Genomic DNA, 144,179 nt, shown 5'->3' with positions numbered 1-144,179 from the left:
CGCCAACTCCGAACACCTTCACTTCCAGATCCACATCGACCCCAAGACCACACTCAGAGGCACCCTCCTCTACAGACCACCAGGACCCCGCGCAAAATTTAGTGAAGACATCACGGACTTCATCACTCCTCACGCGCTCCCCTCCAAAGACTACATCCTTCTGGGAGACCTCAACTTTCACCTTGAAAAGATCAACGATCGCAACACCACCACCCTCTTGGACAACCTCGCCAACCTCGGACTTAAACAACTGGTCACTTCCCCCACCCACATTGCAGGTCACACACTCGACCCCATCTTCACCTCCAGCAATCATGTCTCCTTCAGCCACACTACGGATCTCCTCTGGACTGACCACAGCTGCGTTCACTTCACCTACAACAAGCCAAAACCCATCAACCACCTCCAACCAACTCTGCAAAGAAACTGGAGCAAAATCACCATCGACCAGATCTCCTCATCGCTCCTTCTAAACACCCCAGCCCACTCTTCTAACCCAGACCAAGCCGCCGCCAACTTCACCCAATGGTTATCCAACACCGCCGACACCTTAGCACCACTGAAAAAACGTCAAAGCAAACCTGGCAACAAGAAGGCCTCATGGTTCAACGATGATCTTAAGAAGTCCAAGAAACTCTGCCGCTCCCTTGAAAAGGCCTGGAAAAAAGACCCAACCACTAGCACCAAGGACGCCTTCAAAAACGCCACCCGCACTCACCACCAACTAATCCGAAAGGCCAAGAAAACAGCATTCAAGGATCGACTTGACAACAACGCCCACAACAGCAAGGAACTTTTCAACATCGTCAAGGAATTTTCCAATCCCTCGGCCAACTCCAACGACATCACCCCCTCTCAAGCCCTCTGCGACTCCCTAGCCTCATTCTTCCACAACAAGATTGCAGACATCCACAACAGCTTCGACAACCAACCCGGAGACCTACCCACCCAACCATATGCTGAACACTCTCCCCCCGTGAACACCCTTAACGACTGGAACCCAATCTCCACTGAGGACACCATCCGCCTGATGAACTCCATCCACTCAGGATCCCCCACAGACCCATGTCCTCACCACATCTTCAACAAAGCAGACTCAGTCATAGCACCGCACCTCCGAGACGTCATCAACTGCTCCTTCAACTCCGCCACCTTCCCGGAAAACTGGAAACACGCTGAACTCACCGCCCTTCTGAAAAAACCCACAGCGGACCCCACCGAACTCAAAAATTACCGCCCCATTTCGCTCCTTCTATTCCCGGCCAAAGTCATCGAGAAAGCTGTCAACAACCAGCTCGCCACTTTCCTCGAAGCCAACAAATCCCTCGACTCCTCACAATCTGGCTTCCGAGCAAAACACAGCACTGAGACCGCCCTCATTGCAGCAACAGACGACATTCGAACTCTACTGGACAATGGAGACACAGTCGCCCTCATCCTCCTCGACCTCTCTGCAGCATTCGACACAGTCTGCCACAGCACCCTTTTACAACGCCTCAGTAACATCGGAATACAAGGAAAAGCACTTGAATGGATCACCTCGTTCCTCACCGGAAGAACCCAGAGAGTCCGCCTTCCACCATTCAAGTCCGAGGCCACTGAAGTCATCTGTGGCGTACCACAAGGATCCTCACTCAGCCCCACCCTCTTCAACGTATACATGAGCCCCCTCGCGGCCATCGCCCGCCAACACAACCTCAACATCATCTCTTACGCGGATGACACTCAACTGATCCTTTCTCTCACCAATGACCCCAGCACCGCCAACGCTAACCTACACGAAGGAATGAAAGAAGTTGCCGAATGGATGAAACACAGCCGCCTGAAACTGAACTCAGATAAAACAGAAGTCCTCATCTTAGGTACATCCCCCTCTGCATGGGACGACTCATGGTGGCCGGAAGCCCTTGGAAAAGCACCCATCCCGACAGACCACGCACGGAACCTAGGCGTCATCCTGGATTCTTCACTCTCAATGAACAGACAAGTCAGCGCCGTATCCTCATCCTGCTTCAACATTCTTCGCATGCTCAAAAAAACATTTCGCTGGATCCCCACCGAAACTAGGAAAACTGTCACCCATGCTCTGGTCACGAGCCGACTGGACTACGGAAACACCCTCTACGCAGGTACCACCGCTAAACTCCAGAAGAAACTCCAACGAATCCAAAACGCCTCAGCCAGGATCATATTAGACATCCCACGCAACGAACACATCTCTGGTCACCTGAAAGACCTCCACTGGCTACCCGTCAATAACTGACTATGACTATGACATCTTGCTCAACCGTGTCGAACAGGCTGGCCTGAGAGGACCAGCGTTGAGCTGGATCACTTCCTTTATCGAGGGCCGGACTCAGGCAATTCAGCTAGGCAGCTTTATAGGCACTAGGCATACATCCACCTGTGGAGTCCCGCAGGGGTCGTCATTGTCCCCCTTATTATTTAATCTTTATCTCCGCCCTCTTCTTCATTCCCTTAAGAAATTTAAAGTCACGGTGTTCAATTATGCGGACGATTTACAGCTATTATTCCAACTGAACATTCCCGATGCTGTGTCCGAATTTCAGAACACCATGAGACACATCCAATGCTGGATGAACGAAAACCATCTAAAACTTAACCCGGGAAAAACGGAACTACTTTTGCCCGGAAATAGTTTTTCCAGCTGGAGTGTCAACTACTGGCCAGCAGACCTGGGCACCCCCCCTGTAAGGTCCACTGCTGTAAAGAGCCTAGGTATCACGCTCCATACGGACCTGTCCTTAAAGACCCAGGTGGGTGCTGTGGTCTCCGCAAGCTTTTTCCAAATGAGAAAAATAAAAAAAATTGCCCACTTACTCACCCAGTCTGCCTTAATCCAGGTTACTATTGCCTTGGTCATGTCCCGTCTGGACTATTCCAACAGCGTCTACCTGGGACTTCCAGTGGGCCTGTCGAAGAGACTTCAACTAGTCCAGAATCAAGCGGCTAGACTCATTTTACAACAGCCAAAATGGTCTTCTATTAAACCTGGACTAGAAAAGCTACATTGGCTTCCGATTTCCCAGCGCATAGCCTTTAAGGCTGGCTGTATCACCTTCAGGGCCACACAAGATAAAGGCCCTGCCTTTATTCGCAGTTTGGTCTCTAAATATACCCCCACTAGAAGCCTGCGCTCTGCTCAAAAATCCCTATTGGAGGTGCCTCGCTTTAAAAGGAAGCGTCAGGGTGGCTGCTGCTTTCGCCATCTAGCAGCCTCACTTTGGAACTCCATCCCCTTACCGATTAGGCAAAGTAAGGATTTACTCACCTTTCGTAAGGGACTAAAAACCTGGTTGTTCTCTCAAGCCTACCATTAGCCATTGTTAGCTTAGTGTTATGTTGGACGGATTCTTCACACTTCCTATAGCGCCATGAAGCCCACGGGCGTACGAGCGCTTTATAAATTGATTTTAACATAACATAACATAACAAGAGAATCACTTTCCGACTGCTAACCCACGCACACAAATCACTCTACGACATCGGACCAGAATGCCTTAACTCACGACTGTCCTTCTACACCCCCTCCCGCCAACTACGTTCTTCCAGCCAAGCCCTCGCCACTGTACCTCGCATCAACAAGACCACCATGGGAAGCAGATCCTTCTCATACCTGGCTGCTAGAACATGGAACTCACTCCCCACTTACCTTCGCCTTACCCAGAACCACCTAGCATTCAGAAAGCAACTTAAAACATGGATATTTGACAAGTAATCCTCCTCCCCTCCCTAAGCGCCTTGAGACCCTCTGGGTATGTAGTGCGCTATATAAATTCTTTGACTTGACTTGACTTGACATAGAACCCGAAATTTCAGGTAAAAAATTAATTACTGCATACCTTGAAAATAAATAAGCGGGGTATGACTATTAGTACCTAACGGGACCTTCCATCCTCTAGGGAGAACAATATTACTTTAACTGCGTTGTCAGCCACCCGTGGAGGCGAACACGCCACACGCTTCCGATCTAAAGAGCTCTGAACTGGGTAAGAAAAATTCCCCGTGTTTTAGTAGATCGGGATTGGCAGCAGCTCAAGAATAGAAAACGCCACTAACCTTGTCCTTGTGCCAGGCGGAGACGATGTCCTGAAGATAAGCCCCTCAGTCCCTCCTAGACACGACCCCCTACAGAGACGATATACACTCTCTGCGTAAATTCGTGCCACGGGGGGAAAAGGGAAGTGTATAAAATAATAAACAAGATGTGGTCTCTGTGGTCCCCTCAATGGCATGGTCCCAGGCTTGTTGGTACCCTCAATGGTATTTCTCACTGCAGAGGATGACAAGGCATACGTGTAAACACTAATGAACTTTAACAGCCTCGATATGCCACAAGGTCTTGTCCCCCTACTCACCAGAAAACCACACCCTGAGGCCGGAAATAATCTGCACTTATTTTGCTGCAATAAAGTGACAGAATCGCCAAAAGTAGTATTCCCTGTTCAAAGTTCACATGGAATGAACTACCACAAATAGCGCAGTCATTTACTGGTAGCAACACAGGAAAATATGGATAGAGGACGTCTTCTTCTTAGTGTCAAGGTTTCCTCTTTTTCTCTGCTTTGATAAAATATCTAGACGCTAGTCCAAAGTTAATGAGCGTCTCTGCTGCACCAGCTACTCAAATGGCCAAAGGTCAATTGGAGACGAAATTCCTTTTTAAAACACAGTTCGGATAAGGAAAGAAACTCGACCTCCTAAATTAACAAATCACACGAGAAGCGTCTTCTTAGTCAGACGCTTTCAAAGTGATTTGTTATCTTTTTTCTCGCAGGTGCTATAAAACGCGAGAAAATGCGTTTCAATGCACCGCGGCTCCACAACGGGCACAACAGTGATTAATTTAGCAAAATGTGAGGAGAAAGCGATCCCGCTTTTCTCTTGCACAATACCTTACAGCCAAGGCTCTCAAAAGTCAATAAATCCGATACTTCAGTCCCGCATTCGTCCAGGAATCCAAAGGGCTTCTATCTTCCAGCTGAAATCCGGCGGGGATCACCATCCGCCATTCCTTAAACAAACAGGTCAATTGACAAGCACCTTTCCTTTGTGAAGGCGGTGCTTATGTAAGAACAACCCCTAGGCATTCTGGTAATTGTAGTTTTTTCTTCTTATCGCACCATTTCCACGCAAAGCAGGCTGAGAGCGATATTTCATTAAACGGTACTGTCTTAGCATTCCAGACCACGTAATCACTACAGAACCCCCTCTCGAGGACTGCCGACCCGACGGTCGTCCAGGCTTCCCCGGGAACTGCGCATGGAAAAGATCCACCAGGTCTGGACAATTCAAACTCTGTACGGGTTCCCACGTCCTCTCTTCAGGCCCATACCCCTTCCAGTCCACAAGATACTGTACCCGACCCCTCACCATACGGGAATCAAGGAGCGACCGGACCTCATACTCCACTTGCCCATCCACCTCAACTGGAAAAGGCCTCTCAGGCAATCGTACACTAGGAGAGCAGGGTTGAAGTAAGGAAACATGGAATACAGGGTGGACCTGCCAAGCATCAGGCAGCAAGAGTTTCATTGCCACAGGATTAATCACCTCAACTATACTGTAAGGACCCACATATTTAGGCTTCAGCTTGTTCGCCCCTCTAAGATGGAGATTCTTTGTAGAGAGCCAAACCTTATCCCCCACCCTATAATCAGGTTCTACTGACCGTTTCCGATCCGCAAATCTTTTCTGTGAGGATTGAGCAGATGCCAGATTGTTCTTTGCTGCTATGAGAACTGCCCTGAGATGTGCATGGTGTTCATGTATGCTGGGCACAGGGGAGCGGACAGGAACATCAAAGGGGAGAGAATTAGGGTGAAAACCATGTAAGCAAAAAAAGGGGAACAACCCAAGGTTGAATGCTGAGCGTTATTATAGACAAATTCTGCCATCCATAACAAGGTGACCCAGTCCATATTGTTTTGCAGAGTAAAACACCTGAGGTACTGCTCAAGGGTCTGATTTAAGCGTTCTGTTTTACCATCCGTTTGGGGATGGTAACTGGATGACAGTTGAGCATCAATATCCATAGTCTTGCAAAGAGCCTTCCAAAAGCGAGACGTGAACTGAGTCCCTCGGTCTGTTATTAGCACACAAGGGATTCCATGGGCTCTTACAATATGTTGAAGAAATACTTCTGCCAATTCAGCCGAATTTGGCAAGCTATAATAAAGTGCCCCATCTTGGTCAAATGGTCAACCACAACCAGAATCACTGTATTTCCTTTGCAAGGTGGCATTGCCACTATAAAATCCATTGATAGCGTATGCCACGGTTGCGGCGGTATGGGCAAAGATCTGAGAAGGCCAGTAGTTTTAATATGAAGAGCCTTTCCTTGTACACAAACAGCACAGTTCTTAATGTACTGACGGACATCTTCTCTGATCCGAGACCACCAGAAGGAACGTTCCACGCTGGCAATCGTTTTATAGATTCCCAAGTGTCCCCCCAATGTTGAATCATGGATCCAGGCTAACACTTTCTGTTGTAATGCATCAGTTGGAACATATGAGGCCGTACCTTGATAGGCAAGATCATCTTTTTCCGACCGATGTTCAGGATCTTCCTGTATCCATTCATGTACATCTTGGTCCACCAAAGCTAGTCGAATGTCTTCCAAAAATGCTTGTGAAGATAACAGAGCTAATGACAATACCGGCTCACACACTTCTTGTAATATCAAAGGATGCACTTCGTCATCTGAAGTTCGTTGTTCTTCTATTTCACCAATGCGAGAAAGAGCATCCGCCTTCCCATTCTGCGGCCCAGGTTTGTACTTGATGAGGAAATCAAAATCCGAAAAGAACAAGGTCCATCGTAATTGACGGGGAGTGAGGGCTTTTGCGGTCTTAAGGAATAACAGGTTCCTGTGATCAGTGTATATTTCAACAGTGTGTACTACACCTAGCAGATAATGGCGCCATTCCTCAAAAGCTCTTTTGATGGCTAGGAGTTCTTTATCTGAGATAGTGTAATTGATCTCACAGGGTGTAAGTTTCTTTGAAAAGTAGGCAACAGGATGGAGTTGTCCAGTCGCAGGATGACGTTGAGAAAGAACCCCTCCAACTGCATATTGTTAAGCATCCGTTTCCAACACAAAAGGTATTTGAGAATCAGGGTGACGCAAAATCGGAGCTTGTGTGAACCTTTTCTTCAGTAGCTGAAACGACAGGTCTGCCTCTTTACCCCAAACAAAAGGAGTATTTTTCCTCAGAAGGCTAGAAATCGGATGAATTATTTTAGAGAAGTCCTTGATAAAACGTCAATAGTAATTGGCGAAGCCTAAGAAGCTTTGTACCGCCTTGACATTCTGAGGATTATTCCAACCGATGATAGCATCCACTTTCCGTGTATCCATTTGGAATCCTTGTGCATTAATCACATATCCAAGAAAGGAGACTTCCTGAGCATGGAACAGGCACTTCTCGAGCTTTGCATACAGGGAATTCTGCTGCAATTTACCAAGCACGGTTTTCACATGTACCACATGCTCCGAGAGGGTTGATGAATATACCAAAATGTCGTCTATATATACGACGCAAAAAGTTTCCAGACATCCACGCAGCACCTCGTCCATAAAAAATTGAAACGCAGCAGGGGCGTTGCACAGCCCAAAAGGCATCACCCTATATTCGAATAGCCCAAATTTGGTTCGAAAATCCGTCTTCCACTCATCCCCTTTCTGGACCCTGACAAGATGATATGCTCCTCGAAGGTCAAGCTTGGTGAAAAAACGGGCTCCTTTCAGCTGGTCCATAAGGACGGTATTAAGGGGAGCGGGTAACGATTCTTGATGGTCACTCTATTGATAGCCCTATAATCGATGCATGGTCTCAATTCTGCACAGTCCTTCTTAGGGATGAAAAACATAGGGGATGAGGCTGGTGAAGTTGAGTGACGAATGAAACCAGAAGTAAGGTTCTCATCGATGTAGGTTCTCAAATACTGTGTTTCAGTCTCTGTTAAGGCGTAGACTCGACTGCACGGGATGTCTGCTCCTGGTACTAGGTCAATGCGGCAGTCATACGCTCTATGGGGTGGCAAGGTGGTAGCTCTTTGTTTGATGAATACTGAAAGATAACCATTGTATTCTTCTGGAAGAAGAGTAGCACAACAATAATGTTCTTGAGAACATGCCAACGCCAGACAGAATGAAGGCGTTTTGTCGGTGGTGTTGGTATGCGAATCAATCTGCTGACAATGTTCCTTACAATAACTAGATGGCAATGTAATGGTACGAGCTGCCCAACTGATCTTGGGATCGTGAAGAGTCAACCACGGCATGCCCAAAATGAGTCGAAACTGGGGGGCATCAATAACATCAAACTGAATATATTCCTGATGATTGTGATTGGTCTGCATTAACAGGGAGCGTGTATGGTAAGACACAGGACCGGATGATAGCATGGTTCCGTCAACGGACTTCACCAGCTCAGATTTTTCCTTCTTTTCACAGGTGATTCCGACTTTCATGGCGTATTCCTGATCAATATAGTTATCAGTAGCCCCAGAATCAAGCAATGCATCAATATTCAATGAGTTCTGATTCGTTACCCAGAGAGTGACTTTAAGATTCATATGGGCTACAGCTGGATGTAATGTATTGGCAAGCGAAGGTGAGATCGTTGATTGTGAACAACCCAAGGCAGAGACCTCTTCCTGATTTGGGTTTAGAAGTTTTCCGACGTCTCTCCCGCCTTGATGACAGCCTGAACACGGGGCACAAAAGATCTACCAGGGAGAGCATTTCTAGCTCTACATTCTTTGATGAAATGTCCTCCTTTTCCGCAGTACAAACACTGTTTCAATCTTCGTCTTTTATCTTTTTCCTCTTGCGAAAGGGGTCCTCGGATGCCTCCTATTTGCATAGGTTCAGGGCCTTCCACGGATTTAGGTTGGTCTTCAATGGGACTTTTGAAACGGGGATAGAAATAACGTCTATCTCCTCGGTTTTTATCCCCTTTTCTCTCTTGGAGTCTGTGGTCTAACTGAACCGTTAGATCAATGAGTTCCTCACAGGTGTTAGGAAGCTGTACCACTTGCACCAGGACATCCTTGAGCTCTCCCCTTAGTCCTTGATAGAACAGAGATAGTCTTTTTTCGGGAGGCCATTCAGTTTCAACTAATAATCTATTGAAGGACGTGATGTAGGCTAACAAGTCTTGGGATCCTTGACGCAACGTGATCAATTCCCTGTCCAGGGACAGCATATGGGACTTTCTATCAAAAAGTTTTCTTAGTTCCAAACAAAAATTTGTGAAGTTGTGTAATACAGGGTCGTTCTTTTCTAGTAATGGTATAGTCCAGCTCGCGGCATTCCCCCCCATGTAGGACATCATGAATGCTGTCTTTGCTGATTCAGCATGAAACACCCCAGGTTTACATAGGAAATGCAGTCGGCACTGGTTCAGAAAGGTTTCGAATTTTCGGGGATCCCCATAGAATCTCTCAGGGGGTGCCAATGGAATACCCATATTTTGTATAACGTGTACTGTGTGGGCTGGATCGGAAGGGGGCTGTGTGATAAGGGGATTTTCAAAATACCCACCCCCTTCAGCTCCAAGAGTGGGTGTGTGTAATGTTGACCCAGGAGGTGGGAGTGTAGCTGGTTTAATGTAAGAAACCCCTTCCGTCTTCTTACTCGAGATACCTGATACCTCTCTCCTTAATATTCCCACTTCTTTATATAGAGCCTGGTTCTCTGTTCTGGAAGTCTGCACCTCTAGTTGTAAAGCTGCCAAACTTTCCAGCACATTCGCTAACACTGCCTCGACTTCCATCGCCCAGGCCTGGCGTATATACTTGGGCTTGTCAATCTGTCAGGATTGGCAGCAGCTCAAGAATAGAAAACGCCATTAACCTTGTCCTTGTGCCAGGCGGAGACGATGTCCTGAAGATAAGCCCCTCAGTCCCTCCTAGACACGACCCCCTACAGAGACGATATACACTCTCTGCTTGAATTCGTGCCACGGGGGAAAAAGGGAAGTGTATAAAATAATAAACAAGATGTGGTCTCTGTGGTCCCCTCAATGGCTTGGTCCCAGGCTTGTTGGTACCCTCAATGGTATTTCTCACTGCAGAGGATGACAAGGCATACGTGTAAACACTAATGAACTTTAACAGCCTCAATATGCCACAAGGTCTTGTCCCCCTACTCACCAGAAAACCACACCCTAAGGCCGGAAATAATCTGCACTTATTTTGCTGCAATAAAGTGATAGAATCACCAAAAGTAGTATTCCCTGTTCAAAGTTCACATGGAATGAACTACCACAAATAGCGCAGGCATTTACTGGTCGCAACACAGGAAAATATGGATAGAGGACGTCTTCTTCTTAGTGTCAAGGTTTCCTCTTTTTCTCTGCTTTGATAAAATATCTAGACGCTAGTCCAAAGTTAATGAGCGTCTCTGCTGCACCAGCTACTCAAATGGCCAAAGGTCAATTGGAGACGAAATTCCTTTTTAAAACACAGTTCGGATAAGGAAAGAAACTCGACCTCCTAAATTAACAAATCATACGAGAAGCGTCTTCTTAGCCACTTGGCTGCTAAGGCTTTGAAAGCTTTATAATGGGATTTCCATTGAAATGAATGGGAGGGGCATGACGAGTTACCCTTGTCATTAGCAGCCAAGAGGTTAGTCAGACGCTTTCAAAGTGATTTGTTATCTTTTTTCTCGCAGGTGCTATAAAACGTGAGAAAATGCGTTTCAATGCACCGCGGCTCCACAACGGGCACAACAGTGATTAATTTAGCAAAATGTGAGGAGAAAGCGATCCCGCTTTTCTCTTGCACAATACCTTACAGCCAAGGCTCTCAAAAGTCAATAAATCAGATACTTCAGTCCCGCATTCGTCCAGGAATCCAAAGGGCTTCTATCTTCCAGCTGAAATCCGGCGGGGATCGCCATCCGCCATTCCGTAAACAAACAGGTCAATTGACAAGCACCTTTCCTTTGTGAAGGCGGTGCTTATGTAAGAACAACCCCTAGGCATGCTGGTAATTGTAGTTTTTTCTTCTTATCGCACCATTTCCACGCAAAGCAGGCTGAGAGCGAGATTTCATTAAATGGTACTGTCTTAGCATTCCAGACCACGTAATCGCTACAGCGCAATCACTCCGATCCCAGGACACTGTATGAATGTACACAGTGGTTTTGTTCACTCGAAGGTTGCCGAAAGTCACATTAAATGGATCCCCAGAGATCGTGTCACTTAAATTACTAAGATCTGACACTGTGAAATCCTCTGCGGTCTCTCGACGTCAGTAGAAGCATGACTGAGTATGCCGACACAAGTCACTTTCTCTGTGTTCTCGCGATTCTAGTGCAAGCATGATTCAGTATGCCGACACAAGTCACTTATGCACCCAATTATGTAAGCTCGGTAACCTCACCCTGTTGAAGACACCAATTAGAACACTTTAAGCCGTTTCCGAATAAATGTAAAATGTGCAAAGTAATTGGACTGTCAGATTCGTTGAAGTATCACTCTTTAATTCAGCCTTTGGCTAACACTTCTCCCCTTCTTTCCTTTTTCCTCCTTAACAGGCGGTCATATCGCAAATACAGGCAGGCAAATGTTGTCAATTTCACTCCTGATGATGATCCCATGTAATCAGAGGAAAAAGGGATCGAAACGTCGACTTCATGTAGTGTTGTCACAACATAACCATTGTGTTTTATCCTAGTTGTGTCTAGCGCTTTCTGGCAAATACTTCAATTCAACATTGATTTAAAAGTGGCCAGTATTGCTCTTTTTTGCCTGTGAAATTTTCCTATTTGTTGTCTGTCTTTCTTGAGTATGGTACAGGATTGTGCCTAAAAACCATTTACTCAACTGTTTCATTGTGTTTAAATAAATACCCTGTCCGCTGGACAGAGGACAAATATAGTTTCCTATTATGGCCTATATTTCATTCACACTTTATTTTGGTAAGCTAAGGACCCTTGTCTTTTGAAGCATAATTCCCCACGGTCCTCAGCCAACTGTTTGGGTTCCCTTGTTATATCAAGAGAATGTGATTTTAAGTCATCACATTTGACACATTAATTTGCTGAAACTCTTGTGTATTCAAGCCCCATATATATGCATCTATATCCCTATTCAGGTCGTCTTTCATCAAAGTCCTTTGAGGTGCCCCATCCTGTGAATAGATATGCTGCCCTCTTTGCGTGTTGATTAGGACAACCATTCCATGTGAGCTGTTTAACATCCCACACTCTCAAACCTGAAACTTCTGGCACATTCGCATGTTTTTAAATTCATTGTAATTGAAAATCCTCTATAAGGGTAAAATTGGATTTTAAGTTAACATTTTGAAAATACCACTTTTAGAAAGTTTGCATTTTCCTGCCAAACAAACTGTGCCTTTCTGCCAGTGTCCTGAGTCACGTGGCTGTGAATGGCTCAGCTGGTGTGGGCTGTGTATTGCTTCCAGACAGCGAGACAAAGGAAGCATAGGTATGAGGCTAGAAGTTCTTCCTGACCTGGTGCCCTACCTGTATACACTTCAAGGGGCCTTGCCTGCAGTATACAACAAGCATTTACAATGCAATGGTCTCAGCATTGTTAAAGTTGGAGCTATTGCCATTGCTCATGACATTCCTTAGGTTACCTAAAAGAGTTGGTTTTTTTTGGCATCTATATTGCCCCCAATTTTTTAGCAAAATGCCCAGATAGTTAGAGACTTTTTCCTTTCTAAGTATGGCATTATCCCAAAAACAGACACAAAGAGGAAATGATCCTTTTTATTAAGGGAAGTCTGTTTTTCCAGGGGAAAGCCGTAAACACATGCTGCGAAATTCTAAGACAAAACAGTGGACTGGGCAAAGTAGTCACCCACGGACCTGGGAAACTTGGCAGCTATGTAATGATATGCGTGCAGCCTATGTGAGAAATATTCTTTTGGGAAAACATTACTTCCGAAAAAGCGGTGCATTGTGGTATTTGTAGTCTTACTAGTCAGGTGGTGCTAGCTTCACTTCACACAAAGCAGGTGCCCTAACAACACATTGCTGTTATGTCAATAGGAGTTAATATCTGGGCACAGACCTCTCACCCCCCCATCCCCCAACCCCCTCTGGCGGCTCTTTGTCTCTCCAACAACAGTGAATTGACTTTCCTGTAAAACAGAGAAATACTCTATTAGCGGCATCAAAGGCAGTCTGGCAGTCATGTCTCTTGTGGTGGCGAGTGTTTTGTGTTTGAGTGAAAGGCACAGCAGGGAAGGGGTGGGGCACTTCTCAGAAAACCATTGGTACTGACTGTTAGAAGTGTGCAGAAAAAGGGAGTTCTGCCGTGAGTGAGATCTGATCGCCATACTGTACAGGGTGTACCAGGGAGGGGTTGCATAACCATTAACCCTGTCTCCTCTCTGTGCCAGAGCATGCTGATGAGGTGCTGACAGGCAGGTGCATGGCCTACGTGTGAGAGAGGGGGTGCAGAGGACTGCAGGGGGCGCTGAGGGGCTTAGTGTCCTGGAGATGATGGATTCCAGGCCCTTTTGTGCAATTACTGAAGGGGAGCTCAATGAGAGCCCGAGTGCCATGGATGCTTACAACTTGCGTTGTGTGTGTGTTTTTTAAGATTATTTCGAGATATTTGGTTTTTGCTTATAGAATTGTATAGTGAAAGTCTCAGCCAAAACAGGCAGTGGAGATTGAAAACTTTCTACATGACAAAGATTCAGGTGGAAAAAAAGGCAGATAGTGAGAATGCTTAACCCGATACAGGCGCAGGATACATAAGAAACCAAATAAAACCTTGATGTTCGCGGCATGGGCTAAAAGCTGGTTTTGCTAATCTCTGAGACTCGAGGGCTGACATATATAAACATCCTAACACTGGGGATCAGAGAAAGTGCACATCAAGGGGGCTTCCCAAAACAAGTTACTTGTGCTCCGAGGGGGTGAGGGGGCTAAAGTGAAGAGAGGCTCCCTGAGCGACGTGTGCTCCGAGGAGGTGGGGGGGGGGGGACATGTTGAAGCAAGGAGACCTCAGTGTGCAGGGTAGTGCCTGCAGAATTTCTTATCGTTAGGGGTGGGGGGGGCATCTGTTTCTAATTAGCATGGCTGCGCTAAGGCATTAAGGGCAGTGCTGCTCTCTGAAAGAGGTGCTCTGAGTCTCCAGTGCGTGATTGAGCCTTACTGGCAGGGGGAGGGGTCCTCTCTAGTGAGAAACGCATGAATACTTATGCGGAAGCACTTGGACGGGACCTCAGATCTAGCTGCCGGTAGACCAAACAAGCTCTGCATTTCAACGCTCCACATCACATTTGATGACTTGAGCAGTAATTGAAATGTAAAAGCCCTACTAATACCTATTGGTCTAACCATCAAGGCTTATGTGGCTGTGGCTGACTCGCTTGATCATTTTCAAAACCTCCAACTTGCAAGGGGTCAAACTCCTACCCTTGTGCATTTTTTAAGAAGTGAGCTAACTGTTCAGCACTCATACTGGAGTCGCGCTTTATCATGTGTCCATAACATAACAGACAGAGGCCTAGCTAAACACTAGTGCATCAGGTGTAGTGATAGGGAGGCCGAGAGGTGGGAAGGGAGAAAAGCAACACAATTAATACTGTGTTGTTTTAGAACACTACCTGTGACAAAGTGGGCCATTAATCAACCTTACGCGAGGGCCCTCGGTTTCCTTGCTACGCACCTGCACCGCCATTATTCAGGTATATTTTTTCATCTTGCGTCACACTCGGATACCTCTTTTGGTACGCACATGCCTGTGTCACTGTTTAGTGTATACTCAACCGGTCTTGGACAATGCGTCCCCTTCCTGCGCCAGCACGTTGCGCTGTGCCAGGATTCCACAGAGCGGCGGTTGGCTCAGAACGAGACTGGCTAAAACCCTGGTAATGCAGAATCTAGAGCTTTAAGTGAAGCTCGCAGCGTAGCTAAGTCTTCGGCAAAATGAGCTATTTACAAATCCTGCTACTTTTCCGAGCACAGCATTTCAGCCTTCTCACGTTCATTAACATGCATTAAATAAGTCTTCAGCAAAATGAGCAATTTACAAATCCTGCTACTTTTCCGAGCACAGCATTTCAGCCTTCTCACGTTCATTAACATGCATTAAACAAGTGATTGCAGCTCAGTGCCTGCCTGTTTATCAGCACCGCGCGCCTCTCTGCAGACCCCCCCTGCATTCTAGAGAGGCGCGCAACGCGATCCGGTCAGCCCTGGAATGCTGTGGAGACCAGACCTGGCCGCGCGCACAACGTTATCCTATGGGAAAACGCTGCGCGCGACCAGGTCTTGTCTCACTTCGGTGTTCTCAGACTGCTGAGACGCCGACAATAGTTCTCTGGCGAGAACTCGCTTTCAGCGCGTTACTAGCCGAGACCTAAAAAGGAACCTGAAACCAGGCCAGCCCTTGCAGGGCTTGAAAAATCCACCTGCATTTTCGTGCAATATTTATTCAGAATGGACTATTTTTAGGGACTACTCAACCTTTCTGGGGAGTTGAAAATCCTCTAACTTCAGGGAAGACAAACTGCCTTTTGACCTCTGTCTCTGAAAGTGGAGTAAATGTGACAAGATTTAAAGGCATCTTTATTGCTCACAAAACGGAAGAGCAACAAAAAATGCCTTTAAATCTTGGTAACTTGTCAAGTTTCCTGGCTTTCGGACACAGAGGTCAAAAGTCAGCTTATCTTATTACATTTTTTTTCTTCCTGTTACTTAAGTTAGAGGATTTTGCAAAGTGGACTGTGTGACAATTGAACTGTGCAAAGCATGGTTAATGAAAGGCTGTAATATGTCAGGCTTTTTTTCTAACACACCACTGAAATAGCTAAGTGAATTAACTGTTCAACCATTTCAAATATATTTCACTAGTTATGAAGACCCATTTTTGTAATTGTATGGTGAAAAATACATTTTCATAGGATCGAAACAAAATAGAACACTTTCCTTGGTGATGCACACATTTTTAATATTTCTCTCTGAAACACAATTTCCAAAAATTGTTTATGCGCGATTATCAGTAAAACTATGTTAGTGGAAACATTTTGTGGCCCTTTCAATGCCATCGGTAAATGACAATGCAGTACCACATCATGTTTTGGTAATATAATAATGAAAAGTGAGTTTTCAAACATGAACTGGGAATTATTACTGCTCCTGCCCAGATGACAATGCTATTAGTGATCTAAGAGGCAAGCCAGGAATCATGTGTACCCTGTATATGGGCTCGATTCTTGTTGTACATGGAGCAAACATTTAGTCTAGTAAATAAAGAGTTTTTCTGTACAGCAGACATAGTAAACTTGCATATTTGAAGGTACTCTCTCTTGTGATAATAAAGAAACAGGCGGCTCCAGAAGACAAAATATTTGGCCCCGATCACAAAATTTGCGACCAGTTCACGTGTCAAGTACATTACAGTTTGGTCAAGTAGAATATTAAAGTTACTTGACCTGCAGGTCTAGTAACGTTTTTATGATTTTTCGAGCCCTGCCTTGTCCTTGTCACCCTAGACCATGGGAACTCACAAACTTTCTCTCGGGGGCCAAATTTACAGTGTGGTTTGTGTCCGAGGGCTGCACCGGTAGGGGCGGGGTCAGTGGGGGAGGGGGCGGGGCTAGAGCAACAAAAAAAACTGGTACCATGAGGTTGATCACTGCTCCCTGCAGCGGACGCCTTCGCAAACTGAGCCACCAGACCCGGCATACACCCATCTCTCTCTCTATCTCTTGTTCTTTTTCAGTCTCTCTCTCTGTCTCCCTCCCTCTCTCCCTCCCTCTCTCTACCTCTCTCTCCCTCTCGGTCTCGCTCTGTCTCACTCACTCTGACTGTCTCACTCCCTCTCACTCCCTCTCTCTCTCCCTCTCTCACTCACTCTGACTGTCTCACTCCCTCTCTCCCTCTGTCTCACTCACTCTGACTGTCTCCCTCTCTCTGTCTCCCTCTCTCTCTGTTTCCCTTCCTCCTGGTATCCTCTCCCGGTTTCCCTCTCCCTCACTCTGTTTCCCTCTCCCTCACTCTGTTTCCCTCTCCCTCTCTCTCCTTCCCTCTCTCTCCTTCACCCTGTCTCCCTCTCTCTCCTTCCCCCCACCCTCACTCTGAGGTCTCCCTCGCTGTGTCTCCCTCCCTCCCTCCCTCGCTGTGTCTCCCTCCCTCCCTCCCTTGCTCTGTCTCCCTCCCTCCCTTGCTCTGTCTCCCTCCCTCCCTTGCTCTGTCTCCCTCCCTCCCTTGCTCTGTCTCCCTCCCTCCCTTTCTCTGTCTCCCTCCCTCCCTTTCTCTGTCTCCCTCCCTCCCTTTCTCTGTCTCCCTCCCTCCCTTTCTCTGTCTCCCTCCCTCCCTTTCTCTGTCTCCCTCCCTCCCTTGCTCTGTCTCCCTCCCTCCCTTGCTCTGTCTCCCTCCCTCCCTCTGTCTCCCTCCCTCGTTCTGTCTCCCTCCCTCGCTTCTGTCTCCTCCCTCTACCTCGCTCCTCTGTCTCCCTCCCTCGCTCCTCTGTCTCTCTCCCTCGCTCTGCCTCTGTCTGCCTGTCTCCCTCCCTCGCTCTCCCTCGCTCTGCCTCTGTCTGCCTGTCTCCCTCCCTCGCTCTCCCTCTGTATCCCTCCCTCGCTCTCCCTCTGTCTGCCTCTGTCTCCCTCCCTCTCCCTCTCTCGTCCTCACTCTATCTCTGTCTCCCTCTCTCGCTCTCCCTCCCTCGGCCTCTGTCTCCCTCCCTCGCTCTCCCACATTTTCCCTCGCTCTCCCTCACTCTCCCTCTGTCTGTCTCTCCCTCGCTCTCCCTCTGTCTCCCTCCCTCGCTCTCCCTCTCTCGCGCTCCCTCTGTCTGCCTCTGTCTCCCTCCCTCGCTCTCTCGCACTCTCCCTCGCTCTCCCTCTGTCTGCCTCTCCCTCTGTCTCTCTTCCTCGCTCGCCCTCACTCGCTCTCCCACTGTCTGCCTCTCCCTTGCTCTCCCTCTGTCTCTCTTCCTCGCTCGCCCTCACTCGCTCTCCCTCTGTCTGCCTCTACCTCGCTCTCCCTCGCTCCCTCTCTGTCTCCCTCCCTGCCTCTCCCTCGTTCTCCCACGCTCTCCCTCACTCGCCCTCTGTCTGCCTCTCCCTCGCTCTCCCGCTGTCTCTCTTCCTCGCTCGCCCTCACTCGCTCTCCCTCTGTCTGCCTCTCCCTCGCTCTCCCTCTGTCTCTCTTCCTCGCTCGCCCTCACTCGCTCTGCCTCTGTCTGCCTCTACCTCGCTCTCCCTCGCTCCCTCTCTGTCTCCCTCCCTGCCTCTCCCTCGTTCTCCCACGCTCTCCCTCACTCGCCCTCTGTCTGCCTCTCCCTCGCTCTCCCGCTGTCTCTCTTCCTCGCTCGCCCTCACTCGCTCTCCCTCTGTCTGCCTCTCCCTCGCTCTCCCTCTGTCTCTCTTCCTCGCTCGCCCTCACTCGCTCTCCCTCTGTATGCCTCTACCTCGCTCTCCCTCGCTCCCTCTCAGTCTCCCTCCCTCCCTCTCCCTCGTTCTCCCACGCTCTCCCTCACTCTCCTCGCTCTCCCTCTGTCTGCCTCTCCCTCGCTCTCCCTCTGTCTCTCTTCCTCGCTCTCCCTCTGTATGCCTCTACCTCGCTCTCCCTCGCTCCCTCTGTCTCCCTCCCTCCCTCTCCCTCGTTCTCCCACGCTCTCCCTCACTCTCCTCGCTCTCCCTCTGTCTGCCTCTCCCTCGCTCTCCCTCTGTCTCCCTCCCTCACTCTCCCTCGCTCTCCTGTGTTCTTCGTCGTTCTCCCTCTGTCTGCCTCTCCCTCGCTCTCCCCCTTGTCTCCCTCCCGCGCTCTCCCTCGCTCTCCCTCTGTCTGCCTCTGTCTCCCTCCCTCGCTCTCCCTCTCTTGCTCTCCCTCTGTCTGCCCCTGTCTCCCTCTCTCGCTCTCTCACGCTCTCCCTCGCTCTCCCTCTGTCTGCCTCTCCCTCGCTGTCCCTCTGTCTCTCTTCCTCGCTCGCCCTCCCTCTGTCTGCCTCTCCCTCTGTCTCTCTTCCTCGCTCGCCCTCACTCGCTCTCCCTCTGTCTGCCTCTCCCTCGCTCTCCCTCTCTCTCTTCCTCGCTCGCCCTCACTCGCTCTCCCTCTGTCTGCCTCTACCTCGCTCCCTCTCTGTCTCCCACCCTCGCTCTCCAGCGTTCTTCCACGCTCTCCCTCGCTCTCTCTCTGTCTGCCTCTCCCTCGCTCTCCCTCTGTCTCCCTCCCTCGCTCTCGCGCGTTCTCCGTCGCTCTCCCTCTGTCTGCCTCTCCCTCGCTCTCCCTCTGTCTTCCTCCCTCGCTCTCCCTCTGTCTGCCTGTGTCTCCCTCCCTCGATCTCCCTCTGTCCGCCTCTGTCTCTCTCCCCCTCTACCTTCTCCCTCTCCCTCTGTCACCCTCTTCATCTCACCCTGCCTGTGTGTGCCCTGGCTGAGACAGCTTCCAGGCACACACCCCTACAGCTGCACCCGAGCACTTCACAGGTCTTTAAAAGACCATTCACATGTTAATGAGGCCTCTTAGGCCCCTGCAGCTCCACTCTGACTATGACGGGAATCGCCCCCCTCCATAGAGCAGCAGAGTCTCTTGAGCCGCGCTGCCGCAGGGCTGTTTGCTGACACACTTTAAAAAATATATATATAAAAACACGGGTACGATGTTTGGACAGTCCGCGGGCCGCCAGGGAAGGCTTGCCGGGCCGCTGTTGGCCCGCGGGCCGTACTATGTTTACCCGTGCCCTAGACAGTTTGGAGCCAGGACCATGGAAAGAGGAAGAACTGACCAGAACCAGTATTGAGAATATGCCAGACAAAGACTGGCACCAATTATAAAAGTGGGACCTTCAGAACCCCTCACTTTTGACAAAGCAAGATTGAACCTGTTGGCCAGCTCCTGTGGGACCTGCGCTTCTATTCAACATCGAACACCTGCGACAACCAATGCGAAGCTCCAGTGACGACTGACTCTTCGCGCTACACCTACGACTGTCCACCACATCAGACCTGCTCCGGTCACCAAAAACTTCCTTCTTGTAGCCCCCATCAACGCAAATGGCACCCTTCGCCCAGGATATCAATTCCTCCCCGAAACTAACCTTGTCCCTGTATCTGACTCTCACTCCATAATGGCCGGGTTGAACTTGCGACTTTTCCTTGGTCTAATGCGATCAGATAACCAGGAGTGGTGCTTTTTGCATCTTGGCGATATTTTCACCCAAAACTTTCAAAATTGATATCTCTATTTCTACGTATTGGATTTTTATTGTTTTTGAAATAATGTATTTATGAAAATGTACTCCATTTTTTAGGTCTTGCGACCTATCAATGCGCGCATGCGCATTGAGCGGAGCGAGAATTCAAGTGCTCAAAATGCTCGTCAAACCAAGGGCTTTTTGGTGCGGTTTTCTTTGAGTTCACGTGAATCACGTGACCAAACAAGCACGCGCATCAGCCTCCCTACCTCCCTCCTAATTGCATTTTTTCACGGCCGCACAGCACATCAAAGGGCTTCTCCCAGCGTGTGCTGTGCGGCTTCTCCTCCACTAATTATTCATGGCTGGCCGGTGGCCGGCCGTACTTTCAGTTTCCCTGCCACTCTTGTTTTTTTGTTAAGGATGCTCTTGCGTTAGGATTTTTTCCTCGAATTTCCCCTTAATTACATGAGCTCTGAGTTTTTTTTGTATAGTAATTTCGTTGTTTGGTCTACCATTGTCCTGATCTCTGTTTTTGGTCTTTTTCATTTCAGTGGGGCTGCCTACTCCATTACATTCTTTATGATTTTGTAACAGTTTTTACGTAAGTCAGAAACTTTTAGCTTTTTGATGGGAGGTGATAGTTAATTCCTGGTAATTTGTACCTGCTATTAGCGATACCTATATGTTTAGTGTCTCTGAATCACTTCCTTTCTTTCTTATTTGTTGCCTGTTTGTTATAGACTTGACTGAGAAGATGCAGAAAGGAGTTAGAACATAGTCTGACCAATCAGAAATCATATTTCATACCCACCTTCTTCATAAAGTACGATATGCAAATGGCCTTTTCGAGTCTTGTTTACTGTGTGCCCCTGCTATTACTGCCTTCATGGTCACTCAGACAACTGGTAGCAAGGATAGTGTCAGGGTAGCAAAGGGTAGTGAGGGGTAGCAGCTGCTACGCCTGGATATCCTTAATTTACTTCTTTTCTAGGACCCACAGAGCCGCGTTCGTGCCGGGTTTGTAAATCAAGTAAGCTGGCTTCTCAGGCCTCCGTGTGCAGTGTTATTACTCACGGGTCCTGCCCAGACCGCTTGTAAAAGCCACAGAAGCTGCTGCTGATGCCGATCTGAACATTTATAGATCAAAGATCACACGAGGTGTCAGCTTGTTCCTTCATGCGCTGACCCTTCAGCAGTCTCATCTATAAACACAGCACGCTTTCAATTCATATGTAAGGAGACTGTGTCCCACGCTTTCATCATGGCTGTCTTCTGCGGTTTGCCCTGAGGCCAAGGACAGTCCAGTCGGTTGAGCGCCTGCTGCTGACATCTAAGTGTGATCTACTTGGAACTGCAACCGAGCCGCGTTTCTTTTTTAAATGTTTGTTTTCTAAAACTGGGCTAGAGAAACAATACTGAATATTTTTAAGGTTCGGTTCGTGCACGAGCTCTTAGAATCAGAGCCAACCTTATTTTCTGCTTTGACTCGGCTCTCCCTGCTAATTTGTCAGCTCACCCACCTCTATTTAGCAACAGATTCACGTGTCACCAACACCATCAGACACTATTTGTAGACACCAAAAAAACCTCCATCCTACAGGACAGAAGGAGTAAGGCTTTTGCTTAGATAATGACGTGAGCACTGGGGCAGGGAGAAGTTGACATAGGGGCAGGGTGATACTTGGGCAGATATACAGGACCAAAAAGATAGGAATACTCGGGCAGGGAGACTCGTACACTAGGACAGGTTAGACAGAGGTTTTGACAGGTCATCACAAGTGCAGAGACAAGGAGTTTTGGACAGGCACAGTGGGAGCAAGAAAGACAGGTGCAATGAAACAGAGACTGAGCTACTGATAGATGTTTAGACACTCTGCATACACTTCCTTACTGCCTTAATGCTTATCCTCTTTGTGGATATAATTCATATCCTGTCCACTAGGGTTGTAGTTTGTAAAATAAGTATTTTAAAATATGGATTGTGATTTCTAGTGAATCTTGAGTATGTCATTTATTCATAATAAAGGATTTTGTGTTGGTGTTCCACTAATTGTCTCCTTCAAGTCTTCACAGGATTGATCGTTACCTGAAACCCATCTTACACATGAGCAGCATCACATTATCTTTAATTCCGCATCAAAGTTTAATGAGGAATTGCCAAAATTATCACAAATTTCCTGGAGTAGGCCCACTTTCCTCTACCCTCACATTACCCCTACTGTCATTTTCCAAGTAGACACTATATCCTTCCGCAGGTTGTTCAATCACCTTTCCTGCTAGACTCCGTCCCTAAAGTACGTCACCATCACACCCAGGCGCTGCCCTCCGTCATCGCCCTTTATTACGTCTCCACGGATTGCCACTGCCCTCCACTGCTGTTTGACCCCGCACCATGACACCCCTGCACTGCGGGACTCCACTACATTGCCTTCACCAAGACAAGAGCAGAGGAAGAAAATAGACAGGACTCTAAGAGCAGTGCTACTTTCTTTGTTTCCACTGCTGGCCCTTCTCCTACCCCTTAGCAACTAATAGTTGCTTCTTTCAATTTCTATGTATTTGTTTTATTTTACTAACCAGCACACGTTAATTTTTAGCAGCCGCAAACCTTCTGTTCTTTTCTTTTTTTTTTTTGTTTCCATCATTGCACCTTGCTCCTCTTTGCCATCCCGCCCCCTGGGCGCACACTCAACTTTCAACATTATCAGCAACACAGGCGCCATGCTTAATAATTCAGCAGGCGCACGCATGACTTGATGACATTGCAATCCTTGTTACTGTGTACACTTATTACTCACGTGCATTTTTAAATGTACTGTCCAAATCTGTTAATGATATAGCTGATCATGGAAAATGCCTCCACCCTCGCATATAATAAACACACTTATGTGCACAATCAACGGTGAACTCAACCCTGCCCCACGAAGGATCAGGCACACACTTGAAAACTCACCAAGAGCGTGAATGCTTCTGCACGTGCACCAGTGATGTTGAAACTCCTACATGTACTGCATACATTCCAGTGCTGTGCACACTTAAACACATTGTTCACTGCGCTAACAGTGTGCACTCAGACACTCGATGCACACTCGGCAGTGATGCCATTCGTGCCACGCACACCCAGTGATAATGTGCATAAGTGTTGATTTTGCACATAAGTGCCAGTGATGTACAAGGTTGCGAAGCTACTCGCTGTCGACAACCTGGTGCACAGTCCTTCCGATTGTGAACTGACCAATAACCTGTGCAGTCCTGCATGAGGCATATACTTAGCAGAGACGTGCACACATAAATCAGGTGCTGTACACAAAACACCCACAGTACAGTGCACACTCCTCTGTGCTGTCAACACTTCAGTAATGTGCACGTGCAGATCACTGGATAGTGCGGTTCATTCACCAGCAAGGTAGTGCCAATTATACAAGCTGTTCACATTATTCTCGCAGTGCGCATGCATACATACTGCAGCTCCTACTAAGCGCAGACCTATTATTACACGTGTGTGTTCTGAGAAGTGAAGCTTGTGGATGCGCATTCGTTTGCACACATACATGGTAAATAGTGAAGGCGCGCACACTAACAGAGAAAATACAATTGTATGTAGAGAATAGGTGGTAAATTACTGCACGTTTTTTGTGTGATTCGAGACGAGTGCACAAACACATACTTCTGATACATGTACACGCTTCAAAGTGAAATGCAAATAAACAACATAGTTTTGAGGACCAGCAAACCCAATGCCATGCACAAAGAGTGGCGTGCAGGCACTGCCACGCACACGCCAACATACACAACGCATCTACAGATGCACTGGCACTAGCCATGCACTGGCGTTGCCAATAGGTTTCGCATTTGGAAAGTTGGAGCTATTGGTTTTGTAAATGACATTTTATATTTATATATTGTTCTTGACAATGCCAATAACGATATATAAATATAAAATGTCATTTACAAAACCAATAGCTCCAACTTTCCTACTGCGAGACCTATTGGCAACGCCAGTGCTTGTTCTAAATTGATTTGGGATGTTTCTTGTGTTGTATTATCACTTTATTATTATTTGTCTGCTCCCCATAAATTGTATACATTGCCTCTATGTTAAGTGTGACTTTTGGGCCATGCTACCAAAGGGCTAAGCACAGGTTAATTTAGTGAGTTTTGTGGTTCACCCTGAGAAGGATTGTTTTTATTATTTGAGTGGGACTTCTAGCCCTCTCCATCAGTAACCCAGTGTCTCATTACATCCTAACACTTGTATCACCAATAATTAGATTAAATCAAACTTGCTTACATTAGTTAACTGGAAATCCTTAAATTGGGAAATGTAACGAAAACAAAGGACTCAACACAATAAATATATTCCATGAACAACTGCATTCTAATAGTGTCACAATTATCTTTTCAGAGCAGCAAACAAAAGAGAAAGATCATGGAGGGCAGAGGGCTTTATCTGGGACTGGGGATTTCTATTGTGTTTGTGTTAATTCAAGGTTCTAAAGTATATTGTTTTTTTTAAAGTGCTGCTCAGAATGGTAAATAAAAGGGCTAATGTATAATGCTACTTTGCTGTCTTGCCATAAACGTATAGTGTTTCAGCTACTTAAAAAAAAATTCTCTAGCTACTGAAATTTTGTTAAACCTATTAGTTACAACTTCGAAATTGACCTAAGTCTCTCATTAGGCTTCTGGAATATGGTGCATTCGTTAGCTGTTTACTCGATAAGATGATTGCATCATTCATCATTTCATCACTCCAAATAGTTTTGCTTGGGTACCATGCTGTGTGGGTTAGGAACCACCAGGCAACCTGAGTAGTATATGTTCCAGTCAATCTCACGAATTGTGGGATGTCTCAGTTTGTTTCAGGGATGACTCATAATAGAGGCCGTACATTAAATGTATTTATTTTGTGTCACTTTACATGATATCATTGGCCATATTTCTACCTCTGACCTGGTCAAACAATGCAGCTTACTGTTTTGAGATTTACTTTCTTGATATAGGTTACACAAGGAAAGTGACAACGTCAGTAGAAACTAGTGACCAAGCAAGACCAACTTATCCCAATATTTCACACATGAAATTAATGGTACATTTATATCGCTTAATGATCCCATTGATCCCACCATTCCTTTTCATAACTTTACAGCTCCATTGTCAATATTTTTGGCCTAGTAGCTCTGGTTACTACGGAGAGAAAATCAATATGAAAAAATCCTTTGTACTGCTTGAGTTTACAACAGGCCCTAACTTAGGGAATGATTACGATGGCGGACGGGTTTGAGTCCATCCTCCATCGTCGCAAGAATCTGAACTGCCCGGCCATATGGTAGCAGTCCCGCATATGCAATTATAATGCGACCGCCACTGTGGTGGTCGTATTGTGCATGTCACCATTGAGGCGGGTGCTGCTGGCTGCAGCAGGCACCGCAATGCCAAAAATGCATGTTGTGCATGTCTCTGCACTACTTGGCAGACACCACATGGTTCCTGCCACCAGGTGCAGGGAACTGTAGGGGGGGCTCCATAGGTGCCCCCCAAGTGCACAATTGCATTGCACCTGCACAACGGGGGCCAGCAACGGGCCCCCAAAGTCAATCTCTGCCAACCTTTGAATTTCGGACGAACCGCCATTTAAAGGCTGCCGTAATGCAGCATTCTAATGTGGCGGACCGTGTCCGTTAGGCACCGGCACCTTTCTAGGTATGCTGGCAGGGTCTGACAGGCAATCGTAATGATTGCCTGTGTCGGACTGGTGGCGGGTGGGCTTTCAGTCCGCCAGCACTCCGCCCGCCATCCTTACCCGGTGAACCCACCACCATAATCGGACCCTAAGTCTCTAACGTTAAGTTATCTGTTATTTGTAGAGGGCACTTTTGCTCCAATGCAATTGCCTTCCATATCCAGTCCCCATTAGAGTCCAGGCCCACTCCTCCGCAGGCCTTCCCATCCACATTCTGACATTTTACTCAGTAGAACTGGCAATTTTATGTTCTTTTACTGAAAGGTGAGGTGGTCCTTCATGTTTATGTACACATTTTTCTACAGCTCTACACCATCAACATATATTTGTCTTCTCAATGCAAAGAGCATACAATTAGAATTAATTTGGTGACATTAGGGGATCTGCATTCAAACGCGTTCTAAGAGGCTTGTATAGTGACAGTCTTTAGCATTAGCTTTGGTGTGAGCACTTATATAGCATATCTTAATAAAACATTGCTGTCACTCTCTCAGTGAATGCAAATCTAATGTTTATATTTTTTTTATAGAGGTCAGCACAGTGATTCATTATTTACAGACCAACCAACATCTGTGGGCCTGGTGGACTGTTGCTTTTCTGCTGCCTGCATGTTTGGTTCAGTTCCTGAGCTTTAAATGGTTCTGGATAGATGGGCATAAACAATGCTGCTCCCTCGTCATCATCCATGTCCTGCAGTTGGGGATAATGAAGAGGTAAGAAAAGCTAGTATGCTTTTCAGTTACACAACCTTTGCTGTTTTGTATTTCTATGTCATTTGGCAGCTCTATTTCATGTTTTTGAGTTGTTACTGCTTTTGATCCCTTTCTGTTGGTTTATGAGTCAAATTCACATCTCTAAATTTAGATATAAGCCATTATTCTAGGAGGATGTATGATCTCAATTTGATTTGAATTTAAAACTTGTACATAAATACCACACTTTTTCCCTGCAAAAATGTCACTATGTAAAATATTTCTCAGACATTGGGTAACCCAATCTACCCTTGAGGGCTTGGGTAAGACTTAATGTCAGGTGCAGGTGCAGGTACCGGCAAGGGATTTTTTTTTTTACATACAACTTTGTTTGATTTCTAACAAAATAGTTCTGAGAACCCAAACCAGTGGCCTCAATCAAATAAATTGTTAAACTGAATTCTAAAAAATGTTAAAAGACAAAAATCAAAACAAAGATTGACTAACTCATTAAAGTAAAAGAAAACAAAATTGGACAAAAGGGTGTATTGTTTTTCTAAACAAATTATATAAATAAATAAATTGAGGGTACAAAATTAAATTCAGATATACAAAAATGAATGAGAAAATTAGTCTTTACAATAATCTAATTTCATTGTCATTTTTGTAACAACCCATTTCATACATTTGAAGAAATGGTCATTGATCATATGATGATCAACTCCTATATAACAATGATAGAGAAAGTAGGCTATAGTTGTCGACGTTTCGGTTTTATCTTGTAACAATCAGGAAGAACATCTTCAGGAACGAAAAAAAACGTGTAAACTGAAGACCCTTAGAGTATGAATAATTATGAGCTACTACATATTTGGCTCAAATTGACGAACTCAGTTTTGACTGGATGAGGTGAATTATCCTCCTGTCTTGTTTTTGACAAAGCATTATATTTATCTGTATCGATAAGTCCTATTTCTCACAATGCTCGGTTTTTGACATTCCGTATGGCCGTCATCGATCAGCTTTTTGAATAAAGCTGAATATGTTCAATGACAATCTCTTCTGGGTTGTTAGGAAAATGACAATAAGATGAGATTATTGTAAAGACTCATTTCCTCATTCATTTTTGTATATGTGAATTGACTCTTTACACTCAAGTTATTTATATAAATTTGTTTAGAAAAAGAATACACCCTTTTGTCCTATTTTGTTTTCTTTTACTTTAATATTTTACTCACTCTTTGTTTTGATTTTTTTCTTTTAGAATTTTTTTGAATTATGTTTAACAATTCATTTTATTGAGTGCATTGGTTTGGGTTCTCAGAACTATTTTGTTAGAAATCAAACAAAGTTGCATGTAAAAAAATCCCTTGTGGGCAGCTGCACCTGACACTATGTAAAATATAGCAGAATTGGTACATGGAAAATAGTAGTCAGAATTTTGCAGGGGAAAATATGCAGTGTGACAGTGCTACCTCTCATTCCAAGGTGCGGAACTTGGATTGAGGAGGTAGTAGCACCCTCTGTGTTTTCCACACCCAGTTGTATTAGTATTTACAGAGTGCAATAATGTCTCAAAATAAGAGGTAATGCTGGAAATGGTTTTGTTATACGTCTCCTAAAATTATGCAGTCTATTTAATTTTGCCCAAAAAAATTGTTGTAGAATAACCTCTTCTAGTTTCTCCCTATACCCTTTTGTCTTCCATATTTTAATATATGTCAGCCCTGAAGACTTTCCTTTCCTGATAAAGATGTTTACAAGGGATCTCCTTTAGTGCCACAGAGCACAAGAGCCTCCTTAATATTCTCAGTGCGCCTTGTTAGAAATGGGGGTCTCTAGTTGGCAAGGGTTTGCACCTTTGTCCAAGTAGGGACCCTTCCTTCTTTCTAGTCAGGATAAGGGAGTTACACTCCTAAATAACCCCTGCTCACCCCCTTGGTAGCTTGGCATGAGCAATCAGGCTTATCTTTGACGCAGTGTGTACAGCTCCGTCTGGGGCTATCACAGCGTCGTGAACAACAAACCCAAACAGTTCTGGCTGACCGTGGCATCGCGGCCCTGCTACGTTGCCTGGAAGACCCGCAAAACAGTACCTTTAGAAACGCAGGGCTTCGGTAATCTCTCTTTAAGCTCCTGAAGCACAGCTTTCCTATTGTGGCTTTTTTACAGTTAGTAGGAACGGTGCCTACAGCAAAAGACGCATTAATGAGGTTGGTGAAGGGGGGGTACACTGTAGAGGCAACCAGTTTTAGTTTGCTCATAGGAGCTGGGTCTGAGGGGGCCCCACTCTGCACTGTCTGTAGAGTGGTCAAAAAGTTTCACAGGACACCTGGGAGAACGTGTCGAGATAAGGGTGTAGTGTAGTTCCTATTTTCCCTATAGGCCCTGCGCATTGGAATAACATAAACAGTAGTATAGACGTAGAAGTGCGGTCTTCCAGGTCTTTACTGACTATGCTAAACTTAATTGGGTTTGTTACCAACTAGCTCAGAGGTCACTGGAAACTTTCTTGACTGAATAGGAAGTGATCAGCTTCCCTGGTACAGACAAGAAGGGATTCAGTTTTCCAACAACCGCATAAACATGACAACTTTGCTCCTTAGAATAAGAGTCAATCTCTAGAGTTGTGTGAAACAATAGACAGTTATTTTACTCAGTCAGTTGTGCAGATTACTTTCACCAGGATGCAGAGAATAGAGAGACGGGCGTTTTCAATAAAAGGTATTATTTATTGAACACTCATGCAAGAGAAATGAATTGCCACAATTGCAAGACTAGTTATTATAAAAAGTGCGTACAGTAAAATGAGGATTGCGAAATAATACTGTAAAAGCATTGATATGGTTTCTTAGCCATACAATGGTTAAAATGAATAAATTATATACATTCATATATACATTTCACTAACGTACTCAACTGGTGCTTCTAACTACGCCTACCCCAGTGTACCTGACCTAAGCCTAATACGTGGGAGGGAGTAAGTAAGTAGCAGTTTCAGTTAAGTTGGCTTTGCCAAGGTTTGCTTCAAGAATTCTCTCTAAGGGTTTAGTCAACACCATACCTCTGGAATAGAATGTTGGAGGTCTTGTATCTCCTTCCAGGACTCGATATCCCAGTCACTCGCAAGAGTAGGCTGGAAACGCCGGAGCTGGAAATTCTCGGCAGGAGAAAAGACAGCGTCTCTCTCAGCGCGTCAAGGAGGAGGAGGGGCAGCGTCTGTGGGCTGCTTGCATCTGCTGGGCTCTGCAAGGGACAGCTGTTCTGCTCCTGTATTCACCACACCATCGCTATCATCGATGTCGCATTTGCTTAAGGCAACGTTGGTAATATTTATACCTGAAAGGTGCCTTGTTTGACGTAAGGTTTTGGACATAAGACGTCAATAAAGATGTCACTAGGAAGTGATCGTCCTTTCAGTGCTCATTAGAGTTCTATTACTAATCAAAACATAGCAAGCGGGGCTTTCCCAGGTTGCTGGGTTTTATCTTGTTGAAGAACTCGGAGTGTAATCTAGGAATCTTAGATAGTGGCTTCTACTGTGCCATCTACTGTAATGAGCTGCAGAGGCGAGTTTCAGAAATATGGCTGAAATATGGCTCTGATCGTTTATGCCATTATAGGGGTATGAATGGATTATAGCCGTATAGAGGCATAAGGTCACAGTATTGATCGGGTTCCTAGATTAGAACACGACATCCACTCCACGAATTTATGTCCATCAAAGTACTAAAAACTAAAGCAATAAGATGCATGTGTAACATTACCCACCCCTAAATACATATTTGCATTTGAAATGGCGTATTTTGAAATACATGAAAATATAGGTACTGTACGTCTTTAAGCATAGAAATCATTCAAAAAAAATTATAGCATATGTAATCAGTGAACGATTTTGCGAAAAATTACACATGAAATATCTCTTTATACAGAAAAGAAGGGCGAGATAATTTCATCACATATAAATGCAATTGCTGTAACATGTGCTAGAGGCTGATGTAAAGTTATTATGTCTCTAGATCTACCTAAAAATAGAAGTTCTGTTCTTTATGAATAGGTCTACTTTAAGCAAAGTTTTTCGTGCCAGAAAACAAGTAAATATTTTGAAAAATAGTTCAATTAAAAAAAAAAAATTCATGGTGAACGGAGGAATAGAGTTCCAACGCTTTTCAGTAGTTTTTGTTGATCAAAACTGAAGGCCGATTTCAGAGTTCATGGGAACGCTGTGTGTCGGAATGCTTTTCAAAAATTATTGTTTCTGTTCAGGGGAGAACATCATATCAGAAAGGCTCTCAAAGAATTGGTCTACAAAATCAGGTGACAGCTCGACGAAGTTCGATAATGCTGTAACTTGGCAGGTGTGAGAATGATTGCTATCATCAAAGTCTGGATCAGCAATGCTCACAGAAGGTCGTACCTGGGTGATGTTGCTTTTATTTCTCGCTCCACTGTCACCACCTAGTCGTAGCACAGGAGTCTCAACAAATGCCGTCATCAGGATTGGTAGCCGTTGGGGACAACACAATGCGTGAGCCGTTACAGGACTTAGCAAAGTATCGATATCCATTGGTACTGCTGATGGAAGTGCAAGACAGGTGTCCAACACGCATTCATCTCCGCATAGCATATATCGAAGCACAGGTAAGATGCAGGTCTGCCATATAGGTCTGAATGAAAGAAACCAGGTCATGTTCAGATCTCTCAGCCTGGCCAATCCAAGGACTCTAGTTATGCGGTCCCGGTAACGTATTGCTAGGATCGTTTCTTCCATCCCTGCCGGAGTCATGTCTGTATTTTGGCTTGCCATATCGGAGCAGGAGGGTCAAAAATAAAATGCCTGCTACAAGTCCCAAAATCAGGGGTATGCCGCCAAAGACTGAATGGACAAAATTAGGAATGATTCCTAGAATTGCTTTGAATGGTGTTAACAGTCCCGAGAAAATGGTCTTAAATACGCCTGGGATGCCTATGGCATATTTAGAATTTGGCTAAGCATTTCTGTGAAATGCACTGGGCAATTTGTTGATAAAAGGTCATGTATCTCCGAAGCCGTCCTTGCAACTTGGAGATCATACGTCTCTTTTGATGACGTGATGGGCACTGTTGTCTGCAAAAGCACAGACTTCATTCTGCTTAAAGTATCAATTCGTATGGAAGAGACATTCAAACGAGGCCATATGGGAGTCTCGGGGTCTCCAGGGCCGTTTGGAAACAATGCTTGCATACAGCATTTGACCATGGAAGTTACTTGTACGAGCTATGCTTTCCCTGGCAAAAGGCCACAACAGCTGTGATCTGTTATTAAAATGTAACTCCCGTTAGAGAGTTGCTTAAAGAAAGGCTCTATCTGTGTTGCAGGTGTGACATGTTGGTGGCATGAAAGGTTGTTTGAATTTCCTTCACAGGCCCCGTGTAAATTAATACCCTGGCACAAAAGTATACCGCTTAGTGAATGTTTGCAATTTTCAGCACTAAGAAATACATTTTTGTTGCTGTCACTATAGCATGTGTGTGTGTATGGTAATTTCCATGCTGACTTAATGTACCCAAACGTTCATACTAGCCAGTCGGTATGTATTCAAGGCAATTTTTAAATCGGAAAGTTGTTATCGGAATTGTGATAATCTTGTGTATTATCCATTCAATGACAGGACTTTCTGACATTGTCAATGGTAATCTCTCAAGTTTTTCGATGCTCAGGATTGTATAGTCTGCTCCTTTCTGTGCCAAGTTGATTTGTTTAACAGTAAGGTTAAAGATGGAAAACAATGACGTTGTGTTGATTAAACGCCAAGGCACATAGCCTGAACGAAGATTTTACAGCATCCAGCCTAACTGTACAATAGAACGCAATTGTGACTGGCCATGCTGTAACATTAGCAAGTCTTTATCTATTATATCTATGGCAGATGATACAATACTGTCCAGTGAATATATTCTGGAGGACAGAGTCATTAACCCATTGTCCACAACAGAAAGTGATTTTTCCAAATTAATACGATCAATTTCTCGTATTTTTTCAGCTGTTTCAATTTGTGTTACTTTCCAAGCCTCGTTGTAAGCCGCATATATACTGGTCGCTATGAAACGCTTTTGGCACTGTTTGCGTGGTCCCAGAATGAAATCGCGCAAATCAGCACCATCTTTAAGTAAAGATAAGTGTTGCTTAATTTCTGCCAGTGTGGATGTTTCTAGCCATTCGAGGCAGAGTTTCCCTACACTGTATGTTGTTACTATCCCTGGATGTTGTCTCTGGGAGTATCTAGGGTCTGGTCTGGTCATTGTTAACCCCTGTGTTTTATTCAGGAATCTATCTTGACAGTTATTCGTGACAGTAGGCCAGATTAACCACTTTTTCTAATCAGGATGTATTCTGTTTAGATGTAAAATTTTAGATACGTCTATTTCAATATCTGTGGTTGCATTATCAGGTATTGGTTTCGGAATAGACGGTTTGTTAAGGTCTTTAATCTTAGCTAGGCCAAGACAGGTTGTTTGGTGAATTGTGTCATTTAAGAACATTATTTGCTCTGGGATCATGCAGGCTCGAAATAATGCTTCTAGGCCTTGTACCTGCCAATCTTTTGTACCCCAGATGGTTTTTGTTTCAATGTTATTTTTCCAAAAATCAAAACCAAATGTCATAATTTTTTCATAAAATGCTTCTGAATATATCAATTTAGTATTTGTCAGCATTGTTTTCAACCCTGTTTTATCCAACAGTTTATAATAAAACGTTTCTGCATCACTGGTGTTAAACCCTGAGAAGTACTGGAATTTCTCATAGAATGTTTTAGAACTGCCTTTAGGTGGAGTAGCACAATGTTCCCATTGGTTATATTTAAAAACTGTTCTAGGTTGTGCAGATTTATGTAAGTAATGATCTCCGTAATGTGAGAAGCAGTACATTTGTTCATAACTAGACGAACCTTGTAAATAATCATGTTCTGTAAATCTTGCTGACAACACTAAATCAGACATCATATTATTAATACTTTCAAAATCCCAATCATCAGAAAATGTTCTAGGTTTTACAAAGTCACTTAAGAAAACCTTGAACTGGTGAGGATATTTCAGGATTTCGACCGGACCATATACTTCATAGTCAGTTTTGTCCCAAACTACCCCGCCGGGTATTTGAATCACTGTGACATTTACTGTTGATAGTTCTCTTTTCTTCACGTGGGATGATCTGTGTGGTTTCAGGACTAAGTTGATGTTCTGACTTGCTGTGTCCATTGAACTGTATTTTCCCTCAATTAATTTTTCCAAACATAGTACCATGATGAGCCAAAGCAGGAGGAAAAATACACCTAGTCCAAACCAGAACTCTAACCATGGAGAAATAAGGTAAATTTCCTTGAGTTGATGAAAGAGTTCTGTTGCTTTTTCTTTAAAAGTCTTTGTTTCTGGCATCACTTCGGGGTCGTTTTGATCTTCAGAAAAGTTTTCGAAATTGATGAAGTAGCCAGAGGCAGTTCTGTCAATTGCTGGAATTATTTTCTCAATTTGTCTTTCGGTAGCACATTCTGATGCCACATCATTGTAGACTGGTGTTTCATGACAAACTGTTTCAATCTGTGTTCCAAGTGGCACGAGCTCCATGGCATTATTGCATAGTCCCTCTCTGTGCATTGCAGGTTTATCAAATGTGATTAATCTTTCAGTTTGAACCTCTTGGATTGTTGCAAGTTTGGGTATTCTGTTGTTTCTCGGGAGTCCACTGGGCCTACTGTTGATTATAGGCCACATGCTTGTGGTTTTACCAGGTCGATTGATACAACTCTGTTCTCCTTTTTACCAGCAAGGGGCGGTAGTACTACTGATCTTGTTCCGTTGATTGCCAAGACAGGTACTGCTTTTCTGTAAGAAGACCCAAATTCCTTCTTCACCGCTATTTTTTCTCTGACTAGATCCCCAATCTTTGGAATCCAAACAGGCCTTGCTGGGGCTGTTGCTAGTGGTGCCTCGTCAGTGGTAGCTGGCTGTTGCTTTAACTTTATGTTGCTTAAGGATTTTCTTGTTTCATTCAAGTCCTGTAAAACAGCCAAACGATCTTTGATGTCAAAGTCTGTTTTCTTATCTTGTACCACTGATACCTGACTATCTAGGTCCTGAATGGACATTCTAGTTCCGAACAATAGTTCGTATGGGCTGAAACCTTTTAGAGAATTTCTTGGCAAATTATTAAGACTGATTTGGACACTTATTAAATGTTTGACACACCCATCACCCGACCCTAATACCTTCGCTGTTATAGATTGCTTTATGTCCCGGTTTTTTCTTTCCACTACACTGTTCCCTTCGGGGTGTGATGGACAAGAGTATCGCAACCCAACGCCCATATTGGCCATGGCCTCCTTATAGGCTCGAGAGCTGAAAGCAGGACCCTGGTCAGAATGGAACATGGCAATTGCGTATGTGCCGATAAAGACTCGCAGATCTTTTATAACCGTTTTGGCGTCACCCGAGCGCTGGGGCCACATTTTTTAAGTGAGTTTAGTCTTAAATGATTAATAGGACGCTGGATGGCATGTAGACAGCATTACCCTGTCTATAAGCGGTAATTGGGCAACAGACTGGACCCGTTCATTACTGCGATCCCTGTCACAGTCGGGACAGTTCTTTACATATATTTGATGTTGCACGCTCATCCCCGGCCACCAGTATACTGATTGTAATTCAGTCAGAGATTCCTTGATCTTTTTGTGCCTTGGACCTTCACCCATGTGTGCGTCTGCTATTAATAACTTTCTCCGGTTCATGTTTGGAATTACCCTATCCCACACTCCAGGGATTCGAGCAAAAGGAACGGAGTTTCCATCAATTACGTATGCATAATTGAGTGGATAGTTCACGGGTAGTGCTGCACAGTCGCCTTTTAAGGACGTTTTCACTGCCAGCATGGTTTTCCCGTCTATGTATTTTTCTGAACGCTTTTTTGTGGCTACGGAAGCCGGTTTGGTTGCTTCCGCTATGGCTGTATTAGCCAATGAATTCCCTGCAACGTGAACGCCATCACGTTGATGACTCAGAGAGTGTATCACGTGAGTCTTTTGTAGTTCTTTCTGTAAAAGAACTACCTGTTTCCAAAGCATTTTATGTTTTATCGTGGCACCTGTGTCATCTTTGTAATCATTTTGAACCCAGCTCTGTAACTTATTGTTGTAAGAGTTGACGCAAAAATGCGAATCGCACACGATTAGTGTCGGGAATTCTGTAGCCTGTCCTAGTACTATACTTATATTTGGAGTATTATACTTCACTACAATACTTCACTTGTACGCTTTGTAACTTACTCTATGTATTTGCTCTACTGCACTCTTATAGTTTGGTTATGCTGGTTGATCACTATTGCCACTATTGTACTTTGTAACTTACTGTATGTATTTGTTTTTCTGCACACTCTTATACTTGGGTTATGCTGGTTGACCACTAGTACACTAATACTAGTGTATTGTGTAACTTACTGTATGTATGTGTTTCTCTGCACACTCTTTTATTGGGGTTATGCTGGTTGACCACTAGTGCCACTTTTGTACTTTGTATCTTACTGTATGTATGTATTTTTCTGCACATGTGTACCACTATAGTGTATTCTCCCATACCCACCTAAACCACCATCCCAACATGGATCCTATCGGCAATCACACATATAAAATCAACTACCCACCGACACTCACCAAAAAAGCAGCGAAACGCTTTAAACACAACTTCCTTAGGTCACACCCTGAAACCCCCTTCGCTGACACCTACTTCTCACCGGTCAACGGATCCATGAACACCGATATCATCTTCCACACCACACGCAGAGCCCAATGGAGAAAAGCGTTCCTCTCCTTACTCACCATCTCCTCCACCAGGAAATCCGCGCACAGCCTAACTCTCTCCATCACACCATCCCAACTCTTTCCAGGCAGAGCCACCATCACTATTTACAATAACGGGATTGTCCTAACTCAATCCACAGACAGGAACCTGGAACTACTAGACAACTTGTTCCCCACTTTCAAAGAGCACCTCTCCAATTCGCGGACCAACAATCACATCTCCTCCAGTCCCACCAACCATGACCTCACAGCTCCCACCACCCACAACCCTTCTAACCTATTTCAGCACCAGTTAGCCAATACATACTCCTCAATCAGGGACACACCTACCACCCCTGACCTTTCATCTCCCACCCACAACCCCTCTATCCCAGTTCAGCACCAGGCAGTTGCCACACACGCCTCAAACACAGACACAGGTCACTCTCCCTCATACACCACTCACACCCCCACCCCTTCTACCAACCCTCGGACCTCCACACATACCATCATCACTCCTCTCACACCTACAGCTGTCATTAACACTCCTCTCACCCCTGATAGCACAGATCCCACCCACAACACACCTAACCTAGCTCAGCACCAGAATGATACGCGCATTGACAAATCCCTCTCTCTATCCCCCCCCCCATTCTCAGTCCCCATTACCCTCTAACTAACTACGCAGAACACACCTCCTCTCTCAATTTAACTCCCCCTCCTCACAACAGGACCATCTCCAACCCCATGTCCCCTCCTACTCGCAGCCCCCATTACCCTTCCTGCATCCCCACCACTATTATAAGTCTCCCAGCCTACACCTTGATCCCCCCGCCTACCATCAATGCCCTCACTCATACCACCAACCTCCTTCCTACCTCATCCACACCCCTCCCGCCCAAAACCTCTCTCCTCCCTAACACCATCCCGTACACTAACACAACGCAGCCCTGCTCGAACACCAGCCCACTCTCCCACTTGCACACGAATTCCCTGGTCAGTCATTCACCTCTGACTGTCACCCCCACCTCCACCACCTACCCCACGATGGACAACATCATGGTCACTCTCAATCCGATCAAAGAAGACATACACACCATCAAAGAACTACTCTCCACACACTCCATACACCCCTCACCCACTCCCACCTCCCCTCCTAACTTGTCCCCTACCCCTCCTGCTGACTCCCTCACTCAACACGTCCCACACCCGGCGTCAATCCCTGCTCATATTCGCAGCAACCGCCCTCGTCCCCCTCGTCGCCCCTGCAACCCCTCTCACAACTACACTTCCCCGCCCAACTTGTCCCCCACCCTTCCGATTAACTCTCACACTCAACTCTCCCCACACCGGACCTCAATCCCAGCTCGCAATCGCAACAACCGCCCTCGTCGCACCCACAGCCCCACTTCTGACCTCGACACACTCACCCTTCTCCGCTCCTATGACCCAGCCCCCCAAAACCACACAACCACTGCGCACCTCACCATTCCCACGATACACTCAAATCCCCTGAGGCCCCCCACACTAAACAGCAGATCCTCCATCCCCAATAACCTTAGAAAAGTCCCTCTCTCTCTAGAACCCTCTACCACCCTCAACACACCCCGTCTCAAATGCACTCTCCTCAACTGCAGATCGGCCTCGAAACATTCCGCCGCCATTGCTGATCTCCTCTTATCGCTGGACCTTGACCTAATCATCCTGACCGAAACCTGGCTATCTGAATCTTCATCACCTATAATGGACATTCTGGTTCCTCCCAACTACCACATCATCAGGCTCGATAGATCAGGCAAAATAGGTGGTGGAATCGCATGCATCTACAGGAACAACCTCTCCGTTCTGAAAGTCAATACCACCTCCCTCCCATCCCCAACATCCTGGGAATACATCTGCCTCGACATTATTAGTGAGGGCAACCCGATATGCTCTCTACACAGCATTTACCACCCACCCAGGGACAATCACACCTTTTCCCAACAAATCATGGATATGATCTCAACCAATTCCGAACGGCAGCTCACCCAAATTTACCTTGGTGACTTCAACCTCCACTGGAACGATCACAATGACGCGGTGGTAAATGGTCTTAAAAATGTCCTCGATGCCCTTAACCTCACCCAAATATGCGATAGCCCGACCCACGAGAAAGGCTCTATCCTCGACCTGATCATCTCCAAAGAGGACTCTATCCAACTCGAGTCCATCCAACCTTGTGACTGGTCAGACCATCATATCGTCACATTCTTCATCAATGAAAAAGTCAAAGTCAACCCGGCTCAATTCTCCAAGCCCAAAGTCTGGAAAAGAGATATGAAAAAACTCAACTCAGGCTCTTTGCCCCCTAACAGTCGCAATCTTCTACTCCCACCGACAGGCGCTACGGATGTTCAAACCCTGACTGACCACTATCTCAACGCTATGACTTCAATAATTAACGAGGCTGCGCCTTTGCAGCTAAAAAGAGTCTCTACTAAAATCTCCAATCCATGGTACGACGGGAGTCTCAATGAAGATAGACGAGACATGCGAATGGCAGAGCGCACCTGGAGATCAGCTCCCTCTGCAATGCACCTAAAAGCTCTGAAGGAAAAGAGAAACGCCTACTTCAGGAAAATAAAACGCTCCAAATCAGATTTCTTCAGCCTCCAGCTCGACCAAGCAAAAAACCGCCCGAGAAAACTGTTTGAGCTAATCAGATCACAATCCAAGGACCAACCCTAACCACTCACCACTATTCGTGAAGCACCCTCCTGTGAAGACTTCGCTGCTTTCTTTATCCAAAAAACTGACAACATAAAGAGCGATCTCCTCATTGACGCGAGCCTCTACTCCAAACCCCAGTGCTTATCACCCACTGAACCAAAAAACAATGCTACATGGTCAACCTTTAGAAAACTACAAAGGGGTGGCTCTAATCAGTATGGCTGAGCCAGTATCTATAACAACAAAAAGAGAATGCCAGTACTGATACAAATAACCATTTAGTAATTTAAAACACTTAACCTGAAGTAAAATTCAAGGCTTGGAGCTGATCAGTAGCTTTTTTTATTTTGCTTAAAGTTATCAAAAGAAAAATAGTTCAAAATTCAACAGTATTACATGCTAGGTACAAAAATGTGGGAAGGAAAGGTCTATCATTATATCAGGCATATCACAGACTTACAACAACCAGTCATACAGGAACAGTGGGGGGGCATGAAGGTTCATATATTACAGTGGACAGTATTTACAGTGAACAGACAAACATAAGAATGATGAAACAAGCCACAGTCTGCACAATTTCTGGAGAAATTTAGTTATAAAATTATTTACATAAACTGTACATTCCTAACGCAGATTTAGATAATCACAATTTTTGATGCAATCAACAAAAAAGGGGATGAGCAAGGTAATGTACAACTGAGGGTGAAAAGCAGCAAAACAATTCAGATCAACTTGTCACCCAGGCAGACTTAAAGGTGGTGGAGGGCCTACGCGTTTCGAATCCTACAGGTGTACGAGGATTCTCATCAGGGCCTTTAATTCTGGAGAAAGAACAGAAAAAAGAAATTGTAAGATCAAAGGTTCAAGAGTATTTAAAAAACGGATCACCACTAGAATCTAGACTCAGTCCACACCCTCTCCTGAACAGCTTACCAAAGCACGGTGTAGAAACATCCGAATGTAGTCTTATGCAGCATATATACTGAGAGGGTAGATTAGTACCTAAAAAGTCCGAAGCAGACTAGAATTACATAAAGGACTTGGATGCATAACGGACTTGGATACAAGTAGTTGAGAGGTGGCATGCAAATGGATTAGGAGATTAAAACATTACCTGGTCCCGTGTTTACGGATGACGCTTTATCAAGAGCAAAAGTAAATTCACATGGGAAGGCTGAAGGGGTCCCTAAAAGTTAACGTATAGAATTTTAGGAAGGGTTTGTTATAATTGTTACACAAGCAAGTTGTCAAAGAGTAGCAGTTCACCTTACCTAATATTTTTAAATCTATATTTTTATTTTAGACCACTATCGCTGTATTTTGCGTCGCTGTCGCTCTAATTGAAACACTGTTGCCATACGATTCGAAGATGGGTTTAGTCAGCTGCCTGCGAAACAGGAGTGGGTAGAGTTTTGTTGTAACACGCGAATGCTTTAAAAATTAAGCGTGATAGACAAGGGCCTTACAATTGTCTTACCGGAGGCACTGACGTCTAATTCAGCAAATAAACTCGCCAACTCTAAGGTTCAATGGACCTACAAGAAAGGAGCACAGACGGCGCTTATCAGTATAAATACGACATAGAGACAGCCCTTAATTGCGTGCGGGGGAGGAAATACCCAACGGCTTACCGTATTTTAAAATACTGCGGGCATGGTCCGCTAACCGTAATCCATTTGCATGCCACCTCTCAACTACTTGTATCCAAGTCCGTTATGCATCCAAGTCCTTTATGTAATTCTAGTCTGCTTCGGACTTTTTAGGTACTAATCTTCCCTCTCAGTATATATGCTGCATAAGACTACATTCGGATGTTTCTACACCGTGCTTTGGTAAGCTGTTCAGGAGAGGGTGTGGACTGAGTCTAGATTCTAGTGGTGATCCGTTTTTTAAATACTCTTGAACCTTTGATCTTACAATTTCTTTTTTCTGTTCTTTCTCCAGAATTAAAGGCCCTGATGAGAATCCTCGTACACCTGTAGGATTCGAAACGCGTAGGCCCTCCACCACCTTTAAGTCTGCCTGGGTGACAAGTTGATCTGAATTGTTTTGCTGCTTTTCACCCTCAGTTGTACATTACCTTGCTCATCCCCTTTTTTGTTGATTGCATCAAAAATTGTGATTATCTAAATCTGCGTTAGGAATGTACAGTTTATGTAAATAATTTTATAACTAAATTTCTCCAGAAATTGTGCAGACTGTGGCTTGTTTCATCATTCTTATGTTTGTCTGTTCACTGTAAATACTGTCCACTGTAATATATGAACCTTCATGCCCCCCCACTGTTCCTGTATGACTGGTTGTTGTAAGTCTGTGATATGCCTGATATAATGATAGACCTTTCCTTCCCACATTTTTGTACCTAGCATGTAATACTGTTGAATTTTGAACTATTTTTCTTTTGATAACTTTAAGCAAAATAAAAAAAGCTACTGATCAGCTCCAAGCCTTGAATTTTACTTCAGGTTAAGTGTTTTAAATTACTAAATGGTTATTTGTATCAGTACTGGCATTCTCTTTTTGTTGTTATACATGGTCAACCTTTGGCACATACTCGGAAGAAGAAATTGGCAAACTGCTCAGCACATTGAAACCATCCAATCACCTCACGGACCCCCTTCCTGATACCGCAGTAAAAGACTTTACCCCTTTGCTTCTCCCTCTCTGGACTAAAATTATCAACAGCTCTCTCCAACAGCTCTCTCGCTCTTCCCTCCCACTTCATCAATAAAGAATACTTTAGGAGTGGGTGACAAATTTTATCTTTAACGGTACGCTCCCATACACTATATCTCTTAAGTGCTCCCTGGAAAATGGTTGAGCCCACCCCGACCTTTAGGAGTTGGGGTGAGCCCGATGATGAAACATGTCACTACTAGAATGAGTGAAGCCTATATGAAGAAAAGGGTCTCTTTCCCTTCCCGTTGCAACGGGTGGGTCACATAGCAGACTCTCTCAGCAATCCGCACTTGAGCGACTTATCATCACACACTTAGGAACCCCCTGTCTCCTCTATCCCTGGAGCATCGAGCAGTACCTTTCCAAAGGGACACTTATTTAGTTGTGAGTATATGAATTAGGGAGGACGTGTCCCTTCTAAACATTGTGATTGAAGACCTCTCTACTCTTCTTGGGACCTGTCTGGTCCCACGATCTTGTGTGATTGGCCCTGTCTTGAAAAGCATTTAACAGTTTCATTACAGGTTCAGACGCTCTGTTTTCTACATTTCAGCGGCAGATGACGCCATTTAAAGGCTGGGATTAACGTATTGATATTATGGTCTCTGGAACTTTTTACAACGCAGCCATTTTGTTTAGGGCCATCTATCACCCCAGTATTAATTACTTCAACCTTTATTTTATCTATAGCGATAGTTTTGCCAAAAAATTATTTCTCGACCTGTTATTGTTTTTGGAGAATGAATGTTTATACTGCCATTAATTCGATGTTTACATGCTCACCGTTCTAATCCACCTAAACTAATGGCGAGCATTCCATTTGGTGAGATTTGGTGTTGATCGGAGCTAGGTGTAATGACTCTGATTTTTCTTCAAGGGACTTCCACTATGGAAACACTATTCAGTGGATATGATTCACAAGTCACTGAGAAAGCTAAATTTAAATTTCTATCTCTTAAAGGAGAGGCCTTTTGGTACCGAAAGAGAGACACTAAGAAATGATGCGACAATATAGTTTTCAAAATGTGCTCAGTTCCTTAGAAATACTTTGACAAGACAATGGAATATTACTGCATATAGAGTGCAACTTCAACGAGACACTGCAGGATGTATTTGTCCAGGTTAGTTCTATTGGAAAAAAGTCTTGCACAAAGCCGTTTTGAAGCGAACTAGTTGGCATGAGAATTAGTTGGCTTTTGTCCATTGGGAAATGAAAGATGTGATTTATGTAAAAATTAAAATAAAATCATTCATAAGCAATACTGTAGTACGAAAAATAACATTAAGGCCTCCATTAATTGTCAGATTTCGTAGTTTATGCTCTAACATGTCTATGTATTATTTGTGTTACATTGGCAATATTAGAGAATTATGATTTATGAGATGGAATGTCGGATTATTCTTTGTTTTCATACTAAATCATCTTGTCGTCTGAGCACAGAAGGAGGATTACGTGTATATTTTTTTAATAAATGTGCTTTGCTGCTTTTTATAATATATTGTATTTTAAATTAGCTGCTAGGTCGTAACTCTTTTTACCTTTCTAATTATGAATTACCGGTTTACTTTAGTTAGATATGTTCTACCTTTGAGAAGTCAAATATAAGATCTGATCAGGAATAAAAGTGCAACATTGTTTATTGCCTTGCATAACCTACCCTGCCAAGCCAGGATCAAGTCTAAGGCATTTTGTTTTGCATAAGGAGACTATGCTTTCCAATCATATTTCTTCAGTGATTTGAGAAAGGGCAACAGCGGAGTCATAAGACAATCTTTCAAACAGCTGAGATTGTTTTCTTTTCTGTACTACTTTTAGAACTATGCCTATTAGAGGGATCATTGCTGAAAAAATATCTGAAGTGTCCTCCCTGGCATCCTTCCTTTGACCGTAAAAGTGATTTTTTCAGTTGTTTTGTATGATATATTTGTGGGAACATCTAAGCTAAATAACAGCATGCATTCCAACCGACTGGTAATGAATGATAAACTCTCTTTCCGCAGCTATAGGAGATATTTCTATAACTTCCTACTTTGTTATAACGCATAGTATTCTTGGCCATGTTAAAATGTGCATGCAAATACAAAGCATGGCTGCCCTTTCATGCCGCAAATTCAGAACTGGATGAGTTAGTAGCGAAGCATTCGCCCTTGATACTGGTTCATTGTAAAACCACAACATCCCATCTTGTAGTTATGTTAAAATGTCTACTATTATTTTGATATTCTAACAAAAAATATTTCTTTTCGAAGCGCCTATATTGTACACATTTCTCGCCTAATCCTTTAGATTTTTGACCTGTGGCGAAATTTTCTGAATACCTATGAATGAACAAAGAAAGGTATATAATACATGATAACGTAAAAAAGAGGTCTTTGTGCATAAGCAATATCCTCTGGTGTGCACAGAAGTGCACACCCAACAGTTTGATACATGTACTGTCAAGTTGTAGGTCTGGACCAGGTCGACATACTTTTTCTCTGTATTCATTTTGATGCTTTGTGCGTATGTCGTTTTCATCACTTTGTTAAATTTTACAGAGCATCGTTGGGGTGGAGGACCTACCATACCCTAATGGATGAATCATTACTATCCGCAATGCTAAAATCAGTCTGATGGTGCAGGTATCAAATGCAGCCCCAATGGTGATCAAGACTGTCTAATACCACAGAGCTCCATTGCCACTTTCTTTTTTTCTTGCTTCATTGGAACTCTTTCTTTTGCTGGGTTCTTGTAACTAGAGTGTTTTTCTAACCTGCTGACACTTGCAGCAATTCTTGACTGGAACAGTTTTTGCAGGGGTCCCAGGGTCTTTGTGTGTAACTCATGGACCAACGTCAGCAGCTTCTCACATTTTGGAATAGAATTTGTAACCAAAAGGACCTGCTATGGCCTAATAATAATCCTGTATTTGTAAAGGGCAAAGCTACCCGTAGGTGACCCGGTGCTGGGGGCTGTCGGTAAGATTAAGCAAGCTATTGCCCAGAGTCACATGGGCCTGGGCAGACCCCTGCCGCCGGGGATCGAACCGTGATCCCCAGCGTCCGGCGTCAGTCGCCCTGGCCGCTGCGCCACACCTCTTCCACGCCTATATACCTTGGTTGTAGACATTTTTTTGCCCTTCACTAGAATCTAATCTCCGGGCTCCAGACAATGAAATAGAGCAGCAGTTGTGGGAAGGAAGCAGCTTGTTGGGCATGATGGGACACAGAGCTCACCACATCAGATAGTATCTTGCAATAGTCCAGGACGGAAACATCAGTTATTGCAACAGTGTAGCAGTTGATACACCAGGACCTCTCATTGATCTTCCCATTAGAGCAGCATGTCCTATTTGGAGTGCATCAGATACTCATTAGCACCAGAGGCAGGGCATCGGGCCTCTTCAAGGTGGTGGATGCACATAATTTGCCAGCTTGTTTGTTATTACAGCATTAAGTATATCCACCAGGCCAGAGGATTGGGGGTTATGTGTGCAATGAAATCTGAGTAATGCACCCAGTTCTCACAGATTAGTTTAATTATGTATTTCTTGCAATGTCCTTCTTGATCTTTCTTAATGAATATCAGTACTCTGTACAGTGGAATCAGTTCCTTCAGCAACAACTTTGCCACAGTTCATTTCATCACTTCTGCTTTGGCTGTGCCTCCAGGTATTTCAAGAACATACAAATTGCAGTCAAGACATATCGGTATTCCCCACAGCGAGGTGGAAGATCTATGAAAGCAATCTGCAATCTTTAAAATGGTCCATAAGTTAAAGGGGAGTGACTCATAACCATATTTTTTCCCTACATGACATTGTGAGCAGTAATCCTGAGCACTGTCTCAAAAACTTTAATTCCACAGTATTCTCTGGAAATTAACTTTCATTGCATCTGTGAGACAGTTCACAAAATCTGTTGTGCTCGCATAGTCACGTGGAGCTCTTGGAGATGCTTTCCTCTGTCTGGAATGCACTTACTTTGAATATTCTCATGACCTTACTCGAAGCTTTGAAAACCTGACTGCTTGAGACCTGCTTGTTGAGCAGGTTATGTTCACTCCCTGCACTCAATAAGTAGCCTTTAACATAACATAATGTAAAGGATTGATATGGGATGGGGAGGTTCAGGATCAGGTCCATGGCTTCGAAGACTGGCCCAGACTTTGAAAAGTATTTGGAGCAAATATGTAGTTGCAGCGACGTTTTCGTTTAACTTGGTTGTTCAATCTTGATGCGGACTGAAGGAATTAGAATTGCCCAGTGAGGGATGATAGTATAGACAAAGGGGACCAAGAGAAAGGATCCACTTTTTTCAAAGCTGGGGAGAGAAGCAACAAGGAATGAGCACCACCACCTATACATTTTACTAACTGTAAGGAACTACATGTGATAGTAATCAGTAAGCAACTAGATTGCACACTGAAAGGTAAATGAGTCGTTGGAAATTGGACATTGAAGGCAGCAGGAGATATGATCGATTGGTTGACATTTTAGAAGAAGTGTGCTACATTTCAGAAAGCAATTTAAGACTACATATTTGAAACTGTACTGTTAGATTGTAAGTACCTTATTTTGTAAATGTTCACTATTCAGTTCTTGTACTTTTATGTCCTGTCTTGAATACTATCTTCCAAGCTTAGTGACCATAAACATGTTATGTTAATTCTTTAAAATACATTGTACTAAAAATGTAAGCTAGATAACGTAACCAATAAGCATTTACATAACAAAGTCATTTTTTTAAATTTGCTCAGGTACTGGGATTCCCTTTTAGCAGCTGTGAAAGGAGGAGACAGGGTAGCATCGAACAGCGGAGAGCAGCTGATGAAGCTGGGAGACCTCTCTGTCCTACGGCTTCTTGAAGCTCTGCTCCAGACTTTGCCCCATCTTTTACTGCAAGCTTATATCTATCTGGCACTTGAAGAAACTGACCTTTTTCCAGGTAGGACTCGAACTTTGTACAGCAGTAAAGCATAAAAAATAATTTGATTAAAGATGTCTAGAAGGATGACTAGATCATGAACTAAATTTCAATAGTTGGGCGAAAAAGCACAGAGCCTTGTCTAGAGATTATGCCAAATCACCACTTTCACACACAAATGTAACTTTACAATTTATAGGCTCACGTCTAGTTTCATGAAGTAACTTTATTGGTACCTACAATCACAAAGGCTACTCACTGCAATCTACAAAAACTCAGTATACTTTGCGAACAACTTATCCTAAACAGGCGTATTATCCACTAGTGAAAACTCCAGAGTTTTATGATTAAGGTAACAATGCAAAAGTATTCTACCTTTTTTTTCTCTCCACATGGATTTATTTTTTATTTTTATGCGAGTGATTCCTCCACTTAATCCACTGCCTCCCTATGAAAATATAGAAAGTACACAAAAGAGTGATGGATGGACTGCTTGAATTACTGTTATCAACAGTGGCTGAGATGAACTCACACATTCCATCCATCACTGTATGTCACTATAAGTGGAAATGGTATGCCAACATGTGGGTCCCTTGCGTACTGGGTCACTGGAACCAAGCTACACCTGGCTGAGGAGACCTAACTAAGCCAAAAACTAGTCCTGGGTTGTTAGTGTTCCGGGTCAGTGAGGACCTGGCCTGACAACTGGGCTGTTCCCAAGTTATTGCCAGTGGCTGAGTTTAATTCAAGCATTTTACCCATCTGTTGTTTCCTATGAATGTATGGCGTATGGGAATGTTTACGCCCAGTTTGCACACTTATTCCTCATTGATGTGAAAAACAATTGAAACGGTGGTAAGTGCCACTCTGAAAATGGGTTGCAGGTGAAGGCCTTCCATAGTTTCTTTTAAGATGATTGTTGGTGAAATTAGCTAATTTGCAATGGCTAAGCGAGGGCATGAATAACAAGCGTTAGTAAAATCAATAAGTCCTTGTTGGCTGCCAGCCAATGCCAGTACTTGGCTTTGCCAAATCCCTTAGTACAGGGGTGCTGCCAGTGTACTGAGCCAGCAGGTCCCATCAAAATACTAATCTCTTGGGCTCTCCGAAGTTACCTGATTGCTTGATGAGAATGATGGATGGATATAATATGCTAATAGTTGGCTGGGGGAAAGAGGTCTGGGATGGATTGGTGACTTTGGTTTCTTTAATTGAATAAGGGAGTGAATGAACAATTTTTCAAAGCAGGAATGGTACATATATCATTTTCCTTCAACTATTAGTGATTGTAGATAACAGTTGTTAGCTTTTTATCGTGGTGTGCTCATTGTTTCAGAATTAATCAGTTAACGCTTTGTAGCGTAGGTATTGTTCATGGGCGCAGTTTTTGGGTAATCGCCCCATAGCAAATTAAAACCCTTTGCAGTTCCAACAACTGTTGTGGGTACGAGTAACAAATAAGTGTTCTCAATTCAGTGCAGCTGCACAGCCCACCAGTGATTTCCTGGTTGAAGCTGTGTAGGCTTTCCATCCCTCAATGGTCATGTGCTCCGGAATGGCATTACAGACCTACTACAAACTGCAGGCCCCATACTTATGAAGCACCTCAGATAAGCAGTAACCCCTGTGCCTCAACTTAGGTAAAGTAGTCACTATAAAATTGTTTTCTGGCATGCCCTGTGGAGGTGCTACTAGCATCTTTATCAATATGAAAAAGAAGGCAGCATTCTAATAGCATGAAACTGAAAAGCGGGGAGTTATCTGGGAAACTTCACGTTTTTGTCAGGGGTTGTAAGCACTACATAAATGCAATTACAATTCAATTCAATGCAGCTGCACAGTCCACCAGTGACGTCCTGGTTGCAGCTGTGTAGGTGTACAGCGAAAGCAAACAAAAAGACAGTAAGAATACTTTGCGGAGTTGGGCTGACATAGCTCATGGCTGTCATCTTATTTCAGTGCTAGAATGAACAGCCACCCCAACTCTGAAAGCAGTGCCCCCTCAACCTAGCAAAGACGTAAAAAATGCACTGGAACACAGTTTGAATCTTGTGTGCTTGTTTATTCTAAATGTGTTTACTTCTGTGTTCCAAATAATTAGAAATTCAATATATGTGCACCCTACGAGAAAGTGAATAATTAGCTGGAATGGATGGTAATCCTCCACAAGTAATAATTTCACTATTTTAATTAGGTCAAGTAAAGGCTTCAGTAATTCAAACCTGAGCTAAACCCCTGGCAGGCACATGGCAGGCAGGCTTAACTTCACAATATGTGTAAAGCATTAGGAAGTACCAAAACATTTGAAAAACACACACAATAAATATCCCACTTCAATGTATAAAAATAGAGAATAATTAAATAAACAAAATTACACCAAAATAACAAAAATCCAATAAGTGGACTTGGAGATAGGAATTATTAAAGTTGTAAAAAAAATAGCACCTCGAAGTGTTAACAGCAGGCAACTGGCCACGCTAGAACAAGACATGGTTACGGTTTAAGGCCAACCATAATGGAGCGCGGGTCGAGTACAGAGGCCAGGTTCGTCCCGGTCAGTAGTTTTACCTTCTGACTAAGTCTCTGAAATAGAAGTGAAAAATTCTCAGCAGGGCTGCAGGTAGTGGCTGTGATGGGTTCCACAAGAACAGATAGTCGTCGGATGAAGTCATTGACTTTTTCTGGAAAGCTCCAAGCTGGAGAAATTATAATCTGTGCCCAAGAAGGGTTCCTCGCCAGCTGGAAACTTTTGGCGTCTTCGCCCGGTGAAGATTTCTACCTTCGGTCTTAGTCTCTGTTTTGGAGCTTAGATTCATCCAGCAAGGCAAGGCTACAAGCTGCAGCCGAACAGGGCTGCGCAAGGCAAGATACCTTCTCTGCGACGTCATATTTACTGCTGCCGAACAACTTTGAGTGGGAGCAACCTGAATCTTTGTCCCAGCAGTAACACACCTTTGTTGGATTGACTTGGCACGTTTGTCCCAGTCTGCTATTGATTCTCCAGGCAAAAGGCCTTGAAAAAGTTTCTACGTCCCAGCTTTTTAGGGTAGGCAGGGGGAGTACATCCTGACACTTTGCATCCAAGGATCTTAGATGCACCACTTAGAGGTCTGGACTTACTAGAGTATAAGCCACCAGCAGGGTCCAGGGCAGGTCCAGTTGGTACTGGTGAGCTGGGTTCTTCAGGAAAGGGGGCTTTTTGCAGCTTTTGTGTCCCTGTAGCTTAATGAAAGATCTTCCAACTGACCTTTGTTTCCCCTTCTCAGTCCTGGGTACAAGTGGGAGCCGGTTAAGCCCTTTTGGGTTCTCCTTACAGGTCAAAACAGCAGGTGTAGTCCTTTGTATGTCTGCCACAGGTCCAGAGGTGTTCTGGAGAGGATACTGGGGGTGGCACATTTATGCCTAGTGCCACATTTATGCCTAGTGCCGGTGAAATCTCCTTGCCACTTCCTAACCAATGTGGTAAACGGTACTAGGGCAACCCTACTCACTTTGGCAGCTCATTATGTGTCCTTTACTGTAAACTGGCCCACAGTACACCTCTCTTCCTAAAACCAAGTTGGCTGAACCTTTCTTCTCCTGTGCAGAGCCCTCTGTGTCCACCTAGAGATGTACCTATGATAATGGAAAAACCTCCCCCGTGGCCACTCCAAACCAGTTCTGGGGGCAGTTGCTCTCCTACTATAATCGGTGTCTGGCTAGTTAGCAGGACAATAGAGGGGGCAGCCCCAACTGTGAGCTAAATTTGCTTGTGAGAGGGTAGGCACCCTTAAAAGTTGATTAAGTTCCTGGACAGAGCCCAGTTGGCCATCATGTATGGGGACCATCAGACCTTCTCACTTTGTTTCCGCTCTGGGACCCACTGCACACCTAATGAAGGAGCCATTCAGCTCCTGGGTAATAGTGAATGCTAGCAGAGCGGCACATTTGGCTCAGGCAGGAAAATTACAACTTTCTAAAAGTATCATTTTCAAAATCGTAATATAAAAATACGTCTTGGCCATTAAATTGGATTTTAAATTGCGATTAAAATGAGTCCTTTTATTTTTTCTACCCACTCCCAAACTGAAGTTAAACATTATAAGGTATAATGTAGTCCAGTGCATTTCTATGGGAGTGCCAGCCATGCCACAGGAAAAAAAAAAATGTGCGTGTTTTTCAGTGCCAGAGCCTGTGAAACATGTATACAAATGGCCTACTTTTGAAATACCATGCATCCTGCCCTAGAGCCGTTTAGGTCCTATCTTATTTATAAAGTTTTATCTAGCGCGAACTTGATCCCGAAGGATATCAGAGCGCTTTACAATTTAAGGCAACGTTTCTTTAGGGGATAATGTTAAACATAAATGAAAATAAGAATAAAGAAACATACACACTGTCAGTAACCATGCCTTTAATATGCTGCAAATAGAACATTGTAAGTACAAACTGCTAAGATATGGTTAATGATTTTTATACACATGGCATTTTTATTCATGAACTACAGAGGAAAAAGAGGGACCCCTCTGAAAAAAATAATTTCTAGGTCAGGGAGAAGAGGGGACAACAACAAACAATACTATAAGAGCTCTCCCTCATGACCCATTTACTTTTTAAGGATCCGTATTACACTGCGTGCTCAATCAGTGATCGACCCTAGTGGTCCCCAGCAGCAGGAGGAACAGGCGGCTCGGACCCGGGTACATGATGTCCTGGATCGGTTGGACAGGTACACTCTGGGCCAGTATAGGCGAGGCTCTTGGCTTAGATCCTGAAACGGGAACAGACCCCTGAACGTATCGTTGCCCTACGTGACCAAAAATGCGCAATAGTTTACTCGGAACGGGCCCTCCTCGAGGTCCTTCATTCCCATTTAAAGCTTGTGTATCAGGCAGACCCGTCCATTTCGATGGCCACCTATATCCCTTATTTACAGGACTTGCCCCTCCTGACCCTTTCGGATTCGGACCGCGAGGACCTGGACTCGGTCCTGACCCTCCTGGAGATACAGGGAGCGCAGGCTCGTTTGCCACGCGCCAAATCTCCGGGCAGTGATGGATTCCTCCCGGAGTTTTACTATGAGTTTCGGGAACGCCTGGCGCCTCTCCTGTTGCAGGTCTATCTTGAGGCCTTTGAGGGGGGGTCCTTCCGAGGAGCATGGCTCAGGGAGAGATCTGCATGATTCTCAAGCCAGGGGGGACAAGCATGACCCTTCCTCATACCGCCCCATCACTATGATCAACACTGATGTCAAGATCTTGACTAAGCTGCTGGCGCCATATATGGGACAATTGGTGCATCAGGACCAGTGCGGTTTTATACCGGGTCGTAATATGGCAATGAATCTGAGGCGGTTAAACCACATACAGCATGAGATGAGCGGTAGTGAAGAGCAGACGGTGTTGGTTTCTAAAGATCTGGCCAAGGCCTTTGACACGGTCGATTGGGGTTATTTGCAGGAGGTACTCCGGAGGATGGGTTTTGGACCCAACTTCGCTCGCTGGGTTGAGATTTTGTACAGTTCCCCTAGTGCCCGGGTCCGCCTTGGCGGAGTGAGATCGGAGGAGTGGCAGCTGGGATGGGGAACGAGACAGGGTTGCCCCCTGTCGCCGCTGCTCTTCGCCCTGGCGATAGAGCCATTTGCGGTTAAGGCTTGTTCTGAGCTCCAGCAATGGGGCATCATGGTGGGCGACACTTGTAATGTTCTGTCGCTCTACGCGGACGACGCATTGTTCTATTTGTCCACACCTAGAGAGGCCCTACCGCAGTTGTTGAACCTCCTTGACGCCTTTGGGGATGCGTCGGGCCTGCGACTCAATCGCGATAAATCACTGATTTTCCCGCTTTCGGGTTTTGACATATGTATACATCGAGGATCTGCCGGAACTGGGCTTACGTTGGGAATTGACCAGCTTTAGCTGCTTGGGCATTCACGTTGCCTCGTTGGAGGCTCAGGCCCTGGCCCGTAATGCAGACAGAGTGATTGCCTGGCTGAGTCAGTTGGTTAAATTTTGGAACACCTTGCCACTCTCCCTCATGTGCGGCTGGCCATCGCAAAAATGGTGATGCTGCCACGGATGCTGTATATTCTTCATAATACGCTGTGCCCTCTCCCACCGAGGGTGTTTCGAACCCTCAATTCACTACTGACGTCCCTGCTGTGGGCGAGACGGCGCAGCAGAGTGGCCCAGAGCACCTTGATCGCTCCTTTTCAGAGGGAGTTTTAGAGGCCCCACGCTTTGATCTTTATTATTATACGGCACAGCTCCTTCCTGTGGCCAGATGGTTTGCGGATATCGATACGTGGGAGACGAAGCTGTTAGCTGGCCGGGCCACGAAGCAGAACCTTCAGCAGGCACTGATGCGGGGCTCGGGGGGCTTCACCTGCGCTCCCGTATGTGGTACGCCACACGGCTAGTGTGTGGCAGCGTTTTGTGGAGAGGGTTCTGCACTCGGCGCCCTTTCATGTAGAGTTTCCAATTTGGATCTTGGCCCGATGGTGGAGGTGGAGAGTCAAATGTCCTTTCGAGCATGGAGGGATGGGGGCTGTGAACTGCTTGCAGATCTGTACCCATCGGATAGCTTCCTTCAGTATCGGAGCCTGCGCTCCATTGTGCGTTCAATCTGGCTGCAGTGTCCTGAGATTCCCCAAATGACCCATACACTTCATATCATACTTGTGGCAGGGGGCGTAAGTTGATATCTTTGATGTACGCGGCGATGAGACGTGATTCACTCCCCCCCCCCCCCCCCCTCCGGTCCTGCCGTCCTGGGCGGCGTGGGAAGGGGACTTCGGTGCGCTTCTGGATCAGGGTCAGCGGACGCGCATAGGGTCCTTGACGACACGAGTGTCCTGTAATGCTCGTTTTAAGCTTATTCATTTTAATTTTCTTCATCGCACCTATCTTACCCCCAAAACGGTGAGCCGTTACTCCACCACTGGACGGGACAACTTCCCCAGGTGTGGCGCAGCAGGGGTGGGATTTTTGCATATGGCCTGGGAATGCTCTTCCATGGGAAGCTTCTGGACCAGGGTGGTGAGTCGCATAGTAGCCGCCACTGGGCTTCGAATTGAATTGCCCCCCTTGCATTGTCTGTTGGGTTTGGTGCTGTGGTAAATATTTTAGTAATTTACCTTGATCGGAATTTCTATAATATCAATAAGGTCAAGTATGAAGAGCAGAGTCCGTGGTGGTTCGAATAAAGGGTCTTTATTCAGTAACTCGAGTTAAGGGAGAGCTCCGTCACCTAAGGAGGATCGGAAGAATCTCTAACTTTCATCAAAGAGGACATGGTATTTATACACAGAAAAGAGGAAGGAGCTTCCCTTGAGCAAAACTCGGATAGTTGTATTTGCAACAATACAGAAGTCAGTAAAACTCGGATAGCCGTGTCGTAATTTTACAGAAATCATAGCAACGTTACTGTGTCAAAATCATACAGAAGTTATGACAGGAAGAAGCGTGACTGTGTCTTTAATCATGAGGAAGTCCCGACAGAAGCAGAGCATTGAGAAATAATCCTAGGCTGGTTCCTTAGATAAGAGAGAGAGAGAAAAAGAAGAACTGGTCGTTGACAGGATGTCTGGTGTCGTGTCTTTCAGCAAACGGGGCTCTTCTTCTCGTAATTGGTTGTCATGGTTTAGCAAAACGGGGCCTATTTCTCGGAATCGGCCAGATTATAGGGAAATGGTTACAAACGGTGGGTCTTGTTCTCGGAATCGGCTTGACCACAGGAATGTACAGTTTGAGTGAGGAAGCTGTTTCTCGACATCGCCTTAGCCATAAGAATGTACCTTTGAATTTTAGAGGAAGGAGAGTGCATGTGCAACTTTTGTGTGCGCGTGATCAGGTTTGCTCGTGTTTTCGTTTGCTTGTTTTCCGACATGATGGGCTCGGGGACGTGACTGAGAGGGTGTATGATGGGACATAAATTACGAGAAATAATCTTTTTCCACATTCCCTCCTTGTCCCATAATATACCCTTTACAATTCTTCTTCTTATTAGTCTACTTCTATACTCATTAGGCCGTCTACTTGTTCCTGTAACATGATTCTTTCCTTTTCTTTCTTTCTGGACTGGGGTTTGGGAATGCAGGCAGTGGTACAGAAACTACAGAGAGTTGGGCCACACTGAATACAGAGGCAACAGGTGAAGAGAATGGCTAGAGCAAGACCTAGTATCGTAAGGATCTTCCACCCCCATGAGGACAGGAGGCCCCAGAGCCATCCCGTCAAGGACCAGGCTCCGGTGTTCTTTGAAAGTACATGAAGGTGGGAAATGGCAGCATATACTGAGGGAGCATTATCTGGAATGTATATACAGCAGCTGGATCCGATCAGTTCACATACGCCACCACGGTCCGCTAATATGATATCTAGGACCATACGGTTCAGTAACGTCATGAGTCTATTGGAAGCCATCTCAGCTGTGATGTTGCTTAACGCACCAGCGGTCTCGTTTATGGCTCCCTGAACTACACAAGTTAGTTGTCTTATGTGGCGACTATTGATCATGGGCCCCCAGAAAGGGATGATTCCTTTGAATAAATCGCCAGCCTCTTGATCCACTGTGTCTTCAGCATCCATGACCCCCCTTCGCCGTCTATTAATCACGGTCGGAGGATCACTTAGATGATAATCTGCTGGGGCGGTGTAGCTAGGGGGGAGGAGAAATGCAATGTAGCATTTCCCGGACCAGCCTTGAGGTAGCCACGTTCGTGCGTGAGGTCCACAAATAAAATAATTGTTGGGGGCGGTGGTCATTGTTGGGAAGTTTAAGTCAGGTAGGGTGTATGTTTTATTACACTCACTGTCTCCCATCTTCTGACCCTTGCCCTTAACTCTTACACAAAACAGGCCCTTATGAGGTACAGCCCATCCTCCCTGCTCTGTCTGTCTCTTCTGAACTGAGAATGTTTCTCTAAAGGAGGAAGTGTCGTTAAAGAGGGAATAACTGGTGTTTTCACTATTATCTGCTCGTCCCCATGTTGCGGTGAAGTCTACCATCTTTTGAACAGCGCGCACAGTCTTTGTTTTTATCTCGTTCCAGGTACTAGTGTTCTTGGTCTTGGTTTCAGGGATATTTCTAACAGAGGCGGAGAATATCATAGAGCGAGCATAGGTAGATCCAGCATAGCCGAAAGGGAGAGGGATAAAAGGCATACCTCTGTGTACAGAGTGTGGCCTTAAGCCGCAGACCCAACAGTTGGTTTTGTTGATAACTAGTTGGTGTTGATGGAGTGTGGAGATGAATGTGTTATTGAAGAATTCTTTTCTCCTACTTTCGAGATGTGGGGGAAGATCTACGTGTGAATGCATGTATGTATATGTATGTATGTATGTATGTATGTGTGTTCTTATATAGCGCTCGACTTACCCTTGGGCATCTCGGCGCTTGCATTGGGAACCCGTCCTGGCTTTTCCCTGTGAGATAACCCGTACTGGTCATCCCCAAGGTGAAAGCCAGGCATCCCGCCGAAGGGGGGCTGTTGTGGAGATTAAGCAAGCTTGTTGCCCAGAGCTGCATAGTGTGAACTTGTGCTTAGAGTGGGCAACGAAGCGCGATTTATCGAGTCCGTGGACAATTGGGTTCCGGACCCTGCCGCATCGGGAATCGAACCCTGGTCCCGGGTCTGACCTCTGCTTCAGGGTATGCCTCCTCTAACCAGTGAGCCACACTTCTCCATAGCATAGCAATGTTGTTCAAAAGCGTAGGGGAAGAAAGTGGGATGGCTAGATGAAGGAACCAACCTAGACAAGCCATGATGCAGAAAATAATAATCATGATGGAGAGAAAAACTGGAACTTTGTTCTGTGATAGTTTTGCGCAGTGAGTCTTTGTCTTCATGATTTCGGCTGCTTAGTCTGAGTAAAGTATGCGCCAGTGACCGGACACTCCCCAGCAACCGCTTCACCAAGCGTTTGGGCTTAATTAGCCACTGGTAGGTCGGGGTCAGTCACAAAGTCTCAAGTCTGTTTTGGATAAGATCGCAGCCGCGATTTGTACTCTTCTTTGGGCAAAAGTTCTGGAAGGGGTGAAATAAAGTCTGTCGTTTCAGTGTCTTTAAAGTCTGATGGTTTAGTGTCTCTGGTCTCGGGATCAGCAACAGCGTCCGTAGGAGTTGGTCCGTGGAAGGGCTTGCAGTGGCTCACATGGAGCCATCCTTTTCGTCCTTCGACTTTGACGGAGGTCCTCGTTGTGAGCAGCACCAGCTTGGGAGACGTCCACCTTCTTTCCAGAGGGCTGGTTCGGTCAAAATTTCTGACGAGCACCCATTGGCCAGGTTGAAGGGGGTGCTCGTCGGGCGTGATCTTGTCTGGAAAAGCTGCAGCCACCTGTGAATGGCAAGAACGTAGTGCAGACATCAAAGAAGCCAAGTAATCTGTTAGTACATTTGCGTCAATATCAGTTAGCTTTTTAGGAGATGGGACACCCCAGATTTTTGATGGTCTCCCATATGTGATCTCATAGGGTGACAGGCCCGTCTGAGAATGTGCCACCATTCGCATGTAGAACAGGGAAACTGGACGAGCTGTCACCCAGTCTATTTGCTTGTCAGCGCATATTTTGGCCAATTTGGTTTTTAATGTCTGGTTGTGCCGCTCCACCAGGCCTGCTGCTTGGGGATGTCTTACACAATGAAATTTCCAGGTGTAACCTAACAGTAGGGAAACCGCTTCCATCAATTTAGAGGAGAAAGGTTGTCTATTGTCAGAGTAGATGACTCTGGGCAACCCATATCTTGGGAAAAATTCTCTAACCAATTGTTTAGCTGTCATTTGGGCACCATAGTCTGGGACAGGGTAAGCTTCAGTCCATCGGGTTAAGGTACAGACCATTACGAGGACATACTTGTATCCTCGACATCTTTCCATCTGGATATAATCCATTTGGAGGACTTCATAGGGGTGATCTGGACGTTGGAACCCTCCATGTTCAACTGATACACTTTTCCCGGGATCAGAACTGACAGCAAATCATACATGTTCGTACTTTTTGTTTGGCTGCTGCATGTAGATGCTTGTTGTGCCATATCAGATTCAGACTGTCTAACATTCCTTTTTCTCCTAGGTGGGCAGGACCATGGGCAGTTTCTATCATTACGGGAACCATTATGTCAGGGAGAAACCATTTGGACTTGTCTTTGGTTACCCAACCTTGATCTGTGTGTGTACCTCCCTCTTCCTCCCATTTTCTCTTTTCGGTCTCTCTGGCTTGGTTTTGGATGTCTACTACATCTTTGGTGGGATCGATAACTGGACAGATAGTTCTAGTGATGTTTTCAGTGCTTGGTGTTCCTGTCTGAGCAGCATGTTTAGCTGTGGCGTCCGCCAGAGCATTGCCTCTAGTGATAGAGTCTATGACTTTGGTATGTGCTTTGCATTTTAGTATAGCTACTTCTGTGGGTCTGTGTACTGCTTCTAGTAGCTGGAGGATAAGATCTCCATGTTTGATCTTTGTTCCATGAGAGGTTAGGAAACCTCTCTCGCTCCACAGAATGCCAAAATTGTGGACGACCCCGAATTCGTACTGTGAATCGGTGTAGATGTTGACTTGTTTTCCTTTAGACCACTCACATGCTTGTGTGAGAGCTATTAGCTCTGCTGCTTGTGCTGAATGTAAGGATATCCTAGCTGCTAAGAGGACTGTGTTTTCTGTAGTGACAGCGTAGGCTGCTGAAAGTTTGCCTGATTGGAGGCGCATACAGGAACCGTCTACAAACAGTGTGTGTTCAGGTGTACTTAGAGGGACATCTGTAAGATCAGACCGGGGCTTTGTGACTAGTTTGACTACCTCTAAGCAGTCGTGAATCTGATTGTCAACTGGAATAGTAGCCAGTAATGTAGCTGGGTTGAGGATATTGCATCTTTTGATGATGATGTGGGGTTGGAACAGAGTGACTTCGTAACCTGTGAGGCGGGCTATGGTCAAGTGTTGTGTCTGGGTCCTATTCAAGAGTAGTTCTACTGCATGTGGAACTTGTACTTCGAGAGAATGTCCTAGTACTATGGAATCACTTTGTCGTATTGCTATAGCTGTGGCTGCGACAGATTTCAAACAGGCAGGCAAACCTTGTGCAACAGGGTCAAGAGTCCTAGAAAAATACGCACAGGGACGATGTTTGTTGGCTTGTGCTTGTGTGAGCACTGACAAGGCTGTACCTTCCCGTTCTGTGACAAAGAGGACAAAAGGTTTGGCATAATCGGGTGTAGCTAGGACTGGTGCAGAACATAATGCTTGTTTAAGAGTTTCGAAAGCAAAAATATGATCAGGTGTCCATGGCAATGGGGAAGAGGTCGTGGTCGTTAACTGTATCAGGGGTTTGGCCAAGTATGCAAATTGAGGAATCCACTGTCTACAGTAGGATGTGAGGCCAATAAAGGCACAGACTTCTTTCTGCGTCTTAGGGACAGGAATGTTAAAAATGAGTTGAGTTCTTTCAGGTGTGAGTGCCCTACCCTCCTTTGACAGTAGGTGTCCTAGGTAGGCCACCTGCTGTAAACACAATGTAATTTCGAGGGTGACACCTTGTGGCCACGTTGTGCAAGGAACATTAGGACAATCCGTGATGCTTGTTCACATTCTGGTTCAGAACGTGCGGTGATCAGTAGGTCACCGACATATTGTAACAATGTTGTATTTGAGGGCATAACAATGTCATCTAACTGTCTTAAGTGCCTGACTGTAGATACTGGGACTTTCTGTGTACCCTTGAGGAGCTCTTGTGAAACAAAAGCTACGACCGTGTAGTGAGAATCCGAATAGGTATTGACTGTCTTGGTGTATGGGTACACTAAAGAAAGCGTTCTTCGGGTCGATTACAATAAAATGTGTGGCTTCAGGATCTATAGCTGTTAGAAAAGTACTGATGTCAGAGACCACAGGGTATTGTGGTACCACACACTTGTTTAATTCACGTAGGTCGACCACTAGTCGGTAAACTGGTGGTGCACCGTCATCTGTTTTCTTTCTTACTGGTAAGACTGGTGAATTACATATGTTGGAACGTACTTCTCTGACTACTCCTTTCTGTATTAAGTCATCGAGAATATGGATGAGGGCTTGTTCTGCATCTGGAGGTAACTTGGATTGTCGAACACGAGGTAGGACAACACCTTCTTTCAATGTGACCATGTGTGGTGTAATGTCCATGAACCCTACATCAGTCGGATCTGTCGCCCATAGTGTAGCAGGGATGTCTCTTAGTATGATGTATAATTCTCGTGTGGTGAAATTACCTTTGAAATCTCGGAGGAATAGTCGTATTCCTTCCGGGGAACAACATATCACGGCACCTAGTTCCTTTAACATTTGGATGCCAAGTAAGTTTTCGGGACATGACTTAGTAAGTACCAAGTCAGTGGATGTTGGAAGAGGACCAACTTGAAGTGATTGATGACTTATTGATGACTGGTGTACCTGACAAACCCAAGGAAATACTATTCGAGCCAGAGAGGGGTACCTTGGGAAATTCATTGTGTTACTGTTGTCCTACTGGCCCCGGTGTCTATTAGGAATTTTGTTTCCTTACCTAAGAGGTTAGCGTTTACATAGGGACCCTTTTGGTCGACCGGGACCGGGATCAGTGGACGACTGTCATGTTCCTCCCAGCTGTCTCATAAAATTGAGGGGAATTCAGGATAGGATGACACTGGGTACTGATAGAGTTGGGTGGCGGGTTTAGCATCAGTCGGAGGAGCTGTTGTGGGAACAGAGGGTTGTGGGGGATAGTTACGGGGTTGGGTCTTCCCAGTGGCAATAATATGTTGTAATACTGGACAGTCACGCAAAAAGTGACCTAGCCTTTTGCAATAATTGCAAGTAACTTTTTCTTGTGACGTTTGAGCTTGTTTAGGGGTCTGTTGGATTGTATTAGTCTGTGCTACCAATACCTTCATTTTAGTATCCTTCGTTCTTTTCTTTTCTTGTTCCTGTTCATCTCTAATCCTATTTTGGTGATATTGGAGCATCTGAAGTGCTTGTGAAGGGGAACTTGCTTGCCAAGAAATCCCTACCTTTAGTACTCTATTTCTGATCGAAGGCAAGGCATTTTCTACGAATTTGGAGACAAATAATCGACTATAGGCGTCTCCACCTGAGGAGAGGCCACTGTTGATGAGAAAACATTTCTCTAACCTTGTATAATAGTCCCCTATATCTTCATCTGGTTTCTATTTGCATGCAGAGATAGCATCCCAATCTTCTTTCTTAGTGGTCAGTAACTCGGAGAGTATTTTCGGGAGAAGGCGAGGGAGTTCTAGGACTAGAGGTCCCAGGCCTTGTCCAGCAGCACGAGTACTTTCTTCTGTCTCTAAAGCTTTCCATACTATCTTTTTCCCTTCTACCTCCCAATCTTTTCCTTTTAGTTTGTCGTATGTCCCTTGAGGTAGTAGGACTTTGAGGAGAATGTTGAGATCTTTATAGGTAAAGGAACCCATTTGAAGAATATCCTTGAGTTCCCTATGAAAACCCAAAGGATCTTTTTCGTGAGAAGGGATAATTTTCTTCATTTCTAGTATTTCTATTTTTGTTAGGGGTGTGTAGACAAATGTTTGTTGTAGCTTTCCTCCAGAACCTACGACGGATGTACTTCTCGGAGGGGGAACTGTCCTTGGTCATAGTGATGGGGATTTTGTGTCATAACTGTCTGAAAAGTATTGAACATATCGCTGTCGTAGGTCAAGGAAGATATTAAGGAATTCTTGTCCCCTGGCCACCCACCTCCCTTCTAAGCAGTCTTGCAAGAGAGAATGTAACTTTTTGGGCGGGCAACCAGTATCTTCGTACATCGCAATGAGGTGTTGAACCATATAGATGCTTGCTAGTCTTTGGGATGTTAGAGAGATCGATAGAAACATTTGAGCGACTATATCATGGCCATATATAGAGTATTGAGATACCCAATGGGCGCTTGATCGGGTTAGTTCTTTTTCTTGGGTAGTGAGTGGAGGTTCGTCGTCCATCCAATCATCTAGAGCTTCTTGTGTTCGTTGGAACAATCGATCTGTAGGAGCTGACAATTTCTTAGTTTTGATCTTGATTTGTCCAATATTCTGGGAACGAGGGATACGGGAGCGTACTGCTCCTTGAAAATGATTTTCTTCTTCCCTGTCTGTACTCTCGTTCTCTGTTTCCTGAGTAAGGGTGTCTTTTTGATGGAAGTCAGAAACCTTGCTTGTAAAGAGTGGAATAAAGAGATCTATTTCTTTTATCTTATTATAACTACCTGCAACTACTGCTTGATCTAGTTGTAATAAATCATCAGGAATTGTTTTTCCTACACTGGCTATCATTCTGATGAAACAAGTGATCATGAATCGTGAGAGGCATTTTCTATGTGCTATGGGTCTATATTTAATAGCTTCCTGTAGGGCTTCTAAATTTTCTCCTGTTCGGAGAGTTTCGTAGATCTTGTTTAAACAATTTGCGACATTCGGCACCTCTCGTATACCCTGTAGAGCTTCTCGTAGACGAAGGGAGATATCTACTTGTGAACCTTCCCCTGGGGTCGGGTCGTAATCACATTCTAACATGGGTGGATCCCCGCTTGAGGTGTCAAAGATGGTTTCAGTCGGGGTGACTATTCGTCTGGCTGTGATTTGATTGGTATAAGCAGGAAGAGGTTCCATTAAGTAGGTGGTAATGAAGTCTTTGGGAGCAGAAGGAGTTTTAGGACATGGGGGTGCTGTGGGAATACTAGGGTTATCATCGGACTCCGTCTTTTGTAAAAGGACGGGATACATTCCTGTTACAGAGGCCGAGGCCTCCCTCTCTATTTGTTCAAAATTAATATCCGCATTCTGTTCTCGTAACTTTCTCATCTTACTTTCTTCTGACATTCTATTTGCTTTCTCTACTTTTCTTTGCTCTTTCTGTTCCCTTTGATGTGCTTCCTTTCGCCATAATTCAATACTCTCTAACATCGAGGGTCTTGCTTTCTTTTCCCAACATTTCTTTTCAACTGCCATGATACAATTCAAATCCCATGTGCCACTCTTTGGCCATCTAATCGCAATTTCTAAATCTTGAGTGTACTCTTTCCACAAATCCAAGTACAAAACGGCACCTATTCCATACTTGGTGTACATAAGGAAACCAGGAGTATCCTTTGGGGGGACTGGAACATCTTGTTCCAATAACCCCCTCCGGGTACCCAGTTTACATAACTTTGAAAACAAAGGCATAGTGACAACAAGCAACAAACAAAAACTTACACTTGATAACTTGATATATCCTGAGTATCGGAATAAAAACATACCGTTTTCTAGAAACCTAGAACCCGTCTTGTCTGTGCTCTGAAAAATCAGAACCCGTCTTGATACAACCCCAGCAGTACTCACCGAGGTGCAGAGAACTTGAAGATCTGGACACTGGCCTAGTTGCGCTGCGCTCTTGATCGGGGGACTTGGCGGGATTCTGAAGACCTCGGACTCTGCAATCTTCACAGGTTTCGAGCTTTGGGTCGAGACTTCCGCTGTCGTCCTCACCGCCTCGTATGGATGCTCAGACCTCGGTACAGCCTCTCTCGGACATGATGGAGTTCATGCAGGAACACCCTGCAGCGTGCACTCTTTTGAAGTCCGTCGATGTCTTGAAGAGACCGGTTTGGGTCCGCATCACCGGCGTGTGGGGAGAAAGGGAAGTTCCTGTTCGGGCGCCAATTTGCTGTGGTAAATATTTTAGTAATTTACCTTGATCGGAATTTCTATAATATCAATAAGGTCAAGTATGAAGAGCAGAGTCCGTGGTGGTTCGAATCAAGGGTCTTTATTCAGTAACTCGAGTTAAGGGAGAGCTCCGTCACCTAAGGAGGATCGGAAGAATCTCTAACTTTCATCAAAGAGGACATGGTATTTATCCACAGAAAAGAGGAAGGAGCTTCCCTTGAGCAAAACTCGGATAGTTGTGTTTGCAACAATACATAGGTCAGTAAAACTCGGATAACCGTGTCGTAATTTTACAGAAATCATAGCAACGTTACTGTGTCAAAATCATACAGAAGTTATGACAGGAAGAAGCGTGACTATGTCTTTAATCATGAGGAAGTCACGACAGAAGCAGAGCATTGAGAAATAATCCTAGGCTGGTTCCTTAGATAAGAGAGAGAGAGAGAGAGAGAGAGAAAAAAAAGAACTGGTCGTTGACAGGATGTCTGGTGTCGTGTCTTTCAGCAAACGGGCGCTCTTCTTCTCGGAATTGGTTGTCGTGGTTTAGCAAAACTGGGCCTATTTCTCGGAATCGGCCCGATTATAGGGAAATGGTTACAAACGGGGGGGTCTTGTTCTCGGAATCGGCTTGACCACAGGAATGTACAGTTTGAGTGAAGAAGCTGTTTCTCGACATCGCCTTAGCCATAAGAATGTACCTTTGAATTTTAGAGGAAGGAGAGTGCATGTGCAACATTTGTGTGCGCGTGATCAGGTTTGCTTGTGTTCTCGTTCGCTTGTTTTCCGACATGATGGGCTCGGGGACGTGACTGAGAGGGTGTATGATGGGACATAAACTACGAGAAATAATCTTTTTCCACAGTGCCTAGGCCCAGGAAACGGAAACTTCCATATAGGCTGCTGCAGTTGATGCTAGTTTTGGCTAGGCGCAGGGTTGCCATCACATGGATGGGACAGAGGGCCCCTGAGGTAGATAATTGGCTTAAGGATGTGAGGGAATGGGCACTCGCGGAGGAAACGCATATGCAGAGTTCCAGAAAAGATGACAAATTGCAGGAAGACCTGTTGGCTTGGCGAACCCTGTGTATGGCAGGGTTTGGCACGGAGTCACACTCTGATTCCGAGGGGACCAGTGGTGACCTGTTCTCGTCATCTGAATCCGGCCCGGAGGGGGGGGGGATGCATGTCTATGAGTACTTGATTGTGGGGTGCGGCTCTTGGGTCCTGCTCTAACTTCCTCACGTACACTTGAACTGTAATTCTGGTAATGTTTCTCTGTCACATGAACTTCCTTGCTTGCAGATGTAGTCCTTTCTGTAGAGTGCCATAATGAGTCCATCGATCTGTGTACTATTGTTTGTAATGATGCCCATGTGGGGGGTGGGGTTTTTTTCTTTTTGTATTTCTCGCAAAAACTTTTGAAAATAAAGGTTTAAAAAAAAAAAAAGGATCCATATTACAGATTCCACCAAGGGCACTGACAAATACCAAAGACCATTTGTTTCTTTAACTTTCTTATTACACTTTATTTAGTCATATGCAGTCATTCATGATGATTTCTTTTCTCTTTTTTACTTTTTCTTTTTTTCACGTCTTTCTTTTTGTGAATAAAAAGTTCTAAGAAAAACACAATTCTATCACAAATTTACAATATTACAAGAGATATTTACACAATAAATTACAACTGAATTTCATACATGCCTGGGTAGAGAAACCATGCAACCGACATCTTACATACACACTACATACACCCTTTTCACACAACACACTCCATCTGCACGAGTTAACACGTTTCAGTTGTTTGTCTATTGATCACAATTTTTTCACTACGTTCCGTAGGATTAAGTAATAGACTTGGTCAACGCGTTTCGGTGAGATAAACGATAGTAGAAACCACCTTCTTCAGGACCCGTCAGAGTATTGCATAAGAGTCTCTACACCTAGGAGTATCTAAAAGAAAAATATATAAGTAAAACCTTTAATAGGTACAGTGGCTATATTTTAACATAAAAAAACAGTGACATCCATTTTGACCTAAACTATATACATGTTTATGCCAGTTCTATCAATAGCCCCGTGTTTACAGCCACACCCGTGAGGAGTTTATTTATACCTACATTCTAGTTGTACAGTCCTATCCTGCATATTGGCCCTACTTACTTAGGTCAAGGCAGGTATGTTATATCTCCATCAGATTCACTTTTCATCAGATTTATAATCTATACAGTGGTTAACCGTTGCCCACACCAACTCTGGGCAAGTGCACAGATTCCTCTTCTCCTGGGTACTCTCTATATACTTGCCCACACATATTGTCTCCAGTTGCAACATAGGCATATGCAAATGAGAGTTGCACTTACCCCTTTTGTTCTACGCCTTTCTGTTCTCACATCCAAGAGATCTGTTTGGGGGTTTTCATATTCTATTCACGACTGTCTGATATTACTGACTAGTGGTGAGAGGGAGACAGGTTTGCCAATATTAGAATAGTTGCAATGCTGTTCTATTACACTATAAAGGGGAGCACTCAAACCTACCTTTTTACAGAAGTGTCAAAATTAAGACACGGGGTGGACACAAGTATATTTCTTTTTTTTAAGAAAGGTTTCCACTAGCTGTTCTCTCTGTATGGACAAATGGAAATTGCAGTAAAAATAAGTAAGACTATAAACGTGTTATATATTCAAATCCCAATATAACTGTATATATAATATTAGATTACCTTTCTCAATGAGCTATATAAGTTCATAACTCCCCATCTCCTCCCCTTAAAAATTATTTCCCCAAAAGGAGCCCCTAGCATGGGTTCTAGCCTCTACTTACTTTCCACGCTTCTGGCTTAATCCCATCAATCACAAAGTCCCCAGTTGCAGCATGCATCCACACCATCAGGACTCTACTTGCTAGGTGCCGCTATTTATACCTCTCCTGACTGATCTCAACAAGCTCCTAATTACTTAAGTTAAAACACATGTTTACACTGGGCGGACGGTTCCTCATTCCGTCCTAGTCACATGTCTCATTCCTGCCAATCCGATTTACGGACGGGATAGAATTCTTAGTTCAAGCACTTGTGAGGCTTTTGTCCGCCATCTTGGAGTGATTTAAGGATCATATGTTCTTATACCCCTTGACATTTTTTTAATTTCTCCCCCATCGTCATGCGGTCTAATTATGGCATGGTCTCTTTCACTTTTATTTCGGTTTTGAGGACATCTTGTCCATTATTATTTTAGAATTTTACTCATCGTTCGATTTAAAAAACGACGAAAATTGTCTCTGAGCCGGAAGGGATATTCGTCGGTCATTCTAAAATGATCGTACGCCCATGGTTCCATTCCCTTTCTTAATTTAACAATGGGAACGTATTTTCCTTCCTAATCTTATAATCCATCGGATGTTCAGTTATATAAACGACAGTCAGGAGAAGTTGAGGAAGGACTAATATTAGTCGGCCATCTTGGAGTTTCTTACATGGCGTATTAATCATTTTTTATAATTACAATGTGCAACCATTATTTATAATTAGAGTTGTTTCTTATCCTCATGGTCAACCAGATGTTAAGGGGACCTGTTCTACCATTGGTCATATTGAAGTGGGGCTTGAGGCAGTTGACCTGCAGGACCCTCAAATGGGTTCCTGGGGTCTGGAGGTCCACCAGGTAGTGACTTCCCCTTCACCAGTCCTGTTTGGCCCGGGGCTCCACTGGATCCACCAACCACACTTTGTGGCCATGTTAAAACTCTACCACGTGGCCTTCTGGTCATGCTAGAGCTTCATGTATTCCTGGCGGGCCTCCAGGTTCTCTGGCCTTTTTCCAAAAGTGCTTCATCTGAGTCCAGAAAGCCAACATGTAGCTTACTAAATTTCTTTGCAGGTGTGTTTTTGAGAGCTGGCTCCCACCCCTTCTTCACACGGCTGAGGGGCCCTCTAACAGGCTGGCCATAAGAAGTTGGAAGGGGTTGGAATGACACTAGCTTGAAATGTGGGACTGCAGACAAGCAGAGAAAATTTTCAATAAACTGGGCAAGTTGTATTTGGAGGCCGACTGGAGAGCTATTTAATAATAAATCAATTACTGGAGTTGGCGCAGACCCCACGAGAGGTGAAGAATTGTCTGAGAGACACTACGAGTCCCCCAGCATGCATAAAAGGAAACACTCACCTGAGAGGCCCACCAGAGGGCCATTAACATCTAATTGGCATGCAGACAAGTTGGTTTCTCAGCATTTCTGCAAAGACTGGCAAGCCAGTGAACAAGGAGCTGCTTGCTTCGAAACGTGTTAGGCATAAATGTGATCTGGATGCAAGTTGCTGGTTTAGCTTTTAAATAAAATAATTCTGAGAATTGGTTAGCAATCGAGTGTGTCTTCAAATAAGGGTAAACTTCTCCGGCTGTCCTGCTGGAGAAGGCTGTACCACCAGGGAATCAACTGAAACGCAGCAGAGTTAGAATTACTCGAGCCTGAAATGCGGGACTGCAGACAAGCAGAGGAAATTGTTAATAAACTGTGCAAGTTGTATTTGGAGACCCACTGCAGAGCTATCTATACTACTATTATAAAGAGAGAACTTTGAACCTTTGAGGCGGGTAAACTCAGGAACCACTGCACCAATCCAAACACCCGATAAATTGTTGTAATTGTCAGGGTCTGCAGATGGACATAGGCTATATAAAAAAAGAAAATATACGTTCTTTAAAATATTTACGATTTAAAAAAAGTTGTCCCTTGGAAGTAACGCCGACGTGCCTGCTGACATCAGGAGCACGGGGAGGAGCGGCGTACAGGAGCGCGAGGAGGAGCGGCGGACATGAGCGCGGGGAGGAGCGGCGGACAGGCAGGGAGGTGCGGTGAGGAGCGCCGGACAGGCGGAGAGGAGCGGCGGACAGGTGGTGAGGAGCGGTGAGGAGCGGCAGACAGGCGGGGAGGAGCGGCGGCTGAGGTAGGTGAAGCGGCCCGTGTGCGGCTCATTGGGGGCCCTGAAAGTGGCGTGTGCGCTCCGGGGGACCCATGGACAACGTCGGGGCGGGTGGGGGCCCAGAAGCCTGATTGCTCCCGGACAACGTCGGGACGGGCTGCTAGTGTATTAATAAATCAATTACCGGAGTTGGCGCAGACCCCGCAAGAGGGGAAGAATTGACTGACCTATCCGCTCATACATCTATACAGCCACTCACACACTGACTAAGTCACCCATAGAGCTACTCTCACACTTACTCACCGATAGTCAATAACACAGTCACTTACTCACCCATACAGCTAGACACACACCCACTTACTCATACAGATACTAACATGTACTCACTCACCTATAAAGTCAATGACACACGCACATATTCTCCCATACAGCCACTCTCACATTCACTCTCACCCATACAGTCCCTCATATACCTTATCACTCACATACACTGCCTTTCATATACCTGGTTGCTCACCCATATACCACCGACACATCCACTCACTCACTCACAACGCCATAAACACATTCACTCCCTCATACAACCCCTCACACACGCGCTCACTGATCCATACAGCCACTGACTCATCAATACAGCGGTGGCGGCTCAGCTGCTAAGGCGAAAGAGCGTCGCCCCACTTCTCTCGGAGCAGTGTAAAAGGAAAAATAATATGATGATAACAGAAATCATTATCATTTTATTTCTAGTATCTACCAGCCAGGTTAGGGCGGGCCGGGCTCCAGTGACATAGAGGGAGGAGGAGTGGTTGCTGCTACATGAAGTGCACATGACTGTTTGGCCAGCCCTCTGTGGCCGGCCAAAGAGTCATGCATACCTTGCGTTTTCTTCTCCTGACTGTAATTCATAGCCTGGGTGGAGAACATGCACAGGCTGTCAGTTCCTGTCTGAATGCCGAAACACAGCACTCAGACCAATCACACAGCTGCTGTCATGGTGACAGCAGCGTCGCAATTGGCTTAGTGGAGTCTGGGTGCTGCCCGGAGCCAGCAGGACTTCGAGGACTAAGAAGAGGCTGCAGTTGGCCACTGGTGACATGACAAGCAGGTAAATCTTTTATTTATTTCTGACCCCTCCTACCCGTCTCTCCGCCACTGTTACATATAAGCCGCCACTGCAATACAGGCAGTCACACACCCCATCACCCACCCACACAGGCACTCAGAAACCCATACAGGTGCTGAGACAACCAGCCACTCAAATATCCTCTGACCCACACATACAGCCACTTGGACAGCAACTGACAGACTGATACACGGATTCACACAACCAATCACTCACATATACATTAACTGAGACACCTAATCACACACTTATAGTCACGCACCCTCTGAATCATCCATACAGGTACTCGTACACCCACTGATTCACCAATACACTTTGGTATATATATTTAACTCTCATAAACTTTTTAAAAACATACAGTCACTGGATGACGTCATCAGTGATGTCATCAGTGATGTCACTGACCGTCATGAGTGATGTAATATGTAAGGTCATAAGCAGTGCATTGCCCGGCACGAGTTATAGTTAGCTGAGCTAACTATAATTGCTGAATTTCATTGGTTTTGTATGAGTGAAACCTGAGCGTAACTTTAACATCCCTGTAACCTTAGTTTTTTTGGGGTGAATTTTTAAGTTAATTTTTAATTCCATATGCTAACTATAACGTTTCTGTAACCAATGTTTTTTAAACTAGTAATCGCGTTTGCAAAGTATTGTAGAAAGGGGGCGGGCCTCCAATCAGGTCTCGGGAAAACTGCTGTGTAGGGCTTACAGGTGTTACCAGGAGGAATTCTTGGTCCACAAGGTCCCTCTGCATCCAAGAGAACTTCTTTGCCCAACCAGTAGTGCCCCAAGAGGCGCGTCTGCAGAGTGGTGGAGAAAGAGGGTGTGCCCCCGAAGACCTCTTAGCAATCCTGCTGTGTGGGACTTACTGGAGGTAATAGGAGGGGTTGTTCGCTCCAAGGACCCCCAGCAGCCAAGGGGACTTCATCTCCCAACTATTATTGCAGCAGGAGGTGTGTTTGCCAAGTAGTGGAGAAAGGGGGCGAGCCTCCAACCAGGTCTCAGGAAACCCGCTGTGTTGGGCTTGCAGGTGTTACCAGTAGGACATCTTGGTCCAAAAGGTTCCTCGCCATCCAAGAGAACTTCATTGCCTAACCAGTGGTGCGCCAGGAGGTGCTTTTGCAGAGTGGTGGAGAAAGAGGGCATGGCCCCCGAAGACCTCTTAGCAATCCTGCTGTGTGAGACTTACTGGAGGTAACAGGAGGGGTTCGCTCCAAGGACCCTCAGAAGCCAAAGGAACTTCATCCCCCAAGTAGTATTGCACCAGGAGGTGTGTTTGCAGAGTGGTGGAGAAAGGGGGCGGGCCATGAAGACCTCTTAGCAGTCATGCTGTGTGAGACTTACTGAAGGTAACAAGAGGGGTAGTTGGCCCCCAAGGATGTCCTTTGAGGCCAACAACTCCTCCTGTCACCTCCAGTAAGGAAAAGCAATGCTGTCTCCCGCTGGATTCGGGGAGCCGGCAGGGTCCGTGGGGGCATTCTGGCTCCCCGTGATCCCAGCTGTAAAAAGTGGGTGCCCTGGATGGGTCCAGGGAACTCACACCACAGGCCAAGCCCTGGATGGGGTCACCAGGGCTTAGATTGGCCAGGTGGGGGGGGGGGCTACTCAGCCCCCCCCTTTTACTTTTGCAAATAAATTAAAAAGAATAGGGTTAGACCTGGCATAATTGGCGTGGGTTTCCCCTGTATTTTTGGCCTTTGCCTCCTGTTATTTTGCTGTGTATTGGACTTTGTTTTTGCTGATCTAGATGCTTTGAACACTTTGCCCCTGCTGGGTAGTGCCAAAGTGCATGTTCTCCCTGTAAATTGTTGTTATGGATTGAATTCCATGATTGGCATTTTGATTTCTAGCCAGTCCTTGGTACAGTGCCCTGTGTGTGCACAGGGCCTGTAAATCAAATGCTGCCAGTGGGCCTGCAGTACTGATTGTGCCACCCACATAAGCAGCCTGTAAACGGCCCACGCAGTGATCTGTCAGGCCAGCCCGTTAGGCCCCGCCCAGTTGCCCTGTAGCCAGTCCAAAATGTGCTTCCTGCTCATTTCTATTGGTGGATCGGGGTCTGGCACATGGACCAGGGCCGGGGACAGGCTGCACCCCATTAAAGCGATGGCGAATTACCGGGGGAACTGCATTGGTACTGTGTCTGCATCTTCCCTGTGAGCTGGTTAATTTACCCACATTTAAAACCTCATGTAAAACGAGATTAAACGCTACCCTTGGAAACGCACCAAAGTTTTAGCGCCTCAGGCATGCTTTTCCGAATTAAGCAGTGTGCGAAAAGGGGCTGTGTCAAGTGAATTCCCCACTGGGAGGACATGGCATGCATTATATTGAAATATTATCAGACCAGCACACGTTTTGCCAAATATCAACAGGGAACAGGGACAAGGCAAACAATAGACATAACAGATAAAATAGGATTGTTTCTTGTGGGGTTGGGTTGATCTCCATTTTAGCTCTGCAGTACAATGTATTATATAAAAAAAATTTGAAATATAAAATAATATGTAGGTTTCAAACGATGAACTTTAGCGTGGCTCCAGAAGCTACCTAGAAAGGCATTGCAAGTCCTATAACAATAATAATAGAGAATGTTCTAAACACATTAATTGTTAGAATAACAGACGCACTTTTACCTAACTTAATGGCACACATTTTTCGACATTGGAGCCTTGAAAGCTTCAGTTATTAAACAAGCATTCAAAATGCAATCGGTCTCGCCTTTCATTAAGTAAAAGCCATTTGCTTTGCTATACAATACCATTAGCAAAGCAAATGGCTTTAACTTAATCAAAGGCGAGACCTATTGCATTTTCAATGCTTGTTTATATCTAGTTTGCAACTATCTGATTATTGTACAAAATATCCTCTACTAATTAAAACTATGGAAGTGTGTTCTTTTTGCTACACTTATGTGGAAAGCAATGCGTCTTATGTCGTTTCCGAATCAGGGTCTTGTTCCACCGCATGGACTGTGACCTGTTACCAGGATCATATTGACTGTGACCCTCACATCCTTGAGTTAACGTGATCTATAGAACAAAGAGCCATGCAGAATTTTCTTATTTTTGCACATGAGATAATGCTGTGGGTTATTCAAGAATGCCTCTCACCTTTACTCCTTCGCACTTTCTCTTCTTGCCCTATGGCTAGTGTGAGAATGGTCATTTCTGTGCCTGCAGCCAGGATACTGTGAAGTCATGACTGGATTCAAGTCAGTAACTCTCTCCCTTTCAGCCTGTGTCTCAAATCGTATTAGCATCTTCTTGTGTCATTTGATCAGACGGTACTTGGCCACCCCGGTCTGTATATGTGTTGTAGCAGAAGAAGTCTCCAGTGGTTTACAGTGAATCAACTCTGCTCATACAATTGCTTACTCTTTCATCAGCCTTTGTCCTCAGTTCCACCACTAGCCCTGACTCAAATCTTCATTGTCAAGTTGATTTGTAATCTTTTCAGTATTTCTCAAGTGATGCAGTTTCATCCTGAAACAAGGCAGGTTTGTCTTTAAAAATGAATGGCTAAGTGTGTAAACAATAAATTGCAATTGTTAAAATAGGCAAGTATTGTTGCAGCAGTTTTTGTCATGTCCACTTTCTCTTATTGCTTGATGTTTCCAGGTGTGAGTGCTGGCTTGTCCTTGCTGTCCCTCTCCTGGGCTCTGGTGTCCTACAGCCGCTTCATGTGCCTCCTAAAGCCGGGACACCTCTACATGCCGTGGGCCGCCCTGCTGTGCCAGATGCTCTGGCGGATGGGGATGCTTGGCACCCGCGTCATGGCCCTGGCTGTGTTTGCCAGGGTGCACCATTTCTGGACTTTTGCAGTCGCAGGTATGACCACTGATTGTATGAGTTCTTCTAAACTTTGCTTTTCGTCTTAATAAAACTGGTGGCCTTTCAAGTACCTGCAGATGACCGGGAAACTTAATTGAGAAACATTAAATAGTAGAAACTGGTTTAGACAGACTAATCGAAATAAGACTGAGAAACTGGATATCCTTTTTTAAAATGTAGGTTTATATTATGAAACTGAAATGAAAAACAAACTTATATAGCTTTCTAAACTCGAAGGTATCAAGGTGCTGCTTACATTTTATATCAGAGAAAATTATGTCCATGCTAACAACGTTTATTCCTGCACTATTAATTGTGTTTAATTAGCTGATTGCAGCTCTATTCATTGATAAAGTTGAGTCATCAACTGTTAAGACGGTCTTCTTCAGGAATGATGGTAGGGGTTTAGGTGGCAGTCACCGGTAATAACTGCAGATGTTAAAATGCTACCCGTTAGGAATGTGGAAAATACTCTTTGGAGAAACAATCCACTCTGCCAGGTTGCCAACAGTGGTGCAGTCACCACAAATGCTATACCCTCTAGTGATGTAAAATCTACCCCAGGCTTCTCAATTACAGGAATTAATGCTACACTTGAAAATGGTAGCTTTACCACCCAAAATAAGGTCAGCTGGGAGATGATCCTAAAAAGGTTTCATCTATAATAACCAGCTGCTGAAGGGTAATGCCTGGGTTCTGAGTGGTAGCTGTGATGCTTGCTGCTGTGAAGTAGAGTGGTGCACGTGCTCTACAGAGCTGCTATTTAACCAGAAAAATGTTTCCAACTTAATGGAGATTCTGGTTTTCAAATGTGGGCCTGGTTCTTTACTTTTAATGCTGAAAAAATATATTAATATACGATTAAGATCTTGGAGTATAATCATTATGTGCAAATTCATCCATATTTCAGGTTATATTATGCAATGTTAATCTTCTGTATATCACTTTTCAACCCATGTCCTGGGCTTGTGCCTCAAGGTTTGCTATACACTTCTGATATAAGGAAAGCACTGTGGTAATATATGGGGCACAGAAAGGATTTCAGTGTGTGTGATGAAGCATATGTCAAAGTGAATTGTGATAAAAACAGTCATTTGTTGGCAGACTGACAAAAGCATTAGACACATCTACTAATTCTCCAATATCCCCTCGAGCACATTCAAGTAGACGTCTTAAATAGCAACACACTTAAGTAATACTCTGTTGCATGAAATGTTCAGAGCAAGTGTGTGTGTGTGTTTGTGCAGTTTTAGTAGGCGTAACTGTGGGATGGCGTTATTTATGTATGAGTTGTGTTGCGCTCTACATGCCGCCTAATGTTCACTGCAGAGGACTTGTCCACCAGGTTGTAACGACCGGATTCTCAAGACAGGCAGCTCACCAACCGTGGCTAACCCAGTCGTCACGTAACGACACTCTTCTCAGGCCACTATTTACAAGATATCTAGAATACTCACCTGAGAAAGTGAAAAGAAGCTATTTATATGCCTGTATACTCAAACATACCACTAATACCTAATGGATTCCATATCTTATCCTATATTGACCTCATTTTATATTCTTTAACGTCTCCCGACGATATCTTCTATTTTTATAGTCCTGTAAGACTGTCTCTATCTTTATAGTCCCGTGAGACTGTATCTTTAACGTCACCCGACGATATCTTTAACGTCACCCGGCGATCTCTTTAATGTCACCCGGCGATCTCTTTAATGTCACCCGGCGATCTCTTTAATGTCACCCGACGATCTCTTTAACGTCACCCGACGATATCTTTAACGTCACCCGACGATCTCTTTAACGTCACCCGACGATCTACACTAATGGGGATAACTAATAGGGATTCACCTTTTAGAGTTATTTCCCAAATGAAGTTCACACTCTCCCCCAATCATCAGTTACCTTTGCAGAAGGGCATATCCCATCCTTCTGTATGTCAGCACCTGGTTAAAAGGAAAGGTTAATCTCATTCATGAAAACATTCAAAGATATTGGTCATTAAATCTTTATTCTACAATCAAACATGACAGAATGAGCAAAAGACAAATGAATTAAGTTAGTCGCTACCTATAACCTAAAAAGGGGAATAAAGATGAATAGTTAAATGCATGCTACACTAAGCTCAGAACGCCTCACCTTAGACGTGTGTCTTTCCATCTCAGCAGCGGAGCTGATCCCTCTCTCTCTTGTTCTCTTCTATGCGCTTGGGACTCTGCTCTCCCTCTATGGCTCACGAATACACGTCTGCACCACTATGCCTCATCTACGCTGCCATGGTTCCAGGATACTCGAACCCTCTTCTGGTCTTAGTCTCTGCCACTCCTGTATGATGTCACTACAGGACTTTCAATCAACATCCTTCTTCACTTCAGGATTTCAGTTAGCTGATGGTATCAATCTCTATGCACCAGCCTTCAGACCAACTTCTTCGGTCTTCTCCACACGTTGCTCTCTCTCTTCCCTACTCGTTCCTTGATAATATAGAGGTCACTTTCTCTATGGAAAATTCCGGCATTAGGCCGACTCCCACCGAATTCCTGTACCAGTCCCCGGCCCCCTTCGCCTTCCACGGTGGCCATCTGCGTATTGCGTCTAGAGCCGGGGAGACAAACACATTCCTTGGATAAGGGCCAGTCTTGACCGGTTCCTCTCTAGCGAATAACAGGATGAATTCTAAACATTACCTTTACCCTGCAAGCGCCTAGGACAGCCGAGGCAGAAATACAAAATGGCTTCTCTCTAGCTTTCGGGCCTGTAGGCCAGAGAAAACGGTAAAAGGCACTAAACTCTGTCAAAGCACATAGTTAAACCCTACAAATTAACGCAGATACAGCTAGGACTGAAATGGTAGTAAATTATAGTCACCACCAATCTAAAAATCAACTAAAATTATCCTGTCGCTACACAGGTGGATGTTGTAGACATGGAGGTTTAAATCTTGGCCTATTAGATGGTGTAATGATGAACTAATTGTTATATTATCTCAAGTACAGATGAATGAGTGTGGTAGAGTGCTGCCCATTGGTTGGGTCCCTCAAAAGAAGAACAATGATGGTCTCACCACCGGTCCATTCTGCAATTAAGTGAATGCTATGCCTCTGTTCCTCACCTTCAAAACTTGGAAACCTAGATGTTTTATCCAGGTAGGGACTCATTTAGGGTTATTAATTCAAAGTGGCCATTCATTGTATATAATATTTTTACTAAATTAAGTATCTCAATAGGTAATTTGCTTTTCAACGACACAGTAGGTTACTAATAATATTCTTAACTTCTTATTGTTGTGTACGATTGTAGAAGCCCCCCTGTTATAGTGACAGCCAATGTAATCTCAGAATGCATTGGAATGTGTCACTTTATATCCTGTCGGAAAACATATCTTCCCTTAAATGTACTAATTCCTTTTGATCTGTAGTCCGATCACACATCATACAAACACACTCCAATTTTAATACGGGTGTTATAAGCAACTTAATGTGTTAGGCATTACAACGTTCCCCACATCATATGTATGCGGAAAAACTAAAGTGTATATTAACCAGAATGGGGAAAGAGAAGCTATAGTCCATCCGGCTTCCAGAGGTTAGTATCAAAAATCAAAAAGGGGAGAATGGATCACTTGTCCTGTATACCAGGGTCTTTTGTTCGCCTGGGAAACTTGGTAAAAACCCTCATATAGGTACACAATGGCGTAGGCAGTATATCTTGATTCTCCGCCTATGAGTACTGTAGTAGCATCATCATCGGGTCTTTATCATTGTGACCCATCTGGGTTACCAGTAGTGTCCAGAAATGAAGAAATTAACAATAGGGCGTTAGTGTGCTCTGGTGAGGTGAGTTTAAAAAGCCCTGCATCACTGTAAAGTGAAATTTTACTGGAAAAAGCAGTGATATGAGTAGTTAAAAACAAGGTTGTGCGTAGGCGGATCGAGTTATGAACCCACCGCACTGGTGTTGGTCGACATGTTTCAGCCTCGTGTTGGATTCTAGAGGCTTTCTTCAGGACCGAAAGGTGTGTAAGGAGGCGCCTTGTGGCTCCTGTTGAGATGTCCAATTCGCCACCTGTGCGTTGAGAGGTCAGACCTAATGTATCTGTACCTGTAAGCAGGGAGCAAAAACACATACTAGTACTGTTTTCCCCAAAAAAGGAACCATATGAACCTATTCTTGTCTATGGACCGCTAGTACTGCTGGAATAAACTCATCTATCCAATTCGGTATGAGTTCGTGCTCATATGTTAAGTGTATACACATTTAAACTAGGTTAAAAATAAATCAAATGGTGGTGCTTCAGGTGGGCTAAGGTACAACAAAAGGAGAAAGTGCTATCTTAATTGGTAAATAAATATTTCAGAACTGTAAATATCAGCGTGTGTGGGCTGAAAAAAATGTTTTTGATTCTCGGTGTCTGAAGAAGACATGGTTCGAGTTCAAGCATACATGTCTCAGGTCGCAGTCATTATTTTTATGTACCCCCTTTTGGAATTAGAAGACATAGTCGCAGTTTTTATACATGTAATATGATCAGGATTGGCGACCCAATACCGTCATGTGCTTTTCGAGGTCGGAAATCAGTGTAGTGTTACCAAGCATGGTGTGTTCGGTACTTCGCACGTACTTAAAATGTCGTTTTGCATAGCATGTTAAAGATAATAATAACAGTTTAACGTTGTCCCTAAAAACGGTTATTGTTTGACAAGTGTGGCCCAAATGAAATTAGTCGTGCCAAAGAAACCACCCGTTTGTTACTGTGTCGAATGGAGACTCGTAGTGATTACCTTGGTCTAGTTTTCCTACGACTTCATCGAGATGCTGTTTTGCTAGTCGGAACCGTACTCTATAAAAATTAGAGTGGGTTAGGTTCACCTTACTTGAGATACATTGTGTGGATCTCAGCGTGCCTCGTGGTTGCTTACCGGTTCTTCACAGGCTACGTGCTTATACTAGCTCTGGAAACGGTGTCCCGGGTGACGCAGGCCCGTATCCAGCTAGTATTAACATAGGGTGTCCTGTGAAAATAGAGGAAAGACTACAGTGGATGCCGCGGTTGGCAGTGGTTGGCATTTTTCTTACTGGGAAAGACCGACCTGCTGATGAAGGAGATCGATTGTATTTGATCTTCCAAGGACCCTTCTGCGATTTGTCTGATATTCCTCAGTTAATCTATCAGTATTGTGATAGAAGAGATCATACAATACCTTGTTTTCTCGCAAGTTAACTCTGGATGGTAGAGAATGGTTGGCATCAAGGGGAAGGAGGTAGTGGAAAGACTACTACTATGGGTTGACTTTAGTGTTATGTGTTCTGCGTGTCTATGACCATCAGAGATAATTCTCAGTGGGTGTCATCGTTCAGACCTTCTACACCCGTCGTAAGATGGTAAATTCAACGCATCTGTGATTTTTGAGAAAAACTAAAGTGAACAGCCTCTTAGATTCTCAAAAAAACAAGGCTCGATTCATATAAAATAGGCAATCTTTTACTCTCTATTGCCCTAGATTTGATGGGCCACTTTTCGCTTATAACAATGGGCCTTACCTCAAATAATTAGAAAAATTCCTTTGGCTAATTCCACATCAAGAACTTTATGCTGAATGTGTTTCTTATTTGTTGAAGTTTCACAATGAATTCCTGTGGGCAGATACTCAACTAAATGCAGATTTTCCTCCGTTTTAATGGGTAGAAAATCATGATTTTATAAAAAGGCAAGGACGCTAATATTATGCATACAATCTTTTATTGCCCTCAAACACAGCAGCAACAAAAACACTAGAATTAGAACACTTATTAGCTCTAGAAAATTGAACATGCATATATTCATTGAACAGGCAACCATCTTCCTCTTTTAACTGCTGAGAAATAAACACAAAACAAGCATTTACAATGCAATGGTCTCGGCATTTTTAAAGGTAGAGCTACTGGCATTGCTCATGACATTATTTTTATTTATGTTTTTTTTTAAACATAAATAAATGGCATTGTCATTTACAATGCCAATAGCAGGGCAGGACAGCAAGCACAAGCAGGGAGGGGGGGGGGTGCAAGCACAAGCAACGAGGGGGGCAGGACAGCAAACACAAGCAAAGAGGGGGGGCAGGAGAGGAAGCACGAGCAACGAGGGGGCAGGACAGAAAGGGGGTGCAGGACAGTGAGCACAAGCAACGAGGGGGGGGCAGGGTGGGTTGTATTATGCCATTTTCTAAGAAATGTAAGTTTCAGACAAATTAACCAGTCTGGCTGGATGGTCAGGAAGAGGCTGCCAAATGCAATGCTCGAGTGGAGACCTATAGTAGCGCAGCACATGCTCGATACGCTTCCTTACACCGCGATGATGCTGTTAACCTTTCACAACATGTTTTATTCCATTGAACTAAATCACAGTGTTATATTCCAGACGTCAAATGAGCGGTCCTTCAGTCCTAAATAAACATCCATCGCAGGAGGGAAAGCGGGCCCAGTTACAATGAATAGAAACTGCGATTAAAGTACATCATGTCTGTGTAAATACTGCACACACTTTAATGTATGTTCATGTTCGCTCATCTAAAGCGGTTTGAACAACCTCAGACCGTCACATGGCAGGTTAATCGATGAAAGAAGGAAGCCAGAACATGTAAATGTCTTAACACGCAATATGTCCCTCTCCAACCTTCAAAAACTGCATCAAATCTAGCCCCAGCTCCCCGGCCTTCCTCGCCACAGGCATTAAATGTGAAATTGAAGAGTCCGAACAATCAACCAAGCGCCTAGAAGATCAAACTAGCACCAAAAACAATAGAATGAGGCTTAAACTTGGATCGATAAACCCAAGCACGTATGCAAACAATGGCACATCCCTGTATGAAGCATCACTTACACTGACAACAACTACACATACGACTCACGATCACACCAAAACGGTGGATCGTTATCCTTAGAGAGAAAAAGCACCGGCTAACCCGCTGCTGAAAAAAACTCAAAGGGCAGTGCAAACACGCCACCCCGCGAAAAACACTTGAGGGGAACTCTGAGATAGTAAGGAGAAAATCAAGACAGAGAAGGATTCCAGCAAGCAGAGAAAAGACTTTGCACACACTATGCATCGGCAGCACATCACTGCCTCAAAATCAACCAACACCATTATACCCATGCGCGCAGAAGGCACACTGTTTGTAGATAGAGGACAAGCCTAAACTCCCCTCCCAACAATGAACATATTCTACTCTGGGACAACCCACTGTTTGGCAATACTGAAAGTTTTATGAGAAAATATACCTCTGGAACAGCACAACTCCGGGCCATACACATGCAAGCAAAACACAGCTGTTAAAGCGTGGAGATCAGCGAATTGCATATTCTACAGCAACACATACTGCGACAGTCACAGGTCATGTAAATCCCACACTAATCCACTTGTCCCATGTCCTTTCCATGTATCTTGCCACTGTTCTATTTTGCAAAGGAGTGGCGGTGATTCAAAGTGGCGAGGAGCGAGAGATATTCCAGAGAGGAAAAGAAAGCGATTCCTGTAGGGTAACTCGAAGTGTCTGTGATTGTGGCGGGTCAGTAATCCAGGGGAGGAGAAATGGGGCAAGGGGATGAGGTAGCTTCTCCTAAAAATGCGGGAGGTGAGGGGGCGGGGGCATCAGAGCTTAAATGGTGCCAGGGGGGCAGCTTCTAAAACGGAGAGAGATACACATTGTGAAGGAGTGCACCAATTCTTTATTCTCATAGAGGGGGCTTCTTGATTGCCATGGGGGAGCGGTATGGGAGTAGGAATGGCCCAAGGTGATTGATACATGTAGCGCAGTCGTCAATACACCTCTTCTTGTAAAGTTTAAATCCTCACTTTAATCAAATAAAAAAACATCCATTACAAAAAGATGAGAGCTACTTTCTTAGATCATAGAATTAAATGCTGACCATGAGCGGTGACTCCAAGCGGGTGCTGACTTCCGGAGGACAGCAGAGAGTTCAATGAGTCCGATCCAGGTGCTGCCCGGACGCTGTTTTCTCTTGAGGTGAGTGGTGCCCCTCCCCCCCCCCCCCTCCCAGCCCTGGGGGGCCGGGTGCCTTGGTGATGTTGCTGCGGGTCGGGCAGCCTTTTTCTTACGGTTCTCGGGTGGGGGGGGGGGGTCCTGAGCTCTGGCGATAATGGTTTCCTTGGGGCCGGATCAGGGGGCGGGGAGCTGTGGTCGGCGGAGGCGGCTCTCGCATCCGTCAGCACGTTGCACTCCAATTTGGTTATATTGGAAGCCTATGTTCTTTGGCAATTTTTACGATTATCTTGGAAATGCTGATGTCTTGCTGGCTCTTCATGACTCGTCAGTAGGGGCTGGGGGGCGCCTTCATGCTCTCTTCATAGTTGCGGAGCATTGCCCGGCCTTCGATGCTCTCGCTGCTGAGCCCTGTGCGCCTCTGCGAGGTGTCCACATGCCCGGGGGGGGGGGGGGGGGGGGGGGGGGGTCCTGACTCGTGCGGCCTGCTCCCCTTTCTCCACCCGCATCATGTGGGTGGTCATGGCAGAAATAGAGTACTGCAAACTCGGCCTGGGCTGACTGGAACAATGGAGCGCACACCTCACGTCACGCAGCAAGCGTCCAGTGCTCCGCTGTGTCCCGTAAAGAGAAGACACAACTTACGTTTCCTACTCACGAGCCCATCGCACGAGACACAACAAGAACAAGCATTTACAATGCATCAAAACTTACAATGCGTCAAAACTTACCTGGAGTGGCAGCGGGGCTGTTCCTAACAAAAACAAAAACAAAAATGGCTGCCGCAAAGCTCCGAAATTTTGGGAATCGGGCGTGTTTTTTGCTGAGTGACGGATGACGTCACAGATAGAAAGAAAGCAAAAAACACATGCCGAATCAGAAAAAGACGGGGAAATGGAGAAGAGGGGCGGGTTCCAAGCCCCCTCTCTAAGAAACATTAAATCTTCGGCCTCCGCCCATACTGCTTACGGCAGTGTGACCAGTCCTCGACCTAAAAAGCACCATCAGCTGTGCCTAAAAGCCCAAACTGTTAGAGCTCTTCAGAACTTGTCCCCGATATCCAAGACTTTTTCTTAACCTAAAAATGAATGTAAAACAAAACATTAAAAAGGGGCGGGTCAGCGGAGGGATAGTATTCGCCTCCATGCCTTTATAAAATCATAATTTTCTACCCATTAAAACTGTGGAAAATCAATATTTTTTTGCAAGGCCCGGAGGCCAATATTATGCATGTTCAAAGTTCATCTAAAACTCTTTCGAACACATTTTCCACTGGTTTAAAATAGAATCTCTTAAAAGTTGATTCTTTCGACCAATCAGCCGCCCTCAAAATTCACTGAAACCTCTCATAAACGCTTTACTAGCCATAGCAGCTCTAACAGAGTGTACACCAAAGACACTCACATCCACTCCAGCCTTAAACAACCTCTTTCACCCACCTTGCTAAGGTAGGTGCTGAAACTGTCTTAAAAGGGTTCCTAAAACAAATTAACAACTGAGAATAACCACTCTGCCTTAAACCTATTTTCCTCTTCTCATATTCTCTCAAACAAGCAACCACACACAACTTACTATGCCCTCTAGAAGAGGATAACAAATTGTCCTAGACATAGTCTTCGTCCTCTTCCTCAACTCAAAACACACACCTTCCAGCTGATAACATCTAGAATTCACCTCTAAAGTGCTCATATCAGAGACTCTCCTAAAATAGACCAAACACAAGAGCATAGCCAACTTGCAAGACAAATACTTCAGATCCAAACATTAATTTTGCACCCTAACTGTCCAATTTCTTCAGAACAACTGAAACATCCCAGAGAACACCATACTTTGCTCTTGGAGGCAAACCTACCTGAACACTCTTAACCAACCTTCTAAGCAAAGCATGCTGTCCCACAGGCATACCATACAACAAAACATGACCTGCTGAAATCGCAGATCTGCTTAAATTGACAGTATTCTAAACCATTATTAAACTGAACCTATAAAAAGTTCACAACCTCTGCTAAAGGTGCTGATACGGAATCTAAACCCCCTTCAACACACCAACCACACCACGTTCTCCAAGCTGACTTGTAGACCTTTGTTGACCCTACAGACCACGATCCTGCAATGAGATCCGTAGCCTCTTAGATTGGCCTTGCACTTGCCAAACTCTCCTGAAATCAACCAAGCTACAAACCTTAACTGACCTGACATAAACAACATGTGGGCGTTCCCTTACACATTCACAATTATATCTCTGAAATGTGGCAACATGACTGGATCCTCCATCAACAAACTCATCACATCTGGGAACCATACCTGTGCTTGTCAAAAAGGTGTTACCAGAACTAACTCTGCTTTCTCCCTCCTGACTTTAGTCAACACTCTCTGAATCATTGAGAACTGAGGGAATGCATAGTGCCTCTCCACATTCCACTCCTGAAGGAAATCATCTATCCCCTTCTCTTCCAGATCCGGCCTACAGCTGTAAAACTTCACCAGCTGCGTATTCAGTCTGTCTGCAAACAAATCCACCTACAGAGGACCCCACCTCTGCTGTAACCTCGGAAAAACTCCTTTGTCCAACCTCCAATTGCTCACATCCGTGAGGTACCTCGAATACCAATCCGCTACTACATTGTTCAACCCTGGAATATACTGAGCCTGAACCATCATCTTTCTCTAAACAAAACCTCCAAAATTCCTTTGCTATTTCCGCTAGCCCCCTTGACCAAGGACTCCCCAGTTTGATCACATAACACACTGCCGACAAGTTGTCCATCTTCAAGAGAACACAACTTTTAACTTGATCCTTCATAAAGCTCTTCATTGCAAATGACCCTGCCTGGAGCTCTAGACAATGTATGTGCAGCTCTCTTTCCTTCTTTGTCCACTGGCGACACTGTGTGAGTTGAGTTTAAGGAATTTGTAGAGCGCGCGTACACCAGGCGGTTTCTTGGCGCTGTGTGATACTACTACTCAAGGGGCAGAAAGACTGAGGGACAAGGGAAGGTTAAGAAGGGAAGGCTTGGGTAAAAAGGAAGGTTTTGAGGTCTTTGCGAAAAAGGGGGTACTGGGAACAGGATCTCAGATGGAATGGGAGAGAATTCCAAAAGGCAGGAGCCGTGGTAGAAAATTTGGAACCTCCCCATTTTTTTCGTTTGAAGCGGGGGACAGCAAGAAGTTGATGAGTAGCAGAGCGCAGTTCTCTAGACGGAATGTAGTCTTGAATGGCCGTACTAATGAAAGACGGGGCAAAGCCGGACCGGGCTTTGAAGATGATGCAGCCAAGCTTGAATAGGGCACGTTGCCGGACAGGGAGCCAGTGTAAAGATTTGAGAAGGGGTGTGACATGTTGTGATTTGGGTAGATTGAATACCAGGCGAGCCGCCTGGTTTTGAACCAGTTGGAGACGCCTCACGAGGTACGCTGGCATGCAATGGTAGAGGGCATTGCCGTAGTCCAAGCGAGACGTCACCATGGCCAGTAGTATTAATTTGAGGGCGGATGGAGAGAAAAATCGTGAAACTTTGCGGATTGTCCGGAGGGAGAGGAAGGCTGAGGAGATGACAGCACTAACTTGAGAATGGAGGGAAAGTTGATTATTGAGTTTGAACCCAAGAGTCTTGACGGAGGGAACAGGGGTGGGTGGGGAACCTAAAGAAAGGGGCCAGAAGGAAGGGGACCAGGGACTGGAGCAACCACCCGTCAACACCAATTCCGTTTTGTCGGGATTGAGTTTCAGGTGGTTGAAGTTCATCCAGTCCTGGATAAAAGTCATGATAAACTGAAAATTAGATATTGACCCGGGGGAAGAAGAAAGAGAAAAGATAAGCTGGAGATAATCTGCATAGTTGTAGAGAGAGACCTCCAGCTGCTGTAAAGCAAAAATAAGGGGGGCAATGTAAAGGTTGAATAACAGTGGAGACAAAGAGGATCCTTGGGGGACCCCGCACTGGACTGGACGAAAGTCAGCTGAGTCTCACCCAAGCGAACTGAGTACTCACCCAAGCGAACTGCTTGAGTGCGACCACTCAAGAAGGAGGATAGCCACAGCAGGGCTGTCCCTCCGATTCCCGCCGCCTCGACACGTGAAAGTAAGATGGCATGGTCCACCGTGTCGAATGCGGCGGAGAGATCAAGGAGGACCAGGGCCTGGGGCTGACTAGTATCCATGCCCTCTCGGAGGTTGTCAAGGACAGATATTATCACTGACTCAGTTGAGTGTGCAGGACGAAATCCAGCCTGCCTGGGAGCCAAGACACTGTTCCTTTCCACAAATGAGCTCAAGGTTCTGACAACATGACGTTCCAGTACCTTTGCCAGGAAAGGCAGGAGAGAGATAGGGCGGTAGTTGGCTGGGTCCGAAAAATCCGCACCATGTTTTTTTAAAATAGGGACAATCACCGCCGATTTAAGTGATGGGGTGACAATACCCTGGGATAACGAGCTGTTAAGAAACGTGAGGGGCGGTGACGGGCAAGAGGAATAGATCTGGTTCAGGATGTAGGCAGGGTAGGGATCCAGAGGGGAGCCGGACTTGACCAGCAGAAGAATGGAGGAGAAAGAATCAGTCGTGAGGAGGGGAATCGAGTCAAGACGTGCCGTGGCTGGAGGACAGCAAGGGTTGGTGAAGGAGGGGGATGGAGGAGGAATCTTAGCTTTGATCGTGCTAATTTTGTCAAGGAAAAAGGAGTTAAGAGAATCGCAGAGTGGTTGCGAAGGAGAGGGTTTAAGTGAGTCTCTATCAGAATAGGCAAGGTCTTGAACGATGGAAAATATTTCTCTAGGCCGGTTCTCCGCGAGCTGAATTTTAGATGAGAAATAAGCCTTCTTAGTTTCCAAGATAGATTTCTTGTATTGGGCTAGGAGAATGATATATTGGTTTCTTGAAGTAGGGCAATAATCCCGCCGCCAAAGGCGTTCCGCTTGGCGGAGATTAAGTTTTTGAGTCTTCAAGTCGTCGGAAAACCAACGGTTAGCATCTTTGGAGCGCTTGAGCGAAATGCGCTTCAAAGGGGCGATGGAGTCGCAGCCAGCCGTTGATAGATTCCGCTTGTCCAGAGGATGGCAGCCCTGAAAGGTCGGGGCTGGACGTGGATAGTGTGGCAGACAGGGCCGTTACGTCAACGCGGTTCCATGATCGTGCCCAGACGTTTTTGGCGGGGGGGGCTTGGGGAGTAAGAGGAGGGATAGAGAAAAGGTGATCAGAAAGTGATCTGACCAGGCACAAGGAGAAATGGATAATGAGGTGACCGGGCAGTCTCGGTACCAAATTTGGTCGAGGATGTGTCCCAGACTGTGCGTGGGGGCATGAACAGCAGAAGTGAGGTTGAGAGAGCGAAGTGAATCTGAAAACTCCTTGGAAGTTGCACACTCAGCGGGGTCAGAGGGCCAAAAGTTGAAGTCTCCAAGGACAACGATGGAGGAGTGGTTGACTACCAAGGTAGCCATCAGGTCTTGAAAACTAGGGAGAAACGCTTGCGGGGAAGACGGGGGTCGATAGATAAGGACACACGTGAGCGGGGGGTCAGGGAAAGTGAGCGGGCAACTAAACAGTCTGATGAACCCAAGGAAGAAAAGGCTAAGGATTGAAAAATGAGTTCTTTACGGGCAATCAGGGCAACCCCTCTACCTGGCTTTCCGGAAGAGCGATCGGCTCGGATAGCATAATAAGATGGGGGGAGTATTGCCAGTAGTGAGGGGAGAGAGCTGTCCGAGAACCAAGTCTCAGTAAGAAATAACAGGTCGGGTTTATGGGACTCCAGTAGCATAAAAAGGTCGAGCTGATGTTTGACTGCCGATCTAGTGTTGAGATACATTGCAGATACAACAGATGGGGAAGGGCCCGTGAGAGGCGGGACCGAGGGACGACTAGTCCGAGGCAGTGACAAGGGACGAGTGTAGGAGAGGGCTTGGGAAGTAAAAAGGCCAAGTCTGGTGATTCGGGTTAAAGTGGTATCCGCTAATGGCCACTTGCCTTGGAGATCGGTCAGCTGCGAGCGGGAGTATTGAATGAGAGAGGCAGAGTGACCAGCCTCTAGCCTCGGGCTTTCCTTAGGCGCGCTTTCGGCGCGCAAACGTCGCGCCCGCTGCGCTCGTCCGCTGCGCTTCCGGGGTAAGCACATCTTTATGGGAGGGTGAGCAGATAGGCGGTGGGCGTGGCCTCCGAAGGGGACGTGGCCTGTGGTTTGAGCGGGGCGCTGTAACAGCGTTCCACGCCTTCTGAGAGCAGCGATTAGCCCGCTTGTAAAGCGAAGTGAATGAGGGGTAAGTGAATTTAAAAGACAAATGCACCAAAACACACAATTTAAAAGAAACAATCTCCCGGCTTTCCGCCTCAGGAGTGTAGCATTACAGAAGGCGACGCTCGTATTCAGCGTCCCTTTTGTAGCGGTGGGCGTGGCCTCCGAAGGGGGCGTGGCCTGTGGTTTGAGCGGGGCGCTGTAACAGCGTTCCACGCCTTCTGAGAGCAGCGATTAGCCCGCTGGTAAAGCGAAGTGAATGAGGGGAAAGTGAATTTAAAAGACAAATGCACCAAAACACACAATTTAAAAGAAACAATCTCTCCCGGCTTTCCGCCTCAGGAGTGTAGCATTACAGAAGGCGACGCTCGTATTCAGCGTCCCTTTTGTAGCGGTGGGCGTGGCCTCCGAAGGGGGCGTGGCCTGTGGTTTGAGCGGGGCGCTGTAACAGCGTTCCACGCCTTCTGAGAGCAGCGATTAGCCCGCACTGTGTCACACCTTGCTCCCCATCCGTGCAAACTCGCATCTGACTCTATCTCTGGTACTTCTCCATATATGGCCTTTTCATTCAATGCCTCCAGACTCATCAACCACCAATCCAACTCTTCCTGAGTCTCGCGATTCATCCTCACTTTCTGTGAGTATTTTATCCCTGCCTCAAATGAAAAGCCTCCAACCTATGCAATGCTCTGTAATGAAGGGGAGCAGGAAATATCACTTAAAATGACGCTAATAACAGACCCAACAGCCGAGCCAACTGTCGCGAAGTAATCCACTCTGCAGTCTTCACTCTTTTCACCTCTTTCCGAATTTTCTTCACCTTCTCCTATGGTAACCTCAACACACATTCGAATGTCTGAATCTGAAAACCTAAAAACTGCATTGTTTGCTCTAACTCCACACATGACTTCTCCCTGTTCACCACAAAATCCAGATCCTCCAGAACTCTCATTGTAAACTCCGTCTGCTCCTTTGCTAAACTCTTCTCTTCAGCTATAATTAAAATCTCGTCCAGATAAACAATTAAACGAATTCCCCTGGACCTCAGTGACGCTACTACTGTCCTCATAACCTTGGTAAAACACCACGGAGCTGACGTCAACACGAATGGGAGACTTTTGAACCTCCAACGCACTCCTTTCCATCTGAATTGATGCTAGTCCCTTTGCTCCTCGCACATCGGAATGGTCAGATAAGCATCCTTCAAATCTTACCGGGTCAACCAATCCCCTTTCCTCAGCAAATCCCGCAACATATGTATTCCTTCAACCTTGAAATGGTTGTAACATACCCAATCGTTTAACTCTCTGAGGTTTACAACCGGCCGCAATCTTTTTCCTTCTTCTCCACTGAAAACAAATTGCTTACGAAACAACCTGGAACCATCATTGCAGGCCCTATCACCCCTTTTGCTTCTAATGCTTCTACTTCCTTTGTTACCAGATCCTCCATTTCCTTTGAAAACCATAAAAAATTGTGGGACTTCTCACCTGTGCTGGTGTCTGTATAAAATATATTCGATAACCTGCCACTGTTTCCAAGACCCAAGGATCCTGAGTTATTTCTTCCCATCTTGAAACAAAATGGGCTAGTCTGGCACCCAATTTTACATGGATAGAAGTAGGGCCTGGTAAACAACTTACCTGAAGCACCCCTTGATCTTCTCTCTGACCGCATGCCTCTCGCTCTTGCCCTCTGTCTCTGTGGGTTAACACTACCCTGCTCCATCCGCAAGTAACCATAGTTCGCTCCATAGGGTCTAAAACCTCTACCAAAGGAACCCCTGGTAATCCCCTGTTCTCGGCCGGGGAATCGACCCTGCATTCTCCTGGCCATTCCAAAAACCCTACAGATATCCTTCTGTGCCTTCTCAATTGAATTAAAGGTACCCACATACCTCGCCATGTCTTTAACAAATTCATCCCCAAAGAGCAAACTCTCACTCTGCTCCCCCAATTCCTTGCTAGCCAACTCTGTCAGCTTAGGGTCAATCTTAAGTAGGATGCTTTTCCGTCTTTCCACACCCAGGGCTGCATTAGAATTCCCCAGAAGGCAAATCGCCCTCTGCACCCATTGACGTAACTCAACTACATCCACTCCTGTGTTCTTAGTATGTGCCTCCTCACATAAATCAGATGTCTTTGTTAGAGGACCAAGCACATCCAGCAGCCTATCTTGACATCCTGTAAGCCGTTTATCCAGACCTCTTCTTGGATCTTTCCCTGATTTATTCAGAAAGGTCATCATTTTTGGATCGAATTCTGGCGTAAACGCCACTTTACAGTCCAAACTAGGCCTTGGGCACTCTGATCTCAACCTAGTTCTCACCTCTTTTGGAATTTCTCTTCTTATCCAATACCTCACATACCTAGCCACATGCTCCGCAGGAGTCCACTGGGGAGACAGACGGTGCTGAATCAAGTGAGGATCAAACATCTCCTCTCCCTGAGAATCCATAAAATTGCATATCTCTATTTAAATTCCTTTTCAGCCACCTTCCTTTTTTTACACTGGACTTCTTCCACAACTGTATCCTCAAAACTTGTAGTGCACGTCAACTCTACATCACCACTAGTAGAGGATGAATCACAAGACACCACTCTTTGTTTTCTCCTACGCGCCTTTATAGCGCTTCCTTTTGCCTTTATAGCAATATCCTTTTGAACATTACGTCTCTTTTTCCTTTCTTTTCCTCTCTACATTTTTTCTTTTCTGCATCATCTTTATGCCTTGACCAGAAACTCCTGCGACTTCCTCTACTTCCTCGGTTGTCTAGAACTTCTCCTCCTCTCCTGACCACTTTCTAGAATCCTTTTTCATCATACTCTTCGCCACACTCCTCTCAATCTTTGTATCAAAAGAAGCTGACATCTGACCAAACATCCTCTCCATATATAGTTTCATCCTTTCCTCAAACCCTGACTCCGTATTTACCATCTTCACAAATTTGAATTAAATTCTCTTCACACAAATGTTTCCTTTTTATCAATCCCCTTCACAAGGTTATCCTTTTAAAACAAAGTACCCAACTGTTTTATCCAACCAATACAACCTTCTACCTTCTCTGTTCTACAACCCAACGACCTGCTAAAAAAACTATCTTTTAATAAATGCTCACTGTGCTCCGAAACGACCTCCGCATGACCACCTGACCCATGTTTTTCAGAAACTGACTTGCGTTCTGACAGACTCTTCGGAATTAACCCAAAACATGGGCGTCTTTTTCTGCATAGAATATTCAGGCTCTTTCCCAATCAAGTAGAGAGAAGGTTTTCTCTTGGTGGACAGACTAAGCCAATAAACAATTAAACACACACAATATAAAGTTGAATACATTTGTCAACACATGATATTAGCCCATACATATATGCGATTAAAAAAACATTTTAGACACAGAACCATGATAGCTTTTCCTTATATCATAAAACATATATTCTCACAATATACAAAACAAATTCATTCTAAGTTGCCCTAGGCAACTAAACAGGCAACAGCAGACCACAAATGCTTGTGCAAAAAAAGGGTACACTTTTTATCTAGATACTAAATATAGTATCAACAGTACACACAGAGAGACATAAAACAGACAGTGCAATTTGTCATTGGATAACACATCAGGGTTTAAAAAGTTTTCACCAGTCCTAGTAGCACACTCTTAGCTTTTCTACAGGATTGGTTATAGTCCTATTAATTGTGTCGGTTTTAGGCGTCTGCATTTCAATGGTTAAAATGTATTGTTCCATCTTTTTCAAGACAAAGATTTGTCTCTCTTTATAGGCACTGGTTGGTTGCCATGTAACTGAAATCCTGTTAAGATACAGTATAATAATTACTTGACTATTTTAATATTTTATAAAAATTATAACATTGTCAACATGCATCAGTACGTACCATTCTAAGAGTCACTTAACACCATCCTAGTCTACTCATTCGCTTTCATATTCATTAGTGAGTCAAGGTATGGGCTGATATACAGATACATCATGGAGATTGGCGGTAACCCATCTTTTCCCTCGGTGGCAAGATTTATTTATTTATTTTTTTAAAGCAAGAAGCATTATACAGAACATCAGCACACTAAGAATCTAAATAGAACATATGACTTAAAGGGGAAAGGAGCAAGCAATACTAAATGAGAATACAACATATCCTCTTCCCTTCATACATTACGGTGAAACAAGGAAAAAATTATATGAAAAGTAAATAAAAAAAGCAAAACAGAAAGAAAGGAAACACTCCATAGATTAAGCATCTTCACAGAAATAATCTTTTAAGTAACTTGGTGGTCGTCTGCATCTCTGTAAAGGAACATGAGAGTAAACCACATCATCCTTATGACCAACCTGAGTATCATCATGAACACAAGTTTCATCATCCTCATTCCTTGTACTTTTTTTGTACAACGCAACCCTTCTCATATTCCAGTGTTCTCCATTGTACAATGTAACAAAACGATTATGTACAGATTTTACCTTGAATGGACCCATGAATTTTGTCAAACCGCTACTAATGCAACCAGGTTTCACCTTCACTAGGTCATTAACCTTAACCTTATTAGCAACAACCCAATCACCATAGACTTTTTCCTTTCCACAATTTTCCATTTCTTCCAAACTCACACCTTCATTCATCCATGCAGGTACAAGCTTGGTTCCAGCAGCCCTTCCCCTCATCAATTTGAAAGGAATTTCCCCAGAGACTGTTCTCTGTGGTACGATATGCCCACCCTAGATAGTTCACCATACTTTTAACATCACCACCAGAAGAAACAGCCATCTGCATTACGCCCTTCACCATCTTGTTCGCCCTCTCCACAACACCATTCCCTTGTGGGTTATAGAGAGATGTTCTTGAATGTATGATCCCACATGCCTTTAAGAAAGACACCATCTCTCCAGAAGTTAATTGTGTTCCATTATCAGTAATTATTTTCACTGGATACCCTTCTTCTCTGAAAATCTCAGACATCATTTTAACCCCTTCGAAGCTAATGACGAGCTGGGCTCGTCATGGCGCTTACCTGCCGTGCGCGGATGACAAGGCCAGCTCGTCATGAATAATGGTGATTTTGGTGCTTCAGCGCAGAACGGGAAAACGCCTAGCAGCCATGTGGTTAATGGTAGATTTGGTTGTGATTTCACTACAAAACTTCACAACCAACCATCTTGAGTAAACATCAACCATGACGAGTGCGAATTTCAAATCCACACCAAATCCACAAAAGGGTCCAACGAAATCCAAACAGACAGTGTGCCAAGGTAACCCTGGATCCTCTATTTCACCATGATTACCCTGACTGCCCACCTTCAATCTCTTCTCACTTTCTAAACAATCCACACACCTTTCAACCCACTCAGATATCTGCTGATCCATTCCCGGCCACCAAAAATGCTCCCTCCCCCTTTTCTTAGTAAGAGACTGCCCAAGATGTCCCTCATGCGCCAACTTGAATAAGGGAAATCTTAATTCACACGGTGGAATATACTTATCATCCTTCATCACCAAGTTTTCCTCTTTATCAAAAGTTGACAACTGATCTAAAACCTTCAAATACGGTCTAACACCAATTGCAAGAGTGCTTTCTCGCCTAGCTCCTTTTACAATCAACTCCTTCATGCTACGTAAAACCTCATCCTTTTCCATACTTTCATTCCACTGCGTCTTCCCTATTGCACCATAACACAAACTAACAACTACATCAATAGCAGCAACCGCACCCTCACATTGTGCTAATTCTACACCTGACCTGTCTACATCCTGCCACGGTAAAGGAAGCCTCGACAGGCCATCTGCCTGACAATTCTTCCACCCACGTATATAAACGACCTGGTACAGGAAATCCTGCATGCGTGCCGCCAATCTCGCCAACCTTGCGGACCCCTTACCTGCACCACCAGGTGACAAGATTCTCAGCAAAGGTTTATGGTCGGTGAGTAATCTGAATTTAAATCCCCACAAGTACATTCTAAAGTACTCACAACCCCATGCGGCCGCAAGCGCCTCCCTCTCTATTATCAAGTAATTTCTTTCCGAACTGGTAAGCGATCTAGACGCGAATGCCACTGTCTTGACACCGGAGGGATGCTCCTGTGCCAAAACTGCACCTACCCCAACTCCACTTGCGTCAACGGTTAATACAGATTGCAACTTGGTGCCAAAAGGTGTGAGAATTTTAGCCTCACAAATCTCCTTCTTTATGTTGTCAAACACTCCCTCCAGTTCCTTATCCCACACAAATTTACAACCTTTCCTCAACAATGCCCATATCTTCTCCGTCTTATCTGCAAACATTTTCACAAACTTCGCATAGTACTCTATTAAACCCAAGAAAGACCTCAACTGGTCTTTATCCTCAAGTGCAGAAGCCTTCCTTATAGATTCCAACAGATCTCTTTCTGGTCTCACTCCATCAGCTGACAAGGTATAACCCAAATTTTCTACCTCCTCCACAGCAAATCTGCACTTCTCTTTCTTTAATGTCAAACCTGCTTTCTCCATTTTGTTCAAAACCTCACTCAAAATCACATTATGCTGTTCCAAACTTTCGCCAAACAACAAAACATCATCCTGGAAGTACACTACGTTCTTTATTCCTCCCAGTACTGATCCCATCATACGCTGAAACACACCAGTGGCAGACGCCAACCCGAAAGGCATGTGCGTGAATTGATAAATACCCTCCGGAGTGATAAACGCTGTCAAAGATTTCGAATCATCATGCAGTCTTATCTGGTGGTATGCGCTACGTAGATCTAATTTCGTAAAATACTTCCCTCCTTTCAACAACAAGATCAGTTCATTTATGTTTGGTAAGGGATAATTATCCACAACAATATTCTGGTTCAGGGTGCGCAAATCCACACAGAACCTGTACTTCCCATCAGACTTGGTCGAAATAACAACAGACTAAATGCAATTAGATGTCTCTATCTGTTCTATAATACCCTGCTCCAACATCTCAGACAACATTTTCCTCACTTCATCCATTGCTATAATGGGCACCTTCCTCACCTTATGCTGCATGGGAAATGCATTCTCCTTAAGCATAATCTTATGTACGTACCCCTTCAATGCGCCGATCTCCTCCCTGAACAAACTCGACATCCCATCCTCAATCGAATCTGTTGTCACCTCATCCACGACCATCGCTTGATTTTTTGCCCTAGGATTTATAATGATATTCAGATCGTACTGATGGCCCCACCCAAGTATTGGCGGTCCAGAATGTGCAACATACACTTTTCCATCCACGCTCCTTCCCTGAAAAACAATGTCCGTCAACATGTACCCTATGATGTCTATCCTCTCACCCTGGTACAACCCTGGGTTGATGTCCTTAGGCTTCAGAACTACATCAGGCCAGTTTTTCCTAAATAAGCAGGCTGGAATAATCGTCCAGAATGATCCTGAATCAACCATCAATTCGGTTTCCTTACCCTATATGACAAACATCGCCTTGGGTCTTTCCTTTTTCCCCTTCTCACCTTCCATCTCCTCATCACTTACACACAATATTTTGTTAGCACCCTGTACTTTACATCCGTTCCCCACACACACCCCTTCATTTTGTACCACAGCAACCTTCGTTTTATTAATCGTTTTGCACATCTTATAAAAATGGCCTCTTTTCCCACACTTCTTGCATTCTTTGTCCAATGCAAAACATTTGAATGTTCTGAACGTGGGAATAAAATGGCCTCTTTTCCCACACTTCTTGCATTCTTTGTCCAATGCAAAACATTTGAATGTTCTGAACGTGGGAATAAGCCCCAATGTTACATGTCGAGGAAGTGACTAGGCCAAAGACTGTCCTAAACAATGCTGTACTGTGGAACTGCTGATTCACCGTGAACATGATGTTGTAATGATGAGGAAATGCTCATCTACCCCAAATTTGTCCAATCAGAACCTGAGTTGGCGATGTTAGATAGATTAAGTTAGGAAATTAGTGTATAAAAACCCCTGACTTTGCTTAGAGGTAGTCGCTCCTTTCGATTTCCTCTCGAAGTGCTGCCGGATTGCAGATCGAATTCTGGATGTAAGAACTCTTTTATTTTGCATATTTTTTTTGTAGGTCTAAAAGGATAAGATGAGGGTTTAGTTAGGGATGTTAGGATCGAATGAGTTTGGAACTATCTGTTCTTTGCTAAACTTTGCTTAGTTCTGAAATAAATGTCTATTTACCGAGCTTTTAAATAAAATGATCATTTTGAAATAAAGTTTAAGATTTTTACTGAATAAATAATTAATTAATGCCTAAATGTCAGACATACAAAAAGTTTGCTTTAAATAAAATTAGGAAAATGGAAGATTAAAAGCTGGTCTTGTAGTTTTTCCTACGTCTGATTTTCATTCTAGCAGATCCATTGCCACTATGGTGGTGTGTCTGAATAAAATTGGTGTTTGATTAAACCATGGTTATGTTATGGTATGTTAGTAGTTTGTGTAAGCGCGACAGCTGCCCCAGCAAAGAGGCGTCCCGGCGCTGGTAGATCAAAAAATGCAGTACCGATAGAGGCAGGCCTAGCTGGGACAAGCAACCCTAAGGAGGAGTAAACAGAAAGGTTTTGACAGCTTTTCGGAAAGGCAAACAAGTTCTCCATACCACGAGTTCTCCATACCACGGATGCCCAGCGGCAAGGAGTTCCAGAGCTCGGCTCACTACACCCGGAAGGAGCGACCACCAATACGGCATAGTTTGGTACGAGGTACGATCACTTGATGATGTCCTAGTGAACGCAAACTACGCTGGGGCACATATGGAGTCAGATGCGGACACAGGAGATCTGGGCACCTGGATTTAGGAATCTTGAACGCCAGACAGAGAGCTTTGAACTGGATTCGGGAGTCAATTGGAAGCCAGTGCAGCTTTCTGATCGTGGCTCTGGCAGAGCATCTACGGGGAAGACCTACCAAGGTCCTTGCTGCCGAGTTCTGAACTCTCTGCAGACGTGCTATCTCTGCTTTGTTTACGCCCAAAAACAGCACACTGGTGTAGTCCAGACGTGAGAGAATGGTAGCTTAGACAATAAGCTGCCGTACTTTAGAGTCAAGGAACTTCAGTATCGGATTAAGGCCCCTCAGCAGACCCACACAGGTAGCTGCCACTCTCTTGGTGTGGGTCTGGAAGCTGAGCGAGGAGTCCATCCAGACTCCCACATTTTTGACTAATGACTTGGGTGCTGGCATGGTGCCCAAAGAGGATGGCCACCAATGCTCATTCCAGTGGGTGGTGTTCTTCCTTACAAGCAGCACCTCCGTTTTGCCTGCATTAAGCTGCAGGCAGTTGTCAGTCATACATTGGGCTACTGCAGCCATCCCGTCCCTAAATCTCGTGGCCGATGTAGATGGCCCTTCAGTAAGAGTGATGACCAGCTGAGTATCATCAGCATATGATACCAGCGTAAGGTCCCATTCTTTTGCTACTGCCGCAAGCAGCTGCACATAGAGATTAAAAAGGGACGGGCTGAGTGCAGATCCCTGAGGGACTCCCTGACCGTCGTGATGGGACTGAGAAAGATACGGAGGTGCCGGCACCCTGAAGGATCTGTCCTTTAAAAATGAACGAAACCATTCCAGGGCGAGACCAGTGATCCCCGCTGTCTCCAGGCGATATAACAGGATGTCATGCAATACCGTGTCAAAGGCCGCGCTGAGATCTAACAAAATCAGCGCAGCACTCTGACCGGCGTTGAGAATCGCCCGGAGATGTTAGGTCGTCGCCAGTAGGGCAGACTCGGTGCTGTGACCCGGCCTGAACCCATTTTGAGATGGGTCCAGAATGCCGTTATGGTGCATGAATTGAGACAGCACGTTGTTAACGTGGGCCTCAGCGAGCTTGGCCACCCATGGGAGAAGGGAAATCGGTCTAAAATGTTCTGGTTTAGAAGGATCCACTGTGGGCTTTTTAATGATAGGGGAGACCCAAGCCTGTTTCCAGGCAGTAGGAACACTGGCCATAGAAAAGGACAGGTTAAGTATAAAACTCAAAGGCTGCTGCAAAAGCATCAGAGACTCAATGAATTGTCCCGGCCTCATAGGATCTGCCGGGGAACCAGATTTAACTTTCCTACAGAGTTTAGCCAGCTCATCATTCGTGATTTCTGGTATGAGAGTCAGGGCAGCACCACCAGCGTTGGTATTAGTGGAGGCGTGTAAATCCAAGGAGTGCTGCGGAAATGACCTATATATCTTTTGCACCTTTTCTACAAAGAAAATGGCAAGGTCCTCACACTGCTGAGCGGAATTTATGCTAGAAGCAGGATTTCTATTACTCTGAAGTTCCTGCACCAGTTTAAAAATACATTTAGTGGGGTTAGAACTAGCTTTAATTTCTTCCGCATAAAATGTAGCACGCGTGGAGCAGATTGCTTTGTGATAGATTTTTAATTTAGCTAGGTACATCATTTTATCCCCATCTTTATATTCCCATATCCATATTCGCTCAGCCCTCTTACAGTCTTTCCTCATGGATCTCAGGGCGTCATTATACCAGGGGTTAGAGGGGGATCTGCGCCCCTTAGTCCATTTAGCCGGGATGAGGGCAAGTCCCCTAACGATCCAGTCATGGAAGGTGGTATACGCTGTATCGGGGTCCGCAGTGTCCCCACAGGGAAACATCCCTAAGGAGGTTTGGAGGTCCTTTGATTTAAGTTTATGCCATGGCCTCTTAAAAACCCGATTTAACCCATCCCTTTTGAATGGCTCCATGACGTCCACGGTGGCTTTAACCAGGTAGTGATCCGTCCATCCCATAGGTTTGGGCACATCCGTACTGACCTTCGGGATGTTGGAAAACAGTGGGTCCAGTATATGCCCTGCCGAGTGCGTAGCGACCTGAATCAAGGAATCTAATTTTAAGGCCGCTAAATCTGCCAGGAGATTTTTGATGGTTGGGTCGTGAACCTCATCAAAGTGGAGATTTAAATCTCCTAGAATCTTGAAATTAGCCGATCCCACCACCAAGGAGCTGGCCACCTCTAGTAGAGATTCAATAAACTTAGACGCAGGTCCTGGGGGTCGGTAAATGTATAGTCCTGACAGCGAAAAACGCGGGCTAATGACAATCTTAAAGCGGGCACCTTCACAACCCCAAATATCTTCCTTGATGAAGGAGCAGGGGTATTGTTCTTTATAAATGACTGCTATACCGCCGCCCCTAGCATCCCTGTTTAGAAACCTAATCAGATAGCTTTCTGGGAGCGTGAGATTGGGTAAACTAATCATGTCATCGCGCAGCCACGTTTCACAAAGGAAGAGAACATCAGGGATTCCTCTAGAATGAGTGTCCGTATCTCTAAATAGTGCTTGGCGAGTGATCTAACATTCAATTGAAGGACAGTGAGCAGAACTTGCTTGGCAGACCCCGATCTCTGTCCAGCCAAACAGGGCCTAGGTGCAGCGAAATGGCAGGAGTTACATTGTAAGCATGTTAGCTCTAGTTGACCCGGCAGCTCACAACAGGTTTGACCTGGGTCCAGTGCAAGTAAAGTCTCTTTATCATAATATCGGACTTCGTGTGGATCTCGACCAGGGGTACAGGCGAGAGGCGATGTCCTGGCGATGACTGGCGCAGACGGGCTTGCCTTTGGCGCGCCACCGGCGCGCCCGCTGCGCCGTCTGGGAAAGGTGTTCATTTATAGGAGGAGAGGAGGGCGGGAGGCTGCCGCAACTAGAGCGCTACCCCTGCCTTCACCCAAAATGGCGTCCACCCCACACTCGGACCAGCACCTGATCGGCTGTTCGGGAAGTTGGATTGAGGTAGGAACAGTATCCAAGAGCAAGTGCAAATAGCAGAATTTAAAAGGCATAAAGTACATACACTTTAAAAAATAATTAAAAAGCGATCCTGTACAAATGTTAAAGGATTTTAAAATGAAGCGCAATAAGAGAGAAAAGCGTCCTCCTTGTTTGCAGCCCCCGGTAAAACGTTTAAGACTATAAGGTGTAATAATAACTAAGGTTTAGACACTCCGCCAATGTTACAGCATGACCCATTTGTAGTTTCACCAAATCCCTGAGGTCGAGATAAATGAATAAAGAAAGTGTCCAGTGTTATGGGCCCCACTGGTGAATGAATGTGTGTTTTGAGGTTTCAGGGAAATGGTGATGTTAATTTAGAATTTAGTTTTGGAGTCCCACTGTAGCATATGCACCTGTGATGTGGAGACCTCTGAGTAGTTATGGGGAAATATCATTAAAATCAATTCCTATCAAATTATTCCTATGTTAAGATGCTCTTGAAACATGAATGTTTTACTCAGTATTGCTTGCTATTAAATGCTACTGGACATAAAATTGTGCAGTATGTTTTGTCCCTAATTTCTTTTTTTTTTCTTTCGAAATAGTTGTCTCATGCGCCTGGTAAGCTGTGTTAACGTTAGGCATTCATACAGTGCATATTGCTTGATTTATTTTAGCCTGAAATCCAGTAATTCAAAATATATAAACAAAACATATTTTATGTAATTTGTCACTGGTGCACCTGAAATACCAAATCATTGCAATCCACACACATGATGAAAAAGATTAACTAGATGATTATTGATTAAACCATGCATTCTTAAATTCACAATTCTCAGTGCATGTCACATTCTTCCGATTGTTTTCATCCTAACTGATTATTCACTTCACCGCCTAGCTTGCAAGTTTTCCTCTCCCTCACATATATGGTTCACCAATCCTGCAGATCCTTGTGTGGATGTGCTGCTTTTCACTTGCCTCTTTCTCCCATTCTTTCCGACAGGTCTTCACTGGTTGGTGATGTCCTTCTGGCTTGCATCTCAGCAGACTGACATTATTAATAAGACCTGTTACTGGAAGGTTTTTAATATCCTATTAGGCGCAGTGTATATTTTCTGCTACATAAACCTCCGTGATGGCACATCCAGATGCAGGGTCGTCATGTTTTACTCGGTAAGTTGGCCTTGATGTTTTCTCTATATGGATCCCATGTATGCGTTTTTTGAGACACTTGTGATATTCATTTTCAAACACTGGCTTATTTCTAGTGGTTTATACGCCAATAAGCACATGTACTCCTTCAAGTATCGTAAGTAGTAAGTTGCTTAATAATTCAGAGATAAACAAATTGGCCCATATGACCGATGAAGTGGCATGCAGTCTTCTGAGTGCATGACACTTTAACGGTCATATGGGCCAAGTTTGTTAACAAAAAAAAAATGTGTATTCTTTTTATCTGTCACATTGATACAGATACTAGATAAAGTACAATGTAACAGAATATTTATGTTCCAATTTTTTTTAATTTAAGACCATTATATCTACTTAAATCATAAGAAAGGTGTTACAGATATGAAAAATGCAATTACACAATGATGCTGTGAGTCAAATGTGCAAGAAATTAAGGAATTCATTTGAACCACATATAAAATAATGACTGTCAAAATTATTTCAAGTGCTTGTGAAGTGTTCCTCAGTTTAGGTCTATCCCTCTAGCTGTAATAATCAGATAGGAGTTACAATAGTCCAAAGTTATAGTGCCGTCATCGTTTGAAACTAATTTTATCATTTATAAGATATCAACAACATTTTAAATGTAGCAGCCTTACAGAATGAGAAAGAAGTCATGAGTGGAAGTATCCAAGAGACTTGGGAACTATAGAAGTCAGGTCCACTTGTGAAGAAGAAGACTAAATGTCTTAAGGCTGGATCAAAGGTGTTACACAGTTAATGTGGAGCACATGCTAATATGTGAGGCAGATGGAGTATCTGGGTAAGATAAATGATAGTGGATTAATAAAGCTCCATTGGCAGATTAGTACCAGCTATATTTTCAGTAAGGTATGCCAAGAATAAACACAACTTATTGATTCGGGATGAAAAATGATTAAATCACTAACTGGCAGAGCCTGATAAACCAAATAATAGAAAACAAACTGGAATGATTTAGAGGTGGCTTAGTCTAGCTGAAAAATGGGTAAAAACATTGTGACTCACCAGGTCTGACACCAGGGTGCCACCCATTCAGGAGACAGAGTTATGTACGAGGACCGGGGTCCAAGCAAACAAGGATGCGTAAAATAAAATAATAAATTAGGGAGCAGCACTGGCAGAAAAAAAACACATTCTGTAGCGAGAACCAGAGTGGGGACAGCCGCAAAGACCAGTCGCTGGCCTTCTGCAGCCATGCTCGGCAAAGCAATCTTAGAGAAGAGAAAGCGTTAACAGCTTGATACCAACACTGTCTATAGAAGGCCTTGTGCCCTGAAACCCGCCCACTTAAAAAGCAGTCGATGGCTGACAGGCGTCTTAAAACAGATACCACATACAGATATGTTCTAGGGAATTACTGTATTCCAGCATTTGATTCTTTAGCTATTTTTTAGGTGGAGAGCTTACTATCGAATTGGCTTTTCTGTACTTGCAATTGTAGCATCCTTTCAGCAGGTGATCTTCTGTCGCCTTGGTACCAAGAGACGGGATACAGAGAAGGCTCTACCTCCAGGACGTAACTTCTTATAACATGGAACAATTGGAAGTTTGTGTTTGGAAAACATGAAAGTGGTGTTAAATTTTCAAATAGCCTCTACAAATGATGCAGTCTCTTGATACCCTAGAATACATTATTCAACGCCTGGGGCTGACCGGATTGGGAGCAAACGCCTAATTATCCTCAAATTCAAGACACTAGTGTTAACAACATCTAACACAGCCAGCGTGTTAAGACTGCTCTCAAAATGAAATGAGGATTGCAGACGATAATAAATGCCAGTGCATATCTGCTATTTATGAATGCGCATACACAGCCCTACAGCACAGTCTCAGATGGCTTTCACATCTTACAGCTTCATCAAGCCATTTTGGTAAGGCTGGCTCTTGGATTTATGCAGCCACCTGAGGGTTTTCTTGCTATGAGACATACATCTAATTATTACCAGCCTACAAGCAAACCTGCAAATCAAGCCTCACTAATCGCACCCAGCAGACTGACTCTAGTTTTGAACAAAATGGGTGGCACCCTTCTTTATTTTGTTTCTTCCTCCTCACCCTCCACGTCTCTACGATACAGAGTTTCCTGGATAGTAACCAAGTCCTCCATAGTATTCTTCCAGTCCATAATATAGACAGTCTCTGTATTGATTGCAGTCTATTGTCAGCAGGCTCCAGCCCCTCTGATATCTTTGCTGTTCAGTTTTCTGCCTCCAGTCCCATTATCTGTGATTTACTGTTCACAAGCGATTGAATCGTAAACGATGCTTTTGGAAAGCAGGATCTGCAATGAGGTAATGCACAGGACAAACAAACAGCACGGAAATTAAAGTAGTGTCTGTACCTATTAAGCAGTTTAACATTAACGTAGGGGCCCAAGTCAAATACAGGCTTACTGATCTGTCGTGCAATAAGCACCCTGAGAATTTATTACGTTTCAGTGCTCAAAGTGCTTGTTGTTGTTTCATTTTTATATTAATTTAGTCTGACTCCTTCTAGTGTGGTATGTTTGCTTGTTTGTAGGTATGAAACCTCCTTTCACCATCGGAGATCGCTTTAGTTTCCTAGGAAGTGCATCATTTCCCGTATTTTTCCGTTACTCCTGTAAACTTAGTTTTTTTTAAAAGTGCAAAAAGATTGACTTAGTTTCTGAAATAAAAGAACTTTCTGAAGAGTGGCCTTTTTATTTCACTGGTGGCAAATAAATGTTTTGTGGGGGATGGGTGATTTGTACTCTGCATTTTTCAAGGATTCATGGTTTACTTTAAAAAATGCAATGTTTTTTCTGCATGTGAATTTTTGCAGAATAGCCTGATCATTTTCACTCTAAGGGAACCCAGCCAAGTTGGAAATGTTGACTTGCTCTCTCTAACCTTACTGTTTGCGTTGCTTTTCTAGGTACAATAGCATTGTACAGAAGAACTAGAAAGGTGTGTGTTAAATTGACTTCTTCCAAAAACTGACAAAGTCCTGTCCAACCTCTTGGAATCACAGTGCAATTTAGTGGGTGGCTATTTGTGTTGTTACCTGTATCGAGCAGGCACTAACTAGCACAGGGGACTATTTTGCTTGGTAGACCTGGCTTCATGAAAGCTGGCTGAGCAGTAATTGATCCATAAAGGATTGCGCTTTCAACTATATCTACCATAGTCTCTTCTGTCCCTGGTCATCATTGAAGCCATGGGGGTGCCGGAACTAAAAAAGTTCAAATGTCCTCCACTTGCTAGGAAAAAATGTTCAGCACATCAGAGACATTTGTTATAAGAGTTCTAGAAACGCCCCCACTGTTTAGGACCTTCTCCCTGACACAGATGCATGATAACAGTTCCGAAATTGTGGACTTGATGCTGGGGGTATGTTTTTTCATGCCTCTACAACAGTGACTTTAGGAATGCATGTGGGAGGCATTTGGGGGGGTAAAATGTATTTCAAAGCAGCAGACATCTTTCATTTTTGCTGTTGCTAGACCACCAAACTTAAAACGAGGCTGTTGTTTTAAAAGTTTATCTTATGCAGACCTGTTTTGTCATTTTGACCACTATATTATTGGGCTAACATCCAGTGGATTCGCCCTGGATCCAAAAAGAAATGTGCCCTGTTTAAAGAAAAGAGGAACTGGCAGGTGTCTCTCACTTCCAACTCGGGGTATTATGCTCTGTTGAACAGGGAGCTCTAGGAGTCATACAAATATTTCTGAGAATCTCTTATCTTCAGATGATGATAAAGTGGATCCCTTGCACCCCAAAAATCAGTGTGCACACATCAATGATGGCATTTTAATATATGGTTATATTTTATGCAATGTTTGATCAAAATGATCAGATTGTTATAAACAACTCAGCCGATGATATGCGAATCAAGGCGAATGCTAGGTAAATCCCGATCATATTTCATCACACATCCCTATTCTACTAGTCTGTTCCCTACTAAGGGACCGATTCCGACGAGGTTGGGATAGCATTCCCACTTAGGACCCGATTATGATGGGGTTAGGAAGGCCTCCTAAAGGCATTTGCTACTTCCGATTCGGATCAGGAACGTGTCATCCCGACCGAGGGCCCGATTACGATGCGATCAGCAACATAGGCTCCCATTGAAGTCAATGGGAGTCCAACCAAATCGTATCTGGAAGCATCTGGATGCATCTTACTCAGTCAGTCGGACTCTCGCGATTCGAGTGGGTAGGAAACCATTTCCAAACCGATTTGATCGGTAAGATTTCGTAACAGGATCAGAATGGGGCCTTATTATTCTAAATTCTGACTGCCATCTAGCATGCGCCATCTTGAGGGACCTCGCAGACTGGTCAAGTGCAGCTGGCATCCTTCCATTCCGCCAAACCGGATTCAGACCTGGGTCAGCCAGAGTTGATAACATCATCGCTCTCTCTTTCCTGGCGCATCGCGCACTGTCAGGCAAAAGTCTTCCCCTCTTCGCCTGCTTTATTGATTACTCGGCGGCGTTTGATGGGGTCGACCGTGCGATTCTGTGTTACAAGCTGGCCCAATGGAACATTAACCCGGGGCTGCTAAGAGCGATACAGTCCCTGTATCAAAAAACGTGGGTGCGTATCAAACTCTCAAGGGACCATTCTTCTGCTAAGATCAACACAGACAGAGGCCTAAAACAAGGGTGTGTGCTAGCCCCATTACTATTCAACCTATACACAGCGGACATGGAGAGGGCCTTGACTGGCGCTGCCCTGGCCACCCCAAATATTGGCGGGCGCAAAATACACTTTATGCAATATGCTGATGACCTGGTCCTATTGGACCACACAAGAATTGGGCAGCAAAAGGTGCTGACAGCACTTGCTGTATACAACGACAAAAACAGGCTTGTAGCTAATCGAACGAAATCAAAGGTAATTATATTCGGGCATTACCCAAGGAAAAAATCTTTGAAATGGAGGCTAGGCAATCTTTTGCTGGAAAGTACACAGCGCTACATCTACCTGGGCATCTGTTTTCGGGAATCAGGGCTCCCAAGTGCTCATCTTAAGTCAATCCAGGCCATAGGTAAATCCATCACCTATGCCATCTGCAAGCTGCAAGCCTCCTTATACAGTCTGTCTACTACGGCCATCAATAGAGTACTTAAAGCCAAGCTCATGCCGGCACTCAACTACGCCCTCCAGGCATTCCCGGGTAAACTGAGCTATGAATTAGAAAAAAATCATTGTAGGGCATATAAGAGACTTTTCCATCTCCCAAGCTGCACCAGAAACATCCTCGTTCGCTTGGAGTTCTCACTCAACCAGCAAAACCTGGAAGAGCTGGCCGCCTTAAGCAAATATTACTTTCTAACAACGGCGGCTCAAGAGAACACACTGAAGGCAGTCCTGAAATGCATTTTCTGAGAGCCAGGGAATCCTTGGTAGGCCACCCTCCAAGTGGCTAAGGCCCATCTCAATCTTGCCATGGACTCCTGGAATCCTGAATATGTTACATACTCTGCCATCAAAAACGTGATTAAAAAACAAGTGCGTGCGCGGTCACAGGAATTGGACCTGGAGTCCCTGAGGAGAAGAAAAGACCTGCATGAGACCCTGTGTTTCCCGTACACCCTGCATACTCCTAAACAGCATCTGACGCAGGCAGTGGGAAGTGCAGCCCTTCATAAAATCTTGGCTTACAGATTACACCCTTTGCCCCTTAAAGAATTGTACCCATGTGGCAAGGCCAGCCCAGGAGCACAAGAATGCAGGCTCTGCAGCTATAAACGGGAGTCACTGGCACATCTTCTCTTCTGTTGCCCTGCCCTGCGGTCGCCCCGCAGTCTTTATCTTAGGCCACTACTTAGACATTCTGGGTCACGCTCTGCAAAGGATGGGATCTTTCACCTTTACTCCCTGTCCACGGTAATGCACAGGGCCACCTTTGGGAAGTTTATCTTCCAAGCACGGGCAATGCTGATGTCTTCTACTGGTCGGAATATAGAGTCTTTAGCCGGCTCATGAACCTTTTCCTTGGCATCTCTGCATTCTTGGAGTAACTATACAACTTGATTTGTTTGAAATTTTCTTGATTTTAACTTTCGTAATGTGATGACTTTTGTATTTCTGGTTTTATGTAATGGTTTTCAGTAACCAACAATAAATATCATTCATTCATTCATTCATTCGTTCAGTCATTCATTCATTCATTCATTCATTCATTCATTCATTCCATCTAACATGCATCCAAATGAAGTGTCCCTCCATATTTTATGCTGACACTGAGTCTGCAGTCTGAATACAGTCCTTCAGCATCGCTTCAGCAACCAGTTCATGTGCCTATCCCTGTCCCTGCACTGGTACCTTATATACCTTTATTATCAGCGGTATCTTCTGGAGCGAGGAAGGGTCATTTATGCATGGTTATGCTTTACAGAAGCAAATGGAAGCTACAGAGGGTAATGCTGCTTCTGTTTTCATCATTTCACAATCATCTTGCCGTTGCGGCTGCCATACACAGTAGAGAGAAGAAATTCCTTCCACTACTCTGGTGTGCTAGTTTGAACGTTGGCGAAAATATATGGAATATCTGGACAGAAAATATGGCAATCAAGCACCCACTGGTACCATTACCATTCAAGTGATTAGTCTGCTTTTCAAAGCCTTATGCTTAGTACACACATTTGTTCATATTAGATGCAGTCAGGTTTTATGAAATCAGACCTGTCTTGCTTGCAAAATGCATTATCCTATTACCGCCCTGCCACAAACAACAGTTTTGTTGGCGTTAAATAAGGATTTATGCGAGGTATTGTGTCGTAAAAGGCACATTTTATACATGGATGTTGCAAAACATAACATTTTGCAAAATTGCATTCTTTTCTACAGACCTCTGCATAGAGGGTACAAGTAGAACTTCGCACATCACTAGATGTCATGTGATAGAGTAGTCCACCAACTTCTACCCATATAGAAAGAATAACCCTAGAAGGAGGGAGTTTTAGCAGTAGCAAATGATAACGCTTCATCCTTGTCAATTTGTTACACCGGAGGGTGATATCAAAGAGACCAATGAAATGGTCGGTGATGGAAGTCGTGAAAAGAATGTTTTATCTTAGATAAACTCAGTTTTGTGATCCATAAAGATGACATTTAATTGGTTGCTTACGGCACATGTAATACCTTAAAATGTGGGGGAAAACATTTGGATTCAATAATAAAGAAAATGTTGCTTATCCATTTTGTAAATGAAACTCCAATACCTAGGGTCCCATTAAACTTTTAACAAATTACTAATTTCAAGCAATATGGTCCCCCCAAGAAGGGACACCTCTTTCTACAATGCCGACTTTGAGAAGTTATACTTCAAACAGTGTTGCAGTTGTCATTCCTTATTGTGTGGTAATCTGTCCAACTACATATAATTTAGGAACGCCAATTTACAGTATTTACACCCATAACTGATCTTGACAGCGACCTGGATTGCCTCCTCGTCAGACTCATGAACCACCCTCTTCCTGGAGAAGCTAATCAATCAATCAATCAATCAATCATGACATTTGTAAAGCGCGCTACTCACCCCGAGGGGTCTCAAGGCGCTGGGGGAGGGGGGTACTTTACTGCTCGAAAAGCCAGGTCTTGAGTTGCTTCCTGAAGGATAGATGGCCCTGGGTTAGCCGGAGGTGGATGGGGAGGGAGTTCCATGTCTTGGCTGCCAGGTAGGAGAAGGATCTTCCTTCGGTGATGGCTCTGCGGATGCATGGAACGGCGGCGAGGCTGGTTGATCGTAGCTGGCGGGTGGGAGTGTAGAAGGTCAGGCGGTTGTTGAGGTACTTGGGGCCCAGGTCGTGGAGGGCCTTGTGGGCGTGGGTGAGGAGTCTAAACGTGATCCTCTTGCTGACGGGGAGCCAGTGTAGGTCTCTCTGCTGGCCGGAGATGTGGCTGTGTCGTGGGATGTCCAGGATGATTCGTGTGGAGGCGTTCTGGATGCGTTGGAGTCTTTTCTGAAGTTTGGCTGTGGTTCCGTCATAGAGGGTGTTTCTGTAGTCCAGTCGGCTGGTGACGAGTGCCTGGGTGACCGTCTTCCTGGTTTCGGTGGGGATCCACATGAAGATTTTGCGGAGCATGCGCAGGGTGTTGAAGCATGATGATGAGACGGCGTTGACTTTTCTGGTCATCGAGAGGGAGGAGTCCAGGATGAAGCCCAGGTTACGTGCGTGGTCCGTTGGCTTGGGAGTGGTGCCCAGGGCAGGGGGCCACCAGGAGTCATCCCAGGCGGAGGGTGATGATCCCAGGATGAGGACTTCCGTCTTGTCTGAGTTCAGTTTCAGGCGGCTGTTCTTCATCCACTCGGCGACGTCTTTCATCCCTTCGTGTAGGCTGGTTCTGGCGGTGGCGGGGTCGTTGGTGAGGGAGAGGATCAGCTGGGTGTCGTCGGCGTAGGAGATGATGTTGAAGTTCGTTGGCGTGCGATGGCTGCGAGGGGGCTCATGTAGACGTTGAAGAGGGTTGGGCTGAGTGATGATCCTTGTGGTACGCCGCAGATGACTTCGGTGGCCTCGGAACTGAATAGGGGGAGGCGGACTCTCTGGGTTCTTCCGGCGAGGAACGAGATGATCCACTCCAGTGCCTCGTCTTGGATTCCGATGTTGCTGAGGCGCTGCACTAGGGTGCGGTGACAGACAGTGTTGAACGCTGCGGAGAGGTCCAGGAGGATGAGGGCCGCTGTTTCCCCGTTGTCGAGCAGGGATCTGATGTCGTCAGTGGCTGCGATGAAGGCGGTCTCGGTGCTGTGGTTGGCTCGGAAACCGGACTGCGAGTGGTCGAGGGATTCGTTCGTTTCGAGGAAGGCGGCAAGCTGTCTGTTGACGGTCTTCTCGATGACTTTGGCGGGAAAAGGGAGGAGCGAGATGGGGCGGAAGTTTTTGAGGTCGGTGGGGTCCGCTGTTGGTTTCTTCAGGAGGGCGCTGAGCTCGGCGTGATTCCAGCTCTCCGGTAAGGTGGCGGTGTTGAAGGAGGTGTTGATGATGTCCCGGAGTTGGGGTGCGATGATGGAATCGGCCTTGTTGAAGACGTGGTGGGGGCAGGAGTCGGTTGGTGATCCGGAGTGGATTGTGTTCATGGTGCGGGCGGTGTCTTCGGTGCTGACCGGGGTCCAGGCGCAGAGGGTGGTGGTGGGGGGCGTTGGTTCGTTGGTTGGCTGCGTGGTTGGTGCGCCGAAGCTGTTGTGTATGTCGGCGATCTTGCTGTGGAAGAACGAGGCGAGTGAGTCGCAGAAGTCTTGCAAGGGAGTGATGTCGTTGTTTCCGGGGCTGGGGCTGGAGAGCTCTCTGACGATGCTGAAGAGTTCCTTGCTGTTGTGGGCGTTGTTGTTCAATCGTTCTTTGAATGCTGTCTTTTTGGTGGTGTGGATCAGCTGGTGGTGTTTGCGGGTGGCGTGCTACAATGTCAACGTCTTCCAGGGCCTCTGTACTCATGAGTTTCCTTGTGCTCTGTTCTACACTGCATCTATTACAGCCACACAGCTCCTATACGTCCAGCCGGCCACACCAACTACTGTACAAAGAAAGAATGTTCTCTGTAGGGACCTAAATATGAGAATGAAAATGGCTTGGTTGGTCAGCAGTCGGTTTTTCATATTTTTGTGTTTTAGGTTATGATCTACATGCAAAAGTTCAGTAAATTTGCATTTGTCACAGCCTAGTTACTGGTAACGTTTCCCTTTGATCCCACAGGTAATGCTCTTGGAGAACCTCATCCTTCTGTTGCTCGCCACAGACTTTCTGCAAGAAGCGCTATGGAGTAGTGTTTGGATGACCCTGGTTGTCATGGCTGGATTCGTTATTGGTGAGGCTTATTATGTTAATTGGTTGGTTTTGTTCACTTAGCAAACCTACAGCAGAGAGCCGTGTCAACTGAATCTGGAAGGAATTGGTACTTCAGAGCTGCATGGTAAAGCTGGAGAAATGTAGAGGGGATTGACATAATTGTATATGTAGTATAGTTGGTGGGGGGGACAGCTTTGTGCGAAAATGAATCTGTGCATGCTCAACATATGCAACACCTCTGTAATTTGTGCAATTTTCTCGCAGGTTCCCCTCAGTGCAAGCCTTTTGCATTTTTGCGGGGGGGGGGGTGTAGGCCAGAAATGAGGCAGGCGTAGGTCTTGTTTGTTTCTGATTGATGGACTAATGTGGTGGGATGTGGACCTGCAGTATCTCTTACTCTTTCCTGTCTTTTAGCTTTGCTTTTCTCCTAGTTATTCATGCAGCCTTAGCTCAGCCTCGATCCTACCTCTCCCTGCGCAGCATCACAGTTCCCTTTCAAACAGTAACTAAAGTATTCAATGCTGTCCCCATTTTCATTGACTTGTAACTTAATTGTTATAAAATCCTGTATAGAACATTTCCCTTTTCTCGAAGAGATCAACTCAGTCTGTGTCCTCCTAGCTCCAGAAGGGTAGTAAGTAGTCATTAATTTAAAAGACCACTGAAAGATTGGCAATGGCAGGTGTGAGAAGTTGGCCTGCTATATGATGTTTCCAATTCTGGAACCACCTTGTATCGGTCCAAACAATCCCTTATGGTGTCTGGTTGTAAGTCAACCTTATTAGACAAGCTATCCTAGGGGTAGCATGGACTAAGCAGCCTTAAAGGCTTAACTTAAGAGGTCGTGTTAAGCGAGCTGTTTTGCCACATACAATCCTGTAATATCAAATGAAAGGACACCACACAAGTATATATTATAAAAATATATGTTTATTTCTAAATTAATCCCCAGTACTCTTTATGAGCACAGGGGCACAAGCGTTAAATCAAAAGCACAGTATAACATACAAAGTTGCACAATTATGGATGAGGGCGGGTGGCCACTCAAACCATATATTAAAAAAGTGGTATAAGAGATACCAATCAAACAGTGGTTAGGCCTAGAGCCTAGGGAATCGCTGGGAGCAGTCAGGACTAGCAATGCTGAAGTCGGGAAAAGCCCTCGGGATTCGGGTGCAGCACTTAAAGTGCGGCTTGCACCAATGCAAAGTCAATGATGCTTAAAAGTTACACAAAGTTAGTTTAAGGATACTTCCGCTGAACCTAGAGGAACAAAACTTAAGACACAGACCCTAGAGGTGTGTACCAGTGTGGGAACACCAGCGTTGCAATGTTACCTCACCCACAGGAAGCGGGTGCACAGGGTCGAAGTGGCGTCGGGTTTTGACACGCAGGCTCTTGGTGCTTGGAGCTGAAGATGCTGCAGGCGATGGGAAGCAGAAGTGTCCGGTTGGATCCAAGGGTGGATCAGAGTCGTAAAGTACCTGAAAGCAGAGGGGACAATGTTCAAAGTCACTGACCAGTGACCACCGTGGAACCAGACTGGAACCAGGCAAAGTCGGGTGCAAACAGGTGATGAGGTGTTGCTTCTTTCTGCAGCCACGTGGACACGAAGAGGTCAAGGACGTCTAGGAGTCGATCACTAGCTGTCCCACGAAGGCTCTAGCTGATGGCGGTGTCGGCAACTTGATTGAAGCAAACAGCCCTTGGCTAATGCAAGCCACGCAGAAAGTGAAAAAGGTTTATTACTCGGACCAGCAAGGTCAGAGCGGGTGCTCCTTTCTACAGGAGCTAGGGCAAGTCTGGAGCAACCAGACCCGCAGTGTAAATTGTAGGTTTCGTCGCCAAGATGGCCGCTGACCACGTGGCAAGTGGCCGGGATGGCGCGTCAAGTGGCACAAAGCAAAAGGGCCCCACGCAGATCGTGGAGATGCTGGAGGGCTGATCTTTGGTGCAAATGCTGCTCGGTTGTGGGGCTTCTTAAACCCCAAAGCACAGTGTCGAGGGTGCCTCGGGTGCTGCGCAGTCAGCGTCTCGGGGGTCTTTCAAGATGTCCGGTCCCACGTCTCTCGGTGCCTCCACGGGTCCCTTCTTTGCAGGGACTGTGGATCGGGCTGTGAGAAGTCTTGAAGTCTGGGTCTTGTCAGGCTCTGCACTCGGGCTCCGGCGGGAGGCGGCGGCAAAGCAGACGTCGAGTTGCTGGGTGGTGCCTGTGTTCACAGGGTGGCCCCTCCTAGGCCACAAGAGAGATGCTCTTCAGTCTTCTATTCATCAGAAAGTCGAAGTCCAGTCGTCTTCTTAGTTTAAAGTTGATTTCAGGATGATCTGAGTTGCATTGGCACTGCTCCCACTCTTATTCCAATCTGAGGGGTGGCTCTCCTGCTAGGTCCCTCCCTATGGGTGGGACCAGGAAGGGGGGCGGTTACACCCCCTTTCCTTTGTCCAGGTCACACTGGAGCTGGGGCTGGTGTGCCCCAGAACCGGTTTGACCGGATTATGCAAGGGGAAGCCTTGTGCTCCCCAGGCACTGTCTGGTTTCTTTCAAACCTCCCTTCTGCAATCCACTATCTCCTGTCTGGGGTGGTGTGACACCTCCCTGCGACAGGAAAGCCTTTGTCCAGGACTCCTCTGCTGAGTTTCGGTCAGCAGCAGGAGGTCAGACATGTGTCTGTGGCAGAAGCATCCATTTTGTGGATCTGAGGCTCTTTTAAAAATCAACCGCGTTTTAGCAAAAGTAACATGTCGTGCCCTCTAGAGGGGTGGAATGCTACCACCGTCGCCAGGACTGGCGAGGGGGTAGTATTCCAATTCGTATGACACCTTACACTACATGTTTTGATAAAGCCAAACCAAAGTTGACATATAACCGCGAGGATTATAATGCACTTAATAGTATATGGTTTGGCATTATCCCGGAACAGCTAAGGGAATTGGTCCCGACAGCTGCAGACAGGCTCAGCTCATGCTAGAGCACCATCTCACATTAAACCACGCACTCTGCCTTCAGGATTGTTAAGGCCTGCCATAGGAGTGGCTCACAGGTTTATATGTGTCCAGATAGGTTTAGATATAGGCATACTATATCTAAGCAAGGGGTGATTACACCACCTTGCGCCAGCTGAGTGATCAGCCAGTTGTGTCAATTTTAGATAGCCAGCTAGGGGTGGCAAAAGATATGCTGCAGCCCCTGGTAGGCCTTGGATGCACCTATGCCCTGGGCACCTATAGTGCTCTGTACAGGGGCTGATAAGGTGACCCAAGCCAATCTAGTTATGCACCTAGGGTACATGGAATCCATTTTACAGAGAGAGCAGATAGCCTGGGGCCCTGATTAGCAGGGAACCAGGCCAACTAAGTCGAAAACCAGCTAAACACAAGGCAAAAAATCTGGGGTAACCATAGTCACTAGCCACCTTCCTACAGCAGGGGAGGTGTATTTCCGCTTTTAAATCACTTATGTCCACAAGGACCACTTCTATCCCATCCTAGGACCTAAACCCTGCATTAAAATTGCCAAAGTTTAACCTATTTTGCCATACCTACGAGCCCGTTCGGGCAGTGAGGAATTCTATCACTCCACAAATGCTATCCCTTTCGTTACGGTTTATTAGGTAGCAGTCATGCAGCAATAGTATTTGGTGTAAAAGTGCAGTGAATGATTTATTTTCTCCTTAAATTAGACCCTGGCAAAAATGTAGTGTTTTATTTCCATTCTTGTTGGCAGGGGTCATACCAGTTGCGCTCTGGTAACCAGCTATCTGTAGCTTTCTAATGTGTGTTGGGTTTGCCTCGTGCGAGTACAACCTCTTGGATAAGTATGAGCTTTATAAAATAAATAATAATAAATCAATCACACCCTTTAAAAATATATATATTAAATAAGGTCACTACTGAATCCATTGGCCTGAATGACTCCCTAACACACACCCAGCGCCAATGAGCATTTTTTGTTTCTCTTTATTTTGTGACCTCATAAAAGACTCCGTGTTCGGGAATCACAACTTCTGATAACCAGAAAGTGGCCATGGTGCACCGATTCATCAGTGTCGCTGTTGCATGTGCTTTCTGGTAATCAGTTAACAATGTAATATAATAAACAGAACCCATGGGTTTTTCTACCAGGTTTGGATATTCCAATATTTAAGCTACTTGACTTTTACAAAATTGCTGCACTACTCACACACCATTTCAATTATGTAGCTGTATAAAGTGAAGAAGAAAAATGAGGTAGTATTTTGTAGGTAAGTCGCACAATCATTCACAACTCTGATTCCTTTCCTATGTATTACTTTATCCAGAGGAATTCCAACCAAATAACTTGGTATGGAATGTTCCCACAGACTCTTTTTTTAATATGTTTACCTCATTATTATCAATAATGCAAATCTTCCTATTGGAAGCTATAAAACTATTTTCTACGAAATAGTCTACAGGTTTCAAGTAACACAAATTCTCATTTCTTGCAGGTGTGGCGGCTTTGATTATATATTACAGTCTCTTGCATCCCAAATCTACTCAGATCTACCAGAATTTCAAAAGCAAGCTGTGCCAACCTCAAACTTGGAAAGAAACAGCTGACACGTCGTTTTTTCAGCCTAAACGAAAGAATGAGACCTCTGAGGGTGGCATTGAAACATTGGATGAAACGCACATTACTCACTCCAACGCTGGAGCGGCAGATCCCAACATTGACGGGCATACAAGCTGGTTCGAAATGTATGGAGGCCACCACCACTGGCTGCTGTTAAAGCTTGCCTTAAAAACTGGAAATTTGCAGAAGATCTATGCTGCATTTGGAGATGGGGGCATTGATGATCTGTTTCCTTGTGAATGGCTGACATCTAATGCTGGTGCTCCGGTGCCTGTAGCTGCAACAGGTCGAAGGTACTTGGCCGGAAATATGGATGACAGTTTTAAAAAGAGAGATCTCTGGGAAACCTCAAATTACATCACTATAGAAAGTGATCATGAAGGTACAAACTATATAAAAGCATTGCTGACTGTAAATGAAGAACATAACTCCTGTATTAAAGCAGCTGAGGTCTGTGTCAGTGGTCCAAGGAGCCATAGTGACATCCAGAAAGAGGATGGCTTCCAAGGTATTGCCACCACACCTACAGATGGCTCATCTTCAAGTGGACAGGAGATGGTTGGACTGTACACTAAAAGAATGGAGACCTGTAACAATTCCACGTTGTACTTTAGTGCGGATATGGAAGGTGCGTTGCCCTCAGGTGTTACGCGAGATACATATCAGAAGGTAAACAACGGTGCGCTGAGACTGGAGAATGAGAGCGCACTTGGAGCTGTACCAGAAAGTGAAGAGATTCAAGAAGCCCTCTTCCCGGTATCGGGCATCAGCCCGATTGTGTGTGGAGCATCAAACAGCAACTTTAGAAGAAGTAATGCCTTAGACTTGAGCAGCCAATGTGATGTGTCCACTGACGCCTCCGAACTTATGGAGAAAGAGGGTGTTGTGGGTGTGCAGTACCGTCATCTCAAGGTCCTTGGAAGTCTGGCGGCTTCCGTGCAGAGTAGGATAAAGCAAGAGGAGGAGCCATGCTTCACATCCACTCCTAAACCAGAACAGGTGCTTAAGAAGTTTGGGGCATGTGACATGAAAGCTCGGAAAAAGCTCATAGAGCTGGAAGAGTTGAAAGCTGCAAAATAAGCACCAAGCTATGAAGAATGGTGCTAAAGTGCCTTGAATAGACTTCACTCAAATGTTTTTTGCCTTAATTCAATGCGTTCCTATTAGTTTATATCCTGCTGTGCGTAAAACCGAGGCACCCAGCACAATCCAAACACCTTCATAATAACCCTGGGCCCAAATCACAAAAGTAATCGGGAATCTACTCATCTAGATTTTTCTCTATTTTTTGTGGGCTTCATAAGCGCTCTCACAAGTAATCCTGGAAAGCTGAGATTGTTGCAGTTTTCTGAGCAGCACTCTTTAAATCGTCTTGTGAATTCCACTTTTTAGGAGTACATGTATATTTGCCCAGTGTGATTTTTTTTTCTCTCAATGGGGATATATTTGCTCCTTTGGAATAATCCCTCCCAATTCCCATCCTAAGCATGGGTTTACTCCTACTTCAACATGAGTAAATCTTTTTCGGCATGGGTCTTGGAAGAATTTTGTGGCTCTCCACACACAGGTATATTTATGAACATGTACTTTCAGGGCATTTCTCACATACAAAAAGTCTATTTGCATGTGTTAGCTAAACTCACACATACAAATATTTGGATGATCCGTAACGATGGCAGAATATCGTCGTATACATACATTTTAATGTCCCTGTGCCCAGTGGAGGGAGATGATTCATTATGATGGTGTTTGGCATGCACGGCGTGTGCTTTAGTGTTGGATGTACTCTACTGTGGAATGGGTAAGGCCGGTCTCTTAAAGGAGCACAAGGTACTTGGCAGTTAACTTTGTTTACTCGAGGGGAACATGAATTTATTCATTGATTTCCTCATTTATTCATTACCTAACAATGTTATTTCCTAGTCCACATCACCTGGGGGGAGAGAGGGGTGGGTAAACACATTTACTTGGCTCTATTTATTGTTCTCTGAACAAACCTTGGCCATACCAAGTGTCTTTTAAGGAAGCTGTATATTTGTCTGTGTCACTGGGACGACTTAATGGAGGAGGAAGGGACCATTAACCTATTTTAGGAGAGCGCCCAGTCACCCCAGCTTGATGAGGACTATGTCAGGCCTGACTACATGCTTCATCTTGTACTTTAAGTCGCATTGCTTTCTTAAATGCAACTTAGTGCCCAAACATGCAGTGTCAATGCAGTGGTGTTTCTCCTGTTTTTGAAAACCTAGACTGCAAAAAACTTCAGTTCAAAATATAGACCGCTAAAATATCTCCCTTCTAAAATGAACCCAGTTTTCTTTACATTTTGCAGTAGGTTCTGCCTAGGCCATAACAGATGAATTTACTAATATGGGTGGAGCTTCTTGAGTCTCAGTTGTTAACACCATTTTGCGCAGGCGCGTCAAGCAAATGTGCTCTACACGTCAATAACACACATTTTAATCATTTATTTGATGAATGATGTTAAACAGACCAGACTAGCAAAATATACGGTTATATGAAACAGGTGAGATCACTTCATGCCTTGCACAGTCTTTTGAGCTAGATTAAAGTGCCATTGCATTGGGTAACAGGTAATCTATGGTCTTTGCAGCGCGTGACTATCCTTCAGAGGTTTTATCACTACATACAAAGTTAAGAGCTGCAGATTACCAAGAACGTACTCTCACACTAACAGTTTGTTAACATATGTATTTGTAATGTTGCAACTAACCAAATTTGAAAACTTGCCCAACTCGAGTCACAGTTGCCACAGCTCACACGTCTCATTCAGTTCTTTATGACCAAAGCTCTCGAAGACAGTATCTGTAGTAATCTATTGGGTACAAACTGAAGTCTTTCGACTGCAATAATAATAGTGCCTTAAAGCGGGAAACCTGTAAATACAACACAAGTGTGAGTTTATAAAATATAGTTAGCATGAGTTTATAGAGTTTTTTTTAATGATGATAATCAGATTTGTCCGTACTTTTGTAACTAAGGTATTCAAACCTGTACCTATATAATATTTATTAATGAAGCAGTTTTTGTTGCTAATACTTAGCAGTCAAACCTAACTTTATCATTGCACTTAGCAGAGTTAATATTTGTACTTGTACGTGTGCCGTGATAACTTTCAGTCTGAAACAAGTGTTCCCATTAGACGACCTGCAGGGCTGGATCCCTGCCAGATATCAGGACGTCCACAAAACATACATTTATGTCCAATGAATAGAAATGGAACTCATTCAAATGTTTAGTGGATATCCTGAAACTGCAGTATAATTCTGTCCCTACTGCACCAATGTCCATCGCCTAGAACTATACTGATGCACTGATCAGCATTAACATTTTGATATTTTTTTTATATTGGGGGAATTTATGGGATTTTGTATTGGAGATTTAAGGTCTTGTTTTTTCTAGTATCTCCAAGATAAAGCCACAGGTACTCATTCAAATGTTATAGCAATTCCATAGTGTATCCTTAAACAGGGGAATTCTTCAAGACTAGATCCCTAGTATGTAAATTCTGGCGTTTCAGTGTGTGAAAAGCATCTTTAAGGAGTTCATTTACTTTTGAAATAATCTTGAATCCCCTCAAGGGCCTTTTAACACACGTTTAACACGAGCAGCAATTAAAGCTTTGTAGAACTGAAAATTTATTTATTTGCTTTTCGTTTTACTTCTGTACTGTAAAATAGTGTTTTTAGGTTTTGTTTACAAACAGTTGTTGATCGCTAGTGTCCTCGTCTTACAAATCTACTCTAATAGTACTATACGATATATATTACAGAGAGGGGTGGGCTTTTGAGCAGCTCCCATCAGACACTGGCTCTAGTGAAGGTTTCATACTTTGCAATTGTGGACTCGCCTGCCAGCCCATGACATTCTGCCGAAGTTTACGTTGTTGAAGTAGCCCTCCCTACCCATGTCTGCAATCCCCCCTTGCTTTCGTGTTCATTCCTAATTTCCGCTCTCACGCCCCATCACCCACCTCAGTTCACTTCTCCTGATTACCACTCTTGTTGCTATGCTCGCACCGCAGGCGTAAAACAAAAACCCTATAAAAACATCTTTATTTCCCTATATGAGTGTCAGCAGTGCACTCAGTAAGCAAAACCACTCCATGTCTATACTTTAAAGAATCGACTTAAGCCCACCTTAAAAGTGACTCCATAGACCTCTGGTTCAGTATGATTGCACTCCTGCTACTTGCAGCAGTGCAGCCTGCAGAGAGCACACATACCAACACAGGGTTATGTGCAGCTGGGTATTTCTGCCCGTTGTAGATCTCTTCCAGAGAAGAGATAACACCAGGAACCAGGAGCCCGGCCTCACTCTGCTCGCTCCTCCGCTTTGCTCTCCTATGGTGTAAACAGATGTAAAGTTTTCAGTTCTATTAAGAAGACGGACTCGAGGATTATGCCTCCCCCTATTTTGCCTACTTGACTGCTATTTAAACACAATATTAAAATAGCTGTGTAACAATAAAACTACAAGTCTCATGAGTCTCCTGTGAAGCATGACTTAAAACAAAATAAAATTGCAGCCAATCGGGACGTAATGAAGAACGTAAAGGAAACTTCTACTACCTAGTTTCCCTCTTTTAACTGCAAAACAGCTGAACAATGAAGTGACGACCCAAGTCACTCCTTTTTGTTGTCCATACCTACAGCAGAACACACTTGCTAAACCTGATGAACCACTATCACCATACTATTAGTAACTGAAAATTCACTTTTTAACAAGTTATTACAATTGCCGTGTAGACAAAGCGAAACGTATCACGTATCCAGTTATGCCATGGGAGAAATGAACCGTTAACAAGTGCAAGAACTCCTTGGCGGGATAATACCTCTGTGTCCTTAATAAATTCAAAACTTTAAAATGTGAATGCTATTACATTTTATATTTTATGTTGGGACCGGAGACGAGGATTGTGCCTTTAAAGAGCTTGCTAATAACCAATTAGGCTGTAGCTGTTGCGGACTAAAACAAATTCACTTGAAAACAGACTCAGAGGGCCAGTCCACTCATTTCATAACCACCGCCAGTGGATAACAGTTGTTAAAGACTTCAAAGACATAATCCCTCTAACTGAGTGTGCATCATAAACAGGAGTATCGATACCTGCCTCAGGCTTGGTCCAGCCTATCCACCGGGACAAGGTGGCTGCCGACTGCTGATTTGCATTTCCAGGGCTGTACTCACGAGAGTGGGATGCATATTTCTTCAAGCATTAACAACACAAAGGATTCATTGTTCGGGAAAGCACAGGTAAGGGATTGACCTAGAAGAAGTCTTTGTTCTTTCCCCAGTGTTGAAAGTCACTCCTTCGGATTAAAAATCCTTCTAGAGATGTACAGGATGCTGACATCCGACACACTCCTATATGAGATCAAATAAAGAAGCACCGCCAATGTGGCAAATAATTGTTTTCAGGACAAATCCTCAATCGAGGGCCACTGTAGCAGGAATCTCAGCACACTGTTAGCATCCCAAAGTGTACTGGAGCTTGATGGTGGGGCTGCCGTACACCTAACTTCCTTCAGAAGCTTAAATACCAATGGCTGTGTGATTCCGACCATGATGGCGGCCCGTGTGTTGGTTAGAAGAGGAGATACACGCTGATTTGAGTGACCTTGTGGACCTTGTTGAGGAATGAGATTGAGATGCGAATGAAAACGCACCAAAGCCAGCTTTATATAAGAAGTAGTTGGTGTCCCTTGAGTGACCGTTACCTGCTGCTGCCGAATTGAGCTTTTTGTGTTCTTTATCGCCCTGTCCTGAAGAGGCTAGATTTACTGGAAGGCCGAAATGCGACAGCGGCAACACTTTCCATATGGAGGAGTCCTTGTTATGAATTGATTTTGGAAATTAATGCCTTGTGACGCACTTTTTGATTTAGGTTCTGTAAATTTGTGCATTGAACCAGTGGTGTCCGACTACCTCCTAGTGCACCCACTAGAGTTAATAGGAGGGCACTCAGCCTTTGCTGCAATATTTCTTTAGGGTGAAAAAGAAAAAGTTTTTTTGCTTTTTGTCATTTTTTTGATTTTTGTCAAAAGTGTTTATGTTGACAGTTTGTATACATTGTATATAGGTGTGTATATAGGTATGTATATATTGGTATATGGTGCATAAAGTGCCTGTAAAACATTTCGTTTGTTTGAAGAAAAAAAGAGAATAAGAAATTAGATAAAAATTATTTGTGTTGATTACAAAAAATAAAATGTGTAATCATGTCCCCTTGTGTGAGTGGTGATGTCCAGAATGTTCGATTCATTTAGCATTGGACTTAGGTTATAGAAATAGGCGAATTGATTGTCTCCTATTTGAAAAACCAGTGTAGATATGTTCCTCCTTTTTCCATTTTTCCTGTTCCTTGCATGTTTACCAATAAGGACACAGGTAATTGGAGTATGCCCTACCTAAATGGCAGATATAAAGTTATATAAGGATCTGTATGCCATGTCTGATTCCGTCAGTTCTGACAGAAACAATACCAGCATCCCGATGAAGAGTTGTAGTGTTTGCGAGTGCAGTCCACCAAGTGTCCTAAATAAATTCTGATTCCTTGTCTGAAAGACCTGACGTTTGCCATCAGTCTTGGACATCATTTAGATGACCAGACTCCGCCTCCCCTCCAGAATCAAGGGTTTATTAATGCCCAGAGGATTTTGTGAGCAGGACCCCAACTCTCAGCAGGGGGACTGAGCAGTCGCACCAGAATTCAAACAGAATTGAAAAACGCTCTTGTGATCACCAAACCCTTAATTTGTTTAACTTCATGGCTGCTGAAATGTTGCCATTAGGATGACACAACACTTCGACCAGTCTTTTGTCAGGGATTTCACTGTGAAGGAGCCCTCTAGATGCTCAGACAATTGAAATGCATTTCCATCTACTTTGATTACCATTTTTCTCCTGTGGAGAGCTTTCCACGTCTGGGGTCCCAGTCTTCTGTTGTCAAATTCTATCAACAACGAAAATTGCTCAGTTGGTCCTCGTCTCAATGTGAGTAAGCCCAAACCAACTCCTCTTTTGTGCCTTCTGACAGGAGAACCATTTTACTGTAAGAAATACTGTTGTATAGAACAGCTATCTTCAACCACTGGAAGGCTCAATGGTGAAGGGTACTGGGAAAGACGGCCTACACTGAGTCTGAAAGAAGCCTTACTATCCCCGCAGTGTGTCTCAGAGAAGACTGACTTTTTGCTAAGACCTTCCATAGCTCCTTCTTTTTTACCCCAATGTAAACATTGGTGAAAGAAAGAGATATCCTCCCTGAGTCAGTCTGGAGCCCCAAGAAGATCAGCTGTCAGGTTGGAGACAACTGTGATTTCTGAACATTGATCAAGAACCAAGCTCCTATAATCAGCTGACTGTCATGGAAAGATCACTTTGGCTCAGTCGCCTGCTTTATCAGTTTGGTAAACCACAATGGGGAGAAAGGGAGTCAGAACGGGAGATGTGTGAACTTGTAGGTCCGATTCCATAAGTGAAACTGCAGGACACTGCGATGAGGCTTGAAAATTGGTATGGTCAAGGAAACATCTGTCAAATCGAAACAAAGCATCTTGAGGAAAGATTTTTTTGAAGTGGTGAGTCACCTCTATTTTTGAAAGTTGATACTGTAACAAGGAGTTGCATTCCCTTCGCTTTATGCCCACTCTGTGGCATCCTCCATTTTTGTCTACCACAAACAAAAATATTGCTGAGAAAATCTTTTGAATGAGACAGAGTCTCCTGAATAGCTCAACTCTGATGGCGTTGAGACACTTACTTTGAGATGACATCCTCGTAAACATCGGCGACCAGGACTGGTTCGGCAAACCAATAAACTCCATCCAAAACCTTGCATTGTCTGCACAACCCATGCATCTTTCATCAGTTTTCACCAATGATCAACAATCATGCTCAGACTAACCCTCCAGCACTTCGAATATGGATAATTTCTCACATGTAATTCCCAGTGTAGCCACAGTGGTTTGCTCCTCTGCAGTTCCCTCTTGGGAACTGGTCTCTGCTGTTCTTTAACCGGGAAGGGAAGAAGTCGTCGCATCTTCTGTGATCGTCCCAGACATTTCTTCTCCCAAAGCCTGCCCTTTACAAGTGGCAATGGTGTTAGTAAGAGCAAACCAAGTATTCGGGATAATCGACAATCCTTCTCAAAAACACCCTGATTGAAGAGCTGGTCTTTATCCAGGGCTGTGGAAGTTTTCACAAATGTACCCAATTCCTTCATGAATGAGGTCTCTAAAAAGAAGCCCATCCACTACAAGACCACCTTCGGAGGACGGTATGTCGCCCAGTTTGAGACTGATGCCATTAACGATGCAATATCACCTTTCAGCGATAAATACGCAATTTGAATTTAAGAGGAAGCGGATGGACCTCTGCCCAGTATCTCAGGTTTTATTCTTTGTCTTTCATCCTTTGCTGTAATGGCTTGACTCATGATCTTTGTAAAGGTACCTTCCAGATCAAGGAGCTACTCTTGCTAGCCACACCATGCCCTACTAATATCCTTCTTGGGTCTCTAGAAAATTCGCTATAAATGTAGACATTTTCAGGGCTACTTCAGGGGTCACTGCTACCTTCCCTGGTAAAGATAGTCTTGAATATTTTGCTTGAATTGTATTCCTAACATTCCTGCCCAGGATGTTCCTGAGACAAGACTTCACATATAGTGCCAGCTTAGTAGAGGAGGTGCAGTCAGCAGAACTGGGGTGCACCAAGTCTCCAGGTGCAATCATTTCCAGGAGGGCATGTTAGGCTTTGTCCCTAGAAAATTCTCCCCCATCATCTGCTCAATCATCCAACAGTCCTTTATGAGATAGTTCTGATGGAGGGGGTTGCCAATATTTCCGGAGCCTTTTGTCAGATCCCAAACTATCAGCACCTTGCAAATGTAAGTATCCTTCATCTGAATATTCAGCAGGCTGAATTTTGACAGGAGAGGATTCAAATCTGGTTCCCATTAACCGATCTTATATGGATGCACATCTTTAGATTTAGCTACAGAGGTTGCTTGTAACTTGTCATACCTTGGAATAAGGGCTGGCTTTAGCACTGGTGGCACCTGATGCGTCAGCCTTTTTTGCACCCCAACCCTTTACCGCCTTCTGAACGAATTCCCTCACTGCCACTCTCCAACAGTGCTCCTTACATCTCCATTGCCCCCTCTGACATACATTTCAATTTTTTTTTATGTGCTACTCATATTTCACTCACACTCAGTTTTGTGATCTGCATGCTAAACGTTATTTGCAGCAGGCACATCAACCCTCTGCGCTACTTTATGATGAGTCAGAACTGCCACTAGACAGAATTCCATCTGTCACCAGCAGTAACATTAATCACCAGAGTTATCTTGACTTTTTCATTGTTGCCTGAAAACTGCTGAACGCACAATGAAGTTATATTGCTTTTAAACCTATAAGTTATTTTTATACACAGAGCCCCCTCCTCCCAAAGTTGGCGCCAGGTGTGGCTGCACCGGTCACACTGCCCAAAAGCTGTCCCTGCTTGGAATTCAGAGTGCTTAGATTTAGTTAAGACTTTAGAGTCTATGAGACTCAGCACCTTCGGCCCGCAATCGTTGCAAGCGGGCTCAAACCTCCGTCCCCTTGTACAGGCAGAATATTCAAAAGTGCCTAGATAGCCATGAAATTGTCCCTGGTAGGTTTCAAGGCAGTGGAGGTAGCCGTGTGACCTGTGTAGAGGCAACAGTAGCATCAGCCAGGGGTTATCCAATAAGTAGTTACGCTCTTCCTCCACAGCCTTACCCTGCAATACACTAAAACGCGTTCTGGGAGACCGGAACAGACTAAATTGCGCCAGATACACTGGGGGTAATGACTGCTCACAGTGTGAGATGACCCTAAGGTATTCTCTGCCTACACTTACCAGTAGATAGAGAGTAAGGCAATTGGTGCACCGCTTTGGTCTATGGAGGACGCCACCTAACTATGTAGTAGAAGTATGGATGGTAGAGCAACATCCCAGGCAACAGACTCCTCAAAAGCCTCCGCCTAATAGTAGGGGTTCTGGGCAAATTTCTCTTTCTCCAAGCAAAGCCGCTGTCTTAGAACATAGAGAACGTCCTGCTGAGAACGCAGTTCATACAAGCACACAAGCCTTTAGATTGGGTTACACCTGCTCTATAAAACAAACCATTCCTCCGTGGCCTGTGGATTACAAAATGGCACCTGCTGCTCTGTGGGAGGGCACGCCCCGGGTATATGGGGAATGGAGTCTGGGTGGTGAAGCGGAAGCAAAAGTGGCTCAGCGCACACTCGATGCTTCAAATTGGGTGAAATAACTATTTTAAGTTGACCAAGGGAAAAGAAGACTGAAGCCAAACTCAGGTGTAACTGTGGGGAGTTAGGCACAATGGACATGAAAGCTGCCTGTTAGTGCTGAGAGAAGAGCTTACGGCTTGGAGCTGAGGAGGAAGGTGTTGTAATACAAAGTCCATTAGCCAAGGTGTATATTAGATAGATGGTTTATTAAAGCTTAGTTTCAAGGTATGTTCCAAGTAAGTATTTAGATGATATCAGATAACACCTCCAGGAGCAGTCTCCCTGCTGCTCAGCCTGCGCACTCCAAATGACACCTAGCACATTATGTCATTCTAAGACATCACCAAGCATTCAGAATTCCCTCATCACCAAGCCCTCCAGCACTCATCCTGGCCGAGCAGTAGAGATGAAGTAGCTAAGGAAAAGAAATGGCAAAAGTTAAGTCACAACAAAAGGCAAGGTAGTAGATCATGTTATATCAAGAAAATCAAACCAAAATTCAAACACCATAATCAATTGAGAGGCGTTTCTCTGCTGCTGAGCATCTAGAGAAGAGGACTTTTGGGTAGCAGAAGGTTCTTTTAAGTGCCTCTTACGGTTCTGATTGGCTGCAATTGTATGTTGTTTGTCATGCTTCACTGATGGATGTTTTAATATTGAATTTTAACGGCTGCTGATTCTGCATAATAAAGAAAAGGCCTAATCCTTGCCTCCGGTCTTGACATACAATTTTACCTGACACTCATCCCTCTCCCATGTGACAGGCATTGACATCTTGCCGGTCAAGCTCTAGCAGATCCTGAATGGATTTGTGTTTGCTGCAGGCTGTGTTCCATGCTTAGAGCTCATCTGCATGGGCATTACTGCGCTACATGCCACAAGCAAGGCGTGGTGCTCTGGGATACATCCCTGATGCTGATTAGAGCTGTGTAACCAGTGCAGTGCTGCTTTCTCATCATACTGCTCGTGTTTAGTTTCCATTCTAAGTTGACAATGTGAATCGTTCAACATCTGACATCTCAAGCACTGCTACACCAACATGTAGCAACACGTAGGCTTAGGCAGCATTTGTTTATACTTCCTCATTGATGCTTTTGTTTCGGTATGAAGATCTGCACTTGATGCAGCTGGATGCTGTTTTATGCCAAGGGTGGCAGGGCACACTCACTAGAGGGGCGTATTTTCCTGACTTCCAAAGCATGTCGGGATTAAGGGCCTGATTTAGATATCGGAACACAGGACACTCCCGTCCACCTTATTACAAGTGCATATATCCTATGGCACTTGTAATAGTTAGGATGGGATATCTGTTACTTTTGTGACCTGTCCGCCAAAATCTAAATCATGCCCTAAGTTAATTCTGTTTCCCTTCTAAATGAGATGGTTAACAATGCAATTGTATGACACTTTAAAATAGTTTATATGGTAATTTGATTCCTTGTGAACATTTCCTAATTGATAACGACCAATTCAGCAATTTGAAAATGTAAGCGTCTTATTTGGGAAATTTGTCATTTTCAGGCAAAAAGATCACATATTAGGCATTAACGGTTTAGTGGGTTACTTAAAAACAGAAACTGTCACACAATATTTTATACCACTGACTGATTCTAATATGAAATTGAACCAGTGAGTGTTTCAAACTAATGGCCTGTAATTTTACCACTTTATTTAACAATGTACATTTTTTATTCGTGAATCCAAAGGTACACATCCTTCAGTGCTTTACATACCCCTTTCACTGAATTTGCCGTAGAGTCTGTCTACATCCACAGGAATGTGGAAGTGCTGTTTCTATCTATATTACTGGGAATGAAAAACAAAAAGGGATTTGCATTGTGTATTCTTCCTAAGAGTCTCCTGTTCCTTATGAAAGGAAACGCATTTAAATGTGATCCAATATGTGTATGTTTGGGAATTTCCACACTTATTCAGAGCACCTCAAAACAGTTGCCTGTAGTGAGTTCCTGGGAGCATATCGCCTCCTTACCTAGACCTTATCTAAGTCAGACAGCCTTCATGCTTGAACGGAAATCAGCTTGATTTCTCTCTTCACAGCCATCTGTGAACTTTCATCTCTTTGACAATTCTGCACTGTGTCAGTCTGCCCAGTGGCTTAGCAAGGGTGCTATGATCTCTGTAGTGCAAGAAAAGAAAATGGGCCCCTGACTGCTATTTAGTAGCAAAATTCAGCAGTGTTTGGAATTCAGTACGCCTCTCAGGCTGCTGGGCACTTATGCCACTGCACTTGCTGCACCAGTGATGGCAATACCCATGGCCCTGCCTTCAAATGGAAAAAGGCGAATCAGTAGAAATCGCTTCAAGGCTCGGAGCAAGTGGACTCAGTTGAAAAGCATTTAGGATTTCTGTTTTGGACCAGAACACACAGAGTGCAGAAATGGTCAAACATAAGCAATGGAGGTATTTGTTTCTGTCTAAACAGAGTTCTGCTGATCCATAGATGCTTTCTAAACAAAGTTCGCCTTTGCAAATAAAGGAATCCTACATTTGATACTCGGCAAAGCTTTAGGGTATGTTATTGAACCAACTTCTCTCTACCACATTCGACCTGGATGCTTAGAATTGAACTTTGTGAAAGGCATTTTGTTTTAGAATTTCAGAAAATATCTGGTACCCCTGCCTTTTTCCTGAAAAATGCTACATTTAGTAAACATGGATAATTGGTCTTCCTTCATTCATGTCATTTCTTGTGTTAACAAAAGTTGTGTGATGAATTTAATGATTACTTTCTACCCAAACCCTCTTAATAAAGGGTTTGACATCCCCGTAGGACATTCTTTGAATCCAATGCTCCTAGGTACCTTGCTGCTGCTGCAGATTCACCCTGCAGTGTAAACGTACATTTCTTATAAAAAAAATTGAAAAGGTTTTGAAATGAGAATTCTACTGATATTCTTGTCGTCTTACCAGTTTTAAAAGAAATACTTAGGAAACCTTTGGGCATAGTCATAGTATGACTGTGGACACCTAGTTAGCCATCTGTTCAGCAGTGTTTTGTTTGCTATTACTAGTTCACCTTCGGGGAATGTTCCAAAGGGTTCGAAGCACAGACAAATAAGAGGTCTTTAGTCTTGTAAGGAAAACGAGGCTACCAAGAAGTAACAGCTTCCATACAGAACCTACATACCTTACCTCCCATAACTTAACCTTACCTACCAACCATACCTGTCATTTCCTTCCATACCTACCAAGCATCCCTAACATACATAATCTTCCATACCGAACTTATTTTCTCGTTTGCAGTGCTATATTTTATTCCTGCCCTAAGTTGGCAGTTTTCAGAAAAAGGTGAATGTTTTGTTAAAGGGATTTCAAATAATGGCATAGGACACTACAGTCTGCTATGGATAGAATTTGTGTGTCGAATATGAGGGACCTCAAGTAACCACCTTAGGTACTGCATAAGGAAAGTGCAGATTTGGAGATTTAGAGGAGCATGAAAATCTGAATGCGACCATGGCTTTAAAAATAGCTAGACCTATTGCATTTTTCAGTGCTCGTTTAAATGGCAGACAAATGTTATAACTTAATAGAACACCACTTTTGCCATGTGGAGACATCTCAAAAGTATGCACAGTGAAAACATTATTTTTACTGACCAATAACCTACTATGGCGGAGGGCTTTGGAGCTTTGCTTATTCTGAACTTTTAAAGAGTGTAATAAAAAAGCCCATGTAAGCCCATGATAGAATGCAAGTGACTTGGCAAATAGTTGTATTTTAAAAACCACTATACTTTCTCCTAAAAGGAGCTGCATTTCTAAGCCAGGTACGCAAAACCAGTATTTTATTTCTCATATTTAATCACTCATCAATTGTTTTAGTTTGATGCTGCTGTTATGATGTTTACATTCATATAAGTCTTTTACATAGCTGCCCTATATTCTGTGAAACACCTTTATCAGTCCTGGATTTGTAGTCAGCTGCACTCTGAATGCTGAGATTGTAGGCCATTCCTAAAAGTAGAAAATATAAGTTTCAGGGTATAAAGTGCTACTGGCTAAAAAGATGTTTGGATGGTGCCATTTAGCTGCAATGCCCCAACATGGTTTATTATGAAGAGCTATAGATTTTGACCTTAACGGAAATAGTTTACTTTTGGCACCGGAAGGCATCCTGATTAAGAGTAGGAGCAAATTTCACAACTTTTGTTGAAGGTGTTGTTTCTTCAGTTGGACAGATAAAGTACTTTGTGCCAACAAAGTAAAATTGCCTTTCGCAGAACTGTTGTTAAATTCCTTTTACAAATACATTTTCATGTGTATGGTTTACTATGTACAATTCTTTTTGTTATAAAAATATAATTTGGTACTTTCTTACATACAGCTATGTATTCAATACTGTATCTGTGTAGAATTGAAATGTAGTTCCAGCGCCAAATTGTATGTGCAAGTATTTCATTTTTACTGTCCCGATTTATAAGACCCAATATAAAGAAATCATTTGATTTACGTCTGTTTGTTTTTTGACTGCAAGTTGAAAATATCCTCATAATAGCATTTAGACCTATTGAATTTTGCAGTGATTGTTTAAATGACAGACAAATGTTATAACTTAATAGAACACCACTTTTACCATGTGGAGACATCTCAAAAGTATGCGCTGGGAAAAAATTATTTTTACTGACCTATAATCTACTATGTAGGAGGGCTTTGGGGCTTTGCTTATTCTGAACTTTTAAAGAGTGTAATGAAAAAGTCCATGCTAGAATGCAAGTGACTTGACAATTAGTTGTATTTTAAAAACCACTATACTTTCTCCTAAAAGGAGCTGCATTTCTAAGCTAGGTGCAAAAAAATCAGTATTTTATTTCTCATTTTTAATCGCTCATCAATTGCTTTAAATTGATGCTGCTGTTATGATGTTTACATTCAAATAATTATTTTACATAGCTGCCCTATATTCCGTGAAACACCTTTAATCAGTCCTGGATTTGTAGTCAGCAGCTCTCTGAATGCTGAGATTGTAGGCCCATTCATAAAAGTAGAAAATATAAGTTTCAGTCTATAAAGTACTGCTGGCTAAAAAGATGTTTGGATGGTGCCCTTTAGCTGCAATGCCCTAACATGGGTTATTATGAGGAGCTATAGATTTTGGCCTTAACGGAAATAGTTTACTTTTGGCACCGGAAGGGATCCTGATTAAGGGTAGGAGCAAAATTCACAACCTTTGTTGAAGGTGTTGTTTCTTCAGCAGGACGGACAAAGTACTTTGGGCCAACAAAGTAAAATTACCTTTCACAGAACTGCTTTTAAATTCGTTTTACAAATGCATTTTCATGTGTATGGTTTACATTGGATAATTCTTTTTGTTATAAAAATATAATTTGGTACTTTCTTACATATAGCTATGTATTCAATACTGTATCTGTGTAGAATTGAAATGTAGTTTCAGTGCCAGATTGTACGAGCAGATATTTAATTTATACTGTCCCGATTTATAAGACCTAATATAAAGAAGTAATGTTTTTTAAGTGATTTACGTCTGTGTGTGTTTTTGACTGCAATTTGAAAATATCATAATAGCATGTAGTTCTCTAGTTGTGATGGGAAAGGTGAGTATATCGCACAGTATTACCATTTCACCACTGTGAAACAGAAGCTTCTGATGCAGCTCTTAAAATCACACAGTATACAGGATGTTTTGAGAATGTGCTTATGCAAAAAGGTTATAATTGTTCTTTTGTGTTACTGTGTAAATAAGTAATATGATCTAGTTCAGGATCTTTGGACCGGGAGACTGTACTCTTATTTTTGATTTGATATGTTACCAAAAATCCTATGATTCTGGACAGATTACTTTAACTTCCTACATTTTTTGTTTTAGTTTAAGGATGTTTTTTTGAAAGGATAATCATAAATAGTAACAAAGTAACATACTCAAGAAGGAAGTTAAATGTAAAACGAGTAGGCTAGAGTTTCAATAAGACATTGTAATAGGAGGCAGAGAGAGAAAAGAGAAGAAAAATATAAAACTGAACTGAAATGGAAGAGTATAAAGCGAGATATTGTGAGCACAATAAATAAGCATTACTAATTATAATACAGGATAAGCAGATAAGGGACAATTCAAGGAGGTTTGGAAACCTCTAAAGCAAATATGTCAACCAATTTACTATTGTAACTTAAATTATTGAGAAACAGTGTTAAGGGTGACCATATTCTTTTTCTTTTAAAAGCTAAGAAAATTGGGTGTAGATAGGCCCTATCCAATCGACGATTGAAGCAGACAGCACACCAGCAGACTTTATAAGAAACATGTATATTATTTTTCCAGTTACAGGTTATTTGTTGAAATGCTGTAGCAACAATTTAGTGCCTCTATCTCTCCATGTATTCAAAAGGAGGACTGTATTATTTATTTTAAGATATTTATTATACCAAGGGCAGGAATTTACAAAGTTAGTGCGAAGCAAGGATTTTAGATAAACAGAGGTTTAAAAAGTTTATATGAATGTGCTAAAGAGAGATGAGATAGAAAACTGGCATTAGACGAAAAGGGCGATACAAAAGGGGTGGATGGACGGAGCGTTTGAGCAAATCAAACACTCACCCTCAGTCAACTGATCTGGGTTTAATCCATCACCATTCTTTAGTTCACTCAGCCACCCCAGTTCAGACATGGCCATATGCAAATCAGTCTTACCCTGTGCCTCATGGGAACAGTCCAGCCCGAACAGCCAAGCCATGTCTTCCCTGGACCGGAAACAAGCATCCTGGGACTGGTTTCGGATTCATAATCCTCATCAGCCAAGCTATCTTGAATCCAGTGGCCAAGTGAGCAAGGGACTCACGTCTGAGCATACCCTGCCAATTTAGGGCGAACAAAGCGATACAAAAGGGGATGGTGGACGGAGCGTTTAGACAAAAATGGCAACAATTTTGTAAAAGAAAAGGGGGAAATAAATGAGGACTCCGTGAAAAACCTTAAAGGTTTACAAAATTCACTGTTGTGCTGAAGCCAGTGGGATAATTGTTTGTTACAAAAAGTTCATGGAATTTTTTTAAATAAGGAAAATTTACCCTCCATGATTTTAGAAAGTTTTAACCATGTGGGGACATGAAAATAAGGTACATTACACGTCGAGAGAGCAATGTTGGAATATAACTCAACCATCCCCACCATGATAACAATAAGTGGTTCCATTTAGTACAATAATTACCAAATCTTTGTATTACTTCTTCCAAATGTAATGTAAGAGTTGTTTTAATAGACTTGGAAATCCACAAACCCAAATTTTTGATAATTGTTAGACTCCACATAAAGCCCAAACCCTTAAAATGTTTTCGTAGACAGAATTTATTAAGAGGCAAGATCTCAGATTTATCCACATTTAGTTTATATCCACAAACACTGGCAAATTGGTGAACTTCAGATTGAAAGGCAGAAATAGGGTTAGATGGATTAGAGAGATAATTACACTGATAATTTGAAGTGAAAGTTTTTATATGAAAAAACATATTTTTTTTTATTGTTTGATATGTAGCAAAAATGGCTTCTGAGCTACTATGGATAAAAGAGGGTACAAGGGAGATCCTTGGCAAACTCCTCGTTGTAGGGAAAAGTGCTCAGAGGTCTTTGGCATTGGCAAGTATGGCTGCTTTGGGATTGGAATATAATAGCGATATTAGGTTAACGATTTTGGGACCAAAGCCAAACGTCTGTAGAGTTTGAAACATAAACTTCCAACTAAATCGGTCTAAAGTATTCCCTGCTTCTAAGGCAATTGCAGCTAGTTCATGAGAAAGTTTGGAAGCTTTTCCTAGAACATTAAAAAGGCATCTCATGTTGTCAGAAGAAAAACAGCCTTTTATAAAGCCAACTTGTTCTGGGCTAATCATGTGGGGAAGTAAGGGATCCAATCTGAGCGCTAAAATGTTGGCAACATTTTTGTAATACACATTTACCAAACAAATGGGACTGTAGTTTTTACATTGTTGGGGATCCTTGCTTTCCTTGAGAATTAAACAGATGAGAGCTTTTTGAAAAGTATCAGAGGCAGCTTGTGAGTGAGCAAAAGAATGATAAAGTTTGAGGTTAGACGGAAATAAAGTTCTGAGGAATCAGAATATATATTAGGTTTCAGATTTGTGACTGCCATGGAAATATCCTGAAGAGTACCATCAGCTTCCAAGGGGGAGAAGTCCACATCATGAAAATTAGGTTTAAGAATGGAGTTTAGCATTTGGAGATTTGAGTATTAGAGGAAGAGGTTTCTGGGGTTATAAGGAGTTATAGAAGTTAGAGAGTTCTTTCAGTATATCTTCATCCTTAAAAAGTAAATGGTTGCGTATGGTCCTAATGGTATTCGACTTTTACGCTCTTGTTTGGCTTTTAAATAATTAGCTAAACGTGTACCTGTCTTATTTTGGCCTCCATAATATCTAGCACTTTGTCAGAGTAATGTTGAAGAACGTGTTCACTGGATAACTTATTAAATAGAAATTTCACTTTTATAAGGTTTTGAAGAGATTCAGAAGATTTGGAATGATAGAATGTGTGCTCCAGCTTTTTGAATTCTGACAATAGGGATTTAGATCACTTATGCAACAGAAATGGACAAAGAGCAGTTCTTGTTCTAGCACCCATGCTCGCAAATAAAGATGAAGTTTATAAATTGTGTATTAAATAAAGGGTCTCAAAGAAGGAAATTATTATTGAATCTCCGTCATTTTGGGTGATGGCAAATTGGTAATAAATCAGAGTCTGCAATAGTGGGAGCGTGATTGGAAATCAAAATAGAACCAATTTCAGCATTTGTCATGTTTCGAGCTAGTGATATGGAGGCAAAAGTGCATTTAATTCTAGATTGAGTGCCATGTGCTGGGAAGAAGTGTATTCCATTGTAGTTGGGTTGGCTGTTCTCCATGAATCAATCAGAGCTCCTTGCATTATGGCGGAACAAAAAGCTTTGTGCATTTTGGAAGAAATACATGTAACTTTGGAAAGTCTAAAATTGCATCAGCAAGTTGATTGCAATCACCTCCCAAGAAAATATTCAGCAGAGATATTCATGAGTTATTTAGTAATATCAATCCAAAAAGAGTTGTTTACTACTGGAGGGCCATACACAATAAACATTGAGAGAGGAATTCAGTCTATTCATAAATCAACTACATTCCATCTACCCTCGGTCTCCGCAGATTGGGAAATGGTGGTAAAATTGTTTCATATTAAAGTACAGTTTTTCTTCTTTACAGCAGGGGAGATAAATATATTACCAACCCAGTTTGTTTTTAATTTCAAGGCTTCCCTATCAGTTAAATGTATTTCCTGAAGGAGAGCCATCCGTGTGCAACTTGGATAAATGCAAGATAACTCTTTGTCTTTTAATTGGGTTGTTTAAACCTTTAACATTCAAGGAAGTTACTCTGAATGGTATCAGTTCAGAATTGATTATATATATAATTTAGTGCTTCCAATGAACAGACATTGGATTAGAATATGAAATACTCAACTTGAAAAAGAAAGAGAAATCTACTGGAATATACAAAATGCAAAAAAAGAGTGTGGTGTGAAAAAGTAAGAAAAATGAGAGAAATATTTGAGAAAAGTAAGTAACGAAGAAAATGATAGTACAAGTCATAAAACTGTTGATTGTAAAACAAACCTAGGGTAGGGGATTCATGTGTATATGGTGCGGGGAGACCATGAAAGATGAGACAAGACCACTCCAAACGATCAGAACATCAGGGAAATACATCATGGCATGGAGAGATACTGTAAAGGAAAGAAAATGTTAATCAAAGAAGTCAGACATATAAGACAACATATATTCAAACCCTCTGTAAAAGAAGAGAGGAGTGGTTAGATTTTTAGTTATCCCACTGAATCTACTGTACATTGATGCAGAAAAGATATTGATTTTGCAGGATCGTTGTACATTGTTGTGATGTCCTTATAGGTCACTTTGAAATGGCATGAGTGAATGAGACCTTAACGAGCGTTATTAGCTCTGTCGTGTGGGTGAAGATCTAGAAACTTTAATTTTTTTGCCGTAATCCTTGCAACATCCTTAGAAAAATAAAGCTTATGTGTGGACCATATTTTTTGCTTCTTTATTTTTGCTGCTTTAGGAACTTTGATGAAGTCGGTGTGTTCCAAAAACAAGATGACACCTCTGGATTTTTAAGTAGTTTTAGACCCCAGTCTATAAGCATGCTGTATGGTGAGTGAAGTAGACGCTGGATGATCTAGAATGATAATGATAAATGCTTTGAAGAAATGAAGAGGGTCACTGCTCTCCACATTTTAAGGCAAACCATAAATTCAGAGGTTGTTTCTATTTTCAGGATCTTCAGACTGTCTCTTTAAATAGTTGATTTCCAGTTGCAGTTTGTGAATTGTGGATGCGGAATCTTAGATATCACTGACCCATTGCTCTAAATCCGAAACACGTTTTGTCCACAAACTAACAATTTTTCATCTAGGTTGTGAAGTGACTTGGCAGTATCCTGTATGAAAGGGTTAAATGCTCATATTTATTCCTGTATTAGTTCCATAGATATGGGAGACGGTTTTACTGGAGAAGACAACATTGACTCCCGTAAAGAGGGGTGCTACGTCCGAGTTATGAATTATTCGTGAGCATACATCATCATGTGCAACTTCCCTACACTTGTGTCATATAAGTAGCGAAGATATGCGCTCACCTCCAAAAGACGTTTCCTCAATATGATCGCTGCGCGTACATTGTCACATCCAGTACAGATAAGGAGCAGAAATGTGGAGGCGGCAGACAGACCAACCGCAGAAACAACCTAAGCTGCAGCTGTGATAAACTCTGGCTGGTTCTCTCAAAACACAACAGACTTCACAGCCACTAGGTGGAATGTACACACAGAAATGACTCATTGTTCTGATAAATTAACTCCTGTTTATTCACAAGAAAAGAGACTCAATCCATTAGCCAGAAGAGCAGTACAACCACTGATTAAGGCAGAACTCTACCCAACCTTGAACCAAAGCATTCCAAGTCAGAACTCCTAAAATGTTCAGAGCATTATCTGGAGCACTAAGCGAGATGCCATACAACTATTAAAGCTTCCTTGAAGTATTTAAGAAAGTATCTCATGCCAATATTTCAATTCTACATTTAAAGAAACATGACACTATTGGTATTTAAATATTCTGTAAAATTAATTTAATAAAATTATATAGACAGGATAGGTAAACTATTATATTGCATATTTAACATGAAATATTTCTTATCCCGTAAGATGTTTTTCTCCCATATTTCTATCTATTGAAAGTTTTAGTATAGATAATTCTTCAGAAGTTTGATTTTCCTATATTTGGATCGAACTTCTATAATTATATTTCTTTTAAAAAAACTTCACTTATAGAAGACCATTTGTTTATGATTGTTCCTTTTTTCATCTTATATGCAAGGTATTCTTACTTTTATTTAGTTGTCAGAGTCTTTGAGCAAGTATTTTTCTAACCTTCACTGTCTTTCTAAAATGATTATTTGATTTCAAGACCAGCAGGCCCTCTCCCGCTAATCAACTAATTTACTTCAGGACTCTCTGTATTCTAATTTCTGGTACATTATAAATTCAATGGAAATACATTTTAACTTATTACAAGAAAATATAGCTAAAGTAAAATTCTTGTATTTACTTTCTATGTATCTCAAAATACAAAGAGTGATGTATAGAATTAATTAAAATTATTTTTTAAATAAAAACATTATTTAAATATTTTATCATGAAATAATTGTACGTTTTTGAATATGTTTTTTTTAACATTCAGTTTAATATGTATTTAAAAAGTCAGAATCACTTATTTTAAATTTTCTATAGGAGGGGGTGCAGTATCAGTGGTTGGCCATGTCGGTGCTGAACTTACTGCTGCTCCTTTTTGGTTGCAGTAACTTGCACTGGTAAATCTGGCTACATGTCCAATTTCATGGAGTGGAGACTTGTAAGTTGAAACTTTTGAGCAACTTTACACTTGTAAATGGTAAGTATTACACTTATAAATGGTGAATAGCTGACAGTAGTGAAGTTACCCAAAAGTATAAGCGTAAACGTACATGTTTAAGCTACTCACAAGAGTGAGCTATCTTTTGTGAATATCCCCAAAAATGCCTAAATACACAATACTAAATATGCAAATAAAGACAGCATAAATACAAGATATAAAATCTGAAATTAATCTGAAATTCAAGTAAATAAAAACAAATAATCAGCTGACCTAATAGTTCAGTCACAAATACAACTGGAAATATGCTATACTTTAAGGTTAAGCTAGGAAGTTCTAAGTAGGGGGGCACAAGCAAATAAGATGACTACCTTTGAATCATGGGATACAAATAAAAGACACCAACAGATGAGGACTGAGTTAAGCCTGACCATTAAGACTAGTTTGATTACAATGTTGTAACTAGTTACTGAATAATGTTATAATTTCACACAAAAATAAATGTTAGCACCTTAGCCAAAAATGAGGTCCTGGTTGTTGGCCTGAATTTATTCTATTGTATTTGTGAAAGCTAGACAAATAAATATATAAAATAAAGATTAAAGTAAATGAGGGCATCATAAATATTATGCAGTATGTCATAGTATGTTACAAATTGAACACAAATTGCAGAAAAAGTCTTACTTATGCAAAAATAAAGAGCCTTTAAACCGTGACTGAACTAAGGATATCGAACCTTAGGATGTGTCTACGTACTCCCTATTTTACAAGCTGAATGTTGAGCGATTCTGGACTTTCTTTTGGCTGCAAATTTTTTACGGATGTCCTAAATAAAGAACACACCTTGCCAAGTACTTTTCAAATGAATTTTAGTGCCAATGTCTTTCATAAGATCACTGCAAGTTGTGTGTGTGTAGTTGTACCAGGATATGCTATTAAGATAATTTTTTTCTGTAGGTGCTTACAGAACCACTCTTTCTGCCGAACATCACTGTTGCATGCATTTGGAAATAGACACTTGGTGAGACTGTCCATACTCATGTTAATTGGTATGTCTTTTAGTTCAGACACTAAACAGTGTTCAGTCTTTGACAGACACAACACACAGCCTAATGAGCCAACAACAATATTACCTAGAGACTCCATTTTGGGTGCATGGATTTGTTGTTGCACAAAGCAGTTTTTTGCATAACATAGTTGCTTCATCCAACAAAATATTCACTGAGAGGGAAAACCTATATATTTTGGCAAACATTTTTCTCTTTCTGTTTATAGTGTACATGTTGTCACATATCCTTACTATTCAACTCATGCTAGTCTTTCTCTCCTTCAGCTCTATACTCTGGCCTATTTTGATTGGCTTCCTTATAAGCTATAGAGAACTTTCTGGCTCATGTTTAACTTTGTGTTGATTAGACTGTTGCAGTAAAGATCCTCCGTATAAGATCAGTGAAGCTGTAACACGTGCCATGGTTCATGCAAGTTCATTCATCTTTTTCCTTTATCACTTCTGTTGCTTGTCCTTGTTGGCATGATGACCTTGCAGTTTACTCACTTGATTGCTTGGGATCTGCATCAAAGCAACTGACTTTGCAACATATTACACAGCCAAGGTTTAGTTCTTTATTACTTAACCATGGATTCATGCATTGGATCACTACTTTCGGTAATATTTCTGAACATTGAGAACCCCAATTCTCTAAAAAGCTGTAGAAGCATGGTGTGGAAGTGGCAGTGTTGTCAGACTTCTTGTCAGTGTCCCAATATCACTTTACACACTTGGAGCCATGTGTACGAACATTTTTAGCATTGCAAACAGCGAGTCAGGCTGTTTGCGACCACTTAATGGCCTGTAGAATGTATCAACCCTATTTTGAGAGTCAGTAACGTGTTACCAACCCCCAAAATAGGGTTTGCGATTTGCTATTAGCAAGGGGTGTGCCAAAGGCATCCCTTCCTAATGGCAAGTCGCAGGAGGAAATAAGATTGTTTTGCGACTGCATTCCAGTTGCAAAACAATCATAGGTTACCACCTACTTCCAGTAGGTGGTAAGCCAGTTGGAAACGGGAAGGGATCCTTAAGGGACCCCTCCTTGCTGATTGGCAGCAAAAACATTTTTAAAGAGCAGGCAGTGCTTCCACAGACCACTATCTACTCTTTAAAAAATGAAACTAAAACGTTTAATTTTCCGTTTTTCAATGCATCCTCATTTTCTTTTAAGGAAAACGGGCCGCATTTAAAAACAAAAATGTGTTGCATATATTATGCTACTACTGTCTCCCCCTGACCCAGGCAGGTTGTACCTTACCGGCACAAACCCAGCTCCATCTTTTTCAAATACCACTGATGTGCAGTTGGTACTCGTGAGGCACAGAAATCCCATACACCAATGATTGCACACATAGTATTGAGCATATATATGCATATGTACACTCTATACAATTACTGATACATTTTGTAGATCGTGCAGTGCTTTTAGGTCACTTAAAGCAGTTTTAACCCTGCCATGGCTGAGTGGTGATTTGGGGAGTATGTTTGGCTCCAAAATAATAAAGCACTCACCTTTTAATTAGACACCCAAAATGTATGCATCCTTACAGAATAATGAGTGTGGAAGAGTTTGTCACCTTAAATTAAATGCCAGACACATTTGAGGAGCTAAATGTTATGTCTTTTACAGAATCCAGTGTCTCCTAAAGATCTAGAATTGCAGCACACACTGACCACTTATGAGCCTTGGTGAAGGCAGAGGGCTCATCAATATGTAATTCTGTGCAAAAGTGTCCTATTGAGCCAGCTTCGCCTCCCCCTTTTTGACAGAGTTTTTTTCCTGACTTGGCTCATCTGGACTGTCGTCCAGCTTTCAGTGGTACCTAACATGCCTCTGGCTGTGAGGCCATCTTCGGACTAGGCGCTTTGAAGCAAAATACAAATTTGATACCCTGTTGACTCTGATCCACAGGGGGGAAAATTTATAGTTTTTTACCCCTGCCACTAACGTGGCACACAATCCTTTTTCCAGCCCTCGTCCCAAGTGCCCCACTTTTCACAGTACAAAAAGGCTTTGAACTTTGGGTAATTATTATTTTTATTCTCCAGTTTCAGACAAAGTCACCCATCATGCTCACAAGGGGTACAACTAAAAGAGGAACAAACTTCATCTCGGTGCGGAACATGATATCTTTCTAATTTCTGTGCTCACTTCAGTGGGTAATCATGCATTTGTGATCAGCTCATCATCAATTTTTTATTCACATAATTGGAAGTCTTGAGTGTACACATCCTTAACACTTCCGACATGAGTTTGTAGCATTACTGCATACTTACTAGCGCCAAGTGGAAAGAAATCCAATGTTCGATGCCTATGAGCTGCAGATCACACACTATGCATAGATCGCCATCTGGTGTTGGGCCCGGATGTTTGAATTGTGTTATTGACTTGGAACACGTCTTTGGAAGTCACAAGATAGGTGACTCCTCCTTTGGACAATAGTGCGCATGGGCATCGACTCCATCGGGCTCGTATGTGTTCGACGCGTTCCAGTTCGGTGTCGTTACCTTCAACTCTTCGGTTCCGGTCGTCGACGCAGGCCTTCGAGCCTATCTGCGCCATCAGGCCCTTTTGCTCATGGAAAGGAATCCTTTTAAAAAGTGTCCTCAATGTGGATCCAAGTTTCCACACACTGATCTTCATGAGGTGTGTAACCTCTGCCTTTCACCTGAGCACGAAGCCAAAGACTGTCCAGCTTGTGCCTTTTTCCGCTCCTAGAAAGCCAGACAAGATCGTCGAGCTTGAAGAAGCATGGCTCGATCATCAACATCGATACCGGACGATATCTTCCAAGAAGGCATCAATGTACTGGAGCAGATGGAAGAGGGCACCTTAATTGTCTCCGAAACTGAAGAATCCGACCTCGAAGACATCATTCCGGGACAACGGGGTGTAAGTACTGACGTTGACCTTTTCCCCCCCCCCCACCCATCCTTGCAAAGGCTTCGGTAACACCTTCACCTTCGGGTCTAGGTGCACACCGGGATAAAACTTCCCACACCCCGCCTTCGGGCCCAGCAAAGAAGTCAACATATAAGCCTTCAGGCCACTCGTGATCGAGCCAGCCTACCGTCGGTGCCAAAACCCCATCCTCAGCACCTACAGTAAAAGAGAAACCATTGTCTTCGTCTGCACCGAAGCCTGGTTCCACATCGGAGCCCTCGGCACCGAAATCCACAGAGACTGAACCTTTGGATCCAAAAAAATCATCGGAAACAACCGGTCCCGAAAACCACTAGCAATCAACCTTCGGGTTCGAAAAAATCATTGAAACCAAAAAAAAACACTGGTTTCGAAGACCACTGGCACACACCCTTCGAATCCGAAAAAATCATTGGAACCGAACAAACAACCGGTCCCAAAGACCCCAAGCAAACCTTCAGAGCCCAAGAAAACTCCTGAATCCAAACCTAAGGAGCATAAGATCACTCCAAAAACTGTCCCACACAAACACTCGGACTTGAAAAAATTGGCACCGAAACAACAAACTCCAGAGGAGGAGCTTTTCGACATGATCCAACCCAGAAAACTCTGGAAATAGACCCAGAAAGAGAGCATCTTAGAATTAGTCCTTCCAACAAAAGGACAATGGACAAACCTACACCACCTCCACTTCCTTTAATGAAAAGGGACATTGCTACTTCTCCTTTAAAGGATTACCTCTCCACCTCCTCCTCCACAATACAGCTCTCCTATCCCATCTCCAGTACCCTCACAATCTCCTCCTTATGATGATGAGGGCACCACTTGGGACGAAGGGGATGATGAACCTCTAGGAGAGCCTAGTCATCCTTATATAATTTGGTTACCTCAATCTCCCACCTGATTGTATGAGCGTCATCAAAGAAGCTAGGCGTCCCACCACTAAAGCCTGCTATGCAGCCAAGTAGAAAAGATGTGCAATATACTGTACCAATAGCACAATCAATCCTCTAGATGTGTCCATTCAGCACATCATATGTCACCTGCTGTATCTTCAAAGAGGTAGTCTAGCGTACACATCAATCAGATTACATCTCACTGCCATAGCAGCTTACCTGCAAATAGTCAACATTTGTCATTGTTCAGGGTACCTGCGATTTAAGCTTTTATGGAAGACTAATTCCTCCCAGGGTACCACCCTCTCCAGTGTGGAATCTAAGCATCGTCCTCACTAGGTTAATGGGTCCTCCATTCGACACTCTACATAAATGTGAGCTACAATTTTCTTACATGGAAAGTCGCTTTCATTGTGGCTATCACATCTCTCAGAAGAGTCAGTGAGCTACAGGCACTAACTATTCAAGAACTGTTATTACAACTCCATCATAACAAGGTGGTTCTAAGAACAAATCCCAAATTCCTTCCAAAAGTTATTACTCCCTTCCATCTCAACCAATCTGTATAGTTGCCAGTCTTCTTCTCGCAACCAGAAACAGTAGCAAAAAGAGCTCTTCATACACTGGACGTAAAAAGAGCACTTCTTTACTATATTGACAGAACAAAAGCTTTTCACAAAACAAAACAGCGTTTTGTTTCCTTTTCACCACCGCATAAAGGCAATCCCATATCAAAGTCAGGAATTGCAAGGTGGATTGTCAAATGTATATAAATTTGCTATCACAAAGCAAAATGTACACTTTCTATTCCCCCTAAAGCCCATTCTACTTGCACAATAGGGGCTTCCATGGCGTTTTTACGAAACATTCCCTTAGATGATATCTGCAAAGCAGCTACATGGTCTATACCGCACACATTCACAAAACACTATTGTGTAGATGTGCAAGAAAAACAACAAGCTAGTGTGGCCAGGCTGTTCTCAAAACACTATTTCAGACTACTGCAACAGATACTGGTGGTCGCCACCAAAGGGACAGTACTGCTATGCAATCTATGCATAGTGTGTGATCTGCAGCTCATATGCCTCGAACGGAAAATGCTACTCACCAATATGCATTTGTTCTTGGCAAGTAGAGCTGCAGATTCACACATGCCCACCCACCTCTCCGGCTACCTTTATCTGTTCCAGTATTATCTTAATTAGACACAACATACATGGACAACTCTTTCTGTTTCTCACAAAACTCCATCATTTCCCTTCTTGGCGAAAAAACTATCTGAAGATGGAGGTGATGCCCATGCGCAAAATTGTCCAAAGGAGGAGTCACCTATCTCATGACTTCCAAAGACTTGTTCCAAGACAATAACAAACTGCAAACATCCGGGCCCAACACCAGATGGCAATCTAGGCATAGTGTGTGGATCTGCAGCTCTACATGCCAAGAACAGATGCAAACTGGTAAGTAGCTTTTTCCTTTTACTGAATGAGCTATAAAAAGATATTGTTGTCGATATAATTATAAATTGTTTATGTAACACTACATATGTCACTTCTTTTTTTTTAAATTATTTTTAAAGAGACCAGATATTAAACAATACAGAGCTGCAATTAAACTACTGAATCGGCTATACAAAATTCTTAAACAAGACGATAAAAGTTAAAAAAAGCATATACATACATCAACCATTAAATCGCCGAAAGAGAGGGATAATGCAACAAAAGTATACAACCAAAAACGACACTTTTCAGGATCATATGAATAGAATAAACATATAAACATATTATCCTGCTATCCAGAGCAATTTAACCGATCCATTCGGCGATAGGTGCCCACACTTGAGTTGCCAATTGCCTGCGTCTCCCCCCTCTGCAGGAAAATGCTGAAAATTCTAGACTATGTATGGCAAGTAATCTTGCCCGCCACTGTACAAATGTTGGTGCATCCGGGGATAGCCACTGTGAGGTAATACATAACCGGACCTGCGACATAGCAATAAATATTAGGGCTAATTCGTTGTAAGTGTTTCCGCTTGATGAAATATTTCCCCCATCTACACCAAACATCACCAAAGCAGATGTTATTACACACTGAATCTTAAGCGTGACATTAATAAACTGCTCAATGTCATCTAGAAAGGACCGGAGCGATAAGCAAGAGTAGAACATATGAACTGAATCAGCTGCATAAAGCGCACATCGCGGGCATGTATTACCTCTTGTGGCCCCCCATTTTGCTATCTTAGCAGGCGTATAATATAAGTCTAACATTGCCATATAACTCTGAGTTTTTAAAGAACCGGACACTATAAC

At 43.9% G+C, this 144,179-nt stretch overlaps 1 protein-coding gene across 1 annotated transcript; it reads left to right on the top strand.

Moving 5' to 3' along the window:
- The first annotated feature begins 26,446 nt into the window (after nt 1-26,446).
- On the top strand, nt 26,447-119,916 carry XKR5 (XK related 5). The gene is made up of 6 exons (XM_086949342.1): nt 26,447-26,624; nt 46,539-46,726; nt 73,022-73,231; nt 100,186-100,355; nt 110,061-110,172; nt 114,620-119,916. Exons 1-6 carry the CDS (start codon nt 26,617-26,619, stop codon nt 115,822-115,824), a joined length of 1,893 nt encoding a protein of 630 aa, XP_086805468.1. The 5' UTR covers nt 26,447-26,616; the 3' UTR covers nt 115,825-119,916.
- The last annotated feature ends 24,263 nt before the right edge of the window (nt 119,917-144,179 follow it).

This window comes from Lissotriton vulgaris, unplaced genomic scaffold (assembly GCF_964263255.1).
Source record: "Lissotriton vulgaris unplaced genomic scaffold, aLisVul1.2 SCAFFOLD_1633, whole genome shotgun sequence".
In the NCBI taxonomy this organism is placed as follows: Eukaryota; Metazoa; Chordata; class Amphibia; order Caudata; family Salamandridae; genus Lissotriton; species Lissotriton vulgaris.
The sequence above is the reverse complement of the archived record's forward strand: the minus strand, read 5'-3'. Positions and strand labels throughout refer to the sequence as shown.

Bases quoted from the DNA above. Each gene is read 5' to 3' on its own strand.
- XKR5 (XM_086949342.1), top strand. The intron at 100,356-110,060 runs GTAAGTTGGCCT...TTGATCCCACAG, and splicing joins GGGTCGTCATGTTTTACTCG to GTAATGCTCTTGGAGAACCT. The intron at 110,173-114,619 runs GTGAGGCTTATT...CATTTCTTGCAG, and splicing joins CATGGCTGGATTCGTTATTG to GTGTGGCGGCTTTGATTATA.